This window comes from Leptidea sinapis, chromosome 19 (assembly GCF_905404315.1).
Source record: "Leptidea sinapis chromosome 19, ilLepSina1.1, whole genome shotgun sequence".
NCBI classification, from domain to species: Eukaryota; Metazoa; Arthropoda; class Insecta; order Lepidoptera; family Pieridae; genus Leptidea; species Leptidea sinapis.
Window position 1 is genome coordinate 2,921,052 of NC_066283.1, and position 106,986 is coordinate 3,028,037.

A 106,986-nucleotide genomic window follows, 5' to 3' on the forward strand; every position below is an offset into this window, starting at 1 on the left:
TTATGTATACAAATAGCTATTTGTATTTAAATCTTATATATTTCAGATATATCTATAACAATATATTCATTTTAACGATAAACTAAAACATAAATATCAATAGTTGCAAACAATTGACGGTAGGTGGCGATTTGCGCCCATGCGCCCAGCTGTCAACAAACTATTAATAAAATGGACAAAGTATAAATGCTATATTAAATATCGTAAATATTATGTTGAATTTGGGCATTGGCTTCAAATTGTTCTAGATAGATTTTCTTTAATATTTTTTACGTTGTTTTGAAATTTATAGTTTCTTAAAACAAAATGTAACCATATATATTTTGAATTAATAAAAATCTTGTCCAAATTCCTTTTAACCTTTTCTTTTTTTATCTTTATTTCATCATTCAATTTGGATGGCAATAAACACTGTTGATTTTTTACCGATATAAAATATAAATAAATTAAGGCCATTGATATAAATTAGTATATTTGATAGTCTCATGACGTTCTAAGATTCATTGAATTCGAAATAAGCTGGACTTACCGTTCGACGGCCGGTTTTAAATTTTATTAATCATTTCCTTTTTTGAAGATTTTGGATTGATATTGTGTATTTTAATGTAAGATTATACTTGATTACCCACATTTAATAAACATATTTTCAAATCCTCATATGGGTGATTGATGTTACATTGTTCAATCTGGGTGTTACTTAAAAATTATAACTTACGTATTTTTTTTCTAACAAAATTATAAAGCTTTATACAAAAAAATACAGACGTTAAACATTTAAAATACGCTTATTTTAACTTGAAGGATCCAAGAATACCAATTAAATTAAAGAGAAAAGTTTTTATTAACATGCATTTTACCCAGCTTGGCCTACGGCTGTCAAACATGGAGCCAAACCAAAAAAACAACATTAAGGCACTAGAAACTTGTCAGCATAGCATGGAGAGAACTATGCTCAATATAAAAATAGAGTACAGAATATGACTTCAATCCATACGAGAACAAACAAAAATAATTGATATGAAATTGTTATATTAAAAGCCTCAAACGGAAATGGACAGGTCACATGATCAGGAACAAAAAAGACAAATGGTCGAAAACTATAACAGAATGGTATCCTAGACAAGATAAAAGGAAAAAAGGTAGACCACGTGTCAGACGGGAAGATGACATAAAAAAAGTAGCGGGTGCAACCTGATCGAGAATAGAAAAGTTTGGGGAGGCATATACCGAAAGGCAAGACATCCAACAATTAACGGTGTTAATAGTAATTAGGTACCTACTAATGAAAATAAAAATTAATATAAATATAGGTTACATTAGATTAGTTAAGTAGGTATAAGGAAACATGGGATAGTTATTTATTTTATTCAAACAAAACAAGTCTTATAAATATATTTACAATACTACGATTACATAAAATTAAAACTATCATTACGTGGAAGCGTACCACGAATACTGGCAGCATTACCGCGTTGGATAGCAAGGCTGACCCGTTGACCGAAATAGCTGCCAGCGCTTGGGTTTCCAGTAGCCTTATTGAGGCGCGAAGATAGTATTTTGAACATTCTCCGCGCCTCTGGGCCCCATTCAAACAGGAAACATTGTACTTAATTACAGACTGTAAATAAAGGCTATTATTATTATTATTAATTAAATTTTGAAATGATTAAGGGTCATCTGAAGCTATGATCACCGCGGTATTTAACCTTTGGCTCAGTACTTAGAGCAAGCGGCCTCGTATAAGTAGACCCCCTTTCCTACTAGCTTTGATTAAGGTCCACAGGTTAAGACGCGTGTAGATATGTTGTCAACACATTTTTAGTTTGTAACTTCGCTTACATCAAATATAATATAGAATATATTATGCATGATATATGTTAATCTCTATGACTTTATAATACCTTTAATACAATGCCGGAAGCAAATCCTTTTGCTTCCGGCACATGTCTTGGCCCTCGGTCAGCTATGAGATAAAAATGTTATAAACTTAATACTCAATATAAAAATTAAATATTACATTGAACTTAAAAAGTCACTGTTCATAATGTGTTGCTTCTTTTGTTTGCAAGCTAATAATAAAAATTTGTGAAAGTTGCTAAGTCATTCACCAATACCATGGCAGTATAATTTATTGTCTTTTAGTTGACTTAAGTTGCTTTGGCATTATAAAGAAAGACGAGTTTTGGTTGAGAGGACTTGTAAAAATTGGAGATCAACTCCAACTTTTCTTCGACTAAAATGCGATATGGCTGAATTACCTATCGTTGCAATAGACTTGGTTATCGAGTCTAGTGATAGGTGGTAGGATACATATCATTATTAGTATGTAGTTATGTACATAACTACATACTAATAAAATTCACTCAAATAACACTCAGGCGGAGGATAATATGTGGTTGCAATTACTTTCAAATAAAAAAATAATTATCAAAATCGGTTCCCCCAGTCTAAAGTTTTGAGGTAAAAAACATAAAAAAAACATAACGACGAATTGAGAACCTCCTCCTTTTTTTAAGGCGGTTAAAAAAACATATCTAAACCAGACCTGGTAGCATACCACATGAGAAATAAATAAATGGCATTTGACAGCGACCATGAATGATGATGTATTGAGGAAAAATCAATATTATTGTAACCGGAACAAGTGACGTAAAACTCCTGTTTATGGAATGGCACAACAAATGAGCGTATATATCACCTGATCTTAACTTACCACCACTGCCTACATTCTCCTGCAAGACCACAGTCACAGAGGAGCATTACCTTTATATCTATCTTTGAGAAAAGTATACGCGTATTTAGAGGGTAGTCGTGTCTTTTCGTTCTGGAAACACCTCGTTAGGTGGTTTCTACAGTTTCTTCTTTAATGGAAGAAAGTTCTTAGAAAACAGCATTATAGAGGTTATCAGGCATACAGATGATGAGGATGAAGCGACGTCTTTACCCAACACCAAGTGATCCAGCTGTTTATACTAGAGCATTGGTTTCCCTGACAATTCGAGCAGCTCTGCGTTGCAAGAGGACAAATGGTTGGAGTTGATAATGGGGTGCGCCTTACCAGAGATGATAGCAATACTCCAGTTGTTGTCGGAGCTTTTATCTTCGATGAAATGATTTTGTGACCCAGTATTTTGTAACTAGGCGAGGCACTTAGGAGAAGTGGTGTCAAAAGGCCCACCTCATGTTAAGCAGTGCCATCTGTCCATTGGAAAGACAATTAATTTTAATTATTCATCGATCTTAGGGGAACGCAGCATTACAATTGGAACTGGACCAAATGAAGTGAGACCACACGGGAAGCATCAGCTTTCAAATAAAAAATATTCATCAAAATCGGTTCACACACTCGAAAGGACACCTAGCTGGACGAAACCTTGCGATGCGGTGCCCCTGAGTAATTTAGGACCCCTAGCTGGACTTTGACTATGTACATCGACTTCTTGAAGTCTACTGCTGGCAGATCATACGCTTACTCACATTTCTAACATCTTCAAGATTCTTTTTGATAGTTTTATAAGAAGACTTCCGATTTCGTAAGGCTTGGCTCACAATGTATCGATCGTCCCTGGGCTCAGTATGTAATGTTTTCTTCCTGATCCCGGTCTTCTCTTTAGTTCAGGTCCTCTGAACAGAGGTACGACTGCACCAAACCGTTCCGACACATAATCTTCTTCAAGAAGGCTGTATTGAGTACACGAGTACTATATTATTTACACCGATGATTGTCTTTTATTTATTTATCTATAGTACAATATCTAAGCAAACTTCTCGAATAGAATATATTGTTTTTTAAAAACTTCGAATCTTTCAAATTGGGAACATTTTATTTTCTTGCCAGTAGTTTTTACTTGTTTCCAATTAATTAAATGCATATAAAACCTGTTTTGTTAAGATTTCCATAGTTGTGCAGAAAAGTTTTGGGTGCCCGTTTGTTTTCGTAAATGTGTTCATAACAGATTGATTAAACATCATGATTTTCAAATTGTGTGTCCAAGGTGAAGAACTATAAACTCTATGAATCTCTGAACCCTCTACAATAAAGTAAGCCTTACACAAAAAACTTTTGAAGTAACGAAATGACTAATGAGTTTGTAAAGTCCTCGAATGGCCACCAGGTACCAGAAGACCCAGCGTTGATAGCCCCCACAAGATGGACCGACAATTTGGTCAAGATCGCCGATCGTCGTGGAAATCATTGGGGAAGGCTTTTATCAAGCCACTGCTTGATAAAGAAGTCCACTGACTTCTTCCGGCTGATGATGATGATGAAACATTGCAAAAATAAAATGTAGATCATCATTAGCCTGTCCAAATATTTTTATCATTAAAACAATCCTCCATTTTATAGCACCCCTTTCTCATAAGACAACCTTTATGTGATTAAATTTTATGCATCAAGTCAAGTCAAGAATACTTTGTGGCTATGTATTATATAGAGAGAAGAGATGCATGTTTTTATTTATTAAAAAAAGTTTTTTATTTAGTTTTTGTGAATGTATTAACATTCAAAAATGTACTGGAAGGGTGCGGTTAGCATATTGATGTGTCTAACTCTGTCTTATCAGAATTATCAGAATTCTTATAACATTTTTTAATATTTGATCGATTAAATTAGTTATTCATTGCAGTAGTTTGTTATTCAATCTAGTTTTAAAATTGAAATTAATATTTTGTTTCAGTACAAAATATTAATTTCTCGACTTACCCTTTACCTCATAGGAAACCATAATTATATGGTTTGATATGTTTAGGTTCATTTATTACACAAATAAAACCTACTAACTTACCTATCATACCTATTATTAACCGGTAGTACCAGTACTAAGTCCCAGTACCGGCACTACCGGCTCCTTTGCACAGGATGCCGGGTAGATTATGGGTACCACAACGGCGTCTATGTCTGCCGTGAAGCGTAATGAGTAAGCATTACAATGTGTTTCGGTCCGAAGGGCGCCGTAGCTAGTGAAATTACTGGGCAAGAGATTGTACCATTTGGAGTTTATCTATGATGTTGAGTTTCGAATGACCGAAGACTGGAGAGTCACATACTCAGGTAGAAGTTGGCGGTACCGGTCAACCTCTGGGGGTGAGGTCTGAGAGAAGAATCCCGAAGGATTGGACGTATAGAGCAGCGTCTTCACCGATACAATCATATGTATAGAAGTGGTGACAGCACTGAGCCCTGTGGAACCCCAGCCGTGAGCAGGTGTTGGAAGGAGAGGACACCTTCGTGTCTGAAACGAAAGGTACAGCCCTGAAGGTGACAATAAGAAAACCACTCCGCTTTATTTCTGTCGTCGAAGGCTTTTCCACCGCCGAGGTAGGTTCCCGCGGGAAACCCTTAAAGAAGTAAATCAAAAATTTTACACCAGTGGGAGGATCGTTTGCACAGGATGCCGGCTAGATTATGGGTACCACAACGGCGCCTATTTCTGCTGTGAAGCAGTAATGTGTAAGCATAACTGTGTTTCAATCTGAAGGGCGCCGTAGCTAGTGAAATTACTGGGCAAATGAGACTTGACGTCTTATTTCTCGATGTGACGAGCGCAGTTGTAGTGCCGCTCAGAATTTTTGAATATTTCAATTTAGCGGCACTGCATTTTAATGGGCAGTTGAACGTCCTGCTCGTCTCGACCCTTATTTTCATAAAAAAAAAACTAAAAATCGCCCAAATAATAAGGCTTATCAACAAAAACTGTATAAAAGTTATTTATAATACACTAACTCACTGGAATTTGGGTCATAAATGTAGTACGAAAAACAGCTTCAGTCTTAAATCTTTTTTAAACACCACCATAATTTTATAATCAGACAATAACATCTACAAACGAATAAAACCTCTTTCTTGTTATAGCTCTTGCACTTGCACTAAAGATCTAATTAAACGCACACACAGTTTTTAAGAATAATATAATAATTAATGCAGGATGCATTTAAAAGCCATTATGAGAAAAGAATTTAACTGTCAGCAAATAAACAAAATCGATTACCTGTATATCATAAGGATCTTGTCTCTTGTCTTTAAAGTAAAGACTAAGAGTTGCCAGAATCCATAGCGTAATTCCCAATGCGATACTTACCCTTGAGTTAACGTTTATAACGTATATAAACATACTTTTTATCACACTTTCCTCAACAAGTTCATAAAATACTTTAATACATATATTATACTATGCATTCGTAAAGTTTGATGTCTTATTTAGTCTTTATCATGTCACCGGTAAGCACGCTCGCATTAAGGTAAGGACATTTGATTTAAAATTGTGCCGTGCTATTCGCAACATCACTAGGTAAGTGCTTCATTTTGTCTTTGGTGTAATGTGTTTCAATAATAATCTTAAATTGTCACTCAAATGATTTTTTTTATGTATATTGTATAAATATATCTAAGTATATATTATTTTCCATATAAATATTAGTAAGTTTGGTTTGGTTTTAATTAAATGTAAATTGTCACGAGAATTTGATTAATTTTTATTTATTTATTTATTGGTAAACAATAAGTTACAGTAAACATTAATAAACAATAATATAAAACGTAATTCTTAATGCCATTATAAATTACTCATATTGACAATATTATTTTACAATAATAATAATATTGACACACTTTTTAACACAAATTATCTTGCCCCAAATTAGGTACCTATATATAGCCTGTGTTATGGGTTGCAAGACATCGATATATTTAATACAATCTACTTACTTAAACATACATAAATACATATAAACATCCATGACTCGGAAACAAGCATCCATATTCATCATATAAATGCTTGCACCCACCGGGACTCGAATCGAACAATAGTTTTACAGCAAGCTGTATTACAGAACAACTGTCTCTTGTGTTTCTTATTTTCTGTGTGTATGTTTGTGTGTGTGTGTAAAATGTGTGTGTTTAGTAGTTTATAACTTATGCAATGTTTACTTAAATCTGCCATTAGAAATTTATGGTGTTACAAAAAAGTATAAACTATTGTATATTTAAATGAATAAAATGGAAATGAAAATTGAAGGATAAATACAATAAAATGACGAACATTTAGCCCAGTGGTTAGTGACACTGCCTGCTGAGCTATAGGTCCCGGATTCGAATCCCGGTAAGTGCAAACATTCATATGATGAATGTGGATGTTTGTTTCTGAATCATGGATGTTTATTTGTATTTATGTATGTTGTAGTGCGGCTATTCCTAGTTTAGGACGAGATAATTTATTTAAAAGTGTGTCGATATAAATATTATTAATAGAGTGTAATTGCAGACCCCAGAAATTTTAAATTCAGAAACGTCGGATAAATAAATATGAAATGGTAATTTTACGAAATAGAATAAACGAAGTACTATTCGAGTTAAAAAGAAAGTAATTATTCCGGTATAATATTTTTTACTATGATTTTTTTATTGATAAAAATAAAAAAAAACTACTTTACAAAGTTTATCTATATGTATATTTCCACGTATATAGTCACTCATCACCATATCTCTGGAACCATAAGGTGTAGAGACCTGAAATTTGGTAGGAATATTCCTTTCGCCGAGATGTCAGTTAAGAATGATTTTATGAAATTCCAACCGCAAGAGTTTTTATAACAGAACAACGTCTGTCGGGTCAGCTAGTTAAATATATACTTTACAAGACTTTATTCTATTTACATTTATAAAAAATATGAAAACAGTTTATAGAATGGAAAGTGATTTGAATACAGTGATAGAAAGTGATACAGTGACAGAATTGGTGATTCATAATTGTATTTCATTTACGATAATTTTTTATTATCGAATATATAAAATTCTCGTGTCATGGTGTTAAACTTTGAACTCGTCCGAAACGGCTTGACCGATTCTCATAAAATTTTGAGTGCATATGGGTAGGTCTGAGAATCGGGCAACATCTATTTTTCATCCCCCTAAATGTTAAGTCCACATGAAAATTTTTTTTTTAATTTTTTCGACATTTTGTTTTTAAATTTGTTTGATTATGAGTCAGCATTAAGAAATACATACAACTTAAAATTTTCAACAATCTACGATCAACAGTTACTTTTGTATCGCGATTTTAATATCGGCAATACAAGGTTTGCTGGGTCAGCTACTTTTTACATAAAATGTATTATTTAATTAGTTATGTTATTAATGTTGCATTAATTTATCAGCAAGATATTGTCGCGTAGCAACGCTTCGACGTACATGAAGAGAGTTGTCAAACTTCATATCTTACGTTCCGGACGTTTCCAAAAAAAATACAGGTTATTTCCAGTACTCTAGCGTAGCCAATACTTTAAATTGTAAATGCCAGACGAAAATATCGCCTGGCATTTACATATAAAATACATATATATATGACATGTTCAGTGCCCCAAAGCTAGTATAGTGTCTACCCATATGACAATGGTGGGTAACCCTGAAGTAATAAGTTAGGATTCGGTTTCGAATCCCCGTAGGTGAAACCATAGAAATCTAAACATAAGTATCATAAAAATTTTATTAGTGCAAATTCCTTGCGGGACGACTATCACAATTTGACCGTATATATTTTAAAAACTTAAAAGCTTCTAATTTTAATTTTTTTGAATTCAGATTAGGAGCGCGTTTATTATGTAACCTTTAGGTGTTTTAAAAGAAAAAAAACTTTAACCTTGTAGGTATTAGAGGTATCGAGTTTAAATTAAAACGATATACTCAAGACTGTCTCTTGAAACTGTAAAAAAATCATACTTCTAAGTGTACGTAAAAAAAAAGATGTTTATGCCATAAAATACGCCGACACTCTCAAGGGAATCAAAATGTATAGGGTATTTTCTATCTGTTCTTTCTATCTTATACTGCAAGAATAGGGAAAAGTGGCAGGCTCCTGTCCACCAGATGCCGGCTAGATTATGGGTACCACAACGGCGCCTATTTATGCCGTGAAGCATTAATGTATATCAGTCTGAAGGGCACCGCAGCTAGTGAAATTACTGGGCAAATGAGACTTGGCATCTTATGTCTCAAGGTAACGAGCGCAGTTGTAGTACCGTTCAGAATTTTTGGGTAATGGGCAGGGCGTATCAATTACCAACAGCTGCACATTTTTTTTTTTTTTTTAATATTGACACACTTTTTACACAAATTATCTTGCCCCAAGTTAAGCATATATAGCCTGTGTTATGGGTTACAAGACAACGATATATTTAATACTATATACTTACTTAAACATACATAAATTCATATAAACATACATAAATACATTTAAACATCCATGACTCGGAAACAAACATCCATATTCATCATATAAATGCTTGCACCTACCGGGATTCGAACCCGGAACCTCTAGCTTAGTAGGTAGGATCGCTAACCACTCCGCTATTCAGGTCGTCTAAATCGTTAATTAATAACATAATAATGCAAACAATATCGAAATCTAAAATAAATTAACAATTTGATAAAAAATCTTTAAGTTCCTCGTGTCTCTTTCAACTGAAGGCTAAGATAGCTGGAATATGTTCGTATTGTTTTAATACGTCTTGTTAAGTTACTATTAAAACATACCAATCACCACTAAATTATATAATAATATTAATAAAACTAATTACCTTAAATGTGTGCGTGCTCCTTCATTTTAAATATTACTAACAGCGAAAACCGGCGTTGCTCGGGTTAAATTACATCGCATGTTTAATGATATAAGAAATATTTAAGGATCTCTAAAGTAGAAGATCTTTCTATATCATTCCAGAAAGCCTTAGAACTTTCTAGATTGATTACATAAGTTGCACACATTCTGGAACTTTCTAGATCATACCCGAGATTTTCAGAATTTTACAGAAGTTTACATTAGTTAGAGAACGACAGATGTATATAATTTCACATTTTTGCCACCCACAACCACCCACTTCCACCCATTCTGACCAAACTCCCTCATGCACACCAGGGGACCGAGGGGTATTGGCCATCCCAAGGGGAATTTGATCGAAGTTGCGGATGATAGAGAAAACCGTGGACATACGTACGAACATTAGCATTTTATATAATATACTATACGATTTACGCGAACACTGGTACCCATAACACAAGTTAGATTTTATCATGGGTATCAGTTTCAATTATTCAACACTGCATTTTATTTAAGATAAGGTATTTTTTAAGACGTAGTACTTGTACATATTAAAGTGTTGTGAACATCTGTTTAGTGAAATAAAGTTTATTACTATTATTAACACTATATTTATACTTAAATCTGTTAGGCTTAGCTAAGTTAAGTAGTTCCGTAGATATACTATCACAATTCGGTCTCTAAATCTCGAGCGATTGCCAATTCTGCGGTCATCTACAAAGCAACAATTTGGCTTCGAAAAAACCGGAAACTATCCATAGAGTGAGACACAACTTCAAGGCAGCACACATTTTAGCGTTATGTCAAAGGTCGCGCGAAAAATATATTATGCTCCGTAATAGCCTAAACACATTCTCGGATTTGGTATGGCCGGACCATCGGACGATCCTATCACGGACTAGTAAAAAATAAGGACTCCGTGTCACCTTACATAACAGTGTAGCACCAAAACAAGCCGATTAACGTGTAAATACATAGCCCCACGCACACACACTACTACAGGCCGATAGGCGGCCAGTATGAGAATTATTGTCATCGTCTGTGACAGATCAGTTTGCGTCTCAATAAAATATTTTAAAAATGACGTCGTGCGTTGTGAAAAAGTGTATAATATAAGTATATGTGGCCTATAATATAAGTATATATATAATATAAGTATATATGATTATTTAAGGGAGAAAAAATTGCGTAACTAGTATCCCCCGTAACCGCACACACACTAGCATAACGGTGCTTCACTTGCTAATATCACGGCGTGAAGTCCTTCATTTTATACTCGTCCGTAGATCCTATATACAAAATTGATCCGGCATCGTACCTAGTACAGTCCGGACCGTAATAATAATAATTTTGTGCAATGGACAAATGCGATATACCATCGAATATGATATCTATAAGCTTAAAATTAACCTACAAAATCGTGTAGCACTGCTTGCGTCACCTTTGACCTTGAATAACTAACGACGCAGATATAAAATAAATGATGAGTCGAAATAAAGTTTAAACAAGTGTCTTACTAGACTAGGATTGTAAAAGCGGCACCCAACCCTACAATATTTGTGATGATCACGTGGCTAAGCTGCAAATGGGCATTTATTTTACTGATATTCTTTTGTTTATTCAATATTTACATATTAAATTGAAAAGTTGCTCGGTTTAACATTTAGAAAAGTACTAATTCTATGAAATTCTTTATAAAAAGAATGTTGTTTTTGGTGAAAATTCGGAGATTTCTGACTTCAAAGTTTATTTTTGTGGAGCAACTTCCAAATTTTTTATTGGACATTTCGAATTATATATGAATATTCTATTCGGTTCAAAATTTTCCTTAAGTCCTTCTTTGTGCACTGTATTTTTTGCGTTGTAATCGACTTCTAAGTTACCAATTTTTGTGGATATTGAGGTATGACCGCACCTTAAAATCGCTCTTTAGAACATTGATTATTTTATTGCATTAGTGAGTGCACTACAAAGAATTAGTGTATCATTACTCGACATCTTCATATTTCTCATACAAAAGCTCGTACGTGACTATTTATTTTGTATGAAAATAAGGGACGAGACGAGCAGGACGTTCACTTGATGGTAATTGATACGCCCTGCCCATTACAATGCAGTGAGGCTCAAGGTTATTGAAAAATCCAAAAAATCTCAGCGCCTCTGCAAATGCGGTTGTCACCTTGAGACAAGATGTTAAGTCTCATTTGCCTAGTAATTTCACTAGCTACGGCGCCCTTCAGACCGAAACTAAATAATGTTTACACATTACTGCTTCACGGCAATAGGCGCCGTTGTTGTACCCATAATCTAGCTGGCGTCCTGTGACTATGTAGTTTTAATCAGTACTTAACGTATCTTTCTTGCAAAAAAATATTATTGTAAAATTATATAGGTTACTATCGAAGCAAAAAATAGAATTTGCATAAAACAAAATCAGTACAACCCTCCAAATATCTGCTTTTTTGCACATATTTTACCTGAACTTTGGCCGTTCATAATGTATTCATTATTATTAATTATAAAAGTAAGGAAAACATACCTACTAATATCATAAATGTGACTGTAAGTTTGTTTGTAACGCTGCACGTCTAAACCACTCAACCAATTTTGATGACATTTAGTACAGAAATAGACTAGAACTTGGAAAAGGACATAGGCTATAACCGAAAAACAATAAGTGTTTGGACACAACTTCTTCAGGCTTAAAAAGGGCGCTGCTGTGGTACCCACCAAGAGGGATACATTGCAAAAAATCTCCCACAGGTAAAAATTGATAGATAGCTAAAACTTCTTGACCATATGAATAATAGTGAATGAACATACATAATATAATTCTGACATCTAACTAATTAAACAGCTTGCAAAATTTGAATTTTGTGTATTTAATACCAGAAGTAATTATATCCTAAACACATTCTAACTAATTAATTGGGAAAAAAAATATTAACTTTGTTTATAGCTAATGTAGAGATAATATAAATATTCTTACTGAGGCAAACAGGTCGGACAGGTTAATGAAACGGTCATGGCTATCATACTGTAGATAAAAGTCACAGGAGAATTAAAATAATTATCGTTGAAGCGGGCTTAATATATAAAAACTATTTACTACATACGCGGTTATTCTCACGGGTACAAAAAAATATATAAGTATTATTATATTCTTAAAATACTATTTTTACCAATAATATTATGTTTTGTTGTGATTTCATTTATTATCGTAATTGTGTATTGCATGGTCTTTTAGTAGGCTTTACGTTGGTCAAATTAAATTTAGCAGTAATTATTGATTGTGTTAGGTTTATAATATTGTGGAGTGAAACCACAAATATATTTGCATGTCTGTCAAGACGAAACACGTGCCTGCTCTTAAATTTGTAACAACTTTACTTGTGAATGTTTCTGGCAAATAAAGAACTTTGAAAAAAAAAGACTAAACCTGCAGCAAAATCATGCGTGATACTTATAAATCAAGATTCGCATTTGTATGCACGCAAGAAGTTATACTTATTTGGCCTAACGAAGCAAAACTCATTAAATTGATTTATTCCTAGTGCTATTCCACGTTTTTAGAAAGAACAATTTTGTAAAAATCGTGCAAAGATGGCTTTGTCAATTAATTATTAAATAATGAATACGGCTGTATGGGCTTGAATCCATTGCCTGTCCTAATAAGGAAGAAACCCAAAAAAAATAACGAATGACGCAAACGTTAAAGAAATTTACGAACCAACTTCAACCTGTTACTTTTGTCTTACAGTGATGCGCGCATCTTAAAATTTCACCCTCATCGTTTTACATAACGCGCCTAAAGAAGTATAACTTCAAAAATCAAAATAAATTCTGGTAAGCAAGCTACGGAAAGAATGTGCTTTGATGAAGAAATCTGGAAAAAATGTCATTTGCACTTTTTAAATCAACATAATCAACGCATTTTAAAAATGAAAATTGTATGTGTGTTATTGTTTCACTCTAACACCGTTTAACACGTTTATTACACGGACTAGTAAAAAAATAAGGACTCCGTGTCACCTTACATAACAGTGTAGCACCAAAACAAGCCGATTAACGTGTAAATACATAGCCCCACGCACACACACTACTACAGGCCGATAGGACCCACATCTTATCACATATTTTAATATTTTAAAAATGCCGTCGTACATTGTGAAAAAGTGTAAAAACGATACTATATAAGCATTTGTGGCCATATATTATTATTTAAGGGAGAAAAAATTGTGTAACTAGTATCCCCCTTAACCGCACACACACTAGCATAAAGGTGCTTCACTTGCTAATATCACGGCGCGGAGTCCTTCTTTTTTTACTCGTCCGTGGTTTATACCATATTTGTGCTGCAGAAGGGGCTACACGAGCTATTGATAGCCTAGGTCCTAAAGCATCATTAATAGAAATATTTAAAGAAATTAACATTTTGACTGTTGCTTCTTATAATATATTCTTGATAATGTTCTATATGTTCATAAGCACATTAAGGAATTTGCTAGAAACTGTGACAATCATAATGTTAACAGCACTTTATTGGTATTATACCAGCACAACATGACACTGAGTCAGATAAAAATACCAGTGAGAGGCTGCTTTGCACGGGATGCCGGCTAGATTATGGGTACCACAACGGCGCCTATTTCAGCCGTGAAGCAGTAAGGTGTAAACATTACTGTGTTTCGGTCTAAAGGGCGCCGTAGCTAGTGAAATTACTGGGCAAATGACACTTAACATATTATGTCTCAAGGTGACGAGCGCAATTGTAGTGTCGCTCAGAGATTTTGGGTTTTTCAAGAATCCTGAGGGGCACTGCATTGTAATGGGCAGGGCGTATCAATAACCATCAGCTGAACGTCCTGGTCGTCTCGTCCATTATTGGCATAAAAAAACAGATAATTCATAAGTCTTTCTTTTGCTTTTATATTTTTTATGTTATTAGTTATCATTTACTTTTCTTTAGCCCAGTAACTCTTTTTAACCCGCTTCAAAAAAGGAGGAGGTTTTCAATTCGTCGGTATTTTTTTAACCGACTTCAAAAAAGGAGGAGGTTCTCAATTCGTCGGTATGTTTTTGTTTATGTTTGTTACCTCAAGACTTTCGAATATGATGATCAATGGGACTCCTTAACGATTTACAGTAAGGTTGCGATCTGTGGCAGAATTTCTAACTGTCTCTAATCAAATTGCAAAGCGCTTACCTTCATTGCTTCATTAAAAAATTTAGTATATCTAAGTAATCCAAAAAAAAATTAACAAAAAAACAATCGACTTCAAAAACACTATTCCAAAACAATAGATATAATATGCACTAAAAAGCATAAAAATAATTGCGTATATTTATACAATCTAATTAATTAATCAAATTCTAGTTACGATCATTGTAATTTTTGGAGTCGAGTATAAGACAGTAATTTTAACAATTTAAAACTAAAATCTATAGATATTGTAATGTATAATAGAGAAGTAAAAATGAAATATGAAGACAAGGTTTCTAAGTCACGTGTGTAAATTAAGTATTATCTTTTGATCTCCCCTCGTCGAACTTAAAATAGCTTGGATTTTTCTTATCTAGTAAAAGCAATTCACATATATACCTAGGTAACACTGAAAATGTTTAGACAATGATAAACGGCTTAATGTAGAAAGTTGCCAATACTTTTATTGTTTTTCTCTACACGTCGTCGCATTCGATGGAACTACTGAGAAAAGCAGTGGGCCCATTCTTCCGTAGGGGTCTCTTCTATGGCATTTTCGTATGCTTTCACCGTATCTTCAAGCCTCGTAAACGAATACCTCGAATTTAATGTTTAGTTCTTGGGAATAAATAAAAGTCGCAGGGCGCCAGGTCAGGACTGTATGGTGGATGACTCATTATCTCGACACCTGCCATAGTCAAATATTCAACAGTCTGTTTTGTGGAGTGCGCTGAAGCATTGTCGTGGTGAAGGAGGATCCTGCTTCGAGGGCACTGCTGTCGATTTTTTTCCAAGACAACAGGCAAACAGCGATTGACATACCAGTCTGCAGTAACTGTCCTTCCATCTTCTAGCACAACTGTCGCGAAATGACCTTTCCGACCAAAGAATCAGGCAATCATCTTTTTTCCTTGACTTCTTCCTTTCTTTACCTTAGTTGGCCGATCTTCGAAAGGAAACACCCACTGAACTGATTGTTTTTTGGTTTCGGGTTCATAGCAATATATCCAGCTTTCATCACCTGTGACGATGTCAAATACGGCATTTGAGTCACCGCCGTTGAACTTATCTAACATTTGGCGACACCAGTCTATGCGAAGGTGTTTCTGGCCATCGGTTAAAGTATGGGGAATCCATCTGGTTTAAGCTTCCTGATGCCTGAATGTTCGTGTAATATTATTTGAACTGGACTCATCCCAATGCCTAGGCCGTATCTGCTGATAGGTCACTCTCTTATCTTCCTCTATGATGCGTCGCACAGCACTGATGTTATCTTCGGTAGTCGCTGTTAAAGGACGTCCCTCACGCGGATCATCATTGAGATTGCTACGTCCACGCTTAACCTCGTCAAACCAATTGTAAATAGTGGCATGAGATGAGTCTTCAATAAGGAATGCTAGTCGCAGCCTCAATCATAGCTTTGTTGTTGAGTAAGCCTACAACGAAAGTCATAATAAATCATTGACCGAAAATTTTCTCGCATTAGGTTCATTTTCACGTGTAACAAGAGTTTTAGATTTGCCGCCAATTCACAAAAACAAATGACTTATGAATGCAACATTAGGGTACCAAAGAATTCTAAAATTACAATTCAAAAAAATTTTTCAATAGCAATTTTTCTAGCTGGCCAGTTCTAAACATTTTCAGTATTACCCACGTACAGGTATCCAGTGGTGCAGTGCACATAATACTCTCAGACAAGCTTTTTTTTCATAAAAACTTTATTAGCAAACACCGAGTTTCCCCACAGGATAATGCCATGCCTTAATAGCGATGAAACATACCCTTGGTAGGCTATTAGTGCTGTTTTCATATCTAAAGTTTGACGGAGCCGTCTGTAAACATAAACAAACTTATCAAATTTGCTGCACAGATTTTCATTATGGGTTTTCCAATTGCAATATCGTTCAATTATGAAACCTAGAAAGGATGTAGACTCTACTTCTTCAATGACAGATCTTTTTTTATGAAAATAAGGGACGAGATGAGCAGGAGTTTCAGCTATTGGTAATTGATACGCCCTACCCATTACAATTCAGTGCCGCTCAGGATTCTTGAAAAACCCAACAATTCTTCTTGCAACTTCAGATGTTAAGTCTCATTTCCCAGTAATTTCACTAGCTACGGTGCCCTTCAGACCAAAATACAGAAATATTTACACCTTACTGCTTCACGGCAGAAATAGGCGCCGTAGTGGTACCCATAGTCAAGCCGGCTTTCCTGTCCAAAGGAGCCACCCACTGATTCTTATAATCTCCTATATATATTTTAAAATCTGTTCAAATATTATTATATGGTAAAAATTGGATAAATTTGGTTTTCTGCATACTTACAGAGAGGTTATTTAGTTCTTACTTTTCTTAATTACTATACTGCTATATTAGATAATACTTCATTTGCTTCAAATTCAATAATTAATTTATTTTTACTTTGAACTAGGACATTGTTGATTAATTACGTCCATAAGGTCATTTATGTAAAGTAGAAATAATAAGGGGCCCAGAACACTGCCCTGTGGTACACAATCTCAGCCAAAATCGCGGGTTACAGCTAGAGAGCATTAATTTCAGAGTTCGCGATGATACCGTCTATCAATCGTCACAAAGAGCCGCGCCCATTCACGAACACGTCGCGTGTCGATCACTTCTGAATTAATTTGATAATAAAATAATTCTGTCTCAATCATAATAATTTGATAATAAAATAATTCTGTCTCAATCTACCTTTTATATAAATAAAAATAGATCATTAGGTGAAGCCACAACCTGAGAGTTGGACAAAGAATATCAAGATTTATGAACTTTACGTCACTAGAACGGTTGGCTCAGTGGAAGAGCGCCCGCATGGAACGCGAGAGGTCGGGTTGGGTCCCGGATCGGTCATAATTTTTATTTCAAATTTAATTTGCGTAATTAATCCCAGAAGTGTGGGTTAAAACAAAACAAATTGTTTAAAATAAGCCTACTTATAGATATTACTGTATATAAACTATATTTATTCAAACACAGCAAATTTTATAACTATAAGATGAAGCTGTAAAAGTTGATTTAAAAGACTGGCAATGAGATTCTTGCCAGTCTTTAAAACAAGTTTTATCAAATGAAAATAAGGGACGAGACGAGTAGGACGTTCAGCTGATGGTAATTGATACGCCCTGCCCATTACAAAGCAGTGCCGATTCTTGAGAAACCCAAAAATTCTGAGCGGCACTACAATTCCGCTCGTCACCTTGAGATATAAGATGTTAAGTCTCATTGGCCCAGTAATTTCACTAGCTACAGGGCCCTTCAGGCCCTGTTTGTAACACAGTAATGTTTACACATTACTGCTTCACGGTAGAAATAAGCGCCGTTGGGGTACCCATAATCTAGCCGGCATCCTGTGAAAAGGAGCCTCCCACTGGTAACCTCCTTGACCTATATGAACAAAGTGATTTGATTTTGATATATTTACAATACTATTAACTATCATTACGGGGAAATGTACTAAGAATACTGGCAGCATTTCCGCGTTGTATAGCTACGAGTAGGCTGATCCATTGACCGAAAGAGCAGCCAGCGCTTAGATTTTGAGTACTCCTAATGAGGCGCGTGGATAGTACTTTGTAAATTTACCGCGGCTCTGGGCCCCAAGGGCCCTCAACACCAATTAATGGCACAACGATGTAAGAAGTATATATAAACTTAAATCTACATTATAGATGTTCATTAAAACAGCTTATCTTTCGAAAATTTATTTCCACAGCTTTTTTTACTTCATCTTCCCAACGTTTTATTTGTCACCCTTTTCTTTTAGAAGAAAAGAAATCTACATATTAATTATTTTGAAATAGGGAAGTCAAATATCAAATTTATTTTTAATTTTCATTGTTTTCTCTTGTATGGGTTGGCACTTGGTTACTGACATATAAAAACTTATTAAAAGTCACAGAAGCCTACACATTTAAATGTAACAGATTTAAATGCAAATATTTAATTCAAAACAGGATTTAAAATCACGGAACGTCAAAAGCCCATTCGAAAATATCGTTTCAATGTAATATCATACAATATTAAATAGCCTGAGGGCGGTCGCTCCATTCCCAAGCTGCGGTATCATTAAGAAATTAATTTATGTTATAGTACCTTTACAACACAAACGTTTTTAACAATTCTTTTGAATTTCGTGATACATTTGTTTGGAACATTTTCTGGGATCATGTTGTAGCCAACACACATCGCCCCTCAAAACACTTATTAACTCAACTTAGCCGAGTAGTAGGCATAACAAGTTTATGTCTGTTCCTGGTGTTAACATTATGGCTATGACAGGTTCTAGCAAACTCGTGTGTGTGTGTGTGTGTATAATGTGTATAAATACATGCATACATTATCAAGAATGTATTGAAATGCAACAGTTTAAATGTAGTTTTCTTAAATTTTTCTCTCAATAATTCTTTAGATCAGTTTAGAAATAGCGCGAATAGCCTTCTTCTGCACGAGAAGATGGTATTGATATCGTCTGCATTGCTTCATAGCAATATACACATAATAATATAGCTTTATTTAATTCCACGATTAAATAAAGATATAAAGTTATAAAAACATAAAAAGTTACACAAAATTACTTAGTATGATATATTACAATTATATTACTAATTAACTTTAATAAATCTACTACTAATGCTAATAATTCAATCTCCTTCTAATGTGGACCCCCACACAGTAAAAGCCTCCTCCAAAGAATTCCATTTTTCTCTATCTTGAGCAATGGTCATCCAGTCTCTCCCTGCTTTGCTAATAATTCAATCTCCTTCTAATGTGGACCCCCACACAGTAAAAGCCTCCTCCAAAGAATTCCATTTTTCTCTATCTTGAGCAATGGTCATCCAGTCTCTCCCTGCTTTGCTAATAATTCAATCTCCTTCTAATGTGGACCCCCACACAGTAAAAGCCTCCTCCAAAGAATTCCATTTTTCTCTATCTTGAGCAATGGTCATCCAGTCTCTCCCTGCTTTGCTAATAATTCAATCTCCTTCTAATGTGGACCCCCACACAGTAAAAGCCTCCTCCAAAGAATTCCATTTTTCTCTATCTTGAGCAATGGTCATCCAGTCTCTCCCTGTTTTGCTAATAATTTAATCTCCTTCTAATGTGGACCCCCACACAGTAAAAGCCTCCTCCAAAGAATTCCATTTTTCTCTATCTTGAGCAATGGTCATCCAGTCTCTCCCTGTTTTGCTAATAATTCAATCTCCTTCTAATGTGGACCCCCACACAGTAAAAGCCTCCTCCAAAGAATTCCATTTTTCTCTATCTTGAGCAATGGTCATCCAGTCTCTCCCTGCTTTGCTAATAATTCAATCTCCTTCTAATGTGGACCCCCACACAGTAAAAGCCTCCTCCAAAGAATTCCATTTTTCTCTATCTTGAGCAATGGTCATCCAGTCTCTCCCTGCTTTGCTAATAATTCAATCTCCTTCTAATGTGGACCCCCACACAGTAAAAGCCTCCTCCAAAGAATTCCATTTTTCTCTATCTTGAGCAATGGTCATCCAGTCTCTCCCTGTTTTGCTAATAATTTAATCTCCTTCTAATGTGGACCCCCTCACAGTAAAAGCCTCCTCCAAAGAATTCCATTTTTCTCTATCTTGAGCAATGGTCATCCAGTCTCTCCCTGCTTTGCTAATAATTCAATCTCCTTCTAATGTGGACCCCCACACAGTAAAAGCCTCCTCCAAAGAATTCCATTTTTCTCTATCTTGAGCAATGGTCATCCAGTCTCTCCCTGCTTTGCTAATAATTCAATCTCCTTCTAATGTGGACCCCCACACAGTAAAAGCCTCCTCCAAAGTATTCCATTTTTCTCTATCTTGAGCAATGGTCATCCAGTCTCTCCCTGCTTTGGATACAATCTCGTCTTTCCACCGTATATATACATAATACTATGAAAATAACTAAAGCATACTAGTCGCGCCGTATCTAAGTCAGTTAATTGTCTAATCTTTTTAAGCCCAGCTTGCATGGCAATATATTCATTAAAATCAATGACGAATTCTATACATATAGAATGGCATTGATTAAAATATTCATAAAACGTATCTCGTTGTCATTTGAGATAGATTATTATTGGTAAGAGCGTATAAAAAAATATTGCATACAATTTTGTATTATCGGCCTAAATATTACTATATTTCTCAGATTGCATTCAATAAAGTTGTAGATATTAGAATTATGACGCCATTTAATTAGATTAGATTCAATAAATTTATAGATATGGATTAATGCTATATTTTATATTACTAAGGCTGTTTAGTAATAAATTTTATTGTACGTAACTATATTGTGACGAAAATTTTATGACAAAAGCAAAAAGGAGGTCTGAGCAAAGAGGATGTAAATACTACATGATAAGAGACGGGACTGACTTAGTAAAAATTAAAATTCAGTTTAGTATGAAACGTGCAGTGGTTTGACATAAGTTTAAAAATAGTTTTTTTTTTAATGAAAATAAGGGAAGGGACGGGTAGATCGTTCAGCTGATGGTAATTGGTACGTTACCTTACCCATTACAACGCAGTGCCGCTCAGGATTCTTGAAAAACCCCAAAAAATTCTGAGTGGCTCTACAACTGCGCTCGTAACCTTGAAACATATGATGTTAAGAGTCAGTAATTTCATTAGCTACGGTGCCCTTTAATCCGAAACACAGTAATGCTTACACCTTACTGCTTCACGGCAGAAATAGGCGCCGTAGTGGTACCCATAGTCAAGCCGGCTTTCCTGTGCAAAGGAGCCTCCCACTGGTAATTACAATATAATGGCGATGAATTATAATCCGGCTAAGTTTGAAAGCGAACAGTTGCTTAAGACGTAGTGGATTTCGGCTATCTCTGTTTTTTACAAGATTATAGCCGTCATCTGTCAAACTATCAATAACTGCATGTTTCATTCAATCGCTTTTTTTTTCTGGGTGTGAGGCATAGATTTTAAATCCATTTTGAATAAAAATATTTGAATTTCAATTTGCCTATTAGTTTAGGAAATATGAGCGCATAGTTCATCTGTGATGATGACCACCGCTACCCATTCGACAATCTTTTACAAAACCAGAGAAACTGGACTATCGCGGAGCTTAGATAAATTACTAGATACTATTACTACTTACGACAGCTGTGAACACATCGAAAAAAAAGCGGTGAACTGCTAACCTATATTTTCAGCAGCGCAAGCACACTAAATCGCGAGTGCATGACGTAGCTTGTCACGCACAGTAAAGTAATAAAACTGGCCTGTTTTCATCGGTTGTCTAGCAGCAAGAGGCTCCATTTATACGTATAAATTATCTTAGGTAAGGACACGAAACATCACGTTAGCTTCATAATAAAAAAGTATTGGTGGTCCAATAGGTTTAACCGTTGACTCTCACCACAGAGCTCCCGGTTCGATCCTTACCCGACACGAACTAATATATTTTTCGTTCATATGTTTGTTTATTTTACACTATATAAGATCACCAACGCTCTGGTGGTACAAAAGAGTATATAATAGGTCATCACATGACGTAAGCTCTTTAAATAAAAACATATAAAAAATTGCGTGCGTACACATGTCAGAAGTGAAACCTGCATTGTACATTAACCTCTAAACTGAATATGATGTCCTGGTACATGTTGCTAGGATGACACATGATTTCAACCGCTATGAAAGACATTACTATCACTGCTACCATATTTATGTTCTCCTGGTGTCTATGTAGTAATACGTCGTGCGCATGACATCAGAATATATTAAGGTAAACTCGCGTCATACATAAGACAATCTCTTCTTTAACTATGATCGCCTGGTACCAAAACACTGTGTTATGTTTCCTATTTCATTTTCTCCCACGTTAAATAAATATTATGAATTTATGTGTCTGTCTCTATTAACTATCGCTTTATCGGTTCATCGACTTTCAAATCACAATGATGCAAAGAAGTTTTCACTTCAAAAATATGTAACACAATACAAAATCATTTGTAATTTGAATATATTGTAACGTTGTTTTGCACAGGAAATAGTAAAATTCTTATCAGCAATGTAAAACTGTTTCCAGATAACATTGATGAGATATACGAGATGATACACATTGTAATTAAAATATCATAAAATATAACATTACAATAGAAACGTTAAAATAAATATTAGTAACTTGGTAATTAACACTTTAAAAGAATACAATATAAATAACACATTTACGAACACAATAAAAAACTTTAAATAAAAAGTATATATATTACAAAAATACGTAACTGTTAGTCGCTTAGTTCGCGTTAACTCAGCTATCTTATTTTACGCGATACATTGGGTATGTTCCGATATGCACTGCGACCGCTGTACAGTGTGACATCAATTTAGTATACTGTGATGCCGTTCCTTTATAGCCAGTTATATTGGTAACTATTGAAAACAGAATACAATACCGTATACTGTCAGCCGCATTTTTTGACGCATGCTTCAAATGAGCGTGTTGAAGTTTTCTAGTTCATTAAAAAAAAACTGTTGTTACTGTCAAATTAAGAATATTTGGGAATAAACTGTAGGTATTGTTTATAAAACGTTAGGTACTCGAGTGGTTTTGACTGATCACATGATCAAAGTACTGCGAATACCTTACCTCCAAAACACCAGTGCTCACAGTAGAATATGGCGGCAATTTATGACGTCATGTAGTTCATAATGGACCGAATTTTTCTACAGTAATAGCACTGTGTAGTGCTCGCAGTGCATATCGGAACATACCCATTGTAACAATTAGCCTTAAAGCCGAAAAAAATAATAGTGAATTGACGATGTATGAATGACGTCACGGTTCAGCCTGGTCACTTACTGAGAAAAAAAACAAACCAGCAATTTGGCTACGCATTCACATTGCGATATCATTAACATTATTGTGTTACTTAAAGAGTAATTATTTAAATTATCATCATAATATAATTAATTATAATCCTTATAAAAGACTCGCATTTTTCACACGCACGAAAAAGGAAGGTTTAACTCGTGGCTATATAATAACGTCATGCGATGTATGTACATGTTATGCACATAAGAGGTTTTAATAGAAACTGTCATAACCATAATGTTAACACCAGGAACAAACATAAACTTGTTATGCCCACTGGCGATGCATATGCTTTTACAACATGATTTCAGAAAAGCATAGGACATGTTATAAATTACTTCAGAGTGGGAATGGAGCGACCGCCGTGAGGCTTTTTAAATTATAAATTAGATTTGATTTTCTGATTTATTTGATAACCTTATTAATGTGTGGCTTTTCCATAAATGCTCTCAGTTATACTTAGATATCATATTAAATACTCTCTATATAAATATTATGCAGCGAAAGAGATTCTTTTTGCTTGTTTGGAATGAACAGACAAAATTGAAAAGATCTTTTTTATATGAAAGCCAAAAGACTTACATAGTTAGTAGGAAGATTTTTGACCTCCATTACCTTTATTACTACTCTTTTCGATACAAAGCTATAATAAAACTGTTGCACATTTAACACCTAGAAATAGACGAAATTTTTTTTTATTATTTCCAAAGCGGATGGTCAGCGTTCGGGAAAAAAAGAAAAATGTCCGTGAAATCCTCTTCTCGTCCCAAATACCGCAGTGTCTGAAGATGATTCAGTGTGTGTTGCCAGTGATCACTTACGTTACGCAGACGTGGTCGCTAACTATGTGAATACGTTGGATGAGGGCAGTGCAGGACCGATCGTCGTGAAAATCTTTGAAGGAGGCCTTTGTCCAGCAGTGGACGGCTTCCGGCTGATGATGATGATATTAATATAAGAGGGGTGTGGGTGGGGGAACTGGATATGGAAAGGAGCGAGAGGAAATAGGAGCTGCTCCAATATAATTCTGAACGCATTGTAATACTAAACACGCAGGGCACTGTAATGCTTTTGCGCATACTCGACCCATAGACTGCTCGTATAAAATGAGGTGCAGCATGCTTTGTAGAGTGTAATTTTTATTTTGTAAGAAAATCTCTTCTTCAGCTATGATCGCCTGGTACCATAACACTGTAAAATGCTTCCTATATCATTTCCAAACATTACATTAGGCATGTCGACTGATTTTGGATTCCTTATCTATAGCCTAGGTCCTAAAGAATCATTTAGTGTAATTTTTACTGGTACGGTACAGGGAGAAAATCAAATAAAGATCTATTACCTGGATCTATCACCTCCTCAATGCCGATGATAGATCTCTCATTAGCTTTTAGAAATTAAAAGCGATTTATTTTCTCAAAATTGATTCCTTTAGAATTCTTTTTGATGTCATATTTTCTAATATTACTACCGCTTCGGTTACAAATGGCACTCTGGAGAGAGAAGAAGCGGCGCAACTCAGCATTCTTTTTTGCCCTAAAAATATACAATATTGTACAGTCATTGCTATTGCTATAAAATAATTATAATCTAGTGTCGGGCAATCTGATCACTTAGATATTCAACTGTGGAGTAGTAGGATTGACGACGGAGCCATTTTATAATTAAACATTTAAATTCATTTATAGAAAATGCCTGAATAGTGGCTGGGAGTTTATTATAAAAGTGTAAATACTCTTAAATCTATTATGTATCATATTCTTTTGTTTCAAATCAAGAGCTCATTTAATCTAATAGGGCATCAACCTCGACAAGAGAGCTCAAAATACGCGCAAAATTTTTCTCTTAAAGTTGTCTCAAAAATCTCTTAAGACCTCATGACTCCATCGTATGTAATGCAAGGACAAAAGTCATAAAAAACAGTTTTTCTAGAATCAAAAGGTCACAAAAGTTACAAAATGCGTCGTAATTTACTAAAATTATGACGCAAACATGATATTTTATGATACTTTTGAGATAAATTAACACCAAAATGAAGTTGCATATGATTTGCAAGCTTATTATCTCTCGAGGTGAAACCCATATGATTTTTTGATGAATGATTTAAATATATGCTGCTTGTAAAGTATTTGTTTGTTTTTATGTTTCATATCTGGATATCACCCTACTGTTAAATTTTGTTTTCTTTTTACTAAAATCATATATTTTTCGTCAAGAAGGCTTAAATAAGACTTTTTAATCGTCTTTTATATATTTAAACTAGCCGTTCCATGCCGTAGCTATAAACAATCTAGGATAAATTTTGCATCGAATGGTGGTAGTTTCATGTCGATACGATCAGTGGTTTAGGCGCGATTGAGCCTCAAAGACCATTTTCATTATATATATATTCATAAATATTATTCAAAATAGGATTTATAATCACTTATTGAACGTCAAAATCTACGACCCATTCAAAAGAGACTGGCTCAGACCTGAGAAGAATGTGCGCAAGAAACTCAGCGGGCTTTTTTTTTATATAAAATATAATTAATTAATTACAATGTAATATCGTACAATAAACATTTATAATTAAAGAGCCTGAGGGTGTTCGCTTTAATCCCAGTCCGTGGTGTCATTAAGAAAATCGTATATGCTATAATAACCTTTCCCACACAAACGTTTTTTAACAATTCTTTTAAATTTCGTAACACATTTGTTTTGTACATTTTCTGGGATCATATTGTAGAAGCATATACATCGCCCAACAAAAGACTAATATATAAAATTAAAATATATATACTATATATATATAACAAAATATATATATATATATATTTTAATTTTTTCGACATTTCTTTTTAAATTTGTTTGATTATGAGTCAGTCATTAAAAAATATATACAATATCAAATTTTCACCCATCTACGATCAACAGTTACTTTTGTATCGCGATTTTAATATCGACAATACAACGTTTGCTGGGTCAGCTAGTACTATATATATATATATATATATATATATATATAATACTTTTCTCGCTAGTCGAGGTGAAAAGTTGTATGTTTCACACGAGAGCAAATTTTTTTTGTCTCGTGCCTTTAAATCACTCACTACCTCAGTAGTCTATACTTCGCCAATTCGTAATTTAAAGTCAGCACTCGCAGCAAAAAATAACTTTGCTCACTTGTTGAACAAATAACTATTTTTTCTGACATGCCGGAAAAACCTCGGTGGTTTTTTGCCTGTTATATATATATTAATAAATCATAATTCTATTTTTCATAATAAAAAAAAAATAAGACTACCACCGACTCGTAAGCCTGCTTTTAGTGATTATAATCCACTAATAACTCAGGTGTTGAATTTTTATTGCTATTTTAAAATAATAATATTATGTACTATAAATATTATAATTAATACTTATAAATAACATTTGCGTTAAGTACAGGTGAAAACAATTAAAAACTAAATAACAATTAAAATAAACTAACATAATTAACAGGTAAACCAAGATCTGGTACGTACCTCTGTCAAAGGATAAGTTTGGCCATACAAAGAGGTAACGTTGTCAGCTTCGTGGGAACCTGCCGACAGCGTTCGTAATGATATTCACTATTGTAATTAATTAATTTTATTAGATTATTTAAGTTTTATTTTATTATTTTTTATATAAACAGTGTTATTAAGTCATGTGTAAATAATTTGACATGAAATTTAAAAAATAGTCAAAAAAATTAACTTATATAAAAAGTTATCTTACACAATGACTTAATGACATAGTATGCAAAAAGAGTTATTAATGATGTCATTACACGCTGGCAGAAAACAGTTCTATCCCTTATGTACTCATTTAAATTGAAGACCAAAGAGAATTTAATTCTCTGTAATAAGAGACGGAACTACCTAAGTAAAAATTTAAATTAAGTTTAGTATGAAACGTGCAGTCATTTGACATAAGTTTAAAATAGTAGTAATTACAGTATCGCGATTGGCCACGAAGTATAATAATCCGGCTAAGTTTGAAAGCGAACAGTTCCTTATATCGTAGTTAGTGGATTTCGGCTATCTACTTTGTTTACAAGAATACAGCCGTCATCAGTCAATCTGTCAAAGACTGCACGTCTCATACAATCGAGTGAATGACTTCGTTCTTAGAGAGTTTCGCTAGCCTTCTGAAGACTTTTAAATCGAATTAAGGAAGATTTGGAAAGTCATTGTAAAACCTCAAATAGTCAGCCATGCACCACTGTATATTTTTACTTGCATCTCGTATTTAAAGGAAGTAATAAGAATCTCGTTTTAAGAACTCTTATACTTTAAGGATCACTTTGCGGGCCGTACGTCCGTCCATCTGTCTGTCTGTCAAGACCTTTTACCTAGGGAACGCGTGGAGGTATCGAGTTGAAATTAAAACGATATACTCAAGTCTACAGTATCTTGAAGCTGTTAAAAAAACAATGCGTGCGTACAAAGTACACATGTCAGAAGTGAAACCTGCATGGTGCATGAACCTCTAAAGTGCATGTAAATTCCTGGTACGTGTTGCTAGGAGGACAAATAATTTAAACCGCTATGAAAGACATTCCTACCACCACTAATATATATAATAATATGTTCTCCTGGTGTCTATGTAGTAATACGTCGTGCGCTTGGAGTCAGAATATATTAAGGTTTACTCGCGCCATACTTAAGACAATCTCTTCTTTATCTATGATCGCCTGGTACCAAAACATCGTATTATGCTGCCTATCTCATTATCTCCCGTGTTAAATATTATTAATTGATGTGACAGCTCTTTTTACTGTTGCTTTTTCGTTTCATCGACTTTCAAATCACAACGATGATAAAGAAGGTTTCACTTCAATAGTAGGCATATTTCTGTCTCATTCTTTGCCGGCTTCATCCTACACATTTTGTATTTGTGTCTCTTACATGTCGTTTTTTCCGTTGCCTCCGGTTTGAAATCATAACGACTCTAAAGAAGTTTCACTTCAATATAAGCGAAAGAAAAAATGTTAGACCGCTTATGGCGCAAAAACTTATATTACATCTGTAACTAAAATATATAGGTACATTATACAAAAATGTGGTGGGCGAGTCCTACTCCCACTTGTTTGGTTTTTTAAAACTATTATTATTTTTATAATAATAAAAATGATCATTTTATTTAACAGCTACTTGTGGCTACAAGGTCCATAACATAATTACCTTATAGTCATATACACATACATAATATATTTTATTATAACTTAAAATCTACGTCACATTTTCGCGGCGATGTAAGCCGCGGGTTCGGTAGCTTTCGGCGGTCGGCGATGTCCGCAATACGTCACATCTTCACGTCCTGGAAGGTCGATATAATATGTTCTGTCGGGACGCAAACAACAAAACAGATAAAGTCTACTGCGTGACGCGTCACCAACTTTTTGACCCCCAACCAGAACCTTGTCTTCTCAACCAAGTACTGAACAATTCTTAGGCCTTGGTGGTGCAGTGAAAGCGAGAGACGTAGATATACGTCGCTTGGATTACGGTACGCAGGAGCTGGTTTTGTCTTATCGGTGCTGTGCCACATCGATTACGACCAGGAGGCCTCCTCTTTTTCTGGTCCACTTTAATGAAGCCATCCTTGTGGGTCTGGCCCTTAGACGCAGTTCTACAGAAAGAAAGAAAGAAAACCTGTTTATCTACGTCATTATACATTCTGATAATAGTTCTTAAATTTATACTAATCTAATGACGCCAATGGGCCCTCAACTCAGCATAGTTGTGGTTCCGAAGGAATCCACAACGCTGGTCTTCCGTGGAAACCCAGAGAGCGCTACTAACGCATAGTCCTGCCACACAAAGGTGTACAAACTATTTATTATCTATGAGCACAAAGCTCAAAAAATAGTTAAATACAAGCAGGATCGTTGTGGGCGTGCCCGCTTCCACTTTCTGTCCTCAGCACTGTCCGCTCTTTAGGTTGCTGGCGGATGGCAACAGCATAGTCACGTTGAGGCGTTGACGTACCGATATCAGGCGACACCTCCGAGAGGGGAGGAGGTGAGGGACGGCCGGCAGGTACATTACTGCTTACACGTACGGGGACAGCGACCGGTATCGAGTCTAATTTCGCTGATTCAAAACTCGCTGGCGAAGCAATGCATGCCCCACGCAACACGCAGTTGATGTTATTGGCCTCTGTTGACCTACTAACAACTATATTATTGCGCAACGTCGCAGCTTCAGCTTGCAGGTCCCTTATGGTGTTTTGAGATGCCTTTAATTTCAACACTACATCTGCCAGGCTTGCCTTGAGGTTCGTGATGTCCTTCAGCAACCTGGTGACGTCGACATGTAAGAAGGTGACGTCGATCGTCAGGATCAGTTACATTCAGGAGAGTTATGACTTCCTAAAGACTTCTCTCTCCCCTTTCATCTCTCCTGCGGAACGGCATCTGGTCTCTTTTCATCAAAACCTCGTACAGGAGCATCTTGCTGTTGATGATCTCTTCACTCGTGAAATTTGAGGCACATATCGGGATTATACTGATCTATAAATTGCGTGCTGAAGGAATGCCAGCAAATCATTGTCTATTGTGTTTTATGGCAATAGCTATTGAGTTTTTCGGAACTCATAGTCATAATAGCGTGCAGCGGCAGTTGCCGCGCAGATCGCGAATATAAATTATTAAATTCGTAAGTTCGTAAGTTCAGTGAGCATGTACGTTACCGGAACTGAACTCTGTGTGCATACAATAGACCAGTTTATACATATATATTGTGTGACGAGACTTGTCTTAATAACTTTCTGGCTGACATGCCGTTTATACATACGATCTGTTTTATACACTACTAGCTGACTCAACAGACGTTGTTCTGTTCTGATAAAAAAAAAAAACGCTGTTTTATAGGAATTCGCCAATAATATTTCAAAACATCAAGAATTATTTCGTAAAAAATGCTCCCTGTTGTTATAATGAAATTGTTTCACAGCAGAACTGTCAAACCGTGCGTCCCATTATTCTCTCATAGAAAATATGTCCATACAAAACAAATATTGAAAATAAAAATAATTATGGATCCCAATTCGAAATAAAAACTATCCTATCTCTCAAGTTGGACCAAATTGGACTCCATGAAGTAATCACCATTAAAATCCGTTCATAAGTTTAGGAGTCCATCGCGGACAAACAACGTGTCACGTAATTTCTATATATATTAAGATGTTAAAAAACCTGTTCGATAATCGACACGAATGAATGATTGAATACCGAGCATTCAACGTCATATTGCCACCGCTAAAAATAAAATAAGAAATAAAACCCCTTATTTTAAAAGCCAAAGATAAAATGAACATTTCATATTAAATGTTTTCAAAAATCTTGAGATTCCCTGACTTATTTATTCTACCAGTGAACTAAGGCCCCAGACCATCGCCCTGACCTCGGTGTCCTTTATTTTTATGTGATTTTAATTGTTTGATGTTTGTTATTTTATTTCATTTTTTTGATATTAATATTTTTTTTTATGAAATTAAGTGTATGACGAAACTTTATATTAATTATTTTATACTTTATTTGTTTCTTTACCTTTACTTTTAGGGATTTTTTATATTTTTAGTAATATAAACACAATAATTATATATATATATAAAAAATATATAAAAATATATACATATATAAATTTTTAAGGCCATTGCTAATCAATGTTATGAGTTTAATAAACGTTTTGATTTCAATTTAATTTCATTTAATTTTCAGACGTGCAGGATGTTCATCTGATGGTAATTGATACGTGCTGCATTACAATGCAGTGCCGCTCAAGATTCTTGATAAACCCAAAATTTCTGAGCGGCACTACAACTGCGCTCGTCACCTTGTGACATAATTTTTTGGTCTCATTTGCCCAGTAATTTGTAAAGTAATGCTTACACATTACTGCTTCACGGCAGAAATAGGCACCGTGGTGGCTTTTTTTATTAAAATACGGACGAGACTATCAGGACGTTCAGATGATAGTAATTGATACGCCCTGCCTATGAAAATTCTGTGCCGCTCAGGATTCTTGAAAAGCCCAAAAATTCTGAGCGGCACTACAATTGCGCTCGGCATCTTGAGACATAAGATGTGAAGTCTCATTTTCCCAGTAATTTGACTAGCTACGGCGCCCTTCAGACCGAAAGAAAGTAATGTTTACATATTACTGCTCCACGGCAGAAATAGGCGCCGTTGTGGTACCCATAATCTAGCCGGCATCCTGTGCAAAGGTGTCTCACATGGGTGGAAGTGTGGAATGGTTACGAAGCAAATGAGCTACGAAAGTTTGAGTCCGACCAGCGGTGAGTATTGACCAGTAACGTAAAAGAGTGTAATACATAGTTTCTCAACCTTATTTTTCTCACCACCCACTTTGAGAAAAAAAAAATTTCTAGAGGATTTTCGTGTATTTTTTTGCCTTTTTAGACTATATGCCCCCTAATTTTCTCTGGGTACTGCCCCCCCGGAAGTCTCAAACGCCCACAAGGGGGCGTTATCGCCCACGTCGAGAACCTAGGGTGTAATAGAACGAGAAAAGTTTAAATACGCTATATAGATCTCACACTAATATTTACTACTTAATTAAGGTTGTAAATAACATAGTTCAGGGATATTACATCAACCTTATTTGCATAACACATCCTGTACTTTTTCATACTAACAATACAATGTAGTATTATTAGCCACATTTTTATTAAAATCAGCAAAACATGTAAAATTAACTTTTAACGTAGACAGAGCTGTACATAACCCTAATTGCTTGCCGTGAATACTTTATAAGAGACTGCTTGATAATTATAATTGTTTGCTCTTAGCGGCACTTGAGTTTCAAAGCGCCACTATATTAATTAGCTTAACGGTATGTTTCACTTGTCAACACTCACCGCTGCTCGCACTCAAACGTTCGTAGCTCATTTTTTTCGTAACCATTCCACACTTCCACCAGTAGGTTCCGTTGCACAGGATGCCGACTAAATTATGGGTAAGAAACGGCGCCTATTTCGGTCGTGAAGCAGTAATGTGTAAGCATTACTGTGTTTCGGTCTGAAGGGCGCGCAAGCTAGTGAAATTACTGGGCGAATGAGACTTAACATATTATTGTTTCAAGGTGACGAGCGTAGTTGTAGCGTCGTTCAGAAATTTCGGGTTTTTCAATAATCTAGAGCGGCACTGCATTGTACACTGCAAGAAAACAAAAACCTGTGTGCAATGGTTTTGATGAAACCTTAGATCTGGTAGTAAAATTAAAATCCCAGCTATATGAAGGTGAGGAAGTTATAAACTCTCATAAAACATCAGATGAAGGTTCCAAGGCTTCTCAAACACCTATTTAATGAGTTGGTCGGAAGAGCCCCAGATTTAGTCTCACCAGACCAAATACCCAATTATAAATCAACTAATGTTAGTGTGGGCACTGTGGCTTTCCACCCAGCTCATTTATGTAAAAATAAATTTAAGAAGTAAGTTAGATTACCAAAATTCATTTGAAAAAACAATAACATTGTAAACAAAAACAAAGTTTCATGTGCAAAATTTTCTAAACTATGCCGGGAAAGAAATCAGCAGAAATTACAAACTGAAGAACTCTGTATAGATTTGGAAAATATTAGAAGAGATTATAAGGAAAGTGTGAGCTCTCTTCAGTCTGAGCTATAAACATTACAAAAAAATCTGGATCATGTGTCTCAACTATATGAGATTTCTCAAAAAGACATAGCAGAACGCATAACAGCTATGGATGAATTGATTAAGTTAAGCACCTATAACACAGAGTGTTTTAATTCATCACTAAACTGTCAGTTTTCTCCGGGCCCTTCGAGCAAAAAAAGTGACATAAAATTAATTTCTCAGTCTGTCGGAATTCACACTTCTCCTGGTATTGAAAATCAACATCCACAAATACTTTCTTCCCATAAGAAACATATAAAGATCTACAGTGATGATCTGGGAAGAAATTTGGGGTTGATTTTTCATAAAATAAGTAACGGGCAGTTAGTAACAAATATTTTCATGCCAGGGGCAACTTATTATCAAATTATTAAACAAATTACTAGTGATACTCACTGCTCTAATACTTCTATTGTTGTAATGATTGGGAGAAGAGGTAATTTAAATAAAAAAAAAAATTACGAAAAGTGTACAGTGACTTTATAAATAAATACTTAAAAATAATTAAATAATACTTATAAATAATAATACCTCAATTCCTTAATAACTTTATAAATAAAGACTTACTTAAATACCTTAAAAATAGAAAATCTTATAATATTCACATCCATATATGCCTGATTTGCCACAGGAAAACAAAATAAGATATAATTTGAACAATATGTTAACCCTATAGTCTCATTCTAATTATTCAACATGTAATGATAATAAATTATCTAGTAAAATACAGATAATATACATAAATAATTTAATTAATTATAAAATACGTAATATATTGACATCTGATAGGTTACACCTATCTAATTACTATAAAAGACAAATAGGAAAATCGCTATCATATTATTTATTTTATAACACGGCCAACTATTTGCAATTCCGTCTCCTGCTTCTTATGAGCAGGTTAGTTGTAAGTTGATAAGCACTGCTTCTTTTGAGCAGTGTGATAACTTTTTGGACTCCGCTTCTATTGAGCAGAGTATTAATTTAATGACCACTGCTTCTATTGAGCAGTGTAATTTAAGTAAAGATTTGGAATATTTTCCAAAAAATTAAACATTAAGACAATAGGGGACTCCTCTAGCAGTGTAAAAACAAGTAATTTAACATGTACTAGAATAAGTAATAATTGTAAAATTGCAAACCTGATGCACCAAAACATGCAAGGATTATTTGGTAAAGAACTTGAACTGGAGTTATTTATGGATCAAAAAGATATACATATTTTATGTTCAACAGAGCACTGGCTCAGAAGATATGAGCTCATCTTTAACTTCAGTGTTCATCAGGTGGCAAGTGCGTTTTGCAGAGAAAAGGCTACACATGGTGGTTCTCTTATACTTGTAAGTAAATTATTTAAATTCAAAGAACGTGAAGATATTGTAGGCCTCTCTGTTGAACGTACCTTTGAAATAGCCTGTGCAGAGCTCAATCACACCATTGTTGTTAGTATATACAGACCCCCAGATGCAGTATATGAATTATTTGAAAGTGTATTGGAGGAGGTTTTATTAAAATTATGTAAGTTGAAGAAGTATATCACAATATGTGGTGATTTTAATGCGACTGATCTGAGAAGAATGGGCGCAAGAAACTCAGGCGGTTTTTTTTAAATAAAAATATGGATTACTATGTAATATCGTACAATAAACATTTAGAATTAAAGAGCCTGAGGGTGTCCGCTTCATTCCCAGTCTATGCTATCGTTAAGAAAATCGTTAATGTTGAAATAACCTTTTCCACACAATCATTTTTTTAACAATCCTATTACTATTATAAATGTGAAAGTTTTTATGTCTGGATGTATGTTTGAACTTCTTTAACGCAAAAACTACTGATTGGATTTTGATTAAGCTTTACAATAATATAGCTTACACGCCAGAATAACACATAGGCTATTTATTAATTATAAAACTATCGCGTGAATTATACTTTATATGGCAAAACAACGTTTGCCGGGTCAGCTAGTTCTTTTATGTTTCGTAACACGTTTGTTTTGGGATCATATTGCAAAAGTATAATAAACGCCCAATAAAACACTTACTAACTCGACTTAATCGAGTAGTAGGCATAAAAAGTTTATGTTTGTTCCTCGTGTTAACATTATGATTGTCACAGTTTCTAGCAAATTCTTCAATGTGCTTATGAACATATAGAACATTATCATGAATATATTGAGAAGCAACAGTCAAAAATTTTTTTTTTTTAAATTTTCCCCTTCTTTATGATTTAATTCAGTTCATTTAGTAAAAAAGTTTTCCTTCCTTCCTTGTGCGCTGTTTCCGGGACGATACGACATTGGTTCCTTCAAAAAAAGCGCGTACACCTTCCTTAAAGGCCGGCAACGCTCTTGTGATTCCTCTGGTGTTGCAAGAGAATGTGGGCGGCGGTGATCACTTAACACCAGGTGACCCGTACGCTCTATTGTCCTCCTATTCCATAAAAAAACATACATTTATAAACTCATCTCATCTAATTTTTATAATGCCGTATTAGGATATTTTATAACAATCAAAGAAAACAAATACATAACGTACTACAGTTCGCTTCAGAAGTCTGTTTATATTGTATATTAAAATATTAAAAATAAAAAAGCGGCCAACTGTGAGTCGGACTTGCCCATGATGAATCCGTAGTAGCTAGTAACATAATATAAAAGGTCTTGTAGTTCGTTGTAACGATTTATGATATCGTATTTAAAAAAAAACATATGAGATCTCGTTCAAAGTTTTTGGTGGAACTTTGCTTTGTAATGTACATCTAATATTTATCTTAAGTTCTATCACTCTCTTATTTTACAACTTAGAGGGGGGGATACACATTTTACCACTTTGGAAGTGCTTCTAGCGCACACTATTCAGTTTACAAAAAAAAATATATTAGAAACTTCAATATTTATTTTGAAGACCTATCCATAAATGTGAATACACGTATGGGTTTGATGAAAAAAAAAATTTGAATTTTATTTCTACGTTTGGGGAACCCCTAAAATTTATTGTTTTTTTTTTCTATTTTTGAAATCCTAATGCGGTTCACAGACCACATCTACTTACCAAGTTTCAACAGTATAGTTCTTATAGTTTCGGAAAAAAGTGGCTGTGACAGACAGACAGACATTACGAATCAATATGGGCTCCGTTTTTTGGCATTTGGCTACGGAACCCTAAAAATGACGTTTTTTAACCGACTGTTTTTTCTTCTGGCGAAGAAGGGTTATGGCTTTCGAAAGTATTTATGTATGTATAATTATATATCTGGCACGCTCTGTTGTATGGAAGGCTTGATAGATTTAGTTTCAAAGTTGTCATTAAATCCTATTAATTGTGAAAGTGACATTGGATACCTCCACGCGGTGAAGGCGGTATCAGTTTTTTCTGGCTAAAACTCATTCACTAATAAAACTGAAGCTGAGAAACAGAGTCACAAACACTGGTTTGTATGAAAGAAAGAAGAAAAAAAAAGATTTTTTATTTTGAAACGTATAAGTAGTAGACACAAATAAAAAAATATAATATAAACTTATGATAGAGATAAACATGCAAAAAACAAAACGACTGAATCATTAATGTTAAGAACAAATATGATATACATTTATTCAAACAAAACAAATCTTATAACTATATTCACAAATCTTATAACTATATTCACAATACTATGACTACATAAAATTAAAACTATCATTACGCGGAAGCGTACCAAGAATACTGGCAGAATTTTCGCGTTGGCTGGTCCGTTGACCGAGATAGCTGCCAACGCTTGGGTTTCCTGTAGCCTTATTGAGGCGCGAAGATAGTATTTAGAACATTCTCCGCGCCTCTGGGCCCCACGGGCCAAGTTTCTCGACACCAAACGGCACAAATATGTATGACTCACTGACACATATTTGCCACGCTTGCCGTATTCGGCAGTCGAAGCAGCAGCCCCATCACCAACTGACGTAACTTGGACATGAGAAGGACCCAGAGTGTCGACGCAAGTCGCGTCTCCAACCAGCGCCTTCCCCGTGCCCAAGCCACCAGCGTCATTCCATCAGGACGCTTGCTATCGCGGCGGGTAATACCATTTGCTCTCAAACAGCTGGTATATTAAGAGCGGCAAATTCCCTGCGGATGACTTCTTTAATGCTGGCGTGACGACTGACACGGCCTGCGGATTTTAGGCAGGATTACCCGAAAAATTAATTCTACTATATACGATTTAAAAAATGGTCCCAACTCAGCATGTTTGCTGGTTTGAAAACCAACGCTGGTCTTCCATTGGGCCATTTGGTGAATATTTTACTACGCTAAATACTTAGCTTACGCTAAATAGCTAATATTTAGATAAAAATAAAGCAAAACTATTTATTGGTAGAAAACTAAAAGTAGCGTGGAATAAAGACTAACCCCCTTGTTCATAATAGTCTGCTAAATTAAAGCATTGCTAATTCTCACTCTGTCTTCTTCTATTGACCTAAGTCAGAATGAGAAAAAACACTCCTAAGCGGCTGTTTAAAGTTAGCGGACCATTATGAATAAGGGGGTAAATCTTATAAACTTACTTATTATGTTAACTAATTTAAATCTGATTTACATAACAATGGGCAATGAATTACAAATTTACGTTAGTACTTGTATACTCAGTGGCCGCATGTAAATAATAGGTACCTAATATTTGACTCGTTATGTATTTATATTCCACAGCTCTTAAATTGGTTTAAATTATAGATAAAAATATGATTTTATTTAATGGAAAAGGAGGACAAACGAGCGTACGGGTTACCTGGGGTTAAGTGATCACCGCCGCCCACATTATCTTGCAACACCAGAGGAATCACAGGAGCGTTGCCGGCCTTTAAGTCCCGGAAACACCGCACAAGGAGCTTCTTTCCACAGCTTTGTATTACGTGGAAGAAAGCTCCTTGAAAACCGCACTGTGGAGGACCGCCACACACCCAGATGGTAGTGATGGTATCCTAACTTGTGGCGTGTCGTGCGAAAGTGGAATTCGGTGGTAAGAATCAGGTTAAACAGCTCTTCGGAACACTCCCCGTGATAAATACGGTAGAAGATACACAATGAAGCGACATCTCTACGCAACGCCAAGTGATCCAGCCGTTCACAAACGCAAACACGCGGTCAAATGACTGATCTGACTGCCAAAAGGGGATGAACATTTTAAAGGCCTGAATTTTAAGCAATCAACACAGTATAACACCATTATTGTATTCGGACAGATGCTAGTCAGTATAAGATATGTATGTATATATGTGTGTGTGTGTGTGTGTGTGTGTGTGCGTGTGTGTAAGTACTTAGATAGATATATGTATGCTTAATTATTTTTGCTTATAGAAAATAATATTTTTCAATTTTGTTTTATGTTTTATTGTACTATATCGTCATGTATAAACTTTTTTTCTTTCTTTCTTTCTTCTCTAATGTGTTATAATTAAAAGTCTCTACATTTCAGTGCATTCTTCTCAACGCTTATTTCTGCAACATCTCGAAATTTCCCAGCTGATTTCAAGTTCGGAACTTCAACAGCTGCATACCAAATAGAAGGCGCGTGGAATCTTGATGGTAAATTCAAAACAGATTTTTTTTTAAATTAAATCTTTATATTTTTTTATGAAATTAAGGGACGAGACAAGCACGACGTCAATTTATGGTAATAATACGCCATGCCCAGTACAATACAGTGCCGCTCAGGATTCTTGAAAAACACAATAATTCTGAGTGTCAATACCATAGTGCTCGTTGCCTCGAGACATAAGATTAAGTCTCATTTGCCAGTAATTTCACTAGCTACTGCGCCCTTCAGACCGAAATACATTAATACTAACACATTACTGCTTCACGGCAGAAATAGGCGCCGTTGTCGTACCCATAATAATAAGGAGCCTCCCACTGGTGAATAATTGTATGTTAATAAATAGATAATAATTGCCGTAAACAGGATACTATTTATATTAAGCTTAGTCTCATAGCACTAACTTCAAATACACAAAATGAGAGTCAAAAGCATTTATTTAAAGGCCGGCTACGCTCTTGTGATTCCTCTGGTGTTGCAAGAGAGTGTGGGCGGCGGTGATCACTTAACACCAGGTGACCCGTACGCTCGTTTGTCCTCCTATTCCATAAAAAAAAAATCATATAGTATATAACGATTATCCCATAAAAGGCATTTATTTTCTCAAAATTGATTCCTTTAGAATTACTTTTGATGTCATTTCTTATAACTACTACATACTACTACCGCTTGGGAAACAAATGGCGCTCTGAGAGAGAAGAAGCGGCGCAAGACACTCTCCCAGCATTCTTTTTTTGCGCTCTTTTCAATAAAAATATACAATATTGTACGGTCGTTTCTATCGCTATAAAATAATCACAATCTAGTCCCAGGCTGTCTGATCATTTAGATATTCAGCAGTGGAGTAATAGGATTTACGACAGAGCCATTTTTTTATAAAACATTTAAATATATTTATAGATAATGCCTGAACAGTGGCTGGGACTTTATTATAGAAGTGTATACATTTACCCTTTAAGCTATTATGTACCTTATGAAGCCTACTAGAATTAGTTACAAGCAATCCCTTATTTCTAGTGTTATAATAATGAAAATCACTATTAAGAGCAAAAAGGTGACGATTTTTGTGAACGTATATTAAATTTTCATAAATGTACTGACAATGAACAGTCATAATATTAGCCTGTTTTCCGAAGTCATGGTAAATTATTTAATTTGAATTCGAAAAACAATTTTGATACATATGAATTAATGTACAAATAATATATGACAACTATTATGCGGTACTTATCCTAGAAAACCGATTTAAATTTATTTTGTCTGTCTGATCGTACAAGCAAATTTCTAAAACGGCTTGACCTATTTTGACGGAACTTTCACTGGCAGACATGTTATTCAAAGTTAGTTGGATTTAACATAAACACCCATGTAAAGAAGTTGGTAAGTTTCATAGGCTTTTATGTAAAGAAGTTGGTAAGTTTCATAGGCTTTTATGTAAAAGGCATTAATTATTTTCTCAAAATTGATTCCTTTAGAATTCTTTTTGATATCATTTCTAATAACTACTAGATACTACTACCGCTTCGGAAACAAATGGCGCTCTGAGTGAGAAGAAGCGGCGCAAGAAACTCTCCCAGCATTCTTTTTTTGCGCTCTTTTCAATAAAAATATAGAATATTGTACAGTCATTTCTATCGCTATAAAATAATCACAATCTAGTCCCAGGCTGTCCGATCATTTAGATATTCAGCAGTGGAGTAATAGGATTTACGACAGAGCCATTTTTTTACAAAACATTTAAATTTATTGATGTACATGTGTATAGAACATCATTGGGTTTTATAGCTGATGTATTGATGTCTTATGGATATATTTTATTTTGTTTAAACGGTCAAAGTTATGACTTATCAAATATTTATTCAAACCTATTGTTATTTTACTTATAAGAAAAAATTTGCCGATTACTTACCAATGTTATGATATTATGATTTAATGTTATGTTATTAATATTTTCCTTAAATTGAGAAGTGTATTAGTTATATATATATATATATATATATATATAGTATATATATATATATATATATTTAATTCTCAAAGTCTGTGTCTCGGTGTCTAGAGAATACCAGCGTTGAGAAGTAAAATTCCCAACATAATGCTGACTAGACACCATTTTGGTTTTGTAATGTCCATAATATTGTTATTAGTAATAAGATTTCTGTATTTTTGAACCAAATAAAGTTTTTAATTATTAATTAATATTATTAAAAAAACCTGAAAATGACACCCATGAAGAGAAGTTGGTAAATTTCACAGGCGCCATCTTGGATTTCGATTTTGACCCGATATTCGTTATTGTTGACCCCGAAAACCATGAAAATGACACCCATGAAGAGATGTTGGTAAATTTCATCGGCGCCATGTTGGATTTCGATTTTGACCCGATATTCGTTATTGTTGACCCCGAAAACCATGAAAATGACACCCATGAAGAGATGTTGGTAAATTTCATCGGCGCCATGTTGGATTTCGATTTTGACCCGATATTCGTTATTGTTGACCCCGAAAACCATGAAAATGACACCCATGAAGAGATGTTGGTAAATTTCATCGGCGCCATGTTGGATTTCGATTTTGACCCGATATTCGTTATTGTTGACCCCGAAAACCATGAAAATGACACCCATGAAGAGAAGTTGGTAAATTTCATCGGCGCCATCTTGGATTTCGACACGATATTTGTTATTGTTGACCCGAAAACCATGAAAATGACACACATGAAGAGGTGTTGGTAAATTTCATCGGCGCCATCTTGGATTTGGATTTTGACCCGATATTCGTTATTGTTGACCCCGAAAACCATGAAAATGACACCCATGAAGAGAAGTTGGTAAATTTCATCGGTGCCATATTGGATTTCGATTTTGACCCGATAATCGTAATTGTTGACCCCGAAAGCCATGAAAATGACACCCATGAAGAGAACTTGGTAATTTGCATAGGCGCCATCTTGGATTTCGATTTTGACCCGATATTCGTTATTATTGACCCCGAAAACCATGAAAATGACACCCATGAAGAGAAGTTGGTAAATTTCATAGGCGCCATCTTGGATTTCGATTTTGACCCGATATTCGTTATTGTTAACCCCGATAACCATGAAAATGACACCCATGAAGAAAAGTTGCCAATTTTATAAGCGCCATCTTGGATTTCGATTAGACCTTATATTTAGAGATGAACTTATAAATCACAAATTCTTCAAAAAAATACAGAAACATAATTTATTGAAAATCTGACTGCGTAAAAAAATATGTAAAGTATCAAAGACAGTATTGTATAGCTTATAAAAAATATTCATGTTCGTACAGCGATCTTTCCGAGTACGAGCTGCTGCTTACAACCGACACAGTGTCTACCCACGACGGCGGCCGAGCGCGGACTGAGGTTATTTCGATAGATCTTTCTGTGCAATGAGTACGGAGTGACAAAATAAAATAACCCTTAATACCACACTTTAAAGCTCATGCTTATCAGAAATATATATGAATTTTAGACGATTCATTTTTAATTTTTTCTGAGATTATTTATTAGATATTCATTAATTTATTTCCCGTGTTTTTGAAAATATTATATCTGCTTTCCTTACATAATTTTTAAGAGCCAAAATTGTGTAAGTGGTAGCAGAAAACTGATCCTGAATGAAGCCCCATTTCGTCAATTTTGTGTGAAGAGGTAACGGATAATCGTTTTTACGACATAAAATACCAAAATTTCAAAGCAAACATTTCCCGCTAATTGGAGATAAAGAAGTAATCTATTAGTGGCAATTTTTAGTTTTGTTAGACTTAGTTTAATTTCATCACAAACTCTACCGAAAAATATCTTATTTTTGTCGGATTCGTAAACGCGTCCTTAATGGTTGCCAGCTTATATTTCAATGAATTATTAAGTGTCTAAGTATGAAAGTCAGGATGCCGGCTAGATTATGGGTACCAACCACAACGACGCCTTTTTCTGCCGTGGAGCAGTGATGTGTAACCACTATTGTGTTTCGGTCTGACGGGCGCCGACTTAACATCTTATGTCTCAAGGTGACTAGTGCAATTGTAGTGCCGCTCAGAATTTTTAGGTTTTTCAAGAATCCTCAGCTCCAGCGGGATCTAGCAGTAATTTGCAGGGCGTATCACTTACCATCAGCTGAACGTCCTGCTCGTCTCGTCCCTTATTGTCAAAAAAAAATGAAATTGCCGGCTTGTACTAAAGTTCAAACATTTGTATATACATTTTATATATATTATATACATTTTATGTACCTATATAGCTATAATTCTTTTGAATTTTGTAAAACATTTTCCCGGGATCATGTTGTAAAAGCATATCGCCCAAAAAAAACTTAGGTACTAACTCGGAATTTAATAGTACATAGTAACAATTGCCTTATTAATAAATAAAATAATCAAATGAATAGGTAAGCCCTGGATTAAAACGAATATGCTAACTTTATAACCTACCGCTCGAAGATGTAGGTAGCATTATTAGCAAATCCTTCACATAACATTATAAATTATTGTCGGCCATTAAATCTGGAATCTAGTTGCAAGATAAAAACGCGTTCTGTTAACCCTTTAGTTCACTGACCAGCATAACAGGCTTCGAAGACCATTCTTATTTTTTATTCCTAGGATTCTGTCTAGAATTACTAAGTGGTTCGTCATCCTCGCCTTGTACGTTTTATCTTTTGGAATAAACTAATGAGACTCTAGGGTTTTATTCAAAATAGTAACCGTTTGAACAAATCAAGGAAATTTTACTTATTTTGTTTTTATAAGGCCGAGACGAGGAGGACGTTCAGCTGATGGTAATTGATACATCCATTACAATCCAGTGCCCCTCAGGATTCTTGAAAATCTCAAAAACTCTCAGCGGCACTATAATTGCGCTCGTCACCTTGAGACATAAGATGTTAAGTCTCATTTGCCCAGTAATTTCACTAGCTACGGCACTCTTCAGACCAAAACACAGTAATGCCTGCATCAAGTCAGAAATAGGCGCCGTTGTGGTACCCATAATCTAGCCGGAATCCTGTGCTAAGGAGCCTCGCTTTGGTCAAACTTGCCGGCGGGATGATACTGTGACGGCTGCTTAAGGTTCCTAAAATTAAAGTTATTATAGTTTTATAATCGCTAGTAAAAATGCTCGTAAATACAATTACTTATTTATTATTTACGGTGTTTTTGTTTTTATATATATATATATAGATATATATATATATATAATCTGAATCTCGGAAACGGCTCCAACGATTTTCATAAAATTAAGTATGCAGGGGATTTCGGGGGTGATAAATCGATCTAGCTAGGTTTCAATTTAAAAAAAATGGTTTTATCCATGTTTGAATGAGAAACAGCTACAATAACATTAGAATACAAAGGTAAATTTCGCCACTATATACAAGACTATTATAGCTCAGATGGGACATTGGGTGATCCGGAAAGCAGAAGATCCCGGTTCGAATCCAGATGTTTTATTAGTTTTTTTTTTGTTCAAGTTTTGTACATTCTTAAAAATCCGAGCAAGGCTCGGTCGTCCGGATATTAAGTATTTAAGTTGCATCACTTTATACTATAGTTGGAACTATTTATAAGACGATGAAGATATAAATAATGATTTATAAGTGGCAATGAGTTTCTTCCCACTTCTTCTCATTTAAGCTCAACCTTTTTCGAAGTTTATTATTATTTATTTATTTGGAAACAAATACAGATACATCCTTAAACATAAAGTAGATAAAGTAAAAATAGAAATATGGACACAAGGATGTCTCTCTTTAAACAGTTTCACTAAGTACACTTAATATTTAAATTTACACTTAAATTACACTTAGTTGCAGACAAACAGTTAATAAATAAATCTAACATAATGCAGTTGTAGACAATGTTACAATTTAGATGAAATTACGTGATTTCTAACTTACTCTGTTTGTGCCAGGACTTGTTTTATTCTGAAGTTGTGGTAAATGTAAAAAGAAAAGAAAACTTTTGACAAACGCTTTTGAAATTCTTTGGACAGGGAAAGGCGAAAGTATTTGGGATAGATATGTACATACGAAGAGTAAAGAAGTAGTGAACGGGTCAACAGGTGATGTTGCTGCCGACTCCTATCATCACTGGCGCGAAGATGTCAACCTAGTTGCTCAACTGGGGCTGGATTTCTATAGGTAACGAGTCTTTTTTTTATGGAATACGAGGACAAACGAGCGTTCAGTTCACCTGGTGTTAAGTGATCACCGCCGCCCACATTCTCTTGCTACACCAGAGGAATCACACGAGCGTTGCCGGTCTTTAAGGAAGGTGCACGCGCTTTTTTGAAGGTACCCATGTCGTATCGTCCCGGAAAAACCGCACAAGGAAGCTCATTGCACAGCTTTGTAGTACGCGGAAGAAAGCTCCTTGAAAACCACAGTGTGGAGGACAGCCACACATCCAGATGGTGGGGTTGATATTCTAATTTGTGGCGTGTCATACAAAGGTGGAATTTGGCGACAGGAATCAGGTGAAACAGCTAATCATAATTATAATATTATTATTAAATTAAATATTTACTTTTCCTACTAACATGGACCGAAATCAGAAGTGCCGGCCAGAGAAAAAAAATATACCAAATTATTGGCCACATTGATCAAATCATTTCATAGTAAGACACTTATATCCTAAAGTCAATATTATATAATACTAGCTGACCCAGCAAACGTTGTATTGCCATATAAAGTAATAAAAAAAAATTGGGATGTAAAAAGTAGATGCAGCCGATTCTCAGACCTATAAAATAATAAAATTATTGTAAGTATTGATCCATTGCCATCTTGCAACCCTACAGCACAGAATAATATAAAAATCGCGATACAAAAATAGGGGTTAATCGTAGAGGGTTGAAAATTTAGGGTTCTATGTATTTTTTTAATGTTGTATCATAAAAAAATAAAAACAATAAAGTATTTCTAAAATTTAAAAAAAAAATTTGGGGTGGACCACCCTTAACATTTAGGGGGATGAAAAATAGATAGTAGCCGATTCTCAGACCTACTTAATATGCATTTATAATTTGGTAAAAATCAGTACAGCCGTTTCGGAGGAGGAAGGTAACTAACATTGTGACACGAGAATTTTATATATATAAGATTATGCAAATCGAAAATGAGGTTCGGATATTTTCATACAGGCCAGGTTTATAACTTTAGTGTGTGTGACAAGCTACACCTTACACTCGCGATATGTATGTCACTTTGTTATAGGGCGTGTGCGTTGCTGAAATTAGAGGTTTACAGTTCACCGCTATTTTTTTCCACATGGTCACAACTGTCACACTCTATCTATGGCCTTTCCCAATATTCAGTCTATCTCCGGTTGTGGCCTACTTGAGATAAAAATCGTAACTATCGTTGACTTTTCTGTTCCAATAAACTTATCGACGGTAAATCACCTTAGCCGTTCACGCTGTCTGTCAATGGGAGAGGACGTATAGTTTACCAGCGATAGATCATAGAAGTTTGTATGAAAATTGCAATTCACGCGTCCCAATTTAAGGCGATAAGAATGACTTATCGGGTATATTGGGACAGCTTCACATTATTGACAGCTAATTACTGACAGTAGAAGGTAAAAGGAGAAAGTAACTTATCTGTATCTGTAGATAGTATATTGGGAACGGCCGTTAGAGTCTAGTCCGTATAATTTATCTTAGAATTTAACAAACATTGATACACCTCAGTTTTATAACATTAAAGTATAAACATAATTTATAATTTAGATGTTAGATAAGGCAATAAAAAGTTCTCTTTATATCCACTTTTATATTATTTCTCCTCTACATTATATGATAAACTATACTTGAAATAATATTTTCATGTGCTTAAAATATTGAGGGCCACGTGAGGATCAACACATTGACACACAAGCCGACTTAAATTAATGCAGGATAATTATTAATTATAGTTTAGCTTTACATTACGTTGGTAACTCTTAATAAGATAATAATAAAATTACCAGGCGTTATTAAATAAAATTTGTTTGGCAATGTATATGAATTTGATAAGAAATCTTATGCAAATTTTCTAATGATATTATATTTTCTACATTCATTAATAATAATTGATATACAATCCGTAGTTAAAGATAAAAAAGTGGCCAAGTGCGAGTCGAACTCACTCATGAAGGGGTCCGTATCATAATATAAAAGTTCTTGAAGTAGTAGAACTTAGATCGATGTTTTAATAAAAGTGTATTTTTTTAAATTAATTTATTTATAACATATTAAAAAAACTACTAACTAGATCTCATTCAAACCAATTTTAGGTGGAAGTTTGCATGGTAATGTAGATCATATATGTTTTTAGTTTTATCATTCTCTTATTTGAGAAATTACAGGAGGGGGACACATTTTACCACTTTTAAAGTGTCTCTACGCGGAAACTATTCAGTTTAGAAAAAAATTGTATTAGAAACCTCAATATCTCAAAACCTATCCATAGATAGGGTTTTATGAGAAAAAATTTTTGAGTTTCAGTTCTAAGTATGGGGTAAATAACGTAACCCCCAAAATTTATTGTTTTTTTTTTTTCTATTATTGTGTGAAAATCTTAATGCGGTTTACAGAATACATCTACTTACCAAGTTTCAACAGTATATATCTTATAGTTTCGGAAAAAAGTGGCTGTGACATACGGACGGACGGACAGAGAGACAGACAGACAGACACGACGAATCTATAAGGGTTCCGTTTTTTGGCATTCAAATTCAAATATTTTTATTCAAAATAGGATTTAAAATCACATATTGAACGTCAAAAACTACCACCCATTCAAAAGAGACTGCCACAGACCTGAGAAGAATGTGCGCAAGAAACTCAGCGGGCTTTGTTTTAAATATGAAATATGGATTACAATGTGATATCGTACAATAAACATTTATAATTAAAGAGCCTGAGGGTGTTCGCTTTATTCCAGTACGTGGTGTCATTAAGAATCGTTTATGCTATAATAACCTTTCCCACACAAACGTTTTTTAACAATTCTTTTAAATTTCGTAACACATTTGGCTACAGAACCCTAAAAAAACCACTAAAAATGTGTGACTGCTCTACTTTAGATAAAATTTCTTAAAATTATGCAACAAAGACCTTACTTGTTTCAATACAAAAGCGCTGACATAAGTTATATAAACAGAACCCAAACACGAGAAATAAGTCGTAATGTAAGCCGAGCCAAGACGTCATCTGATGACCTCTGATACACTTGACACGCGCGCCATTTTTTTGTCTGAGGCTTGGCGCTTGAGCGGCAGTAAAAATGTAGTCGATAAATGTGCATAAAATCGTTAATTGGTCTATCTTCGAGGACTAAAGATTCATCATTACACGTAATGGTTAACGAAACACGGACTACTTACTTTCGAAGGCTAGGCCAAGAATATGAAACAGAAGAAAAACGAAATATGTGGAATACTTACGGAAAGTAGCTGGCGTAACATTTGAGAAACTTTTCTAGTAAAACTATTAAGAAAATCATGTTGCTGATGATGACAAAATGATTTGTAAAATTTTATTATTTTTAATCCATTCGTCTGAAAGAAAACAATACTAGAAACCAGATAATTATTTTATTACATACCATTAATTTGGCTTCCGAAATAAACACTCTAATAGACCTGGTTCATAAAATCGGAGATATAACACAGATATTGCAAAGGCATTTGATAAGTTATAACAGACAGTTTTTATATTATTACTAAGAAAAAACCAGCTATCCCATTTTCAGCTGTTCCAGAACCATAAATATTTTTAGAACCATAACCATAATTTTTTTTTATAAACCATAAATACCCACTTTGAAGTTAAATAATATGAAAGCTGCGGTTCCACAAGGTTGCGTATTAGGGCCGGTTCTTGTACTTTTTGTTCACCTTTAATCCATTAATTTAAACGTCCATCTCGACCTATGCTAATGACACTGCCGAATCGCAGTTGAGTCCTTGTATAACTTGCTTTGAAGACACAGTGGGTCATTAATAGAATTATTTATTTTTATATAGTGATTATAGAGCTCTAGAAGGCTCAGTTTAAGCATCATTTGGAATATTTCTGTCATCTCTGGTCTGGCGCAACGCAGAATCAGCAAGACTTATTTGACTACATGCAACGCAAACCTGCTTGAATTATCGGGGAATCCAGTGCTCTGTAAACAGCTCTATCACTTGGCGTTGAGTAGAGACGTAGCTTCATTGTCCACCGCATTTATCAGGAGGAGCGTTTCGAAGAGCTGTTTGATCCGAACCCTGAAGCCCAATTCCACCACCGCACCAGTCACTACAAACTTATTTATTATTCTCACCATCTAGATGTGTGGCGTCGCTCCACAGTGCGGTTTCTACGACTTACTGTCAACCTTTGGAATGAACTTCCTTGCACGGTGTTCCCAGGACAATACGATATGGATAATATCGAAAAAAGCGTCTACAACTTCCTCAATTCCATAGAGCATGTCTGGGATGTCATGAAACGACGAGTTAAGTCAATGCTGCCAGCTCCACAAAACATCAGAGAGCTAAAGAATATCTTTACCTCTACAATAAGGGTATCTCGCAAGCATACCTAGACGAATGCTAGCTGTGATTACGGCAAGAGGGGGTCACACTCCATATTAAACTTTTATTTACTTTTATAAAAAAAACAGTAAAAAAAATTGTTTAATCCTTCCTAGCTTATACATGTATTTGAACTTTAAAATTATTCCTCATTGATTTAACCAAAATTTTATGATCAAATTAACGAAAACTATTCCTTGCTTATTCTATTTCCAAATTCTGAGAATAAGACTACATTAAATTATCAAACAAAAATTTATGGAAACAAAAATTGATACCCTACTTAGGTTCCCGCTTTTTGCAAACAATTGTAGTAAGTAAATACTAATTTAAAAACTAATATTATCAAAAAATACGCTATTTCTATCGGTACATATTTTTCTGCACTTGGATATTCCAAAGCATAATCGTTATTAAAAAGAAAAGGTCATTCAGAAACACGTTGTTGTTTATTTCGTTTCTTGTTGTTTGTTTTGCTTGAAGGCAAGTTTTAGGATGACTTATGCAAATCCGTTATTAATTAGTCCGGTCATTTTAGACCAAAAAATGAGAGTGAAGTTACATAAAGTCATATAACTTAAGTATTGATACATTTTTTCTAGATAATTTTATGATCTACAATTTTTGTCAGAAGTACTTTTATGATAAAACTTACCGTTTTGGTGAAAATCACCAAAAACTCATTTTTTTAACCTTTGACGTTGAATAAATAAAATTCCATACACGGGAATGATGGGGAACTTTTAAACATTGTTTATAATTATGTTTTGAACAATTTCACTGATTTTCAGCTTGTTGGGACTTTATGTAACTTCGAATGTCTAAATTGACCGGACTATATGTTTTTTTATGGATAGAATATTGTTTGTCCAGTCAGCTAAGATTTTTAACATAGTACTATTTCACAAATAAATTTTGAAAACAAAATTTTATGAACGATACGGTACTCGAACCCACGACCTCTGGCGTTCCGTGCCAGTGCTCTCCCGACCTAACCGTAATAATAATAAAATCTTGTATGCTTTATTCAATTCTCAGGTTGTGGCTTCATCTACAGGATCTACTTTACAGTTGATAACCTGCTCAACCCCAATATTTGCATATTAGGAAACGGAACGCCAGAGGTCGTGGGTTCGAATCCCGCACCGTTCATAAAATTTGGTTTTCAAATTTTATTTTTGTAGTTATCCTAGAAGTGAGGGTTATCACTTTAAAAACATAACAACTATTTTTTCTTCCAGATTCTCGATTTCTTGGCCACGAATTTTACCAACTGGTCTACCAAATAAGATAAATAAGGCTGGGGTGAAGTACTACAGCGACCTAATAGATGCCCTGATAGCGCGGGGCATCGAACCTGTAGTCACTCTGTACCATTGGGACCTACCTGTGAAGCTGCAAGATTTAGGTACCTATACTGATAAGTTATTATGAAAGTTATGGAATTTTAATTGAAATTGACTTTTCTTATTAAAACCTCATCTTTTATCTCATTAAAGCTCAACCATTTTTGCATTTTATTTTTATTTTATGAAAATAAGGGACGAGACGAGCAGGACGTTCAGCTGATGGTAATTGATACGCCCTACCCATTATAATGTAGTGCCGCTTAGGATTCTTGAAAAACTCAAAAAATTCTGAGCGGCACTACAATTGCGCTCTTCATCTTATCACATAAGATGTTAAGTCTAATTTGCCCAGTAATTTCACTAGCTACGGCGCCCTTCAGACCGAAACACAGTAATGTTTGCAAATTACTGCTTGACGGCAGAAATAGGCACCGTTGTGGTACCCATAATCTAGCCGGCTTCCTGTGCAAAGGAGCCTCCCACTGGTAAAATGTTATTTCTTGTTATTTATTATTGTATATAAGGTTGTAAATGTCATTTCCTTGACCTTCATGAATAAAGTGATTTTGATTTGATTTGATCTGACTTATATTATAGACGACCTGTATAGCAGAGTGGTTAGCGATCCTACCTACTAAGCTAGAGGTCCCGGGTTCGAATCCCGGTAGGTGCAAGCATTTATATGATGAATATGGATGTTTGTTTCCGAGTCATGGATGTTTAAATGTATTTATGTATGTTTAAGTAAGTATATTGTATTAAATATATCATTGTCTTGTAACCCATAACACAGGCTATATATACTTAACTTGGGGCAAGATAATTTGTGTAAAAAGTGTGTCAATATTATTATTATTATTATATTATTACGAAGTTCGGATCGAATTTTCGCGAGAGTCATAGAATTTGAAATCTCGACTTCTTGACTCACACAATAAGGTCGAGTATCACATAACTTACTATAAAAGTATATTCTTTCTTGTTTACTGTTATATTATATTATTGTATACAATAACAGTATACTGTTTGACATCATTGGAGAATAATCCTTATGAGCATAAATAGAAGCGCAATTGATTCATTTAATCATTCAGTAACTGAGTGAATATTTAGTGCGATATTACAGGTGATACAACGACTGTTATGTTAATGTTAGTAAAGAATTATTGGTATTTAGTAAGAAGTTTTACTGACTGTAGAGAGAATTAACAATATAATATTTTTTACGATTTCATAGGGTTGAGATCTGAGGGATGCGGAAAGATTCATTTTAAACCTGTACCTAATACGTAAGAAGCTATTCTTTATAGTAACTATGTAATAATCTAGCCTATACACAAATAAAATTTGAAAAACAAATTATTTATGAACGATGCGGTATTCGAACCCACGACCTCCGGCGTTCCGTGCCGGTGCTCTAATCAACTGAGCTAACCGTTCGAGTACCGCCTCGTTATAAAATTCTGTTTGCTTTGTTCAACTCTCATGAAGCCACAACCTGAGAGTTGAACAAAGCAAACAGAATTTTGAAGATTTTTCCTAGAAGTGAGGGTTATCACTTTAAAAACATAACATATTGTTTAGATTAACAAGAGCGACATCTCAAGTCAATTTCCTAATATGCAAATATTGGGATTGAGCAGGTTATCAACTGTAAAGTGGATCCTGTAGATGAAGCCACAACCTGAGAGTTGAATTTATAACGAGGCGGTACACGAACGGTTAGCTCAGTTGGTTAGAGCACCGGCACGGAACGCCGGAGGTCGTGGTTTCGAATCCCGCATCGTTCATAAAATTTTATTTTTCAAATTTTATTTTTGCATTTATCCTAGAAGTGAGGGTTATCACTTTAAAAACATAACATATTATCTATGCTAAAATTATTTCAGCATAATGTTTAGTTACGGTGACTTCCATGCTGAATCTCTGTTTCGAAACCAGTTAATTTGTGCGAAATAGCGTCAAATATACCCAAAACTACTTTTCTTACCTTTCCAGGTGGCTGGACCAATCCCCTGATTGCTGACTGGTTTGAAGACTACTCTAGAGTAATCTTCTCCTTCTACGCTGACAGAGTGAAAACCTGGTTGACCATCAACGAAGCGATTGTGGTGTGTGACTTCAATTACAACCTGGGGAGATATGCGCCTGGGATCCAAGAGTCTGAGATAGCACCATTCCTGTGCAATAAGAATATACTCTTGGCTCATGCAAGAGCATACAGACTATATGAGAGAGAATACAAAGAGAAGTATAATGGTGAGTGTACTGTAATCAAACAAAACAAATCTAATAATAAATCAAATGATTCGTCATCAGCCGGAAGACGTCTACTGTTGGACAAAGGTCTCCCTCAAAGATTTCCACGACGATCGGTCCTGCGCTGCCCTCATCCAACGTATTCCTGCGATCTTGAGCAGATAGTCGGTCTTGTGGGGGAACAACCAACACTGTGTGGTCCGGAACGTGGTCACCATTCGAGGACTTTACTGCCCCAACGGTCATCTGTCCGTCGAACTATGTCCCCTGTCCACTGCAACTTCAGTTTCGCAATCATTTGAGCTATTTCGGTGACTTTGGTTCTCTTACGGATCTCAAATGATTACATTAAATAAAAACTACCAATACGGGGAAATATACCAAGAATACTGGCAGATTTTTGATAGCTAGGCTGATCCGTTGATCGAAATAGCTGTCAGCGTTTGGGTTTTCCGTATACCTATTGAGGCGCGTAGATAGTACTTTGTACATTCTCCGCGCCTCTGGGCACCATTGATTTACACTTTTTGAGCATTATTTCTATTTTTTTACTTTGTTTTCTAATTAAGCGTGTGTTTCATTATTTTTACTATATTTTATATTTGCTATTTTAATTTTGTAGCATCATTAGCATACGCGCCTTGGTTGTTAGGAAAAATACACCACAAAATAAAAAAAAAATCGCTATTCTACTGAATTGTCGAAAATCACATTCAAAGATTCCTGTACATATAAAAGTCATACATACCAAGATTATAATTGTAAGGCATACTCCAGATAGTATGTTTTCATGCGAGGGCTAAGTTAATCTATTTAAATCATAAAGGATTTTAGATTTTTGGAGACTTGGTATTTTTACAAGTTATGTTTTTGAGAGCATAATATTATTATTGCTGTATAGTATATCATATATTATATTTTAAAAATTCTGCATGAATTGCTTGAACCGTAAATATAAAGTTATATTTTGTTCACAGGTAAGATATCCCTGGCTAATAACGTACTATGGATTGAACCCAAGGAGGTACCCCGTGACTCGTTCTTAGCGGAACTCGGCTTAGAACATATGGTTAGTATTACAATCGTTGTATAACTATTATGAGGGTGTGTTCCCTGACCTCATGAAATACAGCAAAGTTATACCTTTGCTTAAATTGGGCAGTTCTTTTGACCCCGCTAATTTCAGGCCCATATTGTCCAACTTGCAGATAGACTCAGCTCTGCGGCATACAACTTTAGAAAGAATAAACCCCCAGAAGAGTATGCGCGTTTACCAAAAAAAAAAAAAAACATTTTTCGTATCACCGCTCTTCGACAACACTTCCCTTACAGCCTCGCCTAGTATCGGAATACTGGGTCTCGAAATCTCGAGCGACTGCCAATTCCGCGACCATCTGGAGACCAAAGCAAAATTGGCTTCGAAGAAACTGGGCGTCATAAATAGAGCACGGCAATACTTCAAGCCGGCCCACATTCTAGCGCTCTACAAAGCGCAGGTCCGGCCACACATGGAGTATTTCAGTCATCTCTGGTCTGGCGCACCCCAGTATCAGCTCGATCCATTTGACCACTCAAATTGTCGGGGACCCAGTGCTCTATGAACGCCTTGGCGTTGCGCAGCGACATCGCTTCATTGTGTGTCTTCTACCGCATTTATATTGGGGAGTGTTCCCAAGAGCTGTTTCACCTGATTCCTGCCGCCAAATTCCACCTTCGCACGACACGCCACAAGTTAGGATGATAATAACCACCATCTGGATGTGTGGCGGTCCTCCACAGTGCGGTTTTCAAGGAGCTTTCTTCCTCGTACTACGGAGATGTGGAATGAGCTTCCTTGTGCGGTGTTTCCGGGACGATGCGACATGGGTATTTTCAAAAAAAGCGCGTACACCTTCCTTAAAGGCCGGCAACGCTCTTGTGATTCCTCTGGTGTTGCAAGAGAATGTGGGCGACGGTGATCACTTAACACCAGGTGACCCGTACGCTCGTGTGTCCTCCTTTTCCATAAAAAAATATTAATTAGATAGTAATCCAACACAAGAATTTGAATCGATTTGACCAGTTTAAATGAATTACGGCGATAAAGATACCGCACATCGGGTCTTATTCGAAGTTTTTAATTTTCACGTCATAAATTTTTTTAGAAATTATCAAGTATGTACAGTAAGTAGTTTGTCGACAGCAGTTCTCGTGAAAATATAAAATGCACAGTTACAGATAAATATCTCTTTCCAGGTGGGACGTTACTCACATCCGATCTATTCTAAAAAGGGGGGCTGGCCACACAGCCTGGAGAAACACATTCGAGCGTACAGCTTGAAACAAGGTTACAACACGTCGTGTCTACCAGCATTCACCGAAAAAGAGAAAAAGTTAATAAAAGGTGGGACCACCAGTGGGAGCACTTTTGCACAGGATGCCGGCTAGATTATGGGTACCAATACCGCGCCTATTTCTGCTGTGGAGCAGTAATGTGTAAGCATTACTGTGTTTCGGTCTGAAGGGCGCTGTAGCTAGTGAAATTACTGGGCAAATGAGACTTGTCATCTTATGTCTCAAGTTGACGAGGGCAGTTGTAGTGCCGCTCAGAATTTTTGGGTTTGTCGATATTCTTGAGCGGCACTGCATTGTAATGGGCACGGCGTATCAATTACCATTAGCTGAACGTCCTGCTCGTCTCGTCCCTTATTTTAATTTAAAAAAAGGTTTAAAACTTTTTTAGGTGGATTTAGTAAGGTGTAAGCTGTGAACTAATGTTAATTTTTTATATTTTTAACGTTGGTCTAAATTTAAACATAGAATCACGAACTTGTGCACTAATTAGAGATGTCGCTGCATTATGACTCCTTTCGTATTAATCACGGTCTCACGGAGAGTTTCCTAAAAGCTGTTTCACTCTATTTCTGCCACTAAATTCCACAATTAGCCACAAACCCAGAAATCATCATCACTATATTGAACGTGTGGCGTTTCTCCACAGTTTCAAAGAACTTTCTTCCACGTACAACCAAGCTGTGGAGTGAGCTTCCTTGTGCGGTACTTCCAGGATGATACGACATGTGTAGCTTCAAAAAAAGCGCGTACACTTTCCTAAAAGGCCGGCAACGCTCCTGTTACTCCTCCACGCTCCTTTGTCCTTCTTTTACATAATAATAAAATAGGAAACTTAATACATATACCGGTGTATTGTAATATACACAGGGCGTCCCAAAGTTATGGGACATGAAGGGAAAGTACCTTAAATATCGTAGATAGGGGATTGTACTGAAAGAAGACTTTATGTTATTTTTAAGAGTTAGTAATTCTGCATTCAAAGATTTTTTTAGATATCGCTATTTTTCGAAAGTCGTCGTCGGCAATAAATAATCATCAAGTCATTCTTGAAATTTGACTCAAACATTTTACGTTGTTCCTTTCTTTTAAAATACTATGTTACTTAAGAAGAGTTATAAGTTTTTGGCCATTCTTTCGATTGGCATAATAAAAGTAGGGGTGTTTTTTTTACATTTAAGTCGGTTCGATTCCCTATTCCATTTTTCAGTAAAGGCATAAAAGGCATTTATTTTCTCAAAATTGATTCCTTTAGAATTCTTTTTTATGTCATTTCTTATACTACTAGATACTACTACCGCTTCGGAAACAAATGGCGCTCTGAGAGAGAAGAAGCGGCGCAAGAAACTCTCCCAGCATTCTTTTTTTTGCGCTCTTTTCAATAAAAATATACAATATTGTACAGTCATTTCTATCGCTATAAAATAATCACAATCTAGTCCCAGGCTGTCCGATCATTTAGATATTCAGCAGTGGAGTAATAGGATTTACGACAGAGCCATTTGTTTATAAAACATTTAAATTTATTTTTAGATAATGCCTGAACACTGGCTGGGACTTTATTGTAGAAGTGTATACATTTACCCTTAAAGCTACTATGTATCTAATGAAGCCTACTAGAATTAGTTACAAGCAATCTCTTATTTCAAGTGTTATAAAATACCCTATCTACGATATTTAAGGTACTTTCCCTTCATGTCCCATAATTTTGGGACGTCCTGTATACGAAATATTGTGATTTCAGGGATTAATTACCACCAACTTCAAAAGGTTAGTGTAGTATTTATTTTCTATGAGGATTACCCACAAAGGCCCAAACCATCTCGGGTATATTTCCAATAAGAACAAGCACGGATTGTAAACTACATTGCTTTCCTTAAGGAGTGCCGATGCCTTCCTTCAATAATTGAAGATAAATATTGAACTCAGTTCAATCTTACTGCCTTTATTTTAAATCGGTTAAAATATTGCCCAAACAATCTTTATTCGTAATGTCTATGAACTTCAATTCCGATTTTCCACACTCACCAAGTAATTCAAGCAATTTCTGACGTCGATTCCTTTTGAATCAGATCATCATCATCAGCCGGAAGACGTCCACTGCTGGTCAAAGGCCTCCCCCAAATATCAATCCTGCGCTGCCCTCATCCAACGTAATCCAGCGATCTTGACCAGATCGTCGGTCCATCTTGTGGACATCATCTTAAGAATCAACTAGTAACTTTTTGAAAATAATTAACAGGCACCGCGGATTTCTACGGCCTGAACTATTACACTACGCGCGTCATCAGACCCGCTCAGGCTGGGGAACGCGGAACGTGGTTCGTGGACGGCTCTCCAGAGATCAACGCCATGTTGGAAGTTCCACCAGACGCCAAAATTGGAGTGTCTCCTCTAATTGCTGTTAGTTTATTTCTCCTTTTAATAATAACAATATATTTATTTGCATAAAACATAGTACACAATGATGTTATAATACAATTACAAGCTAATTAGAGCCGGTTAGATTATGGGTACCACAATGGCGCCTATTTCTGCCGTGAAGCAGTAATGTGTTAACATTATTGTGATTCTGTCTGAAGAGCGCCGTAGCTGGTGAAATTACTGGGCAAATGAGAACAAACATCTTATGTCTCAAGGTGACTATTGTAGTGCCGTTCACAATTTTTGGGTTTTCCAAGAATCCTGAGCGGCACTGCATTGTAATGGGCAGGGCGTTCAGTTACCAAATTACCATCAATTGAACTTCCTGCTCGTCTCGTCCATTATTTTCATTAAAAAAATTACATATCGCATTCGTCCTGCGCAACTATTACAGCAAGGTCAGAATTATCCTAGAGGTTTGTCGAGGGGTGCATTAACGAATTGCCCTGTGATTTACAGAATTATCCAAAAGGCATAAGAAAGATGCTGTCTTATCTCAAGAGTACATATGGTGACATAGAATTCCTAATCACCGAAAACGGTTATCCAGATAGGGGGGAAATCGAAGACTATGAAAGAGTGAAATTTTTGAAGGATCACTTGGAACAGGTATGTAATACGATATATACACTTTAACATACATAAATACTATATCTAACACTAACCCAAGCCGTCAATTTAGTCTCAGTCAGTCAGACGAATGCTTTTAGTAAAGGGCACCCAAAGAGGTTTAATCATTTAGCCCATTTATTTCTATTATTGTGAAACTCCTTGGTGGAATACTTAGGATAATTTTTATGGGAAGGAGTCATGTCATTTTTGAATTTTGAAATTTCTCTATGGATGTTGGCATAGTTATCGATTTTATTATACACGAATGATTTTTGGTGTTTATATTCTCAAAAAACTTGACAATCTTACAGACTTGACGCAAGAATACATACATCGTACATCAACAAGAATTCTAAAGGAATCCATTTGGAGAATTTTTTTATGCCTTTTAACGTTGTATACAAAGTGGGTATGATTGTGCTATAGAAATCCTTAGGCGCTTTAGAATTGCAAAAAGTCGTGAGTTATTTGACGACCTGTATAGCGGAGTGATTAGCGATCCTACCTACTAAGCTAGAGGTCCCGGGTTCGAATCCCGGTAGGTGCAAGGATTTATACGATGAATATGGATGTTTGTTTCCGAGTCATGGATGTTGAAATGTATTTATGTATGTTTATATGAATTTATGTATTTTTAAGTAAGTATATTGTATTAAATATATCGTTGCCTTGTAACCCATAACACAGGCTATATATGCTTAACTTGGGGCAAGATAATTTGTGTAAAAAGTGTGTCAATATTATTATATAATTATTATTACATTAAAATGAAACAATCAGAGTCCATTATTCATAAGTCTAAGGATTTGACAAAATGTCAAACCGTAAACTTTCCTTTTATTATTTTTTGAGTGACCTAAAAAAAAACTTTTTCGCATCAAGATTTGAAGTGGGAGGCTCCTTTGCACAGGATCACGACTAGATTATGGGTACCACAACGGCGCCTATTTCTGCCGTGAAGCATTACTGGTTAAACATTACTGTGGTTCAGTCTCAAAGGCGCCGTAGCTAGTGAAATTACTGGGCAAATGAGACTAAACATTATTAGACTTATGTCTCAAGGTGACGAGTGCAATTGTAGTGCCAATTTAGCAATGAGCGGCACTGAATTGTAATGGGAAGGGCGTTTCAATTACCATCATCAGCTGAACATCCTGCTCGTCTCGTCCCTTATTTTCATTAAAAAAAAAGATAATTTTAATGAATGCAAAAAATCAACAAAGAAAGTTATGATATTATTATAATGTTCCTCAAATAAGCATTTGTCATTTAACGGCCGTTCCCAATATTCATTCATAATTACTGACGAAGGTAGTAATTTATCTCTATCTGTAGATAGTATATTAGGAACGGCCTTATATCACATGTCAAATTTACTGTAGTAGCTACAATCACATTTAGTATCAACTATTATTATTAATATTTTCTATGGTGCATTATCCTTCCCAAATCGGCAGTGCTCCATGGCACTAGATTTTTCAGATACTCTAAAACCGAAAGTGCCGTACGGCACACAACTCACTCACAAAGCAGTTTCCCGGAACGGAAAGGAAACTTTTTTGTGATTAAGTATTTAGTTTTACTATATGTTCTTTACGCCTGAAACACAGGTTTACCTAGATCAGGCGCAGTTCAATTCAAATTCAAATATATTTATTCAAAATAGGATTTATAATCACTTATTGAACGTCAATTTCTACCACCCATTCAAAAGAGACTGCCTCAGACCTGAGAAGAATGGGCGCAAGAAACTCAGCGGGTTTTTTTTTAATATAAAATATGGATTACAATGTGATATCGTACAATAAACATTTACAATTAAAGAGCCTGAGGGTGCTCGCTTTAATCCCAGTCCGTGGTGTCATTAAGAAAATCGTTATAATAACCTTTCCCACACAAACGTTTTTTAACAATTCTTTTAAATTTCGTAACACATTTGTTTTGTACATTTTCTGGGATCATATTGTAGAAGCATATACATCGCCCAACAAAAGACTTACTAACTCGACCCAACCGAGTAGTAGGCATAACAAGTTTATGTTTGTTCCTCGTGTTAACATTATGAATGTCACAGTTTCTAGAAAATTCCTCAATGTGCTTATGAACATACAAAACATTATCAAAAATGTATTGAGAAGCAACAGTCAAATTGTTTATTTCTTTAAATTTTTCTCTTAATGATTCCCTAGGACCTAGGTTATAAATCGCGCGAATAGCCCTCTTCTGCAGCACAAAGATAGTATTAATATCGGCCGCACTGCCCCATAACAATATACCATAGGACATAACACTGTTAACTATCTTTTAAGTAAGACTTGAATTATTATTCTGATTTTGTAATTTAATAATCTCTTAATAAATAAATTGGAAAAATTACATTTTTTGACCAAATTAATGTACTGAAAGATTATTGTACCCATTTTTTTTTATTTGCAGGTATACTTGGCCATCAACGTCGACAATGTCAAAGTCACGGGATATTCCTATTGGTCACTTATAGACACCTTCGAGTGGTTAGATGGATACAGGTTTGTATGTTATATGAATAGTTTTCAAAACCATAGATAAATGTAATATCTACCAGTGGGAAGCTCCTTTGTACAGGATGCCGGCTGGGTTATGGGTTCACACAACGGCGCCTATTTCCGCCGTGAAGCAGTAATGTGTAAGCAATACTGTGTTTTGATCTGAAGGGCGCCGTAGCTAGTGAAATTACTGGGCAAATGAGACTTAACATCTTGTCTCAAGGTGACGAGCGCATTGTTGTGCCGCTCAGAATTTTTGGGTTTTTCAAGAATCCTGAGCGGCACTACATTGTAATGGGCAGAGCGTATCAATTTCCATCAGCTGAACGTCATGCTCGTCTCGTCCCTTTTTTCATAAAAAAAATCTAGACAGCTTGCCACACAATATGATTTAAACTTTTAACGAAAAATTGAGGTTGACGATTAGATTTTGAGCAATGCACGCACACTCGCACAGTGACATATAAATTGCGAGTGTAAGACGTAGCTTGTCGATGATGCACCGCACACTAAAGTAATAAACCTGGCCTGTTTTCATCGGTTGTCTAGCAGCATGAGGTTATATCTAGACGTATAAATTATCTAAGAGATATACTGTAAAATAATATAATTCTTTAATTTATTGGAAGTATAATGTGACTGACGGAATGAAATGGTGTAGAATGAGCTAACTTGCTCGGTGTTTCCTCGTCCATAGGACGTTGGTAAAAAAGGGGAGACAAAATAGAGATTCTTTTAAACGCCACCCTATGTAAATTGTTTCTGATATGTTTTGATATATGTAATAACTAGTTGACTCGACAGACGCTGTTCTGTTAGTAGAAAAATAATTAAAATGGGTATAGTATGTTATCCTTAATAGGTAGACAAATGCCATCGCGGACTTCTTTGTAGACCTATCTATGATACGCGCGTACACCTTTCTTAAAGGCCGGCAACGCTCCTGAGATTGCTCTGGTGTTGCAAGAGAATGTGGGCGGCGGTAATCACTTAACATCAGGTGACCCGTAGCTCGTTGGTCCTCGTATTCCATAAAAAAAAAAAATTCTTTGAAAGTTTATAACTTTTTTACGGCAACTTATTTTTTTCCAACACCTTCAACAAATACTCAACAAATTATTTACTCAAACCTTCATCGAGAACCACGCTATCCATTGGTGGTGATTTTCTTATCCTTACTTGACTGGACAGTCAGACGCGGCGGAGGACTAAAGTCCTAGCTTAAAATAAATTTTATACGAAGTAGTTATATTATACACATTTGGATTTACTAAACTTTTTATTTATTTATTCATTGTGTTTGTGTGTGTGTTTATTTATGGTACGTGCATTTTTCTTGTTTCAGATTTTAGTTTATATTTCGACAAATAAAATAGGTCTTTGTTGAATGTTATATGTTTGCTCAAAACGGCATACAGCTGAGTTTCGAGCATAATTCGTGCCTATATTTATCCTTAGATATACTGAAATACACCATATTTTATGGATAACGTTACCAATATATTTTTTTTTATTTCAGCACAACATTCGGACTCTTCGATGTGGATTTCAAAGACCCAAAACGTCACAGATATCCTCGTCTCTCGGCGTTTTACTACGAATGTATTGTGAACAGTAATTCATTGGATGTCCCCGACGAGTGTGTGTCCACTGAGGCGCTAACACATTATAATAAGAACAAATTAGCTAATAATAGTGAATATTTACGGGTCAATTATGTGCTTTTAATATTATCTCTAATTTTGATATTGAATTAGGTGACTGCTTATGTCTATAGCTGTTCCTTAGTCTATGTACAATCTGTTTACAGTAGTTATCAAAGTAAAACCAAATTTTCATTTTTAATTAAAAAACCAAAGGATTACGTACCATCGTTCAAGATATAACAATCTGTACTCATATTAAGCCATCACTTCACAATAAACATTGATAATTTGCATGACAGCCATTTTAAAAATCGCCATGTTGGTTTTTGTTATCTGTTCTGTCAAACTTGAGTTGGCAGATTTAAGATGTTATTGATGACCACTGTCTTAGTGATAGTGTTACTTTAAAAATATAATATTATTGTAAATTTTATTTATTTATTATAGACATACTACAGGCTATTCGAAACATAATATGATATGAAACATCTTGAACAGAATAGCCTTCGTACGTATATGTACGTACAGCTGTTGTAGTATTAAAAAGAAAGTAGGTCGATACAAAGAATGTAAAGTATTTTTTAGTATTTTTTCTTCTTATATATACTTATATTTATTCTTATATACACACTCATATGTATGTACACATATGAGTGTGTATATGGCTTATGGATAACCTAAATACATTATTGGTACGCGCGGTTAGTGTCAATTATCTACACGGGAAGCGTGGAATTCGATAAAGTTTTTTTTGTGTATGAATATATGAATGATTTGAATTATTCCTTGTAAAACAATATGCATATCAGCTACGATTTCATTTTATCTGACATCAAAAGTTTAGAATATTTTTAAGTAATTATTTTTTTATTTTACAAATCGGTCGTATTCGCCTTATGTAACATTTTGGATATACTTTTAAATATAGCCCTGTTTCATGAAATGTTTGCTGTGTGCCTAGAGTTTGTGGTACGTTCACTGATCTGTATAAATACCACTGGACAGGCTGTTCCATATGTTTGACAGCAAATTTTTTGTGCCTATTTTAAGCGCCACTCGCGAGCGTCCAGAGAACTAATTTTGACGTATAATACAATTGGCTTCGAGAGAAACATACAAAACTCTGAAGTATTATTGCATTTTGAATTAATTTCGGTCGTTTTCCGTGTTATTTATACTTCTGGAATCAACGTAATAAAGAAGACAATTTTCGTTTTGTAAATAGTTTTCCTATTGATGTTTGTTTAGCTGAGGTTGTCATCACTAGTTTTAGTACCGCAGACTCTCGCTCCATTGCCAACAGCGCCAAAATGGCGACTATCAAACAGGCACAAAAGCACTTTGACAGCCGCCAGTCTAGTGGTAAATAGTAGAGGTCAGTGGGTACGTTGTATACTACGGATCACAATAGTTTGCCAATAGAAATAGGTGTGATAGCTGTAATGTCCCAGACAAACACTGCACATTAAGACATTTTACTTTTACTGCCACATTTGATAGTATCGGATTAATAAATTGTAAATATTCATATAAGATTAGTTGGAAGTAGGTAAATTATTATTAAAGTATTTATATATAAATTATTTAGAGTTTAATTTTCCTCAAAACAATGTTACTACAGTTTTACCTTTAACAATATACCAGTGGGAGGCTCCTTTGCACAGGATGCCGGCTAGATTATAGGTACCACAACGGCACCTATTTCGGCCGTGAAGCAGTAATATGTAAGCATTACTGTGTTTCAGTCTGAAGGACGCCGTAGCTAGTGAAATTACTGGGCAAATGACAGTTAACATCTTAGTGCAAAGGAGCCTCCCACTAGTAGTAAGTTGTTTCGGTTCAGGCAGCCGGCTCGTGGAAAGCTCTACATTAACATGTTGCGGGAGACATTTTGTATTTTGACGAGATTTTCGGTAGCGGAGTTCGGCTGCTAGCATACCTCAAGTACCCCTCCAAACACTCCCTCGTGATAGAAGATTTAAAGGAACTATACATGGTTACGCAACGTCAAACAAGACAAGTCGATCAAAGCTGTCATGATTATCGAAGATTTGTTTACTTTAAAGGATTTTTTCTTGTTATTCCATCAATATCTAAACTTTGATTCTCGTCATACTCAAATCTGTTTACTTTTTTTTTCTCTTTTTTCTTTTTGTAGACAACAATATAAATCCGATATTTTTGCGGACATAAGTCTCTGGAAAAGTGTGGCCAAATAAAACAAGCTTACTTTAATATTGATTTTATTTCTTAAACGACTTTTGCAACTGTAACATTGAGTGGTTCTTCGTTTTCCTTTTTTCCTTCTTTTGCTCACCTGTTCCTAACGCCTTCTTCATAACCTAAAATGAACCAAAATCATAACAAATATATGAATTTACGATTGCTCTAAATTATGTCATAAAAAGGCATAAAATGCATTTATTTTCTCAAAATTGATTCCTTTGGAATTATTTTTGATGTCATTTCTAATATACTAGATACTACTACCGCTTCGGAAACAAATGGCGCTCTGAGAGAGAAGAAGCGGCGCAAGAAAGTCTCCCAGCATTCTTTTATTTGCGCTCTTTTTAATGAAATAAACAATATTGTACTGTCATTGCTATAATCATAATTGTCCCAGGCTGTCCGCTCACTTAGATATTCAGCTGTGGAGTATTAGGATTTACGACAGAGCTATTTTTTATAGATAATGCCTGAACAGTTGCTGGCTGGGCCTATCATAAAGTGCATTTATCCTTTATCCTTCAAGCTATTATGTATCTTATGAAGCCTACTAGAATTAGACACAAGCAATGCCTTATTTCTAGTGTTATAATAATGAAAATCACTATTAAGAGCAAAAAGGTGACGATTTTTGTGAACGTATATCAAATTTTCATAAATGTACTGACATGCTCGGTGCAATGCTTGTTCAGTTGCACTGCACCCGGGGACGTCCGCTCCCCACCAATGACTGATTGGGACTGGCATTCCTATCATGTCGATGTCACTACAGTGACAATATTTTTTTATCACATATTTAATTCAGACTAGATGTCAAGACACTACAGTGACCAATCCACCTCCTCCACATAACCGACTACAGCTATTATTGGTTGAATAGTTTTAGAGTCTTAAATCATTTCTACGTCTAGATAGACTGTCAGCTGTGAAAACGTCCATCGTCAGTTGACAGTTAACCTCTATTCTGAGCAATGCACACACTAACTCGAAATATTTGTATGCTCAATGACGGACTCCACATACGTCATCATCATCATCAGCCGGAAGACGTCCTCCCCCAAAGATCTGCACGACGATCGGTCCTGCGCTGCCTCGTTCAACGTATTCCGGTGATCTTGACCAGATCGTCGGTCCATCTTGTGGGGGGCCTACCAACACTGCGTCTTCCGGTACGCGGTCGACATTCGAGAACTTTACTGCCCCAACGGCCATCTGTCCATCGAACTATAGACCCTGCCCACTGCCACTTCAGTTTCGCTATCATTTGGACTATGTCGGTAGCTTTGGTTCTCCTACGGATCTCCTCATTTCTGATTCGATCTCGCAGGGAAACTCCGAGCATAACCCTCTCTATTGCCCTCTGAGTGACCATGAGCTTTCTCATACGGCCCATAGTTAGCGACCATGTCTGCGTACCGTAAGTCATTACTGGCAACACACACTGGTTGAAAACCTTCGTCTTCAGACACTGTGGTATTTTGGATGAGAATATTTTACGGAGCTTCCCGAACGCTGCCCATCCAAGTGGGATTCGACATTTTTTCGTTTACATTCGACGAGATTTTTATGTCGTGGCCCGTATGAGGCCATAAAAAAACATACATACAGACAGACATACAAATTGCGGGTGTAAGACGTAGCTTGTCACGCACACTAAAATAATAAACCTGGCCTGTTTTCATCGGTTGTCTAGCAGCAGGAGGCTCTGTCTAGACCAGGGGCGTGCATATCATATAGGTGTTAAAGATAATTTACTTTAATTTGGTTCCGTTATTTAATATCCAAAGTTCTTTTGAACAACTGCTCATATTTTTTTTCCTTACGCTAGATACTAAACCCCTTATTCATAATGGTCCGCTAACTTTAAACAGCCGCTAAGGAGTGTTTTTTCTCATTCTGACTTAGGTCAATAGAAGAATACAAATGATTTAAGTTTTCTTTAGTGTTAATTCCGCCAATATTTGTTTTTAAAACAATTCGACACGTGTTTCGCCTCTACACGAGGCATCCTCAGGACGTGTTGTCTCGCCAAAATCTGGCACGAGACTGAGCGAGATGAGACGAGTCTTGGCGGAATTAACACTAAAGAAAACTTAAATCATTTGTATAATTATGGATTTCCGCAAAGTAACGCCTAATTCAATAAATTTTCTCAATAGAAGAAGACAGAGTGCGAATTAGCAATACTTTAAGTTAGCAGACTATTATGAGTAAGGGGGTAAATATCTATGGTAGCAATCTTCAGATTACATATTCCAAAGCTCAACTACGACTAGTTAGATCTGAAGTGCATACCTTGCTAAAAAACCCATCCACTGGTCTAGACTAGACTAGACGTATAAATTATCTAAGTTTTGTGTATCCATACCTGTAGTGCGTTATCCTGGCTACCTTCTAACGCGCGAGGGTCGTTCAGGGTTGGGTATTTGAAGGAGTAGCCCCGCGGAAACAGCGGCCGAGATATCAGGGTGTGGAGCTCTCTCTTCTTGGCCTGGAGCACTTTATCTATGGATGGGTCTAGTTGAGTCGTAGGACTGAACTATGTTAAGGTTATTTTCGTTTTGTCAAAATATGCAGTTTTTATATTACAAGCCGTTACATTTGAATGAATGAAAGGAAAGGTTTTTTTTTAAAGAAAAAGTATACACAAATAGGTATTTTGATGTTTTAAAAGTACTGTGCATCAGTCTGATGATGAGTGCTGACTCAGCGTTGTTGCATTGGCATAATGACCAATGAACTTTTGTGCTATTTTCGACATGAATGAAACTGAACAAAAAAATTGACCAAAGTTTTCGCGGTATATTATACTGTTTCATCACTAATCCATCAAATCACCGTGGAAACAACTGACCACAATATAATCAAATGCATCTCACCAATGTGTTGTAGAATTATTGTCAATCAAAATGAGTAGAATTTCGTTACTACTCTAACAATAAACTCCTAATACCTATGTATTCGCAATGCAAGCAGTCTAGACAACCAACTGAGGTGAGCTGGCGCATTAACGGCCGTTCCCAATATTCTATCTCCGGTTGTGGCCTACCTGAGATAACAAATCGTAACTAACGTTGACTTTTCTGTCTCAATAAACTTATCGACGGTAACTCACCTTATCCGCTGTCCGTCAATGGGATGACGTATAGCTTACCAGCGATAGAAGTTTGTATGCGTGATGCGATACGAATGACATATCGGGTATATTGGGACAGCTTCAGATTATTGACAGCTAATTTCAGACAGTAGAAGGTAGTAATTTATCGCTATCTGTAGATAGTATACTGGGAACGGCCATTAATGTATGCTCATTGGTCAGGTTATGATCACATCATATCGTAAACAATAGTGACTGCCTACTGCGGATTTATAAAATATGTGGTCCTATTGTGAAACCTTCCTAACCTAAAAACGTTCAACCCTTATTAGGCGTCTCAATAACATCTACAAAGTAAATAAAACATTTTTAAATGATTAATATGGTTGTCATTGTAACTGTGTTTTTATATTTTGCGAAAACATTACCTACTCCTCTCGCCTTCTCACGTCGCGCGTGCGAGTCAAGCACATCTCACCTATAAATATGTACAGGGCCGGATTTAAACTTAATGCCGCCCCTGGGCACCGGAAAAAAATCCGCCCCAATACTGAAATTTTACTTTAACTTATACTACTAATAAAATACTTTATATATTTTATTTTTGACAACTAGAATAACTAATTTATTGCAGAAACTTTATTATATGTTATATATTCTAAAAACATGGATAAATATTTGTTTTTTTTTAACAATTATAAATTTACATCAATTTTTTCACAGGCAAACACGTCTGACTTTTTGAATTGCTAATAGGTCGATTAAATCTTCTCAATCTAAACGTTGAGCAATCTTGATAAGACTTTAAGAAAAAAAAATTTTTCGCTTTCAAAATTTTGCCGCCCTGCCCCAACTACCCCTAGTGTAAATCCACCGCTGACTATGTATCTAGTTACAAACCTACCTTGGCTGACACGAGTTTCAAAAAAAAACATCGGTTCACCCAGTCAAAAGTTCTGGGGTAACAAACATAAAAAACGACATACCGACGAATTTAGAACCTCCACCTTTTTTGAAGTCGGTTAAAAATGTAACTTTTACGAAAAAAAGTAAAGTAAAAACACAGTTACAATGACACGCATTTTAATGTTTTAGATTTCTTTTATTTAAATGTGTAAAACTCGTGTTTAATTTTTATTATTATTATTATTGTTGAACCAACAGCACACAAAAATTAAACTAATAACAAAAATATTATGCGATGGCCGACTGCCAATTACAGGTTCACACTATTTATGGTATAACATTTAACGCTCTAATTAAACTATGATTAAATCGAAATAAAAAAATTAACTTATAAATATAAAGGTGTGTATGAGTGTATGTGTGTATGAGTGTATGTGTGTATGAGTGTAGGTGTGTATGTGTGTATGAGTGTAGGTGTGTGAGTGTATGTGTGTATGAGTGTATGTGTGTATGTCTTAAGTCGTTTTTAACTCTTCGATTACAGTATACTTAAAATGATTTCCTTTTTGAAAGAGCTTTTAGTATGGACGAATATATCTGTTGGTAAGAAATGTTTATTATAGCAGCTAAGGGTACGGCAGACCACCGAATTCTGTGCATAAATAGAGTGAGTAATTGGGACATTAAAAAGGGTGGTATGCCTTGTACGCTTATTTATTCAAAGGAAATTCTATCTATAAAGTATAAAGGATACACGTCATCTTCGTCAATGATGATGTCCATCTCCCGGACGGCCCGCTCTCGCCACGTGCTCGCTCGGTTCGCTCGTCCTCGACGTACTTCCATCGCCTCCACTTCGCGAGCCAACTTTATCGTGTTCTTAAGCGCGTCTATATTTTCCATCTCCACGGGAAAGTTTGCCAACTCAGCGGCTATAAAAAACACCCAAGATTGTACAATTACAGATTTTGTTACAAAATTTTAATTATGTGTAATGTATGTATGATTTTTTATTATTTCATGCTTCATAAGATACATAATAGCTTTAAGGGTAAATGTATACACTTCTATAATAAAGTCCCAGCCACTGTTCAGGCATTATCTATAAATAAATTGAAATGTTTTATAAAAAAAAATGGCTCTGTCGTAAATCCTATTACTCCACTGCTGAATATCTAAATGATTGGACAGCCTGGGACTAGATTGTGATTAATTTATAGCGATAGAAATGACTGTACAATATTGTATATTTTTATTGGAAAGAGCGCAAAAAAAGAATGCTGGGAGACTTTCTTGCGCCGCTTCTGCTCTCTCAGAGCGCCATTTGTTTCCGAAGTGGTAGTAGTATCTAGTATTATAAGAAATGACATCAAAAAGAATTCTAAAGGAATCAATTTTGAGAAAATAAATGCCTATGCCTTTTTATTGATTTACAATCAATTTGTCAATTAAAACAAGTTTATTTTTAATATATTTTATATTCAATTTATAATACTCTATTCGATGATTGTAATTGATTCATATATTTTTTTATGTTTTTAAAGCGATAACACTCATTTCTAGGATTAATACTGAAATAAAATTTGAAGACATATTTTTATGAACAATGCGGGACTCGAATCCACGTTCTCTCGCGTTCCGTGCGAGTGCTCTTCCAACTGAGCTAACCGTTCGAAGGACGTATCGTCATAAAATCTTGTATGTTTTGTTCAACTCCCAGGTTATGGCTTCATCAACAGGATGTACTTTACAGTTCATAAAAATTTTATTTAAAATTTTATTCGTGTTTTAATCCATATTAGTAAGTTGATCGATTCGAAATGCCGATATGTTGGTAGTATTATATGGAGAACAAAAGGTTAGTAGATTCTTTATAAAATGGGGCTGATTCTGATCGAGCGTCTGTTTGGAGACAGACGTTGAATAATAAGTTGTGCAATTGTTAATGATTGTGTAAGAATAAGCAAGAGTGATTAAAATGACATAATTGTTGTCACGAAGCAAGCAATTTTATTGTGCAAAGAAACTTATGTGGATTATGTATATATAAAAATAAATAAATAAATTGATTGTGAGAATTTGTCACATATGAAAGCATCATCAGTTGGAACTCATCCACTGCTGGAGAAAGGCCTCCCCAAAACATCTCCATGACGATCGGTTCTGCGCTGCCCTCATCCAATCCAACGTATTCCGGCGATCGATCTTGACCAGATCATCGGTCCATCTAATGGGGGGCCTACCAACACTGCATCTTGGTCGCCATTTAAGGACTTTACTGCCCCAACGGCCCATATGTCTGTCGAACTATGTGCCCTGCCCACTGCCACTTCAGTTTCACAATCAATAAAACCAGTTAGCAAATACATACTTTTATTCAGAGTCCGGCAGAGTTTGGCGTAAGTGAAGGCTTCGGCCGGCTCCATCATCAGAATGGTGAGGCCCTCTTTATTAGCACGCGCCGTGCGCCCGCTGCGATGTACGTAGTTCTAAATGGACAGACAGACACTACACTTAATATTATTATTATTACTAATAAGGAGGAGGCCTCCTAGTCATAATCAATGTGGCACAGCACCGATAGGACAGAACCAGCTCCTGCGTTCCGTAGTCCCAGCGACGTATATCTACGTCTCTCGCTTTCACCACACTACCAAGGCCTCCGACATTGTTCAGTACTTGGTGGAGAATACAAAGTTCCGGTTGGGGGTCGAAAAGTTGGTGACGCGTCACGCAGTAGACTTTTAACTCTTTTGTTGTTCGCGTCCCGACAGAACATATATCGACCTTCCTGGACGTGAAGCTGTGGCCGAAGGGTCGTGTTCCGCAAGTATCTCGGACGTCGCCGACCGCCGGAAGTTACCGAACCCGCGCCTCACATCGACGCGAAAATGTGACGAAGATTATGTGTGTTAGATTATAAGGTATTTATTTTATGGGCCTTGTTGCCTGAAATAAAATGATTTATTATTATTATTACTATTACTAATAATGCAACTGTAATAAACTAAAATATTATATGTAACACTAGCTGACCCGACAGACGTTGTTCTGTACATAATAAGTAAATTACTATTTTTTATTAATTTGTCAATAATATTTCATAACATCAAGAATTATTCCGTAAAATATGCTCCGGCCTGTTGTTATAATGAAATTGTTTCACAGCAGAACTGTCAAACCGTGCGTCAATAAATTCTCTCAAAGAAAATATGTCCATACAAAACAAATATTGAAAATAAAAATAATTATGAGTCCCAAATCGAAATAAAAACTATCCTATCTCTCAAGTTGGAGCAAACTGCACTCTATGAAGTAATTCCCATTTAAATCCGTTCATTAGTTTAGGAGTCCATTGAGGACAAACTTTGTGACACGAGATTTATATATATTAAGAAGATTGTTTATTACAGTTGCATTAATCACGGTTGCAAATACAATAAAAGTTGTAGTGATATTCCGACAGACGTCACTATATACAGAGTAACCTAAATTTAACGACTCTTTTTGACGAAAATTGCTTGACAAAGTCAAGTTAAAAGTCAAACAAAACAAAGTTTTATCTTATATCTTTAAACGAGCAATTCTTGTATACAGGGGGCGAGAAATCGAACTAGCTAGGTTTTATTTAAAAAGAAATGCAGTTTTATCCGTGTTAACATTAGAATTAACTTTAGAATTTTCAAATTCAAATATTTTTTATTCAAAATAGGATGTGACATTACTTATTGAAAGTAAAAAAAAATACCACCCATTCCAAAATGAATGCCTCAGACCTGAGAAGCGTGGGCGCAACAAACTCAGCGGGCTTTTTTATTCATCGAATAAATATGTTTACAAAGTAATATTGTACAATTAAACTTATTATTTAATAGCCTGAGGGCGGTCGCTCCATTCCCAATCTGTGGTATCATTAAGAAAGTCATTTATGTTATAGTAACCTTAACCACACAAACATTTTTTAACAATTCTTTTGAATAACGTAATACTTTTATTTTGAACATTTTCTGGGATCTTGTTGTAAAAGCATATACATCATACAAACATAAAGCATAGAAATGAATTAACATTAGAATACAAAAGTAAATTTCGTCACTATATACAAGACAATAATAGCTCAGATGGAACATTGGGTGATCCGGAAAGCAGAAGACCCCGGTTCGAATCCAGATGTCCTATTAGTTTTTTTTTGTTCAAGTTTTGCACATTCTTAAAAATCTGAGCAAGCAATAAGCAGTACGTAAATAGGAACTGCAGCTTTTATATTTTCTCGTTTTTTTTTATTCTATTATTTAGTTATTTGTTATTAGCTATTTTATTAGCACGTATTCGCCTTTGCAACGAACATCGACATGTTAACATCGGATGCTAAATTATCAAGAGTTTTTATGCATTGTTTTATTTTTTTCCTTAGATGTGTGAACTTTTAAACACTTTTTAGTAAACAATTAATGAATAATTTTTCTTTCCATTTCAACTCTCTGTAACGCCATCAAATTTGATGTGACCCAATTGTCGCTATATAGAGTTGGCAGTGTTGTTTGTTAGTCTGTCAGCCCCTCACCTCAGCCGTGCGCGGCACCTGATAATGCACCACATGGTCTACATCAGGTATGTCCAGTCCTCGAGCGGCCACGTCGGTAGCAATCAACATGCCGTGCGGGTCGTCGCGGAATCTAAACAACAATACGATTAAATGAGTAAACCCCGGTGTTATCTAAAGTCTGTAGCATTTTATTAGCTCCATAAGGTTTGCACACGGTCTCGAATATCCCAAAAAGAAAAAATATATATACAGGGTGTCCCAAAGTTATGGGACATGAAGGGAAAGTACCTTAAGTATCGAAGATAGGCTATTTTACTGAAAGAAGACTTTATGTTATTTTAAAAAGTTAGTAATTCTGCATTCAAAGATTTTCTAAAAACTACTTGCCTCGCCTGGGAACCGAACCGACTGAAATGTAAAAAAAAAACACCCCTACATTTATAATGCCAATCGAAAGAATGGCCATAAACTAATAACTCTTCTTAAGTAACATAGTATTATAAAAGAAAGTAGTCAATTAAGTAGGTATATTTTGTAAATTAATTTATTAAATGCTCAAAATTTGATCCCTCTTGTCTTACGCAATTTCCCAAACGAGGCAAGTAATTTTTTGAAAATCTTTGAATGCAGAAGTACTAACTTTTCTATCAGCCTATCTTCCATATTTAAGGTACTTTCCCTTCATGTCCCATAACTTTGGGACACCCTGTATATAGGTATATAGACGAGGTTGGATGCGCCGCAGTTATCTATTCTATTTTCTTGTAATTTGGTTATGGCAATAGTGCAGACGGTTTCCTGTAGAAAGAAAATACATAGAGAGATAACATAGACAACAGAATCATTGTCAACTGAGAGGTTAATCTAATGACAGTTGTCTCTTGCGCATAATATAACCAAAATTGTCACCGAGCAACACAGTTTGCACGCAATATATGCATGATATACGCTTAATATAATAGATAGTAAACTTGAGACTTCATCAGTAATCAACAACTTCTTATCATTAGCTCAACCCTTTACGAAGTAGCGGTAAATTCAATAAGAAACAATATTTTTTTTTTGACATTCATAAGTGTCATTTCCGTGACCTACATGAATAAAGTGTTTTTGAATTTGAATTTAACAGCCTAATCGCCTTAAGTTCTCGGTGTAACGCCACGCATAAATCCTTTTCATTTCTCATACTCGGAAAGTAATATTGTTTTGAACTGATTATTGGGTGGAAAATGCTGCTTCCCTCCGTAGAGAGGGAAAAACTCATACAAATTACTTCCCACCCAAGGGCCGGAATGAACTTTAAAAATAGAACTGCTGTCAGCTGTAAAGAGTTTTATTTAAAAAAATCAACTAATTATTAAAGTGCTGCGGCCATGTGATTTTCTAAACAGCCAGTGTGAACTTAGCGCAAACTTCTTTGAGCGGAATAATCAGCAACAATTACGCGGTGAGTTCCATATTTAAAATTCAGAAAGTCGACATAAATTGTCCTAATTTGACAGTTAATTTTAAATAGGTACTACTAATATTAGTATATATTATGAATAAATAGTTTAGATAAACAACTAGTTTTATTTTCCTCATATTCGAAATGAAAAGTAGAGTGTTTAACACGGGTAAAAGAATAAATGCCTACTCGGACTTTAGCCGCCCTCGCTGCGCTCGGGAGTCTAAATACCTCGGGAATTAATTCTTTCGACCCTTGGTTAACAATCTACTATTCCTACACACGCCGAGAGGAAGTAACACGCACCTTAGCACCAGGAGTTCCTTGAGGATTAGCGTGGGCCCCCAGCTGCATACCATCGCGCCTCGGAATCTAATCTAAACCAGAGGGAGGCTCCTTTGCACAGGATGCCGGCTAGATTATGGGTACCACAACGGCGCCTATTTCTGCCGTGAAGCAGTAATGTGTAAGCATTACTGTATTTCGGTCTGAAGGGCGCCGTAGCTAGTGAAATTACTGGGAAAATAAGACTTAACATCTTATTTCTCAAGGTGACGAGCGCAATTGTAGTGGCGCTCAGAATTTTTGAGTTTTTCAAGAATCCTGAGCGGCACTGCATTGTAATGGGCAGGGCGTCTCAATTACCATCAGCTGAACGTCCTGCTCGTCTCGTCCCTTATTATCATAAAAGAAAACTCAGATACGTCGGCTAATCATTTAGGCATAACTGATTTTGCCATTTTAATAATATGTTTTCCTACGCACGCGCTAATATGAAGGAGTTTAGCTAACAGCCAACTATCATGTGTCTTGGTTAGGTCGTGATACACCTGGGATGTGCATGATTTTAATTTGGATTGCACACTATTAAAAAAAATACTCATTTCTTTCTAGTAATATTTTTTTTTATTAGTGTTTTCATTGTATTACTATTGAGAGTAAATTTCAAATAAATAATAGTATTAAATAGATCATTATTATATTAATTTTTCTAATGTAAATGTTTAGTATCCCTGAAGATTTACATTTCTTTAACTAGTTTCAGTGTCTTTAGTTTCAATCTTACTTCGAATTTTAATTAAAATATCAAACTAACCTCTCGAGATTCTTTAATCTCTGACGTTGTTGCATGTTGGCGTGTAGCGGCAGAGGGCGACACTGTAGCAATGTAAGAAGCTGAACCAATCTGTAATGAAAATCTCTACGTCATGTCTCATGTTTACTGCATTTCTAAATATTTAGCGTAATAATATAAAAAATTAAGCTATAGTAGGTATTATACATTAATATAATAATAGGTTATATATTATATTATAAGTCTTAAAAAGGACACACCTTTTTAAGACTTTTTGTTAGAAAACTAATAACAATAACTTGAGTAAAAAAACATGTAATTATTCTGAACTTAAAACGTAATTATAGATACTTTTGTTTTATTATAATTTCGAATGAATTCTGAGCCAGAAAACCGTGTAAACGATATTCCTATTGGTGCAGTGACATATTTTCGTGGCAGCCATCTTGGATTTTAGTAAACTTTCATAAAATGTAACAATTTGAGATTTTTCTAAATTCACATTTGTACAACAATTTTGAATTCCTAAATGGCGGCCACTGACCCACGCATTGAAACTAAAATGGCAATAGGCCGGTCATATATCATGACTCACAGACAACAGATGGACGATAAAGACAACGAAATGGAAAGGGCCGGTGGGCATTAGAAAAGTTGGAAGACCGTGTAAGAGGTGGGCTGATGATGTGATTGAATACGCTGGAAAAGACTGGCTAATATTGGGCAAAGACCGAATAGTGTGGAAAAAAATGGAGGAGGCCTTCACCTAAAGAGGGGCCCATACTACTAATTAAACATTTATTATAAAGAAATAGGAAAAAAAAATACTAAGATAAAACTATTCTCTTTTTAAGTTCTTATAATATTAGGCTTAAGTTTACTAACATTAATTATAAGTTTGTTTCAATTTTTAAATTTAGCTTAACTTAATTATATAATTATGTAATTTAGTATAAAAGGCTAATTTTTTTTATTTTTTATTTTATAAATGGCGGCCACAAAAGTAGATTGTACTTCTAGCTTACTCAAACAACGTGTCTTCCCAATACATAGTAAAATAAAGCCAAAAACTCCACCCAAAGCGCGAACTTCGATTTCCATGATTATCGTTTTCCATACGTCTCAATAATTCGCGATATTCCATTGTATATCTTTTGCCAATATTTCTATTTGTCGATAAAGATTTTTGTACCGAATTTAAAAAAAATCATCTTAAATCGACAATGATGGTCAAGGTCTATTCAAGAATATTTGAATTTTTTTATGGCAAAAGAAGGATAAACGAGCGTAAGGGTCACCTGGTGTCAAGTGATCACAGAAGCGTTGCCGGCCTTTATTTATTTATCTATTATCAAGGAAACATAACAAACACATCACAAGAACTGAACAATATAGGAAAGAGATACAAAATATAAATATAGATGCGTCCTAACACATGTTTCACAAATACAATAATAACAAAAAGAAATATCAAAGGTACAAACGCAAACATTCACAGAAGTCACTAATTTGATTATGCGCATTGATACAAAAGTTGTAGACAAATGAAATTAATTAAAACTAAACTTGGGGCAACGATAAGAACGATTTTAATTTTAATTCTAAACTGTGTCTAAACACAGCAGGGGAGCACGAAAATATGTCGATATCAAGAAAACTATTGTTGTAAGATTTACACATTCTGTGTAATGGCGCGCGAAACTCAATGTTTGTTCTTGGGGACGATAGCTCAAAAGTAATGGATGAGCGGAGAGACCTGGCTGGGACGTGGAAGCCTACGAGACTGAGGAGCTCAGAAGATGTCAGCTCACCAGTACATATTTTCTTAAAAGTTACACAGTCTGTTATAGTGCGGCGCTGACATAGCTGAAGAAAGTTGTATTCAAGCAACAAATCACTATAGTGGGCTCGGTTTCCTTTTACACGATAATTTAATGTGCGTAAGAACTTTTTTGAACAGTCTCGACTCTTTTTAAGGAAGGTGCACGCGCTTATTTGAAGGTACCCATGTCGTATCGTCCCGGAAACATGCCAAGTGATCCAGCCGTTCACAGAACACTAGGTCTGTGAACGGCTGGATGGAACAATGGATTGAGCTGATTCTGGAGTGCGCCCGACCAGAGATGACAGCAATACTCCATGTGTGGCCGGACCTGCGCTTTGTAGAGCGCTAGAACGTGGGCCGGGTTGAAGTATTGCCGTGCTCTATTTATGACGCCCAGCTACTTCGAAGCCAATTCGGCTTGATATTTAAAATGTTTGTTATATTAAGTTTGAGTTTTTCCATTTAAATAGTAGATTGTTAACCAAGGGTCGAAAGAATCAATTGCCGAGGTATTTAGACGCCGGAGCGCAGCAAGGGCGGCTATAGTCCGAGTAGGAATTGATAAACACTTTACTTTTCATTTCGAATATGAGGAAAATAAAACTAGTTGTTTATCTAAACTATTTATTGATAATATATCATTATATTACCTAGTAGTACCTATTTAAAATTAATTGACAAAATTAGGACAATTTATGTCGTTAAATTTTAAATATGGAACTCACCGCGTAATTGTTGCGGCTTATTCCGCTCAAAGAAGTTTGTGCTAAGTTCACACTGGCTGTTTAGAAAGTCACATGACCGCAGCATTTTTTTTAATTAGTTGTTTTTTACATAAAACTCTTCACAGCTGAAAGCAGTTCTATTTTTGAAGTTCATTCCGGCCCTTAGGTAATTTGTATGAGTTTTTCCCTCTCTATGGAGGGAAGCAGCATTTTCCACCCAATAATCAGATCAAGACAACATTACTTTCCGAGTATGAGAAATGAAAAAAAATAAACATCATAGTATCTCTTACCGTTTGACGCTGTTGATAGAGTTGCAGAATACGATGGTTCTGCCCGGGTAGCGACGCAGGATGTAGTAGATGTAAGCATCCTTCTGTTCCAGCGAGCACGTGATGCGGCACTCCTTTAGCGTCTCCGCTGTGCCTGTATTGAGGTTTTGCTATTAGCATCACAAGAATTATTGACGGAATCGTGGCTATCATAATATTCGAAGAATTTTATAACGAGGCGGTACTCGAACGGTTAGCTAAGTTGGTTAGAGCACCAGCACGGAACGCCGGAGGTCGTGGGTTCGAATCACGCATCGTTTATAAAGTTTTGTTTTCAAATTTTGTTTGTGTAAATTAGTGTACTTCAGTTATTTTCACAGCATCATGACGTACGGTATTTTATTTTGTGGGGTCATGCTGCTGACATTGATATAGTGTTTGCTCTGCAAAAGAGAGCTGTTCGTGTACTATATCAGCTTTGTTATAGACAGTCTCTCAAAGAAAAATTTAAAAAAATAAATATTATGACTGTTCGTTGTTAGTACATTTATGAAAATTTAATATACGTTCACAAAAATCGTCACCTTTTTGCTCTTAATAGTGATTTTGATTGTAATAACACTAGAAATAAGGGATTGCTTGTAACTAATTCTAGTAGGCTTCATAAGGTACATAATAGCTTTAAGGGTAAATGTATACACATTTATAATAAAGTCCCAGCACTGTTCAGGCTTTATTTATATATAAATTTAAATGTTTTATTAAAAAATGGCTCTGTCGTAAATCCTAATATCTAAGTAACCGCACAGCCTGGGACTAGATTATGATTATTTTATAGCAATAGCAATGACTGATTTTTATTAAAAAGAGCGCAACAAAAGAATGCTGGGACAGTTTCTTGCACCGCTTTTCGAAGCGGTATTAGTATCTAGTATATAAGAAATGACATCAAAAAGAATTCTAAAGGAATCAATTTTGAGAAAATAAATACCTTTTATTAGTACCAGGAACAAAACATATACTTTTCATGTCCTGGTCACGAGGAAGTACAGCGTTGCCGGCCTTTTAGGAAGATGTACGCATTTTTTAAGATTCCCATGTCGTTTCATCTTTTGAAAGCAAGGGAAAAGCCTTGCCAATTTATTTAGTTACGGCGAAGGCGTTCAGTTGTATAATAAAAGGCACTTCTCACGAAGCTCGCACACATGAGCTTGCCGAGAGTTTTTACAAGTAGATCACCAGCCGCCTCGCGGGGCGCAGTCTTTGTCGACGGTTGCTGCTCAGACTATAAGCGAGTGAATGCCGGTGTTTCCCAAGGCTGTATGCTATCTCCTACTGTTTCTTCTGTATATTATTATGTTTGTGCCATGTATAGCCCCTCTTCGACAATATTTCTGTAAACGCTTCGCCGAATATAGGCAGACAGGGTCTCTAAATATCGAGCAATTGCCAATTCCGCGGTCATCTAAAGCAAAGTCAAATTGTCTTCGAAGAAACTGGTCAACTTAACCTTCAAGTTGGCCCATATTTTAGCGCTCTATAATGCGCAGGTCTGGCCCCATATGGAGTAATGCTATCTCTGGTCTGCGGCACACCAGTGTCGCGGTTGTGGTCGTCAGTGTTTGACCATCTACCGGAGAAATTTTCGGAGATCCACGACTCAAACACTTGACGGGAAAAGGGTGTTCCAAAGAGCTGTTTGACCTGAAATTTGCCGCCTATAGCATCTTCGCACGTCACTCCTCAAAATAGGAGACCACCTCACCATTTCCTGTGGCGTTTCTTCAAAGTGCATTTTGAAAACTGAAACAAACTTTCTGCCACGTAACCAAATTGAGCGATGAAATTTATTGCCCTGTGCTTTTGTGGCGATTCGACCATGAGTCTTAAAAGTCCGACAACGCTTTTGGGATTCGCTCTCAGAAGAACGCCAGTGTTTACCGCGCCTATTTCTGCCGTGAAGCAGTAATGTGTAAGCATTACTGTGTTTCGGTCTGAAAAGCGCCGTAGCTAGTGAAATTACTGGGCAAATGAGACTTAATATGTTATGTCTCAAGTTTGTTCAAGTTTCAACAGTATAGTTCTTATAATTACGGAAAAAAGTGGCTGTGACATACGGACGGATAGACATACAGATTAAATTACTGCGCAAATGAGACTTAACATCTTATGTCTCAAGGTGACGAGCGCAGTTGTAGTGCCATTAAGAATTTTTGGGGTTTTACAAGAATCCTGAGCGGCACTGCATTGTAATGGGCAGGGCGTATCAATTACCACCAGCTTAACGTCCTGCTCGTCATGTCCCTTATTTTCATAAAAAAAAAACGTCTTATGTGCCTGTTATAAAAATATTTATGCTAAATTCTGTAATTGTTACCCTTACTTTGCAAATTCGTCAAGATTTTTCAATATTTACCTAAATTGTGAGTTGTTATGTCCACGATCTTTGGGTTTGTCATGCCAATCTTGTTCACCAGCCTGTTGATCTTCTGTTGCGCATTCATCTTTTCAACTTTACGATTGATTATTTTGCCATTTTTTGTTACCTAGAAGAAGACATTGTGAATTTTTTTTCCAGATTTGCCCTGGTTTCCCCTGGGCATAAAAAGAAATGGGATGTCCCAGGCCCAAGGGTGTCGAAAGGCGACTTGGGGCATTTACCAGTGGGAAGCTTCTTTGCACAGGATGCCGGCTAGATTACGGCGCCGTTTTTCAGCCGTGAAGTAGTAATAATATAATATTGACACACTTTTTACACAAATTATCTTGCACCAAGTTAAGTATATATAGCCTGTGTTATGGGTTACAAGACAATGATATATTTAATACAATATACTTACTTAAACATACATAAATTCATATAAACATACATAAATACATTTAAATATCCATGACTCGGAAACAAACATCCATATTCATCATATAAATGCTTGCACCTACCGGGATTCGAACCCAGGACCTTTAGCTTAGTAGGTAAGATCGCTCACCACTCGGCTATACAGGTCGTCAAGTAATAAGTAATGTGTAAGTATTATTCTGTTTCGGTCTGAAGGACGCCGTATCTAGTGAAATTACTGGGCAAGCGAGACTTAACAAATTATGTCTCAACGTGACGAACGCAAATGTAGTGCCACTCAGAATTTTTGGGTTTTTCAAGAATCCTGAGCGGCACTGCATTGTAATGGGCGTATCAATTACCATCAGCTGAACGTCTTGCACGTCTCGTCCCATATTGTCATAAAAAAAAACACTGTGCAAAGAAACAGCTTAACGACTGTGGGATGTCAGTTTATGATTTTTTAAATGTCAGCCTGGTTCTGTCATCACTATGACGTCACTAAGATGGCGGCCATTCCCTCTCCCAACTCGCAGGGATTACTTATATAACATCCTTATAGGTATGTGTATTATTATATTCTATTTATATTTTAATTTAATTTCTTTGGTACATATTGATAAGTATTTAAGAATGTAATTAAGTATAAATAAAATAAATTTAAAGCACTACATAGTTCACACAGAAATGAGAACTAAACAACGATAGAAGATGGAGGGTCCGTAGCTACTACGCAAGTCGGTACTGGCAAGGAGCCGATCTAATTTATATTATATTGTAATTGAAATGATCTGTAAATCTTGATTTAAAAGAGTGGCAATGAGTTTCTTGCTACTTCTTCTCATTAGCTCAACCCTTTACGAAGTAGCGGTAGATTCTATAAGAAAAATATAATTATTTTTTTTGACATTCATAAGTGTCATTTTCGTGACCTACTTGAATAAACTGATTTTGATTTGATTTGATTTGATTCCTAGCCAACAGATATGTTTGAAGCGTTTAAGCAAAAAGCAATCATATATCGTGAACTATAATGTCAAGAAAATGTCAAGACAAACATCTAAATTTAAATTATTACTGACGATAAGAAAAATAATTCATGAACATGGAAATTAGCATTCGTTTTTATTTGGAAATGCGATGATTGCCGTGAGACTTTAAGAGAAATAGTGTACCTGAATAAATTCTTGTAATCGGTCAGTATCTTTTTTTTCCGTCAAAATATTCGGAAGTTAATGAAAAATCAAATAAAGAACACGGACTTTCAAACAACTTTTCTGAATTCATATCTGTACGCGATCGGGTCACCTGGTGTTAATCACCGGTACACACAACGCCAGACGAATCACAGGAGCGTAGCCGGTCTTTGAGGAAGTTTTATGCACTTTTTTTGAAAGTACCCCGGTCATATCGTCCCGGAAACATCGAACAAGGAGGCTCATTCCACAGCTTTGTGTAATGTGGAAGAAAGTTCCTTGAAAACTGCACTGTGGAGGACCGCCACACATCCAGATGGTGGGGATAATATCCTAATTTAAGGCATATCGTTCGATGGTGGAATTCTGTGGCCTAGTCATCACATCCATACGAAGGCAGTTTCGAAGAAGTTGTAGCATAAAATACATACCTTTTTCCCTCTCATGTGCGCGGGCAAGTCGTGTACCATGGTAAGAGTGGCAGAGAAAACGAAGTTCTGTCTGGAACTCATGTGAACTTCGTCTAAGTTAAGTCTTTCTAGCAGAGGCTCCAACTCTTCGAAATGACCACGTTCCACCATGCGATCGGTTTCATCTATTGCTAGGAACCTGAAAGTGACACAGTCAGTTTATTTTTAACCGACTTCAAAAGAGAGGAGGTTATCAATTCGATCGGTATTTTTTTTATGTATATACACCGATTACTCTGAGATTTGTGATTCGATTTACGTAATTTTTCGATGCAGAATGGATGCCATTTGGATCAATAAGTTTGGCCCAGTAGCTTTTATTTTATGAACATTTTTTATGAAATTTTTTGTTTACCTCGACGATATAATTGTTTTTGGCTTTCTTAGGAGTTTTCATTCAGGTTGATTATGTATTATAATTATTAACTGACACTAAAAAGTAAAAAATAAACTACGTTTAGAAAAACCGACTTAAAAAACTGAAAAGAATAAAATGGCTAAAAATTTTATTTATTACACCTCTACCTTTAATATTAATAAATTACTATTATTTGTATGTGCTACATATTGATAGCTTTGAAGTCGGTGCCAAGCCAAATGTAGTAGTAAATACCTACACTCGCCACGCGTGACTTTGAGCGGGATAGCTTCGTCTAGAACAAAACAACACAAGCGGACAGACACGCGTGGCAAGACAACCTTAATAATTACAGTAAATAAGCTGTTTATAATATTAAGTTTTATTTGTTTAGGGCTTGGCACCGACTTAAAACCTATCTATAGGAAGCACATATAAATAACAGCATTTTATGAATATTAAAGGTAGAGGTGTATTAAATTAAATTATTAGTTATTTTATACTTTTCAAGTCGGTTTTTCTAAACGTATTTTTTTTATGGATTAGGTTAGACACTCACCTAATCTACACTTCTAATCAATAAAATAATAATCTCCAGTGAAGTTTAGTTTTGAATGAGTTTTTTATATAAATACTAGCCGTTCTCGCTGAACGAATTTTAAAAGGAAATAAATTAATGAAGGAACTTTGGAATTCGGAAAAATAAGTAGCCATAAATCATCTAGGATAAATTTCGCAATGAATGGTGGTAGTTTCATGTCAATACGATCAATGGTTTCTAAGGCGTGATTGATCCTCAAACAAAGACCATTTTCATTATATACATATAGAAAATTTTAAGATATTGGTTGACAAATAGCAATGTTTTAAATTAAAATAAAATTTATAACTAGAAAAGAAAAGTAAACTGGTAGGTTAAGTTTTCTTTAGTGTTAATTCCGCCAATATTTGTCTTTAAAACAATTCGACACGTGTTTCGCCTCTACACGAGGCATCCTCAGGACGTGTTGTCGCGCCAAAATCTGGCAGTGAATACATACTTTACATAAGGCAGCTGCTGTAAATGTGGCTCTCCTTGATTCACCAACTCCCACAGACGTCCTGGTGTGGCCACCACTATCTCGGGACCGGATCTCAGCACCCTCTCCTGTTTCACAGCTGCCATCCCTCCGACGATCGTAGCAACTCTTATACCTACAAAATAATTAAGTTGTAAGACTTTTAATTCTCCGTAAATGGTGAATACATTCCCCATATCCGAGCGAAGAATCTCGAGCAACATAAAGTCCCCCATTCACGGGCACGCCATCGCTCCAAACGGCTCGTGAACTCTCAAAAATCCGCTCGTGAATGTCAAAATCCCAGCAATCCAAGCTTAAAGCCCCACTTTTACTTTTTAAAAAGCATTCACGGGCACGCCATTTGGCGCCGCTCCGTTTGGAGCGGCACCAAATGTGCCGTGAATGTTGAAAAATGAGTTTTGATTCTGATGATGAGTTTAATACAACTGCCATAGCGGTTTGTTTGTATATAAAGCAAAAAAAAAAACATCGCGGAAAATTTTGCCACAAACAATGTAATTCCCTAAATTTCGTAATAAACTCAATTACGAATTTCCGATTACTCATCATTATGCAGCAAAGAATATAATACTCTCCGACTCTTTTTTTTCTTACTCGTGTAAGCCTTTCAGTTTTTGACATTTGAGTATTTTTGTTTCATCACTTTGCATATTAAGTAATTGATATGATTTGTAAAACAATTGAAATGTAAATCTTGACTTAAAAGAGTCGCAATGAGTTTCTTGCTACTTCTTCTCATTAGCTCAACCCTTTACGAAGTAGCGGTAAATTCAATAAGAAATAATATTTTTTTTTTTGACATTCATAAGTGTCATTTCCGTGACCTACATGAATAAAGTGTTTTTGAATTTTGACGATGCAGTGTGTAACCGTGCGTATTATCCAACAACTCGAAACGGTATGAGAAAAAGGCGCGCGGGTTTTCGCATTCATGAGCGGAACAAATGGCTCGGCGCGATGGCATGGCAACTGTACCGTCTGGTTTTCACACTCACGAGCAAGCCACACCGACCGGACGCGCCGCGCCAATTGGCGTGGCGCGATGGAGTTTCGATCGTTTGGAATAACATTTTTTCTTAACACTCGATTTGGATTGCTGGGATTTTGACATTTACGAGCGGATTTTTGAGAGTTCACGAGCCGTTTGGAGCGATGGCGTGCCCGTGAATGGGGGACTTAAGAGGGTTGTTGATTTGGGAATGGCACAATATAATATTGTCGCGTAGCAACGCTTCGACGTATATGACGAGAGTTGTCAAACGTCATATCGTGCAGCAACGTACATGATGAGAGTTGTCAAACTTCAAGACATTGATAATTTCAACAGCTCCGTCAGCAATACTCGTAGCTTTAGCGTAAAAGTGTTTACTTTAGACGCTGTAGACCCGGGTTCGATACACCTACCAGTGTATGGAATTGTTTGGGTTTTTTTAAAGTTAGTGGAAATTTCTAGTAAGTTCAGGATCAAATCGAACAGAAAAAAAGGGATGGATGAAAATGTGTAAGCAGGATAAAAATAGTTAAAAGAATTTTCTAGTACTATTTAAATTTAAAGATGGAATGGGAGAATAATTTTGAAAATAGAACAGATCCGGGGGTATATAAGCCGTACTAAGCGTGGCCTACAGCAGTTCTAGTTCTGACTCGAAAGTGTAAAGAAGGGGAAGAAAAGAAGCAATAGTAAAAAGTGGAAGTGTTCCAAGAAGAAGAAGGTAGAAGAGACTTAGTGTTCGGTGCGGAGTGACTTGCCCACAAGAGGAACAGCGGCAGACCGGCAAAGTGCAAGTTCAGAAAAAGTGAACGCAAATAAAGACTCGTTCCTATAGGCGGAGTATTATTTCCAATCTCTGATCCACTCTCGTGTCAATATATCACCAATCAGAAGCAATTCCATTTGCATCCTGATGTCACGCTGACATTAATATATAAATTATATAACCAGCAATGTTTAATGCACTGCAACAACAAATTACCTGCACAGCAACTGCCCGAATCCTGCACAGTCACCGAGCAATAAATAATATTATAATAGAAAGAATGACACTTACTTTTCTACTCAATTGTTGAAAACAGGTGTGTATCATCACTCTCCTATTTTTAGGCTCAGCGAAGTTACTAACAACCAGATAAACTGGATTGATTTATATAACACTAGTTTACTATCTGTGGCAAGACACACTAAAACCATGTTTATTTATAATTAGAAATTAAGATGTGTTGATTAGTTAGTTAAATATTATTATTTGTTAGTTAAGTAAATATTGTATCAGTTTCATAGTTTTAATATTGTAAAAAGGGTTCGCCCGTATATAATAAATAAATAAATAAATAATTATAATAAAAAAAATATTTGGAACAATTATTTTACAAAACTAATACAAAAAAGTAAAAGCGATGATAGCTGCTATCGTATAATAATACTACAACATTTTAAAATTAATTTCTACAAACAAATGAATGCACGAAAAGATGAAAGAATTCATTTGTCTATTGAATGCCAAACTTAAAAACTGTCATTGTCAATAGTTGCAAGAGGCAGGTGCAGTGCAGTAGTATGCACTGTTACTAACTTAAAAGCAATTCAACCTGTGGGAGGATCCTTTGCACAGGATGCCGGCTAGATTATGGGTACCACAACGGCGCCTATTTATGCCGTGAAGCAGTAATGTGTAAGCATTATTGTGTTTCGGTCTGTAGGGCGCCGTAGCTAGTGAAATTACTGGGTTAATGAGACTTAACATCTTGTATCTCAAGGTGACGAGCGCAATGACAATTGAGAATTATTAGGGTTTTCAAGAATCCTGAGCGGCACTGCATTGTAATGGGCAGGGCGTATCAATTACCATCAGCTGAACGTACTTATCACCTGCAACTGCTCTTGTCCCCTATTTTCATAAAAAAAAAGATGCAAATGTAAGTGTTTTTTTAAAGTATAACAAATTCAGTTTAATTTGCACCCACAAAAAGACTGTCTCGGTCGAGAAAACAAAAGGAAGTGGTACAGCACTTGTATTCCGACGGTAACGTATATGCCGTAGAGGATGTATTTAATACATATTTCTATTGTCAAACGCCTGCCACACCAAACCAAATATATTTTTTTTTTAATCTGGGATTTCTCAAATTTGTAATTTAAAAGATACATACCATCTTCTTTAGTCAGCAAAATGACAAATTTATCAGCATATTTATTTTGCAGTAAACGTGCAGCAGTTTTATTAGTGAAACGGCTATTGATTTACTGCAACATTTCCGCAAAATAGCTGCATATTGCTTGCTTAACTGAATTGAATTTTGACATATCAGTTATATTACAAAATTTTGACAAGCATCGCGCAGCAGTGCAGATGCAGTTATTTAGCAGAATCACCCAAGATTATACCATATATAAAATCAAGTTTATACTATACTGGGTGGCCGGTGGTCAACTTCTGACGTCCAAGGCTAAAATTTGAATTTGGCTCATTTTATTGGCCAATGTTCTGGGAAGTTTTAAAAATAGTTAGAAGCCATAGGCTCCCCATTTTTTTTTTTGTGATACCTTGTACATTTTCATGAATTTAGCTGGAGCAGTTATCTTGAACTTACGACTCAATTCTAAACTAGTTCCGCATTGTCTAAACTATTCATAGTTTCTTATGTGGTTATTGCAACTGTAGTTAATAATTATCAACAATAAAATTAACTAAAAATGTTCTAAAAAAATTGAAAAAAGTCCTAAACCACAATTAGGTGAAAAAAGCGGATAAAAGGGGAAAAAAAATATTATCTCCTAAACTACGCAAAATCGTAGAACATACATAGGGGTGATTCGGATACTCATCACCGTGAGGCTATCAAATTTTAGCTTTGGACGTCAACTTCTCGGCCATCCTGTATAGCTGATACCCCGCGACTTCGTCCGCGTACACACAGGACCGAGCTCGTAGTAGCGGCATTTCACTTAAACTTTAACATTGAACACGTAACAAAGAACACTTCTTAATTATGCTATTGCCACAATTTTTGTACATAATAATGTGTTCTGCAAAGTCGTAGTACATTATTTTGCTCTCTCATCAAGTTTTCGCAGCGCACGCGATGTTTTAGTAAGGATCCGTAATTTTTTGAAAATATAATATAGCCTATGTCACCCGGGGATAGTGTAGCTTCCCCACAGGGAACGAATTTTTCAATTCGGTTCGGTAGTTCCGGAGCCTAATCAATGCAAACAAACAAACAATCAAATATTTCCTCTTTATAATATTAGTATAGAAGTATAGATAAACCAAATGCAAATATCTTACCCAAATTTATATTTATTTGCCAGCAAAGAATCAAAAAATGGATCAAAGATGGTTTTGATGGATATTTAATATATATTACCTGTATACTTAGCGACAGCCATCAAATGTCTGCTTATTTGCACCGCCAACTCCCTGGTGGGCGTCAAAATCAATGCATACAAAGGCTTCCCAGTTTTCACTTTGACATGTCCGGGAAACTCTACATCATCTATCACTTTAACACAGCCAATTCCTGCTGACAATTAATTCCATCAATATGTTTTAAATTAACCATAAAGTTCAGTCCTTATACAATAATACTGTCATGAAGGTCATGTTCTATTTTCGCAAGTCACAAAATACGATAGGTACTTACCTGCCTACGGCAATCTCGACCTTATGACCTCTGACTAAGGTCGAGTATAACATAATTTGCTGTTGCATAAACAGCCCGTTTACTTGTTTATCTACACCCATGCTTTAAATCCTCTATTAAAGATTCTCTCTTCTCAGAATCTTTTATAGAGGATTCATATTATGGATGTAGATCTGTCAAGTCTTGTATGCAACCGTTGATAATTAGGTATCAAAACACTCATGTGATACTATTATCCCACTCGGCTTCACCTCATGCCCACGTTTGTGTTTTAATACCCCTTATTACACAACAGTTGCATAAATAACTATAACAGTTTCTTGTGTGTGTTAATGGTTATCCGTTTTAGCGTGTAAGGGGTTTCGGTTAGATGTGTTGTGTTTGTAAGTACTTGTAATAAATTAGCAGCACAACTAAACTGGTGTTTTCCAAATGTTGTTGTACTGACATGTAACAATACCGTTGATTAATTGTTATTTTTAGGTGATATCGCTCAATTCTTCGATTAAATATATAAATTTAATTTGTACCAAAATGTATGGCCGTAAGTAAATTAATAATTGTGGTGCAGTTTAGAATTTGGGGCTTTCAAGAATAAAGAGGCATTGCCTACATTCTAGTGGGCATGGTGTTCCACTTACCGTCAGTTGAACATCTTACTATAAAAGCTGACTTTTTTTATTTTATTTGTTGTTTAGTAAGTAATAAATAAAAATTATTATAATTTACCTTCATTTTCAGCCATATCGGTTTCTTGTTCATCACAGTTATCATCGTCATTTACATTTCGATTCTGACCTGATGTACTTTCGTCACTTGATGCTAAATCATCAGAATCTAACATTTCAGAAAGATAAATATGACCACTATCACTGTCATCATCCTCGTCTTTCAAATCCTTTTGCTTTTTGAACGGTACATCTATTTCCTCAATAAAATCTTCACCTGTATTATTACGATCAGAAACTTTATTTTTATCATCTGATTCATTGATCTTATCATTGTCAGTTATATCATCATCACTCTCATGTCCACTGCTGTAACCCTCTTCAGAAGATTCCGTTACTACTTTTTTATTTCTTACTTTCCTTCGTTTAATATTAACTCGTTTATTATCCTCCTCTTTAGCAACTTTTCTTTTAACTGACGTCTTTTTGTATGGAATTTCATAAACATCCAGATTCTTAGTGTCTGCTTTTTCTTTGAGCTTCATTATACCTGAGATGATCGGAAGGCCAAAAGCTAGCGTCTTACCACTGCCAGTCTCAGCAGCACCTAGTATATCTCTTCGACCTTTGCAAGGAAATAGGAAAAGTAAACAATTATAATTTACTTTACTATGAGAATTCATGGTAGTTGATAATCCCTACTAAATAGATTAATAATGTAAATGAAATGAAACAAGAGGGTTTGTTTAATGTTGAAATAGTGAAGATTCAAAATCTTACGCCATTATCTCCTTCCTCATCCACCACTCTGAATATTTTTATGTACTAGGAAATTTTCAACTCTGAGTTTATTATTTTTATTTATAAAGCTATACTACATAGAATATACCCTACCCTAACCAATATCAATTAAAATTTACAATAAGTTACCAAAAAGGTTACTTTTGGAAAAAAGTTATTTTTCTATTAATGAATACTTAGAGGAATAAACTTTTATGAATGTCTGCCCCTCTGTAGTCTATGCTTTGGCGTACAAGGTGCATGTGATAATATAATATTACAAATATTTGTTTAGTAACTAAGACACATGTCAGGCAATTTAAAAATAACTAAATAAACGCTGATTGTTCACTCTATGGATTGCTATGTTCTGGTTAGTCATAGCTAAATTAGGAAAATCATGGACTTTTGTAATAATTGTCTAAAAGGCAAAAAAATTCACGAAAATACTCTAGAAAACATATTCTCAAATTGGGCGGTGAGCAAAGTAAGATTGAGAAACTATGCTCTATATATTATCAATAGCTGACCAGCAGACATTGTTCTGTACTAACTGTCATACTGTTTTTTATGAATTTGTCAATAATATTTCATGTTATAGTGAAATTTTTTCACAGCAGAACTGCCAAACCATATGTCAATTCTCTCATAGAAAATATGTCCATACAAAACAAATATTGGAAATAAAAATAATTATTAGTCCTAAATCGAAATAAAAACTATCCTATCTCTCAAGTTGGACTACAGTGCCCTTCATGAAGTAATCTCCATTAAAATTTGTTAATTAGTTTAGAAGTTCACTGGAAACAAACACTGGACACTGGATTTATATATTATTCTATATATATAAAAATGAATTACTGTTCGTTAGTCTTGCTAAAACACGAGAACGGCTGGACCGATTTGGCTAATTTTGGTCTTGAATTATTTGTGGAAGTCAGAAGGTTTAAAAGTTGAATTAATAGGAAAATGCTGCTAAATTAAATAAAAACAACAAAATTAGTTTTTCCTTTGATGTCCATACATAATTTCTATGAGAGAATTTATTGACGCACGGTTTGACAGTTCTGCTGTGAAACAATTTCATTATGAGAGCAGGTTGCATATTTTACGAAGTATTTTTTGATGTTATGATAATATATTATTGACAAATTCATATAAAAACATTATTTTATTTATTATTCTATGGGTCCCTGACCTGCAATAAAATGATTTTATTTATTATTTATTATATATACAGAACAATGTCTGTCGGGTCAGCTAGTAATATATAATTTGAGGTGGTAGCTCATCCTCTCCTGACAAAATCTGCATATATATGTCTAGATCAGTTTTATATCTTGTATATTTTTCTTTACTGACAGTTTGAGAGTTCCTTCTAAACTGCCAATAACTGCCCATGTACTTAAGATTCTTGATAATAACTAATACACTTTGTCTTTTTTTTTGTATGATAATAAGGGATGAGACGAGCAGAACATTCAGCTGATGGTAAATGATACGCCATGCCCATTACAATGCAGTGCCGCTCAGGATTCTCAAAAAACCCAAAAATTCTGAGCGGCACTACAAATGAGCTCGTCACCTTGAGACATAAGATGTTAAGCCTCATTTGCCCAGTAATTTCACTAGCTACAGCGCCCCTCAGACCGAAACACAGTAATGCTTACACATTACTGCTTCACGGCAGAAATACGCGCCGTTGTGGTACCCATAATCTAGCCGGCTTTCTGTGCAAAGGAGCCTCCCACTGGTCTATGTCATTCACATGCCCCTGGCATGTAAATATAAATATAAAATTGACACATTTGTACACACCTTATCTTGCCCCAAATTAGGCATAGCCTGTACTATGGGTACAAGACAACAATATACTTAATACTTACGTAAACATCCATCACTCGGAAACAAACATTCATATTTATCATGATATAAATGATTGCACCTACTGGGATTTGAACCCGGGACCTCTAGCTTTGTAGTCAGGGTCACTAACCATTCTGCTATATGGGTTGTCATAATATGAATATAGACAACAATACTAAACAAATAGGAGAGCCACCTATTTCAATGCCTTTCTTTAAGTGATTCAGTATATCACTATATAAAAGTGTATTCAAACATACGAGTACATTTCTACCCTATGCATTTTATTGAAAAATGACAAAATAGTGCTGTTAACACCAAGAGAGAGACTTCGTTAAGACAACACTTTCTGGTAATCTCACAGAGTATGAGACATACAACAGTAGAACTGCAAGGCTGTATAAGCTAATTTTTACATATTTTAATGGTTAAGCATTTTAATTAATGTTTTTACACAAAATTTATTATAAATACCATGAATGGCAGCAGGTAGTGACAGCTGTTGTATTTTGGTAGGCTGTTTAAATCCCAATTCCATTAATGCTTTTATAATTTCCTCCTGTAATTTAAATTCTGCCCATGACAACATATCTTCAGGAGTCAGTGTGCTTTGAGACTCCAATATGTTTTCACCGAGCTTTCGTTTCTCTACCTTGCTGCTTACTTTCTCATCTAAGTCTTCTTTACCAATCCTGTTCTGCTTACTCTTTTTACTTTCAAAATCGTCATTTGATAGAGATGGGGTCACTTTTGTACATTCTTCTACAATGAAACCATTACTAACTTCAAGTTTCTTATTATTAATCATTTTCTTTTCTTTTTTATAATTACTTATACTTTTTGAAACCTTTTCGTTTTTTGGCTTTTGTCTCTTTTTCTGAAAATAAGTAGTTCTATGAATAATAACAAGAATAATACAAATGTAAAGATAAGTTTGAAATGCAGGCAGTTAGTCAATAAGCAATATGAGAAGTTGCTGATAAGTAATGGAATTAAGGGTTTGAACAAGCCCTGAGCATGCCCCTACAACAAATACTTACTTTTTTATTTAATTTATTATATTTTTCGGTTCCATAATCAGTACATTCTTCTAAGCCAACGAACCCATCCAATTTATTAATTGGAAAGCCGTCTAAAGCTACTGCTCGCCAGTTGACGGTTTCAATTTTTTTAGACATTTTGTAAATTAATTAAAAGCTAGATCTTAAAAAATAGTATTACAATAATTATTATATAAATAGTATACTTTAATATAACCTCAACGAAACACTTGGACTTGACAGAATAACAGAACAACATGTGAGGGTGACAAAATGAGTGGTATCAATTGACAAATTTTAAATTATTGACATTTGACAATTGACAAGGCTGATTTTAATGTGTGATTCCATCAGTGAACGCATCTAAAAAAAAAACAAGGAAGCATTTCTGCCGGTATAAAATAGCGCAACTTATACTATACCGTAGTAGGCTGGGCATCCAAAAAAAAACCAGCACGCGAATCAGTTTCGTTAGATTCGCAATTGAATCCCGAGTCAGACGAGATTTGTTGAACAATCTAATTAAGGATTTTTCAATAAAAATGCCTTTATGTATTGGTAAGTGGTATAGGAATCATTCGGATCATCAGCCCAAGTTTCGTAGAATCACTTTTCATGTGTGAGTACACTAATTTCTGAAAAATACAATAAAAATATTTTATAAGAGGGGTGGCTTTCTGCATACTGTACATCACATTTTAGTAATGTTTTATTAAACACTTAAAATATTTTATTTATGTTACAAATTGTACAGATAGCACACAATGTGCTTCGTGCTTTGTTCTCAACAGAAAAACTATGCCTATATTCAATAACTGAACTCCATAAAAGATTTCGGTGGTTAAAATTGAAAATAAAAATAAAAAAATAAAATTTGGAATCGATCGGAGTACTTATTTTGTAATAGCATGAAAGTGCAAAGTGCAAAATGCTTAACAAGTGAATAAAATATGACGATAATATCAATCAAATGTTTATGTACGTTACAAACTTCAATGATATTCTTTATTCCTTAATAACACTCAACCAATATTAAATATGATATTCTGCTGGTTAAAAGCGTGACTCACTAGTTTGTAAAAACTTAATGATTTTTTTTTGCGCACCATAAACGATATAAAATTGTAATAAGATGCTTCATATAAATTTTTAAGACATAAAGTTCAGAGATTTTCTACTTTTTCTTTTGAACAATATCGATTTTGTTTGTAAAGTAATTAAAAAATTAAAAAAAAATGTTGACTTATATCTATTAATTTCCTGTCCTTATTACCTGTCCAGTGCCATTAAAACTAATTTCTTTACACATTATAATAAACAATGGTTTAACAAATAGCTCAATACAATTCTTGACAGAGATTAATTAATTGAGTCAGCGATGAATTGTTTTGCAGTTGTGTGTATATTTTTATCAACACGTGCACTAATCTTAGTTTGAAAAAAAAATCAATAATGTAAAACATCAAAAATTGTTGAATTATACGATGCAAATATGAATGATTTACGGAATCATTTTAATTCAAGAAACATTTGAAATTCACATTTTTACGTAAATATATTCTAAAATATTATTGTTAATGTAACTGTTTTTGTTGTGTAAATTTTTTCGTAAAAGTAATTTTTTTTATAGTTTGTTTATTTAATCCGACGTTTCGGTAACCTATGCAGGACTACGGTTTCATCCTTTCAAAAGTATTTTATTTAAATGCGTAACACTCGCGTTAATAAAAAAAAATACTATATTTATTCTAAAATAAATAAGGTACATATTTATTTATGGAAGAGGAGGACAAACAAGCGTACGGGTCACTTGGTGATGTGATCACCTCCGCCCAGATTCGCCTGTAGCACCAGAGAAATGTATGTGCTCTTTTTCAAGGTATACACTAATCTAGCTAATATAATATATAGTTCAAAAATCCATTCCATTTATTATGACCGATCCCCTCATACATAACGCATACATCGTCCACGTATCTGACAAACATTGACATTGTGTGATATATGTTAAGCGCTCGAATTAATTTCCGTAATTACGTCATGCTGAGAACAAATAACGTAAATCACGTTGAATGATTAAATACAAAGCACATTCTAATAGCGGCTTATATTAAATACCAATAACACTTTTTTTTATTATGCATTGAGAGTTTACTCTATTATGACTTAATGGTCAGAATTTTTGATGCTAATAATCAACGGTAGATAGTGACAAGACTGCTTCCATGTTTTATATGCGTTCACTAGTTTCCATACAAAAATCATTCTTACAAAACATTATCTGTCACTGTGTTCTTGAAATGGATGAAATATATTTAATCAGGTACATTATTATTTTTATTATTCTATATTATTTAACAATTGCCTCACAAATGTCAATATATAAGTTTAAACTGTTACGCTAGGTGTTTTAGGTTTAACTATAGCAACGAATACTACGCCCAAGTTGGCATACTCGAGCCAGTTGTTGCAACAATGTGTGACGTTGACGTGCCACATGTTCTGTTAAACATTGCTAATAATAGAAATTAAAATCCAGAGTGGCGTAGTAAAACAAACTACACGAAATAAGCGTGGTCGCATATCATCAGTAAGTTTTTTTTATTTTTTTTATTTATTTATCATATTACATATACCGATATAAAACTAGGTCAAATTAGCATCTAAAAAAAAACCACAAAGGTTAACAACTAATGCTAATAACACTTAATAATACGTCACAACTCAACAACAACTTATGCTATAAATTAAATGAACACAGTGAAAATATTTTAAAAGACTTAAAAACGAATAAATATAACTTATAAATATGACTAATAATAATAATAATACCTTATAAGTATTTTGTATTTTTAACCGACTTCAAAAAAGGAGGAGATTCTCAATTCGTCGGTATGTTTTTTTTTATGTTTTTTACTTTTGAACTTTCGACTGGGGGATTTATAAGCTAATGCTTGTCGTGTCGTGCCATTGCAATTTGGTCCAGAGCTGACAATGGCATCCATGAGAAAACCATAAAAGTCTTAAATTTGCTATAAGTATGTGCTCAACGAATGGACGGAATAATAACGGAATGGAATAACTTTATATCACGCCAACCGCTTTTAATGGCTCTTTACTATTGAATAGGGTAAATTTCAATGGTAGTTTGGTGAGAGTTTGGTAAGGTTCTGATTTTGGGATCCATGACAATGTAACGGAACTCTACAAATCTTAGGAGCAAATTAACGATACTCGGATCTTTTTTATGCTATCTGGATATAACGTCGTTATGGTCAAGTAATGGTTGTACTCGAATGTGATGATCATTGGAACTCTAATGACTTACATTCATTGGTGCATTACATAATTTAGTACTTAGGTCTACACAAATTTAGACAAATTATTACTTAATATATTTCATATTCACTAAAAATAAATAATATATCAAAAAAACAATCTGCTTAAAAAAAAACTATTCCAAAACAATCGATATTATAATATGCACTAAAAAGATCAAAATTGCGTATTTTTATACAATCTAATTAATTAATCCAATTCTAATTACAATAATTTATTGTTGCCTTTTAATGTTAGCTACGTGTCAAAAAAGGTTCCACAGTGTTAGAACAATTAATTAACACCATACTAGACTATCCGGCCGCTAAAGAGTGGGGGCTTCTGAGGAGTAGATGCATATGTCGAGATGTTAACAGTTTGCACTGTTGAATGAACAAACAAATTTGGTCTCTTCTCCGATGTTATGTATTTCTTCTGGATTTAATTTTTCACAGCAACCGAACAATCATATATAATCTCAGTCTCGAAGACGTTCTCCGCGGTATACCTCTCTGGTGTACCACAGGGGAGCTGGTTATGACATCCCGCTCGAACCGTTCGCAACTCTGGCACTGCATGCATATGACGTGTCGTTTATCACCTCGTCACTCAACTTGATGCACGCTACTTTGAAGATGGAGTGCCAGCTGGACACCCCACCAGAATGGCTTAAGAAGTGGTTGCTAACTGTGAACGTGGGCAAAACCCAGGCGCTCGCAACCGAGTGTGCTCACTAGCCAGCATAACTAGCAGCTCAATGAACAGGAAATTGCGTGGTTTCTGACGGTAAGGTACCTCGGTGTCACCATCGATTGACAGCTCAACATGAGTGAGCATGTTACGAAAACGAACATCGTGGTGGTCTTACTTCGTCCAGTGCTCTCCTGAAGCCTCTCTCAGAGTGTGAAGATCTCTGTGTACAAAACCCACCCACGTAACCGACTCCCGTACGCCGTACGGCTTGCTTTATGCAAAAGCACTCCAAACAGTACACAAGAAGATTCTCTGCTGCATTTCGGACGCACCAGGCATTCTAGAGGTCGAGTCGAGAGCCTGGACTACTTCATTCATCGTCTTGCCGTCAACATGTTCACCTGTGCCGGATCCCTACGAGACCTGACGCCCTGGCACTCGCGACCACCTGGCATACTTACCTGGCAAAGTATAATTTACTTATTCTATACTTCTGTTGCTAATTTGTCCTTCATTAAGAAATTAAATTCATTATACTGTAGAATCTAGTAAAATAATTAAATAGTCTCGATAATAATCGAATTAAAGGGCTGCACACGTCATCATTAAATAATAATTATATTTTTTTACCAAAACCATTCGCATTATTAAATCTTCACAGACACTAGACAGATCCAGACTTTGATTAGTCTTTGGTATACACTACGCATGCTGTCGCGTCTGTCTGCCGCCATAGGCAACAGCTATCAATCATTTTTCATAGACAAACGAGAGGAAGTTTGTGAGTGATCGATTTTACACCGGTCCCCTCAACGACATTTTTCTTTGTTTGGTCATTCGTGTAATATTGAATTGTATAAATCCAGAAAAACGCGTGTATTTAAAATGGCGAACACGTTTCGCGGAGTGACGGTATCTGCCGTCAACAATGATGGTGCTTTGGCAGCACGTTTTAATTTCCCTACAAACGTAAACGTGGATTATGATCCACAAGGGCTAAGTGTTAAAGTGATACGTGCTGATCCTGTGCTTGCTCAAGAAGTCCTTGAGTTTCCCGTCCACATCCAAAGTGAGTGCTCCCGTGTTGCCGGCCAGTCATACATCTTCACGATAGACAATGAAACATTATTTTTCAAATTTGCATCTGAAGCGGATTGTCAAAACTTCCATTTGCTGGTTACCAAGATCAAAGCGGGACGGTCTTCCTCCGTATTCACTGTGCGCACAGAAGATTCGTCAGCGATGCAATATTTCCAGTTTTACGGTTACTTGAGCCAACAACAAAACATGATGCAGGATTACGTGAGGACAAGTACATATCAGCGAGCCATACTGTCAAATATAAATGACTTCAAGAATAAGGTTGTGTTGGATGTCGGCGCTGGATCTGGAATTCTGTCGTTTTTCGCTGCGCAGGCAGGTGCAAGGAAGGTATATGCAGTTGAGGCAAGTAACATGGCTCACCACGCTCAAGCATTAGTTCGCGCCAATGGACTCCATGACAGAATAAATGTGATAGCAGGCAAAATAGAAGAAATAGAACTTCCTGAGAGTGTGGATGTGATCATATCTGAACCAATGGGATATATGCTTTATAATGAACGCATGTTAGAAACTTATTTGCATGCAAAGAAATGGCTGAAACCTACCGGTAATATGTATCCGACCAGAGGTGATCTTCACATAGCTCCATTTACAGATGATGCACTCTTTATGGAGCAGTATAATAAAGCTAATTTCTGGTACCAATCATGTTTCCACGGTGTTGATCTTAGTGCATTACGTACCGCTGCAATGAAGGAATATTTTAGACAACCTATTGTTGACACATTTGATGTACGTATATGCATGTCAAGATCGGTTAGACATGTTGTAGATTTTCTTAATGCAAATGAGACTGATCTTCACCGCATAGAGGTACCTTTTAGATTTGAATTAACACAGTCGGGAACTTGCCACGGGCTAGCATTTTGGTTTGATGTATTGTTTGCCGGGAGCACACAACATATATGGTTATCAACTGCACCAACAGAACCCTTAACACATTGGTATCAAGTCAGATGCCTTTTAGAAACTCCTATATTTGCCAAGCAAGGTCAAGCTCTTACTGGAAGAGTACTATTACTTGCTAACAAACGGCAGAGCTATGATGTCACTATGGATATAAGTCTGGAGGGAACAAATATTTCGGCTTCAAACACATTAGACTTAAAAAACCCGTACTTCAGGTATACTGGAGCACCAGCAGCTCCCCCACCGGGAGTTAACACTGCGTCACCTAGTGAAACATACTGGAACTCAATTGAGTCTGGAACTCTGAGCAATGGACAAGGAGTTATTCTCACTGATGGAACTCAGCAATATTGTTCAACACAAGATCAAAACATTTCTTATGGTGCTCATCCAAACATGATCAAAACTGTCATGTTACAGGAAGAATTTATTAAAAGGATTGGGATTAGTCAAAATGGAGATATTTAATCCGCAAAGTCGCGCCGAGCGCGTCTTCGAGCTATGAGGAACCGTCGCAATCGGTTGTGAACAATCTTCCGTTCAAATAGTGTTTAAGAGGACTTATTTATTTACATACATCACAGTCGACATAACAATAGTTAAATTGTGATTCAAACATGGCCTGTTTGCCATATAAAGTTATCAGTTGGGGGGATATAATATGAAAACTAAGTGTAATGAAAGCATTTTAATACCTTTCTGTTAAACATTATCTGTTAATGCCTTTTGGTGTATGTTTTGTTTACAGTATCAATGACGCTTACTAGTATTAAATTGATTACAGTTAAAATGACTTCTAGTCATGATGTTTTTGTAAATAAATCCTCATCTTTGCAGTAGACACAAAACTGGCCAAAAAGCGTTGATATGAGCTTTGGCAGCTCATTTCTTAGTTATAAGTTAGTTTGAAGTACATTTAGCATAAGTGATAACTACTGAATGCTTCTAAATACTCAGTGTATTATTCGGACACGAACATACTCTAGGATACCAGTGTATCATTGATCATTATAATCATGTCTTATTGAATCTATCTGCCAATTGTATAGTGATAAGAAACATCTCTGTATATAGTTAGTATAGTATAATTTACCACTTCCAAAATACAGAATTCAAAAGAATTCAAACAGTTTCAACAAATATATTTATTTGTGTCTCATATAATATGTAACATAATGTATTATAGCAATACATTGCTTGTTTCACTATTTTATAGATAATTAATGCTGAATCTCGGCATTTATAGTGATTGTGTTTTGAAGCTGTCTCTGTCTATTAAACCTATTTTGTTCATCCAACTGTTTTATCTTTTTTTTAAGTTAAGCGGATTGTCAAAACTTCCATTTGCTGGTTACCGACCATTGGATACCAACTGTTTTATCTTTTTTTTAAGTTAAAATTATGTTTGGAAGAATGGGACAAAACAGTTACATGGCTAAAATAAGTTTAATAAGAAATTGGTGTTATTATGAATAAGAAGTAACTTTAACATTCATGTTCTCAGTTGCAGTGGTATATATTATATTGTTATGTGATGTCTTACAACTGATCATATCATTGTTTCTCTAATATTGCTTACTTACTGAGAGATTTCTCTGTAATGTAATATTTCACATTAAATTTAAGCACCATAACACAGTCAAATACAAGCAGTTGTTACAGGCTGTATCAAAATATTACCGATAATGTAATTCAAGTTGCACACTGGAAGGCCCAGTACCCAACAAAGCGGAGAGGACAGGAGATGAACAGATATAAGCCTTATGGCTTTATAGCTGTCAGGCTATTTCCCCCCAAGCAGAGAGATGTGAGCTGTGAAAGCTCGAAATCAGTCAAGTGTTTACGAAAGGAAGACAACATGATGTCGACTACACTCATCTCCGCTCCATCAACGGCTTTGATTGATTTCCACTGGAGCTGAGCGGAGACCTGAGAACATCTCTCCTCTTTCGCAGATACCAGGCCTAATGATTGGTTTATTCCCTGACTAATGTACTCTGCGTAAAACATCTGTAACATAACAGCTGAATGCTCCCCATGTGGGAGCACCTTTATGGGCAGATGTTGCTGCCTAGCATGAGGTGGAACAAAACCTACTTCTTAAAACTGATTCCAAGTAACATTTTCAATTAAGGAACGGAAATCAAATAATTATGTGATAGTTTCAGCAATAATCAAAGTTGTATTCCAATTATACAGCTACCTCATAATTTGGCAGATGGACTGAAATTAATTATGTAATTATAATAACATGACAATGTCATTTAGGGTTGCTAGTTGCCGAAAATTGACATTTGGCAACTACTACTGATTTGGGATTTCTAAAATTTTTTTTTTTTGTGTTTGACCTAATATAAATAAAAGTGATAAAGTATATTTTTTTTCATTTTAATATCTATCAGCCAGTGTTTTGTTTATAATTTAAATAAAATGGCAACCCTTCATAACTGAATAGTACCTAGATGATAACTTTAATCTTAAGTACTACTTAGTAGAGATGTGAGTAAGCCTAAATAGATAATATGCAGTAAATCATAAATCAGTAAATATGTTTTATTCCATGTAGATAAAGCCCTACTTAATAAACACACCCATATATGCAAGTTGCAATGAACATCAGTGATAATCACTGTGCCGCAATAGTTCTGTACCATGATACAAGATCATAGAAATCTAAATAAAGTATAGCTATTTATTTAGATTTCTATATACAACATATTGCACTGAACATTTGTAAAATGATTTGGTCGGTGGCCATTTTGAAGTTTATCTTGGTTTTAGATTACTTGAGTCATACTGAATGTTTCTGTACTAGTCGAGAGGGTCACGTGATGGGGATTGGTGAGGCAACCGCCCATGGACATCCGCAACAACAGGTGTCAAGAGAGAGGTGGGAGTATGCTCTTTACTTGAAGATCCCTAAGTCGTATCGGTTCCGGTGAGGCAAGAAATTTCTTGCAAAACGTGCGGCAGCACTTTGACGTAATGTCCGGTGGTGGAATTCGGTCGATGGCATCAACTCGAACAACATCTCATTCCCCGTGTTAAATGCGGTTGAAGATATATAGAGAACCCACTTCCCTGCGCAACGCCAAAGAATCAAGCGGAGCCGAGAAAACTTGATCGTCGACGATTCGAGCCGCTGTTCGTTGTAGGCGGCCAAATCAAGCTGGTACTGGGGTTCGCCTGCCCAGAGGTGAGAACAGTAGGTACCTACACCATGTGAAGCCGAATTTGCGCCTTATTTCGTTGCATGCGGTGGCTTATAGTGACGTACTGTCTCGTGTTACTTAGAAGACCAAGTTTTTAGAGGCTAATTTGGCCATCTCTTCCTAGTGACCACGGTACTGAACGTCCCTCGGTATATCGACGCCCATAATTAGTATGCGGTTACAGGCTGTGAGGGTTAGAGAAGTGATCTCGAATCGAGGGGATACGACAAAGGGAGACTAGCGATGAACGCACAAACTTTTGTATTCTTAGGGTTGAATTAGACTAAATTTTGTCGACTCCATTCGGAGGCATTTTGTTCGTATTTTTAGTGTTCGCACGAAAAAGGTGGTCAAAGCGGTAAGGGAAATAATTCGATAAAATCCTGTCCGAAAGCAAAAGATTTTATCTCGGTAGATGAAGATAGCATCTTAGGACTTGCAGCCTATACGAGAGATACTGGTAATTTAAAAAAGAATAGGGTGGTAAAATCGAAACAACTACTTACTGAAATGGTACACAAAGGGAGGTCAATGAAAATTTTTGTTTACGGATGAGAAAATTTTTACAATTGAGCATCATTTTAACAAACAAAATGACCGTAAGGGAGAGCAGGTAGGATTCGTACACTTTTTACTCTAAGGCTTGTAAAATGTTACATTATAGCTATTTGAAAATATATTTAATACTGCTATATCACTAGGATATCTGGCTATAATAATACATAGTTGTATGTTGATACGACGTATTATAACCAAGTTGTGGTGCTTTTTCCTAAAAATGGAAATTGTATGAATGCAACCCCTACGTGTGGTACCTTCGTACACGGTGTGGGCACATTCGTACATAGTGGTGAGCCTCCATGCAACGTGATTAAAATGCCATTTATACTGAACATAATCTTTATTGAGATCAAAACTAACTCAAATTTGCCCTTAAAGACAGTGGGTAATAATTAACAATATTGTTATTTTTACACTTTAGTAGTAATAAATATGAATCAATTGAACACTTATCGTTAAATCAAAATAATAAAACAATTTTCATAAAGTTTTCTTATTTCCTTAATGAATCTGTCAATAATATTTATATACTCACTGGTATTTATTAATCAAAACTACGAATTGGCACACAAATAATAGGTACTTTGCTTTGATCTCAGTACTTAAACTTGGTATTCAGTGGGGCTAAATTATGTTTCCACCTGTAAAATATAATGTAGAACAGGTTTTTTCTTTTCGAATTTGACTGGCAGAAAGCATTCTTTTATGTTTTCCGTCGTAACAGGATTTTCATTGTAAATATCAAGCTCTTCAGACATTTATTCTAAGGAAGAACAAGAATTTTCTCTTTAACTTATATGAGTCTCGTCCTCACTATGATCAGTCTATACAGTTTTCTTTAGTCTCTTTGGTTTAGTTTAGATATTTGTCTCTGCTCGCAAGTGTATAGCGCGTTTTATCTCCCTGGTTCTTTGTTTCCTCTCATGCTCGTCTTCTTCAAGTCTTTTGATTTTTCTGTTCCAATCTGTTCTTTATCGTACATAGTATTCAGTATAATATATTCTTGAACTTCCTAGCAATATTCCATTCTTCGATGTTTTGCATGCATTTCTGTCTAATTTATGGTCAGATAATTTCTAGTGTTATTAAATCCTATAAGCTGATGAAATTAGGCAAATGGCTCTGACAGTATCTTTACTGTACATACAGTAGAGGGTGATACAGCTGCTGTGTTGATTAGGATCCATTTCTTAAGGTATGACTTGTTGTTGTTGCACATATACATGTGGGCCTCATCTTCAACGACCTCTCTTGTTAGTAGGGGACTTGCCCCGTCGCGGTATGATTCTGTAATAAAATAACGTCTTAGTAATCACATTATCTGACCTCAAGGGGGAGCATTCGTGCAGTATGAATCCACCCCATTCATAACTGTACGAAGGTGCCCCAACCCAAATATTTGACAAACCAATTTAATATAAAAATAACCGTCAAACTTAGGCCAAAATGAACACTGACTATAAAACTACGGCATCAATTCATGAGCCATAAGAAATTACAACACAATTTGATCAAATAAAATTGGTATTAAACACGTTCAAAGGTACATCGAAAAATTACTTACGCAGCGTGAATACACGTAACGCCTCGTTTCAACAAACCTCGTAGTCGTACTGCCACGCCGCTTCTGCGGTTATACTATACCCATAACGCGGGAGTCGCACATATTAATAATAATAATAAATAAATAATAAAATATTTTATTTCGGCCAGATTATATCATCCATAGCCAATTTTGCATTAAAAAAGGTATACAGCATTACTTAATTAATTAGATAACATTAATTAGTAAAAAGAAAATTTATATAAATTAGAATTAAAAAGTATAAATTAAAATTACAACTGGAAAATTAAAAATAACATTATTATATAAGAAAAAATTTTGGTATATTTCGGTGGTAATGTTTTACCGTTTTCAATATACAATTTTTACTATTATTATATAATCTCGTCAGAAATCCCGCTCTAGCCCTACGCATTGCAGCATAAAAATCGTCAACCCTGTGCATCGCAAACATACCCGACGCGCTACACCTCCATGGCAACCCCAGTAGAGACCGAAACGCATTGTTATATTGCACTCTAAGGGCGTCAAAGGTGGCTTTGGTGTAATTGTACCAGAGCTGAGAGGTGTAGAGTGCCTGGCAGTAGGCTTTGAACAGGGTGACCTTTACTTGTCGGGAACAGCGGGAGAAACGCCTAGCCAGCATATTGCTTTTTGCTGCCAGTGACCGTCTCTGTCTCTCTAGGTCCTCATTATCTTTCATCGTCTCGCTTAGTACATGTCCTAGATATTTAAACTTAGTCACATATTGCAGTTCGGAGCCACATAGTTTTATAGGCAGTACATTTTCTGGACCTTTTTTGAATTTAAATATGATAACTTTAGTTTTAGACACATTATACAATAATCCATGTTTTTCCGCATATTAATCACAAATGACAATAAGGCTACGCAAGCCGCAGACCGAGGGACTGAGCAGAGCCATGTCATCAGCGTAGCTCAGATTGTTAACGCTGACGCCTCCAATCTGACAGCCTGCCCTAGCACTGCTCAGTTCCCCGATCAGTTCATTTACATAGATGTTAAATAGAATCGGTGACGTCAGACCACCCTGCCTAACGCCGCAATTTAACCGATAGGTATCGGAAAAATCATTTTGCCATTTTACTTGGTTAATTTGGTTTGTATACCAAAACTGTAACAAATCCACTATCCTACTAGGTACTTTGGTAGCTTGCAGTTTATTCCACAAAATATTGTAATTAATAGTATCGAATGCTTTGCTCAGATCCAGGAAACATCCATATACGGATGTTTCCCGAGTGAGATAATAGTTAACAGTACTTTTTAAGGCAAAAATGGCTAAGTCTGTTGATAAACCGCTACGAAAACCAAACTGACCGCAGTGTAATTTGATATTGCAATTTAAGTGAGATATTAACAATCTCTCAAAATTTTTTGAAAATATTGTTGTGAGAGAAATAGGGCGGTAGTTTTTAGGGTCTGAGACGTCACCAGCTCTGTTTTTAACGATCGGTATTACATTCGTTTTCATCATATTTACAGGGAGATAGCTATGATCGATACATGAATTGTATAATGTAGCCATTATCTCAAAGAGCCTCTGGCCACCGTATAGCACATGCTCCACACTGAGGTGGTCGTGGCCCGGGGACTTGCATGTCACGCACGCACCGCGCCACCTCGTCAACTGACACGTGTAGCGTGCACGAGTCGCCCGCGCCCGCGTCGCCACCGGGGTGTGACTCAGCGGTAGGGCATGCGCCGATTAAGGGGCAGTCTACACGGAATGTATTTACAAATAAGTTTGCTATATCTTTATGGTGGTGTAAACCACCCACCGACACAGGAGTACTACATTTAGGCTTTAATTTATTCGTTTCCTTCCAAAATTTTCCAAAGTCATTATTTCGTCTAAAGGTTGCAATTATGTCCATTTTAATTTTGTCCTGATTGGATTGGCACCATTTTAATTTTTGCTTAAATG

The 106,986-nt window shown here is 35.6% G+C and overlaps 3 protein-coding genes across 4 annotated transcripts; 2 read left to right on the forward strand and 1 right to left on the reverse strand.

Annotated features, from left to right (window-relative positions):
• The first annotated feature begins 6,147 nt into the window (after positions 1–6,147).
• Positions 6,148–64,202, forward strand: LOC126969902 (myrosinase 1-like). 2 transcript variants are annotated; one of them, XM_050815523.1, is made up of 12 exons: positions 6,226–6,240; positions 34,567–34,670; positions 38,776–38,885; positions 44,908–45,055; positions 50,717–50,883; positions 52,823–53,083; positions 54,061–54,152; positions 55,319–55,466; positions 57,657–57,817; positions 58,298–58,447; positions 60,887–60,978; positions 62,495–64,202. In XM_050815523.1, the coding sequence occupies exons 2-12, from the start codon at positions 34,585–34,587 to the stop codon at positions 62,730–62,732; spliced, it is 1,653 nt and encodes a 550-aa protein (XP_050671480.1). In that variant the 5' UTR covers positions 6,226–6,240; positions 34,567–34,584; the 3' UTR covers positions 62,733–64,202. The 2 variants fall into 2 exon arrangements, with proteins under 2 accessions (XP_050671481.1, XP_050671480.1); XM_050815524.1 differs by lacking the exon at positions 34,567–34,670 and having other exon boundaries at positions 6,148–6,240.
• Positions 64,203–68,262: 4,060 nt separating this feature from the next.
• On the reverse strand, positions 68,263–93,935 carry LOC126969686 (ATP-dependent RNA helicase DDX24-like). The gene is made up of 7 exons (XM_050815232.1): positions 93,678–93,935; positions 93,112–93,514; positions 90,053–90,616; positions 89,048–89,203; positions 84,641–84,794; positions 83,200–83,381; positions 68,263–68,291 (listed from the first exon to the last, which is right to left on the reverse strand). The coding sequence occupies exons 1-7, from the start codon at positions 93,813–93,815 to the stop codon at positions 68,263–68,265; spliced, it is 1,626 nt and encodes a 541-aa protein (XP_050671189.1). The 5' UTR covers positions 93,816–93,935.
• A 4,530-nt stretch (positions 93,936–98,465) lies between these two features.
• Positions 98,466–102,248, forward strand: LOC126969906 (histone-arginine methyltransferase CARMER). The gene has a single exon (XM_050815529.1). The coding sequence runs from the start codon at positions 98,574–98,576 to the stop codon at positions 100,167–100,169; it is 1,596 nt and encodes a 531-aa protein (XP_050671486.1). The 5' UTR covers positions 98,466–98,573; the 3' UTR covers positions 100,170–102,248.
• Positions 102,249–106,986: the final 4,738 nt, after the last annotated feature.

Bases quoted from the DNA above. Each gene is read 5' to 3' on its own strand.
- LOC126969902 (XM_050815523.1), top strand. From the start codon at position 34,585: ATGAGCTCATCTTTAACTTCAGTGTTCATCAGGTGGCAAGTGCGTTTT. The intron at 55,467-57,656 runs GTGGGACCACCA...AATAATTAACAG, and splicing joins AGAGAAAAAGTTAATAAAAG to GCACCGCGGATTTCTACGGC. The intron at 58,448-60,886 runs GTATGTAATACG...TTTTATTTGCAG, and splicing joins TGAAGGATCACTTGGAACAG to GTATACTTGGCCATCAACGT.
- LOC126969686 (XM_050815232.1), bottom strand. From the start codon at position 93,815: ATGTCTAAAAAAATTGAAACCGTCAACTGGCGAGCAGTAGCTTTAGAC. The intron at 93,515-93,677 runs GTAAGTATTTGT...ACTTATTTTCAG, and splicing joins ATAATAAATTAAATAAAAAA to AAAAAGAGACAAAAGCCAAA. The intron at 90,617-93,111 runs GTATTTATAATA...TTCCTTGCAAAG, and splicing joins ACTACCTGCTGCCATTCATG to GTCGAAGAGATATACTAGGT.
- LOC126969906 (XM_050815529.1), top strand. From the start codon at position 98,574: ATGGCGAACACGTTTCGCGGAGTGACGGTATCTGCCGTCAACAATGAT.